Source organism: Hippopotamus amphibius, chromosome 12, assembly GCF_030028045.1.
Source record: "Hippopotamus amphibius kiboko isolate mHipAmp2 chromosome 12, mHipAmp2.hap2, whole genome shotgun sequence".
Taxonomy (NCBI): domain Eukaryota; kingdom Metazoa; phylum Chordata; class Mammalia; order Artiodactyla; family Hippopotamidae; genus Hippopotamus; species Hippopotamus amphibius.
The window spans coordinates 99,959,244-100,069,921 of record NC_080197.1 but is presented as its reverse complement, the minus strand read 5'-3'; the positions used below and the strand labels follow the sequence as shown (position 1 = coordinate 100,069,921).

At 55.4% G+C, this 110,678-nt stretch overlaps 10 protein-coding genes across 15 annotated transcripts; 6 read left to right on the top strand and 4 right to left on the bottom strand.

Annotated features, from left to right (window-relative positions):
* Window positions 1-7,800: 7,800 nt before the first annotated feature.
* CTDSP2 (CTD small phosphatase 2) lies at window positions 7,801-30,599 on the top strand. The gene is made up of 8 exons (XM_057701125.1): window positions 7,801-8,390; window positions 21,644-21,792; window positions 23,397-23,435; window positions 23,868-23,969; window positions 24,543-24,599; window positions 26,304-26,396; window positions 26,494-26,679; window positions 26,875-30,599. Exons 1-8 carry the CDS (start codon window positions 8,327-8,329, stop codon window positions 26,998-27,000), a joined length of 816 nt encoding a protein of 271 aa, XP_057557108.1. The 5' UTR covers window positions 7,801-8,326; the 3' UTR covers window positions 27,001-30,599.
* Window positions 30,600-31,436: 837 nt separating this feature from the next.
* Window positions 31,437-49,255, top strand: AVIL (advillin). 2 transcript variants are annotated; one of them, XM_057703394.1, is made up of 20 exons: window positions 31,437-31,528; window positions 33,720-33,804; window positions 34,971-35,045; window positions 35,749-35,945; window positions 37,350-37,461; window positions 37,553-37,663; window positions 37,915-38,117; window positions 38,539-38,617; window positions 38,742-38,840; window positions 39,500-39,653; window positions 39,756-39,856; window positions 40,338-40,475; window positions 40,581-40,739; window positions 41,515-41,694; window positions 43,178-43,323; window positions 43,430-43,574; window positions 45,025-45,213; window positions 45,839-45,907; window positions 47,094-47,210; window positions 48,653-49,255. In XM_057703394.1, exons 2-20 carry the CDS (start codon window positions 33,739-33,741, stop codon window positions 48,764-48,766), a joined length of 2,454 nt encoding a protein of 817 aa, XP_057559377.1. In that variant the 5' UTR covers window positions 31,437-31,528; window positions 33,720-33,738; the 3' UTR covers window positions 48,767-49,255. The 2 variants fall into 2 exon arrangements, with proteins under 2 accessions (XP_057559377.1, XP_057559378.1); XM_057703395.1 differs by lacking the exon at window positions 34,971-35,045 and having other exon boundaries at window positions 48,653-49,246.
* Window positions 49,256-49,909: 654 nt separating this feature from the next.
* Window positions 49,910-66,692, bottom strand: TSFM (Ts translation elongation factor, mitochondrial). Of its 2 annotated transcripts, none has more exons than XM_057703398.1 (6): window positions 66,582-66,692; window positions 58,596-58,769; window positions 57,867-57,995; window positions 57,010-57,132; window positions 52,570-52,657; window positions 49,910-50,498 (listed from the first exon to the last, which is right to left on the bottom strand). In XM_057703398.1, exons 2-6 carry the CDS (start codon window positions 58,674-58,676, stop codon window positions 50,092-50,094), a joined length of 828 nt encoding a protein of 275 aa, XP_057559381.1. In that variant the 5' UTR covers window positions 58,677-58,769; window positions 66,582-66,692; the 3' UTR covers window positions 49,910-50,091. The 2 variants fall into 2 exon arrangements, with proteins under 2 accessions (XP_057559381.1, XP_057559380.1); XM_057703397.1 differs by lacking the exon at window positions 66,582-66,692 and adding an exon at window positions 58,912-59,113.
* On the top strand, window positions 59,266-71,057 carry METTL1 (methyltransferase 1, tRNA methylguanosine). Of its 2 annotated transcripts, none has more exons than XM_057703400.1 (6): window positions 59,266-59,488; window positions 68,540-68,700; window positions 69,639-69,823; window positions 69,918-70,031; window positions 70,187-70,288; window positions 70,440-71,057. In XM_057703400.1, exons 2-6 carry the CDS (start codon window positions 68,559-68,561, stop codon window positions 70,593-70,595), a joined length of 699 nt encoding a protein of 232 aa, XP_057559383.1. In that variant the 5' UTR covers window positions 59,266-59,488; window positions 68,540-68,558; the 3' UTR covers window positions 70,596-71,057. The 2 variants fall into 2 exon arrangements, with proteins under 2 accessions (XP_057559383.1, XP_057559382.1); XM_057703399.1 differs by lacking the exon at window positions 59,266-59,488 and adding an exon at window positions 67,387-67,555.
* EEF1AKMT3 (EEF1A lysine methyltransferase 3) lies at window positions 59,482-67,288 on the bottom strand. Its single transcript, XM_057703401.1, has 3 exons — window positions 66,808-67,288; window positions 66,582-66,693; window positions 59,482-61,087 (listed from the first exon to the last, which is right to left on the bottom strand). The coding sequence occupies exons 1-3, from the start codon at window positions 66,982-66,984 to the stop codon at window positions 60,696-60,698; spliced, it is 681 nt and encodes a 226-aa protein (XP_057559384.1). The 5' UTR covers window positions 66,985-67,288; the 3' UTR covers window positions 59,482-60,695.
* A 143-nt stretch (window positions 71,058-71,200) lies between the features above and the next one.
* Window positions 71,201-76,670, top strand: LOC130833616 (25-hydroxyvitamin D-1 alpha hydroxylase, mitochondrial). The gene is made up of 9 exons (XM_057703396.1): window positions 71,201-72,285; window positions 73,014-73,204; window positions 73,706-73,908; window positions 73,989-74,189; window positions 74,272-74,444; window positions 74,654-74,826; window positions 75,027-75,105; window positions 75,376-75,573; window positions 75,886-76,670. Exons 1-9 carry the CDS (start codon window positions 72,091-72,093, stop codon window positions 75,997-75,999), a joined length of 1,527 nt encoding a protein of 508 aa, XP_057559379.1. The 5' UTR covers window positions 71,201-72,090; the 3' UTR covers window positions 76,000-76,670.
* Window positions 76,671-78,667: 1,997 nt separating this feature from the next.
* MARCHF9 (membrane associated ring-CH-type finger 9) lies at window positions 78,668-83,346 on the bottom strand. Its single transcript, XM_057704197.1, has 4 exons — window positions 82,907-83,346; window positions 81,639-81,794; window positions 80,762-80,954; window positions 78,668-80,488 (listed from the first exon to the last, which is right to left on the bottom strand). The coding sequence occupies exons 1-4, from the start codon at window positions 83,267-83,269 to the stop codon at window positions 80,154-80,156; spliced, it is 1,047 nt and encodes a 348-aa protein (XP_057560180.1). The 5' UTR covers window positions 83,270-83,346; the 3' UTR covers window positions 78,668-80,153.
* Window positions 83,347-86,299: 2,953 nt separating this feature from the next.
* Window positions 86,300-89,323, top strand: CDK4 (cyclin dependent kinase 4). Its single transcript, XM_057703249.1, has 8 exons — window positions 86,300-86,543; window positions 86,979-87,215; window positions 87,381-87,516; window positions 87,634-87,801; window positions 87,966-88,075; window positions 88,337-88,387; window positions 88,529-88,664; window positions 88,911-89,323. Exons 2-8 carry the CDS (start codon window positions 86,998-87,000, stop codon window positions 89,001-89,003), a joined length of 912 nt encoding a protein of 303 aa, XP_057559232.1. The 5' UTR covers window positions 86,300-86,543; window positions 86,979-86,997; the 3' UTR covers window positions 89,004-89,323.
* Window positions 89,324-89,514: 191 nt separating this feature from the next.
* On the bottom strand, window positions 89,515-92,995 carry TSPAN31 (tetraspanin 31). 2 transcript variants are annotated; one of them, XM_057703252.1, is made up of 6 exons: window positions 92,819-92,995; window positions 91,389-91,556; window positions 91,042-91,122; window positions 90,587-90,718; window positions 90,139-90,252; window positions 89,515-90,040 (listed from the first exon to the last, which is right to left on the bottom strand). In XM_057703252.1, exons 3-6 carry the CDS (start codon window positions 91,117-91,119, stop codon window positions 89,966-89,968), a joined length of 399 nt encoding a protein of 132 aa, XP_057559235.1. In that variant the 5' UTR covers window positions 91,120-91,122; window positions 91,389-91,556; window positions 92,819-92,995; the 3' UTR covers window positions 89,515-89,965. The 2 variants fall into 2 exon arrangements, with proteins under 2 accessions (XP_057559235.1, XP_057559233.1); XM_057703250.1 differs by lacking the exon at window positions 92,819-92,995 and adding an exon at window positions 92,087-92,321.
* Window positions 92,996-94,633: 1,638 nt separating this feature from the next.
* Window positions 94,634-110,220, top strand: AGAP2 (ArfGAP with GTPase domain, ankyrin repeat and PH domain 2). Of its 2 annotated transcripts, XM_057702149.1 has the most exons (19): window positions 98,568-99,735; window positions 101,457-101,515; window positions 102,149-102,236; window positions 102,424-102,509; window positions 102,657-102,804; window positions 104,196-104,330; window positions 104,668-104,777; window positions 105,205-105,363; window positions 105,525-105,611; window positions 105,695-105,799; window positions 106,237-106,399; window positions 106,583-106,702; window positions 107,436-107,564; window positions 108,485-108,544; window positions 108,775-108,923; window positions 109,026-109,116; window positions 109,231-109,453; window positions 109,592-109,847; window positions 109,980-110,220. In XM_057702149.1, exons 1-19 carry the CDS (start codon window positions 98,568-98,570, stop codon window positions 110,184-110,186), a joined length of 3,543 nt encoding a protein of 1,180 aa, XP_057558132.1. In that variant the 3' UTR covers window positions 110,187-110,220. The 2 variants fall into 2 exon arrangements, with proteins under 2 accessions (XP_057558133.1, XP_057558132.1); XM_057702150.1 differs by lacking the exons at window positions 98,568-99,735; window positions 108,485-108,544 and adding an exon at window positions 94,634-94,879.
* Window positions 110,221-110,678: the final 458 nt, after the last annotated feature.

The window sequence follows — 110,678 nt, the reverse complement described above, 5'->3', positions numbered from 1 at the left end:
GAGATTCAAAGAAAACCAAGCAAAGAAAAAAAATGAGGCAATTAACTCCAGGAAAAACAAAAAAGTTGTACAAGAAAGGAAATGTAAACAGAACGCACAACAAAAAGTTATATTAGAAAAGGAAACGGAACCAGCATCCTTACCTCAAAAGTAAACAATATTTTCAAAGTCAATAATGAGATCACTGAACATGGATTTAACCATATATTGTGATATAAACATAATGGGGGTGGGAGGAGGGGAAGAGGCAAGGAAGAGAATCAAAATCCTCATCTACCAAGACGAGTCAACGAATTAGATAAATGAACCCAGAATGGCAGTACGTATATTATTTAGAAATAAGGAAGGAAATAGCAGAAGAAACAGCTAGAGGAGTTAAAAATGGGTGCCCCTGGGGAGTAGGATTAAGACTGGGAGAAAGGCCAGTGGGACTGCTGTTTTTATTACAAGCCCTTTGGAACAGTTTGATTTGTAAGCAATGTGTATGTCTTAGCTGGATAAAAATAAATATTAATTTTATAAAGCAAGTATAAAAGGAGGCGTCACATCCTCCACTACAGAATGCCTGAGGGACCCTGTGTAGACTCAGAGGAGCAGGGGCTCTCCAATCCTTACCCCCTCCTGGATGGGCATTACTCATCAGCTCAGCCCTGTCCCCCCAAATGCACTACCTCTATCTCCTCCTGCTCTGCCGGCCATTCACAGGCTGGCTGTGCTCCAGCCCCACTGAACTGTCAGTGTCCAAAACGTGCTTCGGGGACTTTGCATGCACGGCCCCTCTACCTGGAAGGCCATTCTTTCCTCTTCTACTCTCACCCCAACCGACGTAGGAGAGTTTAAACTTCAGACCTCAGCGGAGATAACATAGCCATCCTCCTTCCCACCCTAGTCTGGGCTACATGCTCCTCCTCTGTGTTCTCCTACAGCTGTGTGTCCCCACTGTCACTCTTAGCACACTGTACCATAAACGGCCCTCCCTTGTTTAACTTTCCCACTAGACTGTAAGCTCGGTGAGGACAGGAACTCAGTCTTAATCACTCTAGCTCCAGGTCAGGGCCTGAGCCTCGTAAAATAGTCAGTGATCATGCAAATGGCTAAATACATGGCTTACATTTAGTAAGGGCTCTGTAAAGATTTGAAAGAGTCATAAACATTCAAATGTAGACCTCCCCCTCCATCCAAAATATACCTCCCTCTTGTCATCTGCATTCTACCCTCTATACACTCCCTGTCCTACGTAGGTCAGAACTTTTCGGGCAAGTTGGCTGTGGCCACTGCCTCAGCTTCCAGTCCACTCCTGCCTTGACCCCATAAAGCCTCTAAGGCCCCTACATGTGACCAGGTTCAGCTCCAGTAAAGGGATCACTGAGTTCACACTCAACCAGAGGGAGCAACTTAGAGATCGTCTGCCCAGCCCAGAAGGAAATCGAGCCCTTCTTCGTTTTCTTGCTCCCAGGCTCAAAGTGCAGCTCTCAGAGGCCTGGGTCCCAGGCTAAGCAGAGGGGGCACGGTTAACTCTTGACTCTGGCCTAACGAAGATCCGTCTTGGCATAAACGAAGCGACTGGCTCTACCCAGTCTCTCATCACCCCGTCCATTTTGCCTCGGTGACTCCCGGCCAGTGTTTCCAATGGGAAAGGTGTGAGCCCCCGGCCTGGGTGCAGGGAGGCCTGGGGGTGAGAAGCGTGGGGGCTCAGCAGGGGCCAGGCACACAGTAGGCGCTGGAGGGTAAAAATCCGCCGTGCGCCACCCCCGACACGAAGCTGGCGTCCACGAAGCCTGGGGAGAAGTCTCCCGCAACCGCTACGCCCGGAAAGCCTCTGGGTCGCCAGCCTGGGTCAGGGGCGTCCTGCCGCCCCACCCCACCGCGCCACGTGACCGCCAAGGGCCGTCCGGGCTTTGGAATGCGGCCGCCTGAGCGTGGCCCCCCAGGGGCGGCGGAGAGATGGGAGGAAGGAGGAGGGAGGGGAGGAGGGAAGGAGGGAGGGAAGGAGGGAGGGGAGGAGGGAGGAGGGAGGGGAGGGGAGGAGGGAAGAGGGAGGGGAGGAGGGAGGGGAGGGGAGGGGAGGAGGAGGGGAGGAGGGGGAGGGGAGGAGAGGGAGGGGAGGAGAGGAGGGAAGAGGGAGGGGAGGAGGGAAGAGGGAGGGGAGGAGGGAAGAGGGAGGGGAGGAGGGAGGGGGAGGGGAGGAGGGAGGCCCGGCGGGGTGGGGGCGGGGCGCAGGAGGGCCCGGCTTCCCTTCCCGCGTCCCGCGCGCTGGGCGAGGGAGGCCAGGAGGTGCTTTGGCTTCGTCCGCGAAGCCTGTAAACACGGGCCGAGAAACTCGATCTGCGCCTGTGGCCTCCCTATTTGGGAGCAGGGACGGAGCCGGGCGAGCGGCGGCTGCTGGGGGCGCAGGTCACGTGGCCGCCCGGGGCTAGGCGGGGCGAGGGGGAGGCCGTGCGCCCACGGAACCGGGGTGGGGAGGCCGCAGGCCGGCCGGGCGCGGCGGCTCCCGCCCCGGGGAGCTGCGTCTGTTTTTATCTCCCACGCTCACACGCTGCCCGCGGCGTGGGGGAAAGTCGAGGGTCGGCCCCTTCTGAACGCCTCGCTGAGGGGTGCCTGTTGGCTCCCCCAAGCCTCCGTCGACGCCGGCCTCGTCTGCAAAACCCGGGTTAGCTGTGACCAGACTCCCGAATGCCAGGTCCCTTGTGCCTGTGGCGGCCGTCAGGCTCCATGGCTCCGCGGCGGGCCTGGGAGTCGCTGTCCTGGGTGGTGGAGAAAGTATCTAGGAGGCTGGCATCCGGCCTCCCGCTTCCCCGGCTCAGCGGCCCGGGAGGCCGGCAGTGCCCAGGGAGGAGAGTGCCCAACCGGCCTGGCTTCCAGCAGAGCGCACTATGTGCCACACTGTGTGAGGGCATGAGCGGAGTGGAGGGAAAAAGACAGTGCCTGCCCTCGAAGGAGCTTACGCTGGAGTGGGGGCAACAGTCAGGTAAAGCAGAATGAAAATGCAGGAGCACAGAGAAGCCTCTACGTGCGGCTGGGACCTGGGAGGGTTTGGGGAAGAGGTGGCCCTTGGATTGTATTTTCAAGGTTGAGGAGTCATCGCTCACGGCGGGGGAAGGGCAACCAGACAGACAGAACCGCGTTGTGCAAAAGCGTGGACGCACACCCCGGGCGGAGAATCCCGGGTGCCCGCTGCCTCGGGACAGCAGCAGGGCGAGCGCGGGGAAGGTGAGCAGGGGGGGTGGGGTGAGCCGCCAGGAGCCAGAGCTAGGCATCTGAGCTTGTTCTGAAAGTCACGGGGAACTGCTGAATCATTCCATATAGCCAGGATCAGATTTGCATCTTCTCGGAGAGCTGGGGCTGGATTTGGATTGGGGCCCTAGAGAAGGAGCGAACTGGGTTAGGAGTCTGTTACCAGCCTCCCTGAGACAGCCTCCTTGAGACAGCAGCAGTGGGAATGGGAAGAATGCAAAGGCCCGACAAGTACTTGCAAGGGGAAGAGCCCCTTGGCTTGGGGATGGATTGGGCGGGGGGCGGGGAGTGGAGTCTTGGGTGACCTCGGGTTCCTGGCTTGGGGAACTGGGCAGATGATGGATCAGAAGGCAACGCTGATGGTAACAAGAGGGATATTGATTGAGCACCTCCCGTGTTTCGGGATGCTCAGCGCCTCACATATCATCTCATTTAATCCTCACCGCATCCTTATCCCCATTTTAAGATGAGGAAACTAAATCAAGAGGCTCGATACCTACGTGGTAAGGTTGGGATGGAGAAGATGCCTACCCCTTGCAGAAAGCATCATCCCAAATCTGAAGCCCCAGTAAGGTTCCTGGGGCTACTGCACAGAGAAGCTATACCCACCACCTCCAGCTCCTCCTTCCCTTCCCAGCCCCCACATCTGCCCCCCCCCCCCCCCCACTGTTCAGTCCTTTTCACTAGATCTGTCTTTCAGCCCACTCCACCTTACCCCCAGGACCTTGCCTGGAACAGCAAGGACAAAAGCCTGTGACAGGAGGGCACAGGGCTCCGGTACCCTGGTGCTGAGACCCCACCTCCCCAGTTACAATGCAAAACGGAACGCACACTCTGCAGGAACAATCAGAGAAAGCAAGAAAATGGATGTGTGCCGTTGGTGATAAAAAAAAATTTTTAACAGTTTAATGGAATATTTGAATGCCATCAGAGGGTCAAGAAAGGTCTTTCTTGGCCCAACCCAGTGTTTATTTTCTGTGGGGAAAGGGGCAGGGTTCTGGAGCAAGCGTACACCTCCCATAGAGGAAGCTCCTTCAGCTATTTCAGCTATTTCCCTTTCCCAAACCCTGGCTCAGGAACACCCAGTCCAACCCGAGGAGCCATGGGAGACAGTGAGGAATGGCTGTCCTTTGAGGGCCACACTCTCACTAGCCCCCTGCCCGCACTTAGGTGGGGGTAGGGGCTGAAAGGCGCGGGTGCTTCCAAATTGCCTCTCACCAGCCTCCGGTGGAGGTAAAGGTGAGATAAAGGGGAGAAACAGGAAGGTGACCAGAGACAGTTTGCAAGCTTCCTCTTGGGAGAGTTATTAGGCCTAGAGAGCCCTGGCCTCAGCTGTCACCCTTGAACCTAATTAAACAGGGCCTACCCAAAGTCACACAGCCAGCAACCGGCCCAGGCCTGGAGGCAGGAGGTTACTTATGAGGCTCTTTGAGGCAGAAGTTAGGCTTCCGACTCCCCCAGCCCCCTTAACTGTAGGAAAGATGCCCACCATGACCCCAGAGACCTTTGTGGGGTAGAGACGTGTAATCTGGGGACAGAGCAGTGAGAAGCCCATGGCATCCAGAGTCCAGGCCCTGCCTGGCCGTGTTCCAGGCTCCAGTAAAGCTGCCGTTGCCTTTGTAGTTTCTGGAGGCACAGAGGTCCTCACCAGGTCTCAGAAGGACCTTCCATCATCTACCCCTCTGCCCTTGGTTCTTTGAGCACCCTTGTGCTTCTGGTCTTAGAAGGGTTCTGTATGTTTTCTTATAAATGAACCTTTCTTTGACCTCAGAGCAAGAGGTACTTGAGGGCCATCTCCTCTGTATCTTTCAGGGACAGCCAGAGCCCTTCACACAGAAGGCGTCTCAGCACACAGAGATGAAAGCAGTGTGATTCCAGCTACAGGTCACAACCTGGTGATGGGTCATGAGGTCCATTTAGAGAGTCATGATCAGCATCTTAAAAGAAAAAAAAAACAATACAATACATAGACAACATCAGAGTGCAGGCACATAGCAAGGTAAGTATTGTCCCATGAAACTTTTGTTCCCAATATCTCACCATACAAAATGTGTTTCTTGCTATGTGTCAGTGAACCCCTGGTTCAGAGCACTGGTTAACACATAGACTCACAAATACATAAAGAAAGGCTAACTGCTCTGTGTCAGGCACTAGGCTAGGTCCAAAATGAATAATAGTCTTAATCCATCTTCTGGTTGGGAAGTCAATAAGCAAACTATCTGCAAGAAATAATGCTAAGTGCTCTGAGAGAGTACGTAGGAGGGAGGCTATAAAGCCCTGGCGTGAGAGTGGTTATCTGGGAGGGCTTCCCAGAGGAGGTGATGCAGTCAGAGTTCTTAGCAAGAAAAGACAGTGACCAAAAAAAAAAAAAAAGAAAAGAAAAGATAGTGACTAGGTTCTGGTATCTCTTCCATCCTGTGGATAGGAAGGAAACTATGGTAAAGTGTCAAGATTCAACTCTTAAAGTCTAAAGACAACTTCTAGGGAGTTCCCTGGACTCGGCACTTTCACTACCGTGGGCCCAGGTTCAGTCCCTGGTTGGGGAAGTAGGATCCTGCAAGCCACACGGTGCAGCCAAAAACAAAAACAAAAAAACAAACAAAAAAACCACCCAACTTCGACTAGTCCTGCCTCCTCTTCTTATCAAGCTGTGAGACCTTAGGTGAATGGCTTAACCTTTCCAGACCCTGTTTCCTCATCTACAAAATGGGCCTATCTTCTCTATTAACCTCAAAGCAGTAAGAGATCAAATGTGACAGAAAATGCATGCGAAAGTACTTTGTAAACTATACAAGGGGGAGGGATGGTCTCTATGGATGAGAAAATTACCGTGTAGAGAGGTGACGTGTGGGGCCCAGCGCTACGGAGTGGGTTGGGGGGAGCAGGTACCCCTCAATCCTCAGTCCTCAGCTTCTACCTGCCACCCCCCTCCTCCTCCCACTGCAACTCAGCTACCCCACTGGAGGGTAGGGGCAGGGCCGCAAAAGGCCCCCTAGCAACCTATTAAAAGATTTTCCTTAAGAATACTTTTGTTTTCATGATCTTTTGACAATGACAGGAGGTAGGTATGTGAGAACTCCTCCCTTTCCCCTTCTGTTAACGAATTAGGATCTACCCAAACTCGGTGTTTAAAGTTACATAAGCATCATTGAGATCTTCTGTACCAGCTACTTTCATTTTGGAAATACTGCAGTTCCACTAAAATGGTGTTATATAAAAAAGTTCTGTGTATGTACGTGTAGGACCAGAAGGAACAGGTGCTCATGAGCACTCTTAAGCCACGTGGGCACATACATATCACCACCTCACCTGTGCTCGTGGGGAACAGGTGTTTGATAGTACCTGGTGAGTTAAGGTGACCCATCTGTCCTCCAACCCCCAGTGAGACCTGGTGCGTGTTGGGCAATGAGAACTGCAGCAGGAAGGCCATCGGCTGCCCCCCACCGCCCCAGGGACCAGAGAAATCCTGACCTTCCAGAAAGTTCCTTCCTTGGCAGGGTCAGTTCCATTGAATCATAGGCTATTGGGGCTGGAAGCAGCTCAGAAGTCACCCAGCGCAGTCTCACTGGACATCACTCTCACCAGCCTTGACCTAAGCTGCCTTCCTCCCAAGGCAGCGCATGTCACCTGTGGACAGCTGTAGCTCACTGGAAAAGACTTGATATTGAGCCGAAATTTGCCTTCCTGGAGCTCCCATTTCTTGGGAACAAATGTATATCCCTCACCGACTATCTTGAGCCGGAGGCTCGGGAGAGGCCTGGAGCCATAGCCAGCGAAGGCGGCCTGGGGCCTAAAAGCAAGGACGGAGGGCAGCAGGAGTCCACAGAGCTGAAGCTCTACCCTTATAGAGACCTCCATCCATCTAAACTGAGGCTGGGACTGTGGGGGAGGGGGAGCGAAGCGGGCAGGGCCGGATGGGGAGGAGGGGGAGAAGGGCGGGAAGGCTTGGATGGGAGTGAGCGAGGGGCTTTGAGCAAAGCCTGGCTCCTCGGGTGTCGTTTGGAGCGTGGGGGTTCAGGCCATCCCGAGGTCAGGTCCAGCTCTGAAATCCTGAGTCCGCCTACACACACCCACACACATCCCTTTCAGGGTTCGAAGGTGGTACCCTTATGTGAAAGCGTGGGGTCCACACTTCGGGAGCCAAGCCGGAAGTAAAACAACTGCCCGAACCCGCTCTCTCATCCTGGCCCGACCTGAGTTAGGCTTCGCGGCTTGTCCGCTTACCCGAAGGGCGGAGCCAGTCTACCCCACCCGCGTGCAGCCGCGCAGACGGGGACACCCCAGCCCAGAGCAGGGAAACTCGAGCGCGGGAGTGCCCTTTTAAGTCGTCGGGAGGGGGTGTGGCCGAGGGACGGGGAGGCCGCCGCCGGTCGAGGGGGCGTGGCCTGGGGCGTGGCCGTAGCGTCTGGAATGTTGTTGGGTCCTCGCACCGCATAGTAAGGAGGGGCCACGCCTCTTTTCTCGGAGAGGGCCAATCGGGGCGCCGGAGCGGTTTCAAGTCTCCCCCGCCAGCCTGCCCGCCCGCCGCCCCACCCCCCTCGGGGGTTCGCTTTCTCCGTAACAAAATTACAAAGCTCCGGACGTTCCGCGGCCCCGGCCGCTCACAGGTGGGGGTGGGGGGGTCCCGGGGCCTAGGACGGTGCGCCGGAGCGGGAGGCGGCAGCGGGCCGGAGCGAGGCCGGGCCCGGAGCCGGGAGGCGCGCGGGGGTGGGCGCTGCGGCCGCGGGTTGTTTATCTGGAGTACGGAGGGGAGGGGGGAGCCTGGAAACCGCCCCGTGTCCCATTTCCTCCTCTTGTTTTCGCTCCGGATTCTCCATGTTGGACCCAAACTGAGGAGCCCGGAGCTGCCGCCGGGGGATCGGGGCCGGGGGCACCCGCGGGAGCCGCTGCCCGGGCCGCCCGCTCTCCGTACGGGCCGCCTCCCTTCCCGGCCCGGGGAGGGAACAAGAGCCGGGATGTGAACGGCGGTGGGAGTCGGAGTCTCGGGAGCCGGAGCGGGAGCGGGCCCCCGCCCAGGCCCCCCAGCCCAGCCCGGCCCGGCCCGGCCCGCGCGCCCTCCCGCCCAGCCGGCCCGGGCCCGCGGGGTTGTTAGATGGAACACGGCTCCATCATCACCCAGGCGCGGAGGGAAGACGCCCTGGTGCTCACCAAGCAAGGTAGGGGCCGCAACTTCCCAAAACTTTGCGTCGCCCCCCCGGCGGGCAGGGGGCTGGCACAGCCCCGACCCCGCGTCTCGGCCCCTGGCCTCCCGGGGCTCAGCGTGGGCGGTGCCGACCGGACCCCCCGCTCCATCCGCCCCTGCGACCTGGTGCGCGCTCAGAGCGCGGGGAGAACCGCGCGGGGGCCCGGGCGCCGAGCGCCCGAGGGGGAGGGGCGTCGCCCGTGCAGCTGTCACCCCGTCCCGCACCCGCTCCCCCCGGGCAGAGGGACGCAGGGGTGCGCGCTCGCCGCGGGGGTCCCCTCGCGCCCATGCTCTCCGGAGTTGGGGGGTGGGGTCGTCCCTGTCCCGCACGCGAGCGCGCCGCTGCCCCAGGACCGCGGGGAGGGAGGCGGGGAGGCGAGGGGAGCCAGGGGGTCCCGGGCGGTCCCGGGCTGGAAGGGAGCCGGGGCTGGAGTCCAGCACCTCCCCCTCCCCCCCCCCCCGAAGCCCGAGGTTGCTCAGCAGCGGGCGGTGACGGCGTCCGGCGGGACTTGGGACCAAGTTCACCGCCCGGAGGCGGGGGCGGCCGCGGTGGGGGAGGGGCCGGGCCCTGGCCGGCCGGGCCCGGGGCCTCGGGGCGCGGGGCTCTCGCCGGGCCGCCGCCTCCCGCTTCCGCGGAGCCGACCCGCGCGACCCCGAGGCCCGGCCGGAGCCCCTCCCGGCCGCGTTGGTTTAGCCTGAGAGCGGTGTCCCTGGTTACATAATTCGCCGGGAGGCATCAGACCCCGGCGTGTTTCCGAATCGCGCTGCGAAAAAGTGCGAGTTCTCCGTGGGCCGCGGCCCCCGGCTTCCTGCGGGGCGGGTGGAGACGCGAGGGGGTCGCGGGCTCTCTCCGGGGGGGGTCTGGGGACCGCCGCGCGACGGGGCCGAGGCCCCTCCGGGGGGCGGGGGAAGGGTTGGGGCCGGAGGGGGGGGTCTCTGAGTTTGGTCGCGGCGGAGGCCCCGAAACTCTTTTCCCCTCCCCCGCGTTCCTCCTCGGGCCTGGAGGAATGTGTCTGACACAGTGGACAGAATTTCCGCGGGGAGGAAGGAAGAGCGTCTTTTTTTTCTGGAGAACTTCCCAGACTGGGACCACCTGGCCTGAGGCTGGGGAGCTCGTGCTCTTGGGACCGAATTCGGAGCGTCCCTGCCCCTCCCCTCGACCCCCCAGAACAGGGCAAGAAGGGTCAGTGCTGCCGTTGAACCTGTTGAGGCTTGGAGCCTTGGGGGGGGCCAGCTGTGGGGCCTCCACGTAGCCCCACGTCCCCCTATTCGACAGCATGAGTCAGTAGATCACTTGTTTTAGGGGTCCCCGGTCCCAAGGAGCTCCCTCAACGTGCCTGGGGTCAAAGAGGCTGGGCTGGTGGTTTTAGCCATTCCCTGATTCCCTGGGGGGGGGAGGGGGGTAGTGCGTGTTTCCTGCATCACAGGCCCTGCTTTCAATAAGACTTGCCTACTCAGCTCCCAGCCCCACCAAAAGCCCCTGAGTCCCCGCTCCGCTCTCTGCATCACCGACCAGGCTTCACCCCTCTGCTGCTCAGCTGTGCCGAGGGCTGGAGAGGGGAGGCTTTCTGTGTTTGTAATTTAACTCCTGACTCTTCCCACTCTGTTCCCAACCTCATCCCAGGAAAGGACTCCAAGTGCTAGCCAGAAATGAAGAAATGTGGATGTGGAAGGATTCCAGAGGGGGCGGTGTTGATGAGAAGGGGAAGAGCAGCCCTGAGCTTCCCTACTCTGGTCCTCTCCTGGAGGGGCTCAGGAGGGTGCGTTTTCGGTGAGGGGACCACACCAGGAGTGAGGGGACGCTGGACTGCTGAAGGGACAGCTTACAAATCAGAGCTGGAAGTTTCATCCGCCAGGGCAAGTGGCGGGGAACAGAATAGATGACAGCAGAAAGCGAGCAGCTGGCTTCTTGACAGTGTTCAGCTGCTGATGCTGGTTAGAGGGTTTTTTTTTGTTTTTTTGTGTGTGGTTTGTCCTTCATATTTATCCCTGGAAGAATCTGAATTCTGAAGCCGGCAGCTTGGGGGTCTCTCCACCCATGTAATTTGACTGCATTCCAGAGAAGACATACTTTCTTCCTGGGCTGCATGGGCACCCAGCAACCAACCAGCAAACCAACTTTCTGATTCCCTCATCACTTAAAAACAAATCCTGCATCTTTAAAAAAATAAAAGTGGGGGTGGGGGGGCAGATGTTTTATTTAACTTGTTTACCAGTTTCGTGCTCTTTTCCCCTCTCCAGTGTCCCATCTCTAGGCTCTACCTCCCTTTGGAAAAAGGGGAAGGAGTACTGAGGCAGTTTATTAATCAGTAAATTTCTAGAAAAATACAAATTGCTCTTAGCTTGGGTGGTTTTTTCCTGAAGTTGTTTGCCATTGCATGTTTGTTTTCTTTTTTAGCATTCTGTTCTTGGAGCTTTAAGGCTGGCTGGGTGTGTTGATGATTCAAAAGTAATTACAGTAGGGGGAGTAGAACAGAGTTGCTGAAAGCATTGATGATAAAAGGACCCAAATTGGACCATCTTGTTAGACAGATGGGAGATGGCTTGGTGCAGCACGGATAGGGTCGTGTGTAATACCAGAAGTAAAAAAGGAAAGGTAATGTCAGTTTGGCCGGAAAATGGCCATGTGTTTATTGCAGCCCTGTACGAGGGTGTCGCCCCACGGCTGGGAGACTGTGCCTTGGGCTTTGAGGTTCGATGCGGGGGAAGCCAGGGAAATAGACCCACCTCATAACCTCCAGTGTAAAACCAAAGGGTGGAGGCAACCTCTTCCAGAGCGCGAGTGCCCCACAGCCCCTTTGGGAGCGTCGGGACCTTTTTTGTCTTGTTCTGTGAGGCCTGACGCCCCTTCCTTTCAAGCAGTGGGTGATGGCGCCTTGGGTCGTCTTTTCGCATGTGGAGCTGAACAGCAGGTTCCGGTAACTGGCCATCCCCAAGAATTAGGATGGTGGCAGGTTTTTCCAACTCTTGCTTTCTCCCCATAAGCGAGAAATGTTGCCTTATTCTGTCATGTAAAAGCTCAGACACCTTTCCCTGTGGTTGTTCGGTAGGCCCTTGACTTGAAAAGTTTAGAGCAAGTCCCAGTCTCCCGGGGCTTTCTTCCTGGCTGGCCCAGGGCGCCCAGGGGGCGTGTCTAGAGCTGGCTCCTCCTGCCCGCGGGCCCCTCCCCCCCGGCTCCTCTCCCCGCCTTGCCCAGTCGCAGCCTGGGCCTCCTTGTGGCTGCGGAGGCTCGCTCCTGTGTCTCGTTTGGAGTTGTTCCCCCATCTTGGAGTGAGGTGGGGACCTGTGGTGACGTAAGCTTGCGTTTGCTCCCTCCCGAAGCAGCTCAGGGGAGCCCTGCTAACTCAGCAGCAGCCGTTGTAAACGCCCACCGTCCCGGGGCTGGGAGCCTGCAGTTCTGCTGAGTTTGGCTTGCAGAGCTCCCAGCGGAGCAGGACTCGGGAATTGCTGGGACGAGCCCTCCAGAGACGGCAGGCCTGGTAGTGTCCCTGACTCCGTTCTCCTCCCTCTCGACGATGGGGTCTTAAAGAAACTGGGCGGAAGAGAGGTCCCGTTTCATCCTCTCGGTGGGACCTTCCAAATCCCTTATGATTGCGGACTTTGTTGAAGTCTTGAATATAACAGAAGGCACATTTCTAGCCAGGGTGAGTTGATGTTCCCAGCTCTTCTGTGGAGAATTAAGACGTTTGTTCATAGCTGAGCAAGGGAAAGACAGTGTGTCTTATATGTAAGTATATATCTCTTTCCCTTCTCCTCAGCTTCCTTCCTCTTAACTTTTGTGTAAGCTGGGTTCTTGTCTTTTATTACCGTCTTGGGAAGTTTGTCTCTGGGGTTGGAGAGGGGATTGGGGGGGGGGGGGTGGAGGCAAGGGCAGCAGTTACAGTGTTGAGCATAGTTGCTCCAGGAGCAGAGTTGGTTGTTTCAGGCCTGGGTGCAGACCCCTGCTTTCCCTGTGTCTGCAGTGGGACCTAACAGGTCACTTTACCGTTCTGAGTGACTCACCTATAAAATAGAAGTATTGGTGTGTACATGTCGGTAATGCTTGGTACTTAGTAGATCCCTGGTAAATGTTAACATCCTTCTTCTGTAGACAGCTAGACCGCCACTCCGGTTCTCCTCCGTTCCCCCAAGGACACAGTGCAGACAGCACATGGTCATGTGGGTTTTATTGTTAAAGACAGGTGGCCGGGGTCAGAGGGGACACTGATGTGGGGGCTTGGGCCTTCTGAAAGAGTCACCCTCTGAGGCCTGCCAACAGCCTTGCTGCACGGCCCCCTTCTTTGTGCCCCTGTGACGTAGGATGGGGTTTTATGTGAGTGGCATGTGCCTTGGGGCTTTTGCTGTTCTGTCTGGCGCCTGGGCATCTGGGATGGGAGGAGGCCAGGGAGCCATGCACCTCCTGTGACGAGTGTCTGAAGTCTAAACCTTCTGAGCAGTTGCTGGGCCCCTCAAAAGTGGATGTAATGAAGACTTGAGACAACTGTTTGCCGCCTTCTCTTATCACCTGCATGTGTTTTGAGAGTTAAAGAACCCAGTGAGATTCAGATTTCTTTAAGGAATTCTAGTAACAAGGAGAGAAAAACTGGGGTTTTGAAGAGAAGTAGGTGTTTTTAAGCTGTGTCTTTGCTGCTGTGGTTTTGGGGTACAACCTTGAGAAGCACCAGCGCGGCAGTAAACTGCTTTTCACCCCGTGTGGGACCAGCCAGCTCAGGAAGTGCAGAATTAACTCACTTGTCCTGGGGACGCGGGATTGGGTGTGGCCGTGTCGTGATTCCCTCCCTCTTCTGAAATGGAGGAATAGTTCCCAACTGGGATGCAGGTGAGCTTATTAACATGCAAATCTTATGAAGGAACGAACGAGTAGAAATCAAAGTGGAGAAGTTGACTTAGAACTGCAAGCCTCTCTGGACCAGAGGCCAACTAGAACAGAGTTTCTTTGTCTGGCAAAGTGCCCAGCCCTTCAGGTCTGAGTGCGCCTGCACCAGGTCTGTTATTACAGAATGTGGACTCCAGCGAGCGCATGGCCTCCTGGGCAGGAGGTGCAAGGATGTCCTGTTTTATTCGTCAGCTATTTTAGGGGTCAGCCTTAAACCTGATCTCTCAGTGGACCTGCTGACAGTTCCTTTTCTTTCCCAGGTGCTCCTCGTCCTCCACTCCCACCCTACCCCACCCCCACCCCCAAATCAGGCTTTGCTGTTACTCTCATTTTATTGAATACCTTCTTTTTATCTCTTGACATATGAATAGTTTTTGCGTCCTGTAGAACTTGCTCTTTCCCACGCACACAGTTCTCAGGGGACAAGTGTGGCCCCAAGCCGCCTTGAGAGCCAAGCAGACTGATAGGAGGGCTCAGAGCGCATGCCACAGAGGGGGGTGAGAGGACCTTCCCCGGACGGTGGGTCCTAGCTCTTCTGCCTCCAGAGCAGAAGAGGACCTGCTGGAAGAGACAGTTGGCTTGGGTCTTTTGACTCTGTGGTAGAATAGAGCAAGTGCCCCTAGAAAGGAGAATCAGGCTGTGGGGTGCACGTTCCCTGAGATCTGCAGAGACGCTGCGCCGGTGAGCTGTGGTGGGGAAAGAGGCCAAGGGGGCTCTGGCTGAATCAGCCTCGGGTCCTGGAAGGATTAGTCAGGGACCACTGGCAGCCTTGAGATACTGGCTTTTAGCCAGGGACACACATCAGAATCTCCTGTGACACTTACTAAAAAGAGAGACCCCACCTGGGTCCTCCTGAAGCAGAGCGCGGGCAGGTGGGCCGGGCACGCGTGTGTTCCAGGTGCTCCCTGCGATTCTGACAGGTGGCCCCAGCTGCCTGTGTAGCCCTGAGCAGGAGGAGTCCCTGGAGGGACCCAGGTTTGCTGTTTGGTGGAGATCCTGTGGCTCTGAAGCGGAGCCCTGTGAGTGTGAAGGGACGGGGGGACCGTCCCCGCCTGCCAGCAGGGACCGCAGGCAGTGTTTACAAGGCAGGTCCCGTGGGGCAGGCGCTGCTCTAGCACGGTGTGTCTGGCCTCTCACTTCATCCTCACAGGGACCTTGTGAGACAGGAGTGATCCCCACTTGACAAATAAGGAAAACCTCCGCTGAGAAACCCCAGCACCTGGTCCACCGTTACGTGGCTGGTTCATGTCAGCTGGGACTGGCTCAGAGGCAAGCCTCGCCCTGGCCTGCGCTGCCTCACGTGTGCAGTGTGCACTCCGCTTTTTAGAGTGCCTGCACGAGCCTCAGGTGACCTGAAGCCGCTGCCTTGTAAGGGACCGTATAGCGTAGATGGGTCTGCTGGGAAGCAGCCCAGAGCGGCGGTGCCTTAGGCAAGACCGCAGGGCTGTTTGGGAGGCTGAGGTGGGGCAAGAGCCTGCTTTCCTGACATCCAGCTCAGTGCACTCTCGGTGGACACACCTTTACTGGTGGACGGGTCCCAGGTGCGGCTGGGTGGTGGGAGGAGAAGGTGAGTGACCCTGTAGGTGGGACAGACTCCCTGGCAGGCTCCTTCCAGGCCTTCTGCAGGGGCCAGCCATGAGAGGAAGGAAGGAAGGAACTGGTTGGCCACCCTCAGCAAGTGTGTGTGTGTTACTGGATTGGTTTTTGTGGAGTCCCGGAAAAGGCCATTTCCCAGGGTTGGCCCTGCCACTACCTCTGTGTGACCTCTGGAGTGAGAAGAAATCTCTGTGGTCTCTTTGAATGCAAACATTTTGAGATTGAGACTGAGATAAGGGTATGAAAGTGCTTTGTACTAAACAGCTAGCAGCTGAGACTTACTGAGCGTTTTACTAGTGTGAGGACACACCCATACCGCCTTGTAATTCTTACAGCTCTGTGAAATAGGTGATGTTAGTGTTCCCATTTTACAGATGAAGAAACTGAGGCTGGAGGCCACACACCTTATACATGGCAGAGCCAGGATTTAAGCCTAAGCCCATGGCACCTGGGTAAGCACTGTTTTTCGCTGGTCAGTGGAGAGATGGTTGAGGGTCCCTTGCTTTGTCCTGAGCCTTTGTGCTTCTTTCCCTGCCTCTCTCTCATGCATACGTCACCTTAAGCAGGCTCCTTAGCTGGAGAGGAAAGAGGCACTAGGTTCTTCAGGTCTGCCACCAAACCCAAGCATTTCAGGAGTCTGGCAGAGAGCCAAGACAGGGGCTGAAACACCCACTAGGAGGGTGTTTGTGTCCTGCTGTCAGGTTTCTTTTCACCTCCCACCTCCTTAGGGGGAGAGGGAGGCTCAGGGTGGGCAGGTATGGCTTCCAGTCCCCCACGATGGCATCTCTGCCCTAGTGGGCGCTACACACGGTTCAAACAAGGGCAGGGTCCACCCCTGTGGGCTTTCCTGGATGGCATCTCAGGGCTATCCCTGCTGCTGCTGTAGGCCGTCAGGTCACTTCCCGAGACCCGCCAAGCGAGCTCTGGCTGGGGGCTGGGGCTCAGCCTGCTGCTGACCTGTCCCCGAGGAGCTTGCTCGAGTCCAGGGCCTCTTCTGGGAACCCCGCCCCCGCCCCCAGCATGTTTCTGATATACGTGAGAGCTGCCCAGGAGGGTGTTTTGCCAATAACTCCTAAAAGGCTGATTCAGAAATTGAAAGCATACCCCCAAGCTGAGTCCTTCTTAAGGGAAGATTCCCTAAAGTGGAAGCCTGGTGTTGAGATCAGTGACGAGATTGCTGAAGGGGGCAGGGAAGAGGCAGGCAAGGCAGCACACGACTGGGTCCCCACTCCCACCCCACAGGCGGCATTAAGGACCTGGGACTGAAGGAAGTCCTTCCTTAGAAAAGAGGGAGCGGCCGGGAGCCCTCCTGCCCAGGGAAGGGGAGCTAGTGGAGATGTCTGCAGAGGTAGGACGGCCTGGCTGCCGGCTGCGGGGAGGGCACTCGTGTAGAACATGCTGGTGAGAGCCACACAGCGTCACTAAAACTACTTTTTTTTTTTTTCAGTGATTCATTTCAAATTTAATGGTACAAATACTGTTTAATACACGCAAGCTTTGTCTTTAAAATAAAACTACTTTTTAAAAGTCCACGCTGTGGGCTTCCTAGGTGGCGCCGTGGTTGAGAATCCATCTGCCAACGCAAGGGACATGGGTTCGATCCCTGCTCCAGGAAGATCCCACATGCCACGGAGCAACGAAGCCCGTGAGCCACAACTGTTGAGCCCATGTGCTGCACCTACTGAAGCCCACGCACCTAGAGCCCGTGTTCCACAAGAGAAGCCACAGCAATGAGGAGCCCGCGCACCACAACGAAGAGGAGCCCCCACTCACCGCAACGAAAAAGAAAGCCCACACACAGCAAAAAAGACCCAACACAGCCCATAACATAAATAAATAAATTCATACAAAAGGGAAAAAAGTCCACGGCGTCAGCGTCACAGCTGCTCCTTGGGACTTTAGGAACGGGCGCTGAGCCGGTGAGGCCCCCCGGCCCTGTCACCTGCAGCGAGCAGCGTCGGCAGTTCTCGGGAAACTGGCGCACCCTCCCCCGTTTCCCGTCTTCCTGGCGGGGAGGCTGTCTAGGCATCTCTCAGCTTCTTGTTCCCCTGCCGGCTCACCTGACGGTCCAAGAGCCCTTCCGTCCGCCTGGCGCTCTTGGGCCTGTCCTTAGCCAAGGCACGGATGCCCCTTGCTGAGGACCTAGGAGGACGCCTCTCCATGGGGAGCCCCAATCAGATGCGTCTTGGCTGCAAGGCCCAGGCAGCTGGCCAAGAAGGGCCGGAAATGCTCCAAATACTCTCTTTCTTCCAGAAGCTAAGGGGGGGAGGCCCCTCCGAGAGGCCATCTGACAGTGAGAGCCAGACTAGATCCTTGAGCTGTGGGGGGATGAGAGGTGGTGGAGAAAGAAGTACTTCTGAGAGATGAACCAAGAAAGCATCCTTGTACATGAATGGACTTGTTAAAATCCGACAGCCTGAGAGCTTGCCTCCTGCTGAATCGCAGGCGGATACATGAGGAGTTCCTTTGCTGGGACACGAAGTTGTGTTGTTTGGAAACAGTGATATCTGAACCTGACCTTCAGAAGAAGGTTAAAAATAGTGCTGTCCTGGCAAAGCCAGTCTTCATCTGTGTGTGTGTACAAGAGGCAAAAGCAGATAGTATCCCCGCGTGGTGCTTCTTGGGGGGGCACTGGTGGGGCCACAGGGGAGAGGGCATTCTTTGTCTCACGTGCAACAGCTTCACCTGCTTTCCTGTTACTTGCAGACACCAGCCAGGGAGTTCGTAACTGGAAAGCAACTTTTGTAGTGAATTTGGGAGAAGGTGAGGGGTGGTTTTGACCTTCTGAAACCTGCTCGTGATCGGAGTTCCTCTGGCACCTTTCTCATCTTTTGTCTTTGAGCTTCAACCACATGCTGGGGGGGGGAGGCCGCGGTGCTGCCAAGGGCTGGTCCTCTCCCCTTAGATTATTTGTTTAAACAAGCACAGCCTTTACGGTTCGTCTGGGTTACTGTGCACGGTCAGTTTTGTCTATCAGGAGTGTGGTCTTGCTGTTTTCCCAGGTAACGGATGAGGAAACTAAGGCTGTGTGGTTGAGGCAGTAACTGGCAAAGCCTATACCCCAACCCAGGTGATCCTGAGGGAAGCGGGCATGGCTCGCACGTGCCCCCTTCTCTTCACATCCTGCCTCAGGAGAAAGCTTTGCAGCAGTGAGCTGAAGGGGTAGCCTGGCTTCCCTGTTCTGAGCAACGCGTGCACGTTCTTTTTGAGCCAGAGGTCCTCCCGTTAGGTCTGTGATGGTCCTTTCTGACATTCAGCCCGACCACAGATGGTCAGAGCAGGGGGAGCGGAGGCTCGGCAGTCATGGAGCTGTGTGGTACCCACCGCAATCCTCCCCTCCCTCATTGGGGAAACCGTGTACAGTGAAATCCTCACCAGCCTGTAAATCCTGTTGTGCCGGTGTTCCTCTCCTGGGCAGGGGCCGGTGCCCCTTCCCATCATGCACAGAGGTGGGGGTGGCCTGCACCTGGCTGTCAGGGACGCGGTGCTGGGCGCTGGCCGGAAGGAGTCCTTTGAAAGGCTCTCTGGCACAGGTCTCAGATCCCACTCTGTTGTGTGTTTCCCCTCAGGCTTAAACCCACTCAGCAGAGTGGACCTCGGACCAAAGCTCCTGGCTGCAGCTCCTTCCCCGCGCCTGCCCCGCTGTCCTCTTGACCTCCCAGAGGTGTCTGCCAGGCAGGGCAGGTGCAGGGCCGGGACGGGGGGTGAAGGGAGCCTTGAAGCGGAATCCCGGAGCCTTGTCCTCTCTTACCCCTTACCCTTTCGTGCACTGCCCAGGAGGACAGCAAAGAAGGGGGCCTGGACCCCAAGCTGACCCTTTACCAGCCCAGCCTGGAGAGGAGGAAGGCAGACCCTCTAAGCGATCCTGAGAGGCCCTGCCGCTTCCCACCTGGAGCAGGAGTCCACGCGCACGATGCTGGAGCTGCTGGGGGCCCTGTCGAGCTGGTGCTGATCCGGTCCTGGCTCTGCGGTCCTGCTGCCTGTGTAACCTCGAGCAGGTTCCTTCACCTCTCTGTGCTTCAGTGTCCCTTCTGTGAAATGGGGGACGCGTGCCTACAGATGGGTTTTGTAGTGAGGATTAAATGAAGTAATGATGTCAAGGGTCCTGGCACAGGCCTGGCCTGTCACTGAGGCTCGGTAAACATGGCCAAGGCCCAGAAGGACCGAGCGGATGGCCTCAGGCGTTCAGCTCCTCACAGCCCACTTCCCTCTGCTCATAGGGGAGCCTTTCTGTTTCTGATTCTCCTGGGCGGCTGCAAACCAGCAAAGGCTTCCAAAGTGACAGAGGCCCTGGAGGCCCCGGAGTCGGTCACTCAGCCGGAGCCACGGACCACCTGCTGCTCAGAAGCCAGAGGCTGGTGGCTGTGGCCGGCTGAGGCCCCTGCAGGCCCCTCAGGAGGCAGCCACTGGCCGGGGGCGGGGGGGGGACGAGGTGGCCCCGATGGTAGGAGGACACACAGCCAGGAGGAGGACGGAGGGACGTGGGGCCCCCAAGGGGGAGGGGGGAGCAAGGGACACCTGGGGTACTGACCTTGCTGTTGTGGGTCTGGGGTCCCCTCCCCCGGCGCCTGCCCCTGGGGTCGCGGCACGTGTGGTCTCTGAGGCCCAGGGGCTGCCTGGTCACACTGTGGTTTTGAGAAGATCCTCATCCCCTGCAGAGTCCAGACCAAGCTGAGGCCCCGCCCCCCGCCAAGCTCCCTGTCGGAGGCTGAGGCGCTCCTGCCTGTTGGGCCTCCCGCGGTGGGCACCGGGAGGCCTCTCCGTGGCCCCAGCCAGCTGCCCCTTTCACCCCCCGGGCCTCTCAGGATTACTCAGCCTTCACAGCGTCTGTCACTAAGATGCTGAATGGGTCCTTGATGGCCTCTCTTCAGGAAAGGCTTGGGCTGTTTGGCCTTTTAAGAAAGGCTCGGTGCCCGGGTTAAGCCTTTGATTGTGGTTCTGTGTGAAGGAACCATCAACCAAAGGAAAAGTGATGGCTGAGCTTTGGTCGTGGAGCTTTGTGTCAGCGCCTGCTTGCATCCCTGGGCTTGGAATTGAATGTGGACCATACAGGCAGGTGGAGAAGCTGTCCTTTGCCTCAGATTTCTGCATAGATTATTCAGCGCAGGAAAGAGTCTGAGGAACCTCTCATCTTGCTGTCTTTAAGTACTGGGCTGTACTCTCAAGTTTGCCTTCTGGACTCGGGCCTTGAGCGAGGCCTCCAGTGCAGCTTCTTCCTTCAGAGCAAAATCCCCAGTCCCTGGAAATCTTGATTCTTCCACCAGGGCCAGGAGCTCAAGGGTGATATCCAGGTTTTTAGACGGATTGCTGGGGAAGCCTGAACATTTCCTAAAAGGTTTCTAGGGGTCATACCCGTGTCAAGGGATGTGCCTGGACCAGACCGGCCGGGGCGCCTGGCCTGCACCTGCAGGACGCCCTCCGCCTTCCTGTTGAGCCAGAGCTGAGTCAGCTGTCCCGGGGCCGTGCTCACGGCCCCTTGCCTGACGGTCAGCGGCCATGTCCTCACCCTTGGTCCGGGGAACAGAGTTTGCTTTCCTCTCCAGGGGCTCAGAAGCCCAGGAACTGGGTGTTAAATGGCGCTCCCAGCTTCTGCAGCAGTGCACGTGCTCTGAGGCCTGAGTCGGGGTGCGGGGCCTTGCTTGGGGGGTGCGGGTGGGCCCGAGCACACCGCCTCCCCTTCCCCGTCAGCCCAACGACACGGGGACGTCGTCCTCGGTGCCACGTGGTTTGTCACCCCAGCACCCACACAGAGACAGAGGCGTGTCTGGCGCTCACTCTCCTGCACAGGCGTTCGCCCTGTGCTGCGAAGCGGAGTGGGGTGGGTTTCATCCCAGGGCCCTGGAGGGGGGACCTGCGGCCGAGGGCCATCCTGGCCGCGGTACCCAGCCTGGCTTCCTGCTCTCGCTCGGCAGTGGTTACCGGAACAGGTGATCTAAAATAAAAGGAACTTGGAAAAGATTTTCCTATAACGCCTGGAGCTTTTTTATCAGCTTGGCCTCTCTGGAGCTGCCTTGCCAAGCCTCCTATTAAAATGGCTTTGTATCTCCAAAGCCCAAATTGTCAAGGCAGGACTTAGCAGCTGGAGCGTGGAAGCAGGGACGTCAGCCCAGAGCCAGCGCTGGATGTGTGTGTCCCAAGCGCGTGGCCCGCCCACGGTCTTTGAGGGGAGGGAGTATCAAGGAAAGTGGCTGGAGTGTGGGGAGGACACACGGGTGTGGACGAAGCGCGTGGCTTCCTCTTGGGACTGAAGCTGCTCTGTTTCCTGGTTGGTTGTTCTGGTCTGGGCTCAGTACTGCCAACTGATCTGGCATTGAAGGGAGCTAACCCGGAACAGGACTGTAGCTCCACGAACCTGAAGGGGTTTAGCTCACTCCCTTCTCTAGAGTGGGTAGTCTTCTGGGAACTGGTGTCAGGGAGGATTTTTGTTTTTGTGAGAGAAAGTGGTGTGCTGCCACCAAAGTGGATTCTATAGCTGGCCCCATCTCTCAGTGCCCCTTCCCCACCATGGAATGAAGAGCAAGTTTTCTGCAGCTTATTTCCCAAACCAGGGGCTTGGGGATTCCTGCTGTTTCTACTTTACAGAGAAGGTGTTGGAGTACACACGTACCTTTCACTGTTGACTGGGTTTGGTGGTTTGCCAGGCACGTGCCGTGTGCCCCCGTGGAGCTTACAGACTAGAGGGCATACGGCACCGGGGTGGGCACTTGTGGACAGATTCCCTGTCGCTCATGCCTCTGTCATTCCCTCCACTCTAGGCCTGGTCTCCAAGTCCTCTCCTAAGAAGCCGCGTGGCCGAAACATCTTCAAGGCCCTCTTCTGCTGTTTTCGCGCCCAGCATGTTGGCCAGTCAAGCTCTTCCACTGAGCTCTCCACATACAAGGAGGAAGCCAACACCATCGCTAAGGTAGCTGCATCCAGGTGGTGTGATGCCAGCAAGGACGGGACTGCACGAGCGAGTTGGGGGTTGGGGGGGGGGGGTCCCTGCAACCACGGCAGGTGGGCAAGGCAGTCTTGCCTGAGTCAGAAGAGCTCTGGCCCAGAGGAGGCCCTTCCTCTGTCCTTCCCATAGTGGTCCATCTTCTTCCTGTCGATCCCCATTTGTAGTGTGGGCCGTCCGGATGTCCCTGGGGTTTCTGAGGGCCCCCCGCCGTCCCGATCCTTCCAGGTTCCAGGAACCACGCAAGACGCTTCGCATATATTGTTTCATGTAACCCGTAGCAGCCCTGCGAGGAACGTCACAGGATTCCCACTCACAGATGTGGGAACTGAGATCCAGAGGCTGTGTGTGTAGCCCCTGAGGCGTTAATAGTTGCTAAATGGTAGTATCAGGGTTTGAACTCTGATCTCTCTGGCTGTAAGTCCTGTGGTTGTTGCTTTTTATTTTTAACTCAGCAAAAGTACCTTCCAAGTTACTAGACTTTCAGGGAACCAAGGAATTAAAATTCTGTTACATTCTTGATAAGCCCTTCTAGCACCGTCACCTGTACGTGTAAGAGACATTTGGAAATGTGTGGGTATGTTTGATTCTCATAATTACCAGAAGATAGGTCTGGCATTTCAGAGGTGGGGACAGAAATCATTGGTACTTCTTTGTGAAACATCAAGGCTTAGCTGTCCCTCCTCTCTTTCAAAGCCAAGCTAAAGACATGTACATCCGTGAAAATCACTTCATTGTCCAAAAGGGGGAAAGGGTTAAATGAAGTACAACGTGGCAGTATTAACTGAACTATTAATTCTTACTGAGAGTTCACAACCATGTGGAAGAGTATTGAGTTGCAACACTAAGTCAAAAAGAATGCAAAGTTATATATCATGAGGGGAAAAGACTGCTAAAACAGGCTGGAAGGAAATGCACTAAAATGCCAACATTAAGTTTTTCTAAATGCAAGGATTTTAATTTTTCTTCAGGGTTTCCATCAAGATCACTTACTTGTTACAGCATACCATTTTTATTATTAGCCAAAGGCAGGAAAAGCCTTTCTGATCTCTCTGCCCTCTGCCTCCCCTCCCATTTCAGGATCCATAGTGTGGCTTCACACTGGCTTCCTTGTGTTTTGTAGGAGCTCAGCACACCCCCGTCCCGCCCCTCCCCCCCCCCCCCCCCCCCCCCCATCTATACCCCCAAGGAGGACATAGAAAACATGTTCTCGAGGAGAAGCCTGGGTTCCAGGACAGAGCCAGAGGCTGAACCTCCGCAGTAAGGAGTTCTGATTCTGGTTCTGCCTCTGCCTCTATGTCCCTGCATCAGCTGCTTGAGTCCCCTTTTCCTCTGAGAGACAGTGGCAGCTGAGAGCAGGGACACGTGCTTCTCCATCCTCCATCAGGCCTGGTGTGGAAAGGAGACGTTAGCTCCTTTCTGCGCAGCTCTTAAGGAAAGTCACTTTTGTTGGGGCTTTCCATGGGGCTGGGGTCTTACGGAGAAAAATTCTCCTCCAGGCCTGAGGGGGCTTTAGATGGCCAGGAAAGGCATGGGTGGGCTGGCAGTGACCACCTCCTTTTTTCCTGTAGTCGGAGCTGCTCCAGTGTCTCCAGTACCAGTTTTATCAGGTATGTGTATCTGACAGGGTATGTGCTCAGAAGCCCCGAGACCCAGTGACCCTGCTGAATAGCCCGCAAGGTGATGCCCTCGCTCCTCTGGTCTGGCTGGCGGACTCACTGCCCTGGGGAGCTGCTCGTCCCAGGCGTTTGCTGAGGGCCCCTGTGTGCGAGGCATTAGATTGTGGGGGGACAGCGGGTGTCCGTCACCAGCCCTGGCCCCCGTCTCCAGTATCCAGATCACTTCTCAGTCCCCGCAGGAAGCTGGAGCAAGGAACCAGCTCAGTCTCTTCTTGCTCTTACTTTTTGGCCTTCAGGGTCGCCTCTCTTGGGTTGAAGTAGGGGGTCTTCCATCTTCTCAATGGGCCCAGCTCTTCCCAGAGTTCTGTTGAGAGAAATTAGTCTTTCTTGGTGGCAGGTTCAGCAGTCTGGCTCTGGTTTTAGATCCCAGGGACCTGTCTGCTCCCAGAGGTGACAGAGGAGGATCAAGGAAGGATCTGCGTGGTAATTGACTTGGATGAAACCCTTGTGCATAGCTCGTTTAAGGTAACTCGACATCTGGGGCCCTTCCTACACTCATCCTGGGCTGTCGTGGGAGCCTGACTGCAGGTGCCGTGGAGCAGCCTAAAATTGATGATGGAAGCGTGATCAGAAGTGGGAGGGCTGGCCTCTGGCATTTGGCCACACTGGCGTCGTAGATACCTGGAGGCCCCCCAGAGAGTGCTGAGTGGTCAGTCACCGCGCTCACCAGTCACTGCCAACAGGCTGCAGCTGCCGCCATCGCAGCACAGGCGCCACCAGGGCTCTGTGCACGACTACAGAAGAGGGGCTAGTCAGCCTTGGGCCACGCCCCTGTCCATTTTATCAGGATGTTTATTAACTCAAGAAGGCCCAGGGAATTTGCGGGTGGTGGAAAGTAGGGAAAACCGGAAGGGGTGTCACAGCCTGTACTGGGGTGAGTGCCACTTAGGTGGGGCGGCAGGAGCTTTCTGGAGCCTCTGAGATCTGTCCCTCCTCGTCCGTCCCAGGGGACAGGGCAGTGGCTGTGGCAGGGACTGGGGTGTGGCCAGGCTTCTCGTCCCTTCCCACAGCTGACGCGTCAACTCCTCTGCCTTCCAGCCAATCAGCAACGCTGACTTCATCGTGCCTGTGGAGATCGAAGGGACCACTCACCAGGTGAGCGGCTGCCGGGCTGCGCCCGGCCCGGGCACTCGGGGCGCTCCACCCCCGGGGCTTGTGTTCCGTCGGCCGATCCTCTCCTGTAGCTGCAGCCCCTCGTTGTTATTGGTGCCTTTCCCACTCGAGGCGTTCACGTCTTAGAAAATGCAGCGCCTCATCCGCCTCTAGCTGTCACCTTTTTTCTCTTCGCAGCCAAGCTGTTTACAGTATTATTTAATAACAGTAATAGCTCTCATTTACTTACCTCCGCTGCCCTGCCTGAATGTCACCAGCACTGTTACATGCTTTAGTACATTTTCTCTGATCCTGAAGAGTTGGTGTCTCTGCCTGTTACAGACAAGGAAGCCAGTACCAGCTGTTTTCTCTCCTCCCCTGCCCACCCATTCCATCTAGCTCGTGAATTTCTTCCTCCCCAGATCAGGTGTCTCCTCCTCTGTAAAGCTTTCTCCAGTTCCCCTCCCCTTGGGGTCCCTACCCTGGATTCTGCTGCAATAAATGCTCAGCACACATCTGTCAGAAAGCACTTGAACCTAAATCAGATGAGGCTTTGGCCCTGCACAGCCTGCTCAGCCCGAGGTGGAGGCTCCTGTGGTGGTGATGGTCACATGGAAGGGTTACTTGCAGGGCAAGGGGGCTGGAGGCGTCCATGCGTGGTCAGCACGGTCTGTGTCCGTTAGAAGCTTTCTTCACCCACCCACCCTCCTCCCAGCTAAGGTGCTCTGCCGGGCCCAGTGCCAGACTCTGCGCAAGCAGCCCTTTGCAGTCTAGATGAGGGCATAGAGATACACAAAACCCACAGACAGAAGACAAAGGCATGTCTTCACACAGGCAAATGTACGCCGTGGACTCCTGGTTAACAAGGAGAGGTGTGAATGATGAAAAAGGGATGGGATTTACATGAGCGGGGTGGGGGTGGGCTATCCATCTGCAGAAGGTGAATTTTCAGCACAGAGTGTGGAGAGGGTGCCGAGCTCGATGAGTAGCCCGGAAGAGGGAAGGACCTGCTGAAGGCGGGAGACGCCTGCGGCCGCGGGTTCCTGCCGCGGGGCTGGCCGGGGCTGGGGAGGGGCGGGCCCGCGCGGGCCGCCGCCAGCAGGGGGCGCCGTGGAGGAGCAGGGGCCTGGGAGCAGCGGTTCCGGGCGCGCCCGCGTAGGCCGGCTGAGGGGAGCACAGCTGGATGGCGGCCGGGAGGCTGTAGGCGGCGGACCCGCGGGGGGCGTGCCGCCAGCGGAGCTCTCGGGCCGCCACGCGCAAGGCCGCGGGAGGGGGCCGGGGTGGCCGGGGTGGCTGGGGGCGGCCGGGCCTGCGGCCGCTGAGGGCAGCCGCCGCCCCGGGGGGCTTCGGAGAAGCGCTGCGAGGTCTCGGGGCGGGCCTGCGACCCTGCCTGAGGGCGACCTGGCCGGGCGGCCCGTCGGAGCCAAGGGCAGGAGACCCGCGCGGAGGCCGTGGCCGGATTCAAGTAATCCAGGATAGGCTGTGTGCGCCCGCGAGGCCTGTTCTTGATTACTTGTTTCTGGAGGCGGCCGATGGCTCGCCGCCGGCGGCAGAGGCGGCGCCTGGGACGCGGGGCGCCTTCGCTCCTTCCCGAGCCGGCAGGGGCCGGGCGAGGCGGGGCCGCCGGGGCCCGGGCCGTGGGGCCGCAGGCGGGCGGGGCCCCGTGCTGCGGGGCCGCCGCCGACGAGCCGCTCTGCTCGCCCCCAGGTGTACGTGCTCAAGAGGCCTCACGTGGACGAGTTCCTGCGGCGCATGGGGGAGCTCTTTGAATGTGTCCTCTTCACCGCCAGCCTGGCCAAGGTACTGGGGGCAGGTGTGGCAGCTCCTTGCCGGTCCGCAGGACGCCACGGGAGCCCCAGGACTGCATCCAAACCGAAAGCATCTTCTCTTCTCCCAGTACGCGGACCCTGTCACGGATCTGCTGGACAGGTGTGGGGTGTTCCGGGCCCGCCTGTTCCGTGAGTCCTGCGTGTTCCACCAGGGCTGCTACGTCAAGGACCTCAGCCGCCTGGGAAGGGACCTGCGGAAAACCCTTATTCTGGACAACTCGCCTGCTTCTTACATCTTCCACCCAGAGAATGCAGTGAGTTGTCCCGATACACCCGCACGGCGGGGATGGGGAGCGTCCCTGCCCGGGGGGGCGGGGGGGCAGGAGAAGGGGAGGGTGGTGGAGCCAGGGGCTTTCCCAGAGGACTGCGCCAGCCCGCCTCCGGGGGTCGGGGGCCAGGGAGGGAGGCGCGGCAGGCGGGAGACCCAGGCCACCATTCTCTCTCCCCAGGTGCCTGTGCAGTCTTGGTTTGACGACATGGCCGACACGGAGCTGCTGAACCTGATCCCAATCTTTGAGGAGCTGAGCGGAGCGGAGGATGTCTACACCAGCCTCGGACAGCTGCGGGCCCCTTAGCCTTCGCCGCTGCCAAGCAGTGGCTCTCCCAGCAGGGGGCTTCCCTACACTGTGCCTTTATGATCAGCCTGACAGAGTGGACGCTGGAGCATCTCACCAGATGAGGCCTGGAAATAGAAGTGATTGGAGAGAGCGTTAGGACAGGTTAGATGCCAAGTGGGCAAATATCAGACCAGCGATACCCAGAGCTGCTTGCTCCCTGAGTTGGGTTCCCAGGATGAGTGGGTGAGTGTCTGTCTGTTTGTCTGTCTGTCTTGCCTTGAGCTGTGGCCCCGGGATACAAGTGTTTCAGGTTGGGGGAGAAAGTGAATGATCAAGACCCTCCCCGAGATGGTCAGCCTCCTCTCTGGTCACCCTGGGAGCCGCAGAGCTCTGTAGGGATGAAGACTGTTGAAGGCTCTGTTGCCAAACCTTTGACCTTTCCTCAGTGTTGTAAGGCTTAGGCCAAGGAGAAAGGTAGGGTCAGAGGCTGCCTTTGGGCGTCCCAGGCACACATCTTTCTGAAGCTTTTCTCTAGCCAAGTGCTGCAGACAGACGACGTTGTTGGGAAGATGAAAACTTGTTTCCAGAACCAGTAGCCCCAGTGGCCATCAAGTCCTGTGGTCCAAGGGCTGCACTTGCCTCCAGCCGAGTACCTGGGCCGGGCCCTTTCTGTGTCTCCCCAAGGCTTGGGCGCCGGGCCTGCCTTCCTCACCACCTAGCCATAGTCTTGAACCTGTGGGGAAGGAGATCTTCTCCCTGTCCTGGAAGAGGACAAATAACTGATTTCCGTTCCTTTGACTCAGTTTTAAAATTGTCTTTCTAAATATGACATGTTGGGCTGTTTTGCTTTTGACAGAGCTGCAGTCCTGGGCCCGAGGGGAGTGTGGGAGGCTCTGGGGGTGCGGGGAAGAGGAAGATCCCCAGAGCGTGAATGTGTGTGTCCCCTCGGCTTGTGGGTCAGCTGAGCTTGGGATGTGTCCCTAAGGCTGCTCTTCAGGGAATCTCTGCTGGTGCTGCCGCAGGACTTTGCTCACAAGCCCAGGAAGGGCGCTGTGTCCCAGCCTCCTGTGTCTTGGGCAGGGCCCTTTCCTCTTGTGTCTTCCCCCAGGCCCTGGCCTGTGCCAAGTGTCTTCATCCTTCCTGGCGGTCACTTTTTCTCTCCAGGGCCTCGGGCATTCCTGCGTCTCCTGGGCCAAGGGGCTGGGTGTTCTCACCGTTTAGTTCACCGACGTACGCACGTGCCTCCTGCCGACGGTCACAGGTCTGCGTGAGCTCTTCACACAGCTGTGCTTTGCGTGTCTCTTTGCTTTCAAAGTTTCTTAATAGTAAATGCTTTAAAAAATAAGTCACAAAAAGGAAGTTTTCCCCAGGATGGAAAACAAAAGGGGACGTGCTGCTGTCATTGGGAGCACAAGAGGCCCCCCGGAGGGAGCCCCACTTCAGCATCACTGCCTTAACTGTGGCCTCCCTCGGGCGGGCGGGAGTGGCTATCCCCCGTTTTCCCTGGAGGCAGATGTTCCCGAGCATTTGTAAGTTGCTTCAGGTGCAAGAACACCGCCCACTCAGGACTCACCCCGTTATCCTTGCCAGTTTCCACAGCCGGGCCGGGCTGAGGAGCTGGGGGGCCCCAGGGCCGGGGCAGCAGCTTGGTGTCCGGGCCGCCTGGCGTCTTCCTCTAGCGTTGTGATGCCACGTCCCCTCCCTGTACCACGGTTGTGAGGCCTTGTCTTTCCCACTGGTGTCACGTGAGTGGAACAGGGTCCCCAGAGCCCATGTGGTTATTTCCCAGGCATCATTCCCTGCAGGGTCCTGCTCCACGCAGGCGGGGCAGAGGCCTCCCGGGCTGGCCAGGGACGCGCGAGCATCTGGTTCGGAGGCCCCGGCCCAGACCTCTCTCCTGACATCCCGGGGGGCCTCTCTCCCAAGCCCCGCCCTGAGGGTTAGCCATTGGCCAGACTGTCCGCCGTGGGGTCCAGCCAGGCTTTTCTGACCATAAGCAATAAGAGGCTCGAAGCGGATCCCGTTCCGAGGACCCTCTCTGCCCACCTGTGGGTCTCCGTGTTGCCAGGTGAAGTGAGAGCCGCTGCCGCCCGCTTTCCTGCCGGGCATGTCCACATGTTCCGAGGGGCACGTGACCGGGGCCCAGGATGGCTTGGTGGGGGTGTCCCTGCTGCTTCTGCACAAAGCCTGGCTCCCCAGGCCGCCTCACCGGAACCGTGTCCTGACCCCCTGCAGCTCCTCACCGGGACTGCCGCCCCCCGCTCACCCCCGCCTCCCTTCCCTGGAGAGGCAGCTCTGCCAAATACGTCCAAGCAAGGGTCCACCCGTGTGGACCGGAGCCAGCCTGGGGTCATTCCATGCTCTCTGGTCTCCAGCTGCACAGTGTGTTCGGGGCGAGAGATGACCGCGGAACTTGCTTCCTAGAGGAATCAGGCCAGACTCCGTTTTGGAGGAGGGCAGGGTGGAGAGGGGGCGCGTTCACCCCATGGTCTGGTCCGGGGTCTCCCCCCCCCCCCTTCCTGGTTGGGGCTGGTCTTCAGGAAGCAACAGGCCACCAGGCCTGGTCAACCACCCCCCCCAGCCCCCCGCCCCATGCAAGCCATGCCAGGAATCTGCCCACCTGTCAGGTTCAGCTCCTCAAGGTGCCTCTTCAGGGACACAGGGTGTCTCTCTGATTGGGCTTCTCAGTCAAAAGCCTGATGTTCGTGTCCCTCTCATAGGGGGAGCTTTGGACACAGGACCAGTTTGGAAAGGGTCGGGGAAGAGTCTCCACTCTGCACATTGTAGAGGGGGCACTCTGGAGGCCCGTGGGTCCCTTCATGTAGCGAGGTGGAGTAAACTTGCTTTCAGTTAACCTGGGACCCTCTGTCTCATTTCTTCCTGCCTCACAAAGATGTCGACCGTTGTATGAGTGTGTGAACCCATCTCTGTTAACAGTGGCCCAGAAGCTTCTCTGTGCTGAAAGCATGGGAAGTCTACAGGCAGTCATTCCCTGGGACATGGGTCCCGTTCCGTTCTGCTCCTCCTACCCTGTTCCTGAGGCCTCCTGCAGTAAGGGCCCCCCCCCATGCCCCCGCCCCACAGGGCTGCCCTGCCTCCCACGTCCCAGCCAGGCCCAGTGTCTGCAGAAGGTGAGCCTGTTTTCCCCTTCAGGTCTTCAGTCCGTCACGTGCCACTGTTGTCCCTCAGTCGCCTCTTTTGTAAGATGGGGTTTTCGTTTTGTACTTTTTTTTTTAATGCTGGTAAATGCATTCACGCCGGGGCGGGGAGGCAGCAGTCTGGCCCCCCTGCCCCATCCCTCTGACGCCCGGGGCCTGCCCTGGAGCAGACCCTCCTCTCTGGGCCTGCGGGCTGCTTCGCGTGCAGTTGTCTCAGATGTTACACGGCGCCGCCCGACCCCGTCCAGGACGCTGTTGGGGGGGGGGGGAGACCCGCCTTCCCTGTGACTGGGCTGCGGGTCCTGACCACCTTGCTTGCAGGTTCATGGGTTGGTAAACTTGTGTTCAGAAACTTGAAATGTACGACGCCATTAAGTGTCTGTTTATATTTTTGGAATATTTGTATTACTTACAATTAATGAATAAAAGTGGGTTTGAAAAACCCATCCATGAATGGGAGCTGTCTCCGGACCCTGCTGTTGTTCATTTGGGCCCTTAACCCCGCGTCGTCCCTCAAAACCCCTCTGTCGTGACAATGCTGGAGCGCCCAGGCCGGGAGGCCGGCTGCGGACTCAGCACAGCACGGGGATTCTGCTCAAGGTTACAGAAGTCAGGCTACGTGAGCTCTTCCCTGGCCCCGGTGTGGAATCAACCCCATTGCCATCCAGGTGCTTAATAGGCATATGCTTGGTGTCCTGTTGACTTCTGGGGAGGAACCAGAAGCCCCAAGGGATGTAGCGTCTTCCTTCTGTGCCCCTTACTGATTTTCCCAAACTCAGAGCCCTGCAACTCAGAGCCCAGTGTGCTTCTCCGTACATAGTAGGCACTCAGGTATTGACTGGACGGACCCCAAGGGGCAAGACAGGATAACCTAATAACACTCCAGGCCCTTCTCCCAGAAATGCCCAGAAGCTTCTCGGGCAGGCACTTGCCAGCCTGGACCTCCCAGGCGCTCAGCGGGCAGCCCCAGCCCCTGCGTCCTGTCATCAGTGTAATGCATTCATATCTACAATATGGCAAATTTCATATCCTCCCACCCTCTTTCCTGCATTATTGATGGGCTGTGCACTTTTAAAAAATCAATTAGATCAGGGCGTGGAGCTGGAGTTAAAAGAAGCCTTTAAAAGTCTGTTTTTCTTGTTTTTGCTGTTTTGAATAGGAACAGATAAAGCTTCCCCTCTGGTTTGAATAAGTCAAGCCCAGGGCTAGGCTGGCTGTGATTGGCCAGAACTAGGAAAATGCGGTTAAGATGCAAACCCAAGCAAATATAGCCGAGTGTCTGCACAGCCATTAGAAGGTGAGGCAGCAGGCCCCGGAGCTTCCCGCTGTGGGTGGTTCCTCAGCACTGCGTACCAGCCAGAAGACTGGGAGGACTGGTGAGAGCGGAGGTAAGGCAAGTTCCCTCTGGTTTATGCATGCACGTCAATAGAGCAATTTTATTTGAACTAGGAAGAAACGAAAGGAGATTAAAATTTCCTTGGCTCTGTTTTCTTGGATGCGGTTTTAAAAGGGTTGAACTAGGAGTTTGTGACCGGGTTTTGCAAACTTCCCGCTGAGAAGTCGAGGTGCTTTTTAGAGACAACTAAATATTAGGGCACGTTTTCAAAAGCTGGGAAAGATGGGGGGGACCCCATTCGACCATGCCAGAAAGATGGTATGGGGCAAGGCAGAAATTAAAACCAGCTTCCTCTGCTTGGGGTCCATTCATAGGCGTATTGGTAAGAATTAAGGGCCACCAGCTTTTAACCTGGGATTTCAAAACTGCACCCCACCCAGGGGTTTGTGCCGTGGTCTCAAAGGGTGCTGAGTTAATAAATTTGAGGAGGAGGGTGGAAGAGGAAGCTTTGAGGGACTTTGGTGTCACAGATGGAATCCCATTTTCTGGGTGTTCCAGTATGGCGAAGTCCCTGCCTTGAGGATGTCCTCTCCTGCATGTCAGGGACCCTGGCCCACTGAGCATCTTGATTGCCACGTCCCTGCTGGGAAATGGGACTGCTTTTGACCTCTGGACTCACAGTCGTAATTAGTGCCAGCTGGTTCGACTTTTATCAGGTTTACACTTACCTTTCTCCAAGGAATGAATTCCTCGTCCCCTTCCCCTAGTTGGGTCACAGCATTTGCCTTTAATGACTGACATCTAGGGTCTGAAGAAAACCTGAACAAATATTTCCTGGCAATTCCGAGCAGCACGGGGTGGGGCGGCACCAGTTATCAAATTAAATCCTCAAAGGTTGCCTGCTCCGCCTGGTGCTGTCAGTCCTGCCGCCGCAGCACACAAAGGGGGCTTTTTGTCTGTCTTTTGTTTTGCCCACGTCCTAGACAATGGCACGTACTCTCCAAACCTGGGTTCCTCCACCAAAGCTCAAGAAATGAATGGCCAGACATGCTCCTCTTAACAAGCACCGTATACCTCCAAAGAGGAAGACCCTGATAGTCCTTTCTGGGTGTTTGTTTTGTTTTTTCCTTTATCCTGTGTAAATTTGTCAAGCTTATCCTTTTTGCTTTGCCTCTTGGGAGCATTCATCAGTGATGTGTATCGTCCGATTGCAAGCCCCTTGAGAGCAAGAACCAGGCAGGAATTTTCATTAGTTAAAGCCTGTGTGGCCACAGATGTGTAGGCGCTTGGTAACCCCAGACATACCTCCAACAGAGATGGTACACAATTCACACTTCTCTTTACCTCCTCCTCTCCCCCGCCTGCCTGTGGGCCGCCAGAGCACTGCTGGCTGGGTCTGGGGGCGGGGGGGGGGGGCCATCTGCCCACAGGCCACGCCCAGCGGCCCTGCTGGCACCCTGGACTCTCTGTCCCAGGCCCAGCCCTGCCATTTTACTTTCCCTTTTCTTCTGTGAGGCACAAGGAATATATTAGTCATATTACAGAAGCAGAATGGGTTTTCTGAGTTTTAGGATCGTTTACTCAAAAGAAAAAAGTCTGGAAATTAAAAGCCCACAGAGTTGACTGTGGAGAGGACCTGGCAGGCAGGGAGTCTGGGAGAGTTAGAGGGAATGAAAATGAGAGACTGAAACCCAGTTTGGAAATACTTATTCCAACGTCAGCTTTTCAACCCCATGTGCCCTGAATTTAGGTAAGTTAGGAAGGGTTGCAGTACATCAGAGTGACTAGAAAAGAGCACAGATTTTAAGATCAGGTACGGATTTCATTCCAGTGATACCAAGCACATTATTTAACCTCTCTGAACCTCAGTTTTCCCACAACGTAAGACGAAGAAAACATACTCAGCGTATGAGAATTAAGTGAGAGAACATCAAGTCAGGCAACACAGGGCTTAACGTGTTTGTCACCCCTTCAGTAAATGATCACGGCTGTGTCACCAGAGCTCTTAACAAGGGACGTGGCCAGCGGGACGCACACCTTCCCGTGGGGATCCCTGGGCCAGCTAGGCTTGCGCCGTGAACTTGGACCGGTCATGTCCCGCATCCCTGTGAGACAGCGCAGGGATGTACCACCAGGGCGTGGCAGGATGGCCGACAGGAGATTGGGACGTGCCCCGGGAGGAAAGCTGGCTGGGTGCCTGCCGTGGGAGGCGTCATCTCCCCACGTGCTCTGTGACGTTTCAGCCCCGGGAAGACACGCGCCATGTCTCTGAGCAGCGCTTTCCAGGCGGTGGGCAACGACCCTGGGATCATCACCTGGAGGATAGAGGTGAGCTGGGCTGGGTGGGGGCAGACCCCGGGCTGCCGAAGGCCCTCCGCGCTCCTCAGCCTCCTGCCCGCGGGTCGGCCACCGTGAGAGACGCCACCGAGGGGCACGCTTTCCTAGCCTTGCCCCCTCAGAGCAGGCGGGTGACAGGTGGAGGGAATGTTCTTCGCCTTGGGGAGCAGGGCTCCACGCAAACAGAAGCTCGCCCTTTACCGGCCAGCTGCACGTGTCGTAAAGGCCCCGCAGAGACGGGGGGCCCGGGACTCCTGGCTGCCGCTGTCACGACAGTGGAGGCTGTCTTCCGGGAAGCACGCTGGCTCCCGCAAAGTGGTGGGGAGGCTTGAAGGCTACGCAGACGGGGGCCCTGCTCACCCCTTCGCCCCGTCAGGCGTGAGTGCGCGGCGGACCTCAAGCTCCAGCGGTCTACGGCCTGGGCCGCCTCCCTCCCACCTCCCTGCGCTGAGCCCCGGAGTGGCTGCTGCGCCCGCCTCACCCGCCTCCACCGGGAGGGGCGTCCCAGCCCCCAGCAAGCTGCTCGGGGCTCGTCAGGGCCCCGGTCACTCCGCCCGTGATAAGGCTCCCAGTTTATTTAAAAACGAATAGGTGCTAAGAGAGTGACACACATGGTGGGACACTGAACAATGTGACACGTCACACACGTGTTTCACACTGAATACACTCACATACGACGGCGGATGTTGGAGTTGGAGATAGCGGTGAAAGTCCACGTCCGGGGCCATGCACGTGGCTCTCCTGGGACGAGGCCGACACACAGGTGACATCAGGGCTGCCACCCAGACCCCAGCGGCGGAGCCCAGGGTCGGCGCCCACCCCCGAGCCTCGCTGAGCGCCGGCGCCGGGTGCCGGGAGCCGGGAGCCGGTGCAGAGGCTCGGGTGCAGCGCTCGGGGCCGGGCTTCTGCTCCAGGGCTCCCACCCGGCTCCGCACAGGGCGGGGAGCGCCCAGGCTCCTCGCGGTGCAGCACAGGGGCGGTGAGAGGATGGGCGTGAGGACGCGGGCTCAGGGCTGCGCGGCCAGAGCTCCGTGAGGCTGGGGGGCGGCCGCCCTGCCCCGTGGGGCCCTCTCCCTCCTCCCCCTGCTGCCTGTGCCAGATGGTGGCGGGCAGGGCGGGGGGGAGATGCAGCCCCTACACACCCCCTGTCCTTCCAGAGGATGGAGCTGGCGCTGGTGCCCCTGAGTGCCCACGGCAGCTTCTACGAGGGAGACTGCTACGTCATCCTCTCGGTGAGCACCCCCGCCCCACGCCCCCGAGCCTCCGCCATGAGAGCCGCCCTGCGGCTCCGCTGGGAGGTCGGCCCACGAGGTTAACCCGGTGTCCGTCGCGGTTCTTCCTCGCTGTTACAGGGAACAGGCCTCCAGGGTGACCAGCGAAGGTTGTTCTTAGGCCAGGGTTTTCAGTGTTGCAGCAGAGGGTGGGGTGTGGCCCTCAGCCTTGAACCTCCGCGAGCGGCCCACAGCCGCACGCCTCCCTCCTGGGCCCGGACCCCAGGCTACAGCGCTGCGGAGGAGGGCCAGGCGGATACGAGGCCGTCTCTAGCCTCAAAGTACTCACCTAGCTGAGGAAACCCTGTCCCACGTGGACGTGGACGGTGCTGACAGAGCCACGCGGATGGATGGCAGCGCTGTGCTGGCTGTGCCAGTGCGGGGTGCAAGGGGGCAGCAAGAGAACCTGCGGGCCAAGCTGGGAAAGGTCCCCACCGGTCTCTGTCTTGAGGACAATAAGCTGTCAACATTCCCCTGATCTGGGCTGCCAGGGCTTGAGCCACAGAGCACGTCCGCCCTGGGGCCACCGCAGGGAGGAAGAGGCCCCGAGCCTCCCCAGGGCAGGACACAAGCCACCGCAGGCCAGTTCTTCCCCCACCAGCGGGGCCAGCAGCACAGGGGACGCGAGCTGGCCCCTGACCCGATCTCTCTGGCTGCGTCCCAGACCCGCAGAGCGGGCAGCCTCCTCTCCCAGGACATCCACTTCTGGCTGGGGCAGCACTCCTCCCAGGACGAGCAGAGCTGTGCAGCCGTCTACACCACGCAGCTGGACGACTACCTGGGGGGCAGCCCCGTGCAGCACCGGGAGGTCCAGTACCACGAGTCCGACACCTTCCGTGGCTACTTCAAGCAGGGCATCATGTGAGTAGCTAGGCACAGAGCAAGGATGTAGAAGCAGTTTACCAGAGAGGAAATCCAAAGGGCCAAAAAGTATATGAAGAAAGGAATCATAAACATGCAAGTCAAAACAAAGCTATCATTTCCACTTATTAGAGAGGCATAAATGAGAGAGCTGGGTAGTGCCAAGTGTTGGGGAGATAGGCGCCCTGGTGCCCTGCTGGTGGGAGTGAGGACTGGCCCAGCGTTCCGGAGAGACGTTTACTGCCACTAGGGCAGATCTCACCCCCAGGGTGTGACCCAAAGGAAGTCTCACGTGCCCAGGTCCGCAAGGGCACATGAACCAGAGGGTTCACAGCCGTATGGTGGGAAGCCACAGGCAGCGTGGCATGCTGCCCCCAGGGAGACTGGGCAGGAGAAACGTTCCCTGACACCACGGAGTACTCTGCCACAGCAGTGGATTCGATACACATCTGACGTGGACAGACCGTGAGGCTTAGTGAACACAGGAGGAAACAGGCTTGAAACAGAACAGAATGCCAATTTCTTTTTTTTTTAATACATAAACACAAAAAACAGGCCGCATCTTACCAGAATGAAAATAAAAAGACAGATGTTAAGTTGTTAGAATGGATGCCTGTGATGGGGAGAGAAAGGGGGTAAAAGGCAACACACACGTACTGCGAGAGGGGGTCTCGTGAAGCCCCGTGAGGACAGCCTTCCGCGAACTGAGGAGTTTGCATAGCTCACAACTCTGCACTTGAGATGGAAAACAAAAGGGAATCCCAAGGAGCTCGAGAGCTCTGAGTCTAGTCCCAGGCCAGCTTCCTGCAGGTCCGCAGTCCCCTCTGAGGCCCTGCTGGGCACAGAGCCCCAGGCTGAGTCACCAGGGAGCCCTGAGACAAAGGCCCTCCGCTCCCGGTGGCTTTCTGTGTGCGCTTCACACGTGGGGCTCCTGGAGGAGGCTGTGTTGGGGTGAGTGCCAGGGGCTGGACAGTGGGTTTCTGGAGTGAGCTGGTCTTAAGGCCAAGGCGTCGTTAGGGTTTCTGCTCCCGCCTGACTTGTGCCCCTCTCCCCACCACGCGCGATATTCACACAGTTTCTAGAAGGAGAAAAAACAAGCCCTTCTGTGCTGTGGGGACTTTATCAGGGATGCACCCTCTGTCTGCAGAGCTAGTCCTCTGGTGGTTGGTTCCTACTTTTCATATCTCAGCTCAAGTGTCAGTCCTTTGGGGAAGACTGCCCTGAACACTGTCAAAAAGCCCACTGCTGAGTGCGCCTCTGTGGCAGTGGGGACAGGTGCCGGTGTCGACCTGGCTCATTTACTGTGTCACCCGCGTGGGCAGAGGCGCACCTGTGTGGCCCACAGCTGTCTGCCCAGTACCTAGAAGGGAGCACCTGTTCAGTAAATAACGGATGTTCCCTCAGCTACAAGAAGGGGGGTGTGGCCTCCGGGATGAAGCACGTGGAGACCAACACCTACGAGGACGTGAAGCGGCTGCTGCACGTGAAGGGGAAGAGAAACATCAGGGCCACCGAGGTAAGGCCTGCCGCCGTCCGTGCTGGGCCCAGGGCCTCTCTGCCTGGCACCTGAGGATTCCTCCTGCATGACGTCTGCCTCTCGCCTGCAGGTGGAAATGAGCTGGGACAGTTTTAACCGAGGGGATGTCTTCTTGCTGGACCTGGGGAAGGCCATCATCCAGTGGAACGGCCCGGAGAGCAGCAGCAGGGCGCGCCTGCAGGTGTGGCCCGTCCGGCACTCCCTCCTCGCCCCCAGGCCTCACGGGCGAGCACTCCCGCCCCTGCCCCTGCCTCCTTCTTTCCTCGCTGGCTCTCTCCCACCCTTCAAGCCGGGCCCCTGCCTTTGAGCCGCACCTGTTTCGGAGACAGGCCGCGCACGCAAGGCCGGGCTCCTCAGCATCCCGGTGACGCCTGGGTCTGGGCTCCAGGCTGCCGCTCCGGGAGCTGAGTGCCTCCTCGGGCTTCTTCACAGGCTACGCTTCTGGCAAAGGACATTCGGGACAGGGAGCGAGGGGGCCGTGCTGAAATAGGCGTGATCGAGGGCAATGAGGAGGCGGCCAGCCCAGAGCTGATGCAGGTCCTTCAGGGCACCCTGGGCCGGCGCTCCATCCTCAAGCCCGCGGTCCCCGATGAGATCACCGATCAGCAGCAGAAATCAAATACCACGCTGTATCAGTGAGTAGCGAAGCCTGGCTGCTGGTTGGAAGCTGGGGTAGGGGGACGGTGTCCCCTAAAAAGCCCAGCGCTTCTGCTTGGCTCCTTGTTTGGGGTGCAGGCCCTTGGCTTTCTTTCAGTCTTTTTCAAATGCAGCTTGTATACCGAGCTCGGTGTTCCCTGAGCAGCTACCATCTGCTCTTGTTAGCAACTCTTTCTGGTCTCTGGGGGACACCGTGCCTTCGCTGGGGTCTGTACGTGCCTAGGGATGTGGACGGGATAATGTTCGGGAGAGAGACGCACAGAGTCTCCTCCAGAGAACAGAGTCCATCACGTTCCCGTCTGCGTTCCATGCCTGTCGCAAGAAGTCAAACGCTATCCAGAAACTCCACACAAAGCTTTGCAGAAGAGAAGGTGCAGGCTAATCTCTCCCCTTCTCCAGTGTCTCAGACTCAGATGGACAGCTGGCAGTCACAGAGGTAGCAGTGAGGCCCCTGGTCCAGGACTTACTGAACCATGATGTGAGTAGAGCTTGGGTGGGCTTGCCTTGGGGTCACCGGACCTGGCTTCAGAGGCAGACCCTAGGGCAAGGCTTTCCTTGTGGTCTTGGGCAGCAGTAACCACTTTTATCCCTGACTGCTTCAGGACTGCTACATCCTGGACCAAAGTGGAACCAAGATCTATGTGTGGAAAGGAAGAGACGCCACCAAGGTTGAGAAACAGATGGCCATGTCTAAAGCCCTGGTAGGAGCTACGGATGTGCAATGTTGTCCAAAAAATCCTGTCCATAACACGGCAGATGTGCTCGGAGAGCCATGTTAGGCACCAGAGCATAGAACGTTGCAATTACATACATGACTTCAAAGTCAGACAGACAAACCTGGATTCGAATCCAGGTTTCATGCCATCTCCTGGGGTGGTTGTGAGGATTAAATAACATTTACAAAGCACTCAGAACAGCACCTGGCATGCACACCTGCTCAATAAAAGGTGGCTGCTGTTATTAACGCAGACATCACATATCGAGGTCAACGGCCCCGTCCTCAAGGAGCTTAGGATACTGAGCAGACCCAGGCAGGTGCGCCAAGCAGGAGGCACTCACAAAGCAAAGAAGGAGCAAATGAAAGTGATACAAGGTCAGCAGAGTACGGGAGTGCTGAAGGAACACAGAACAGAGTAGTCATCCTGACAGGCCAATGAAGAGATGCTAAGATGCCCAGTCCTTTCGCTGAGGCAGGTGACGTGCCCCCTAGACAGAAATGAGTTACAATTCGACACTGACTCCCAGAAGGGAGCAGTCCTACCAGCGGGCTTCGGAGGGGTGAACCACCAGCCAAGCAAAGAACCCAGTGTGGTCCCTGACTGACCTGTCCTCCGGGGGCGGGGGGGGGTGGCGCCCGCAGAGTTTCATCAGGATGAAGGGCTACCCCAGCAGCACCAACGTGGAGACGGTCCATGACGGTGCCGAGTCAGCCATGTTCAAGCAGCTGTTCCAGAAGTGGTCAGTGAAGGAACAGACCGTGGGTCTGGGGAGGACGTTCAGCGTTGGTAAAATCGGTAAGATTGCCCCCCGATTGTGTTCTCACTGCCGGGACTCTTTAGAAAGGCAGGCACATGTGCTCTTCGCTCACTTGGATTCTCCCAAACCCTTCTCTGCAGCTAAAGTCTTCCAGGATAAATTTGACGTGACCCAGCTGCACACCAAACCAGAGGTAGCGGCCCAGGAAAGAATGGTTGATGACGGCAACGGCAAAGCTGAGGTTAGCCCGGTGACCCACATCCCAGGCAGACGGCAGCACGGGCCCTCCTGGCTGCTGTGCTGTAGAGGAGGGCATGTGATTCTGTGTCTGCTCTCCTTCCCTTTTCACCTCTGGCACCTCAGGACTATTCTCTAAGAGGTGTCCAAGCCTGCAGGGTTTCCCCACAATTCTCCAGGGAAGTAAAAAGTAGATACCCCCGTGTGCTCGCAGAAACTCACCTGGCAGACGTATTCAAATCATCGCTGAGCCGTGATGGGGATGCATCTGGCCAGGGCCGATCCAGTTCTTGGGATTCAAATCGTGCAAATGCGATAAGCCCTCACCACTGGAAGGAAGCACCAGAGGGGGAGGGGGTACTGTGAATGCACCTGCGTGCCTCACCCACCTGGATTTTCTGCTAGGCGTGGCCCCATTCCCTCCGCGTAGCTGTCTTCCCAGAGGACTCCCATCTCTGGGGAACTGTGTCTCCTTCTCTGCCCAGGTCTGGAGAATTGAAAACCTGGAGCTGGTCCCCGTGGAGCAGCAGTGGTATGGCTTCTTTTATGGGGGAGACTGCTATCTGGTTCTCTACACGTACGAGATGCACGGGAAGGCGCATTACGTCTTGTACATCTGGCAGGTAGGCCTGGGGCAGGCTCTCAGCTTGGGATCCTGCCGCTTCCTCGGGCCACTGAGTTGGGGCTGAGGGTCGCAGGGACCCATCGCTCCCCTCTCACCCCCGCAGGGCCGCCACGCCTCACAGGACGAGCTGGCAGCCTCGGCATACCTGGCGGTGGCGGTGGACCGGCAGTTTGATGGGGCCCCCGTGCAGGTTCGGGTTACCATGGGGAAGGAGCCACGCCACTTCATGGCCATCTTCAAAGGAAAGCTGGTTATCTTTGAGGTGCGAGCCCTCAGGTAAAATTATGCCATAAGCAGAAAGCTCAGAACCAGCAGATCAGCAGGGGACTACAGTAGAAAAAAGAGGAGGGGTGGCGAGCAGGGCTTAGGGCAGACATAGACAAGAAGGGGCTGAATCTCTCTAAGAGACTGAAGGGAATCCCAGCTGCCTAGGGCTTCAAGTTCAAACCGCTGCCGAATCCCTGTCCGAGGTCTTTTATAATCTGACCCACATGACCTGTGCAGGTGCCTCCCCTCAGCACCCTAACCCACACACCCCACTCCACTCAAGTGGGTCTCCTCCTTAGACCTCACACGCGCCACGTCGTTCCCTGCCCGCCCCCCCAGAGAATGTGCCTCTTCAAATTCAAGTCCCATTTCTTCCAGAAGCCCTGGCTGAAACGCTACCAGGAATGTATAACGTCGCATCCCTGATACACACAAGTCTGTGGTCAGGCCCTAGTCTTGTCATTTATTAGTCAGGTTTCTGAGCCTCAGTTTCCCCACCTGCACTGTGAGATAATAATACCTGCTTCACAGAGTTCTTATGAGGGTCTAGAAAATGATGTAGGTGCGGCACCGGTAAAGAGCCTGGCATATAACCAAGGTCTCAGAATGGAAGCTAATGCTATTGGTAGCACAGCTCCAGCTCGTTAGCCTGCAAACTCCTCGAGGCTAAAGCCGGGGTCAGATACATCCATGTTTTCCACAAAGCTAGCCCAGTGCTCAGCGCACACGGTGCACCTTGGGTCCAGACTCTGCTTGCTCTTTCTGTCTAGGGTGGGACTTCCAGAAAGGGAAACCCCGAGCCTGATCCTCCAGTAAGGCTCTTCCAGATTCAAGGAAATGACAAGTCCAACACCAAAGCGGTGGAGGTCCCCGCCTTCACCTCCTCCCTCAACTCCAACGATGTCTTCCTGCTGCGGACCCAGGCGGAGCACTACCTGTGGTATGGCAAGGTAGGAGGGCTGGCCCCGCGGTCATCCCAGCCCCACAGAGCCCAGCCCGGCACCCCCCTCGCGTCAGCAGGGGCGAAGGAATTAAAGAGTAGGCTGGAGCAGTCTTCAAAAAGAGGAGGCTTTTCCTAAAGGATCTTCAAAGGGACTGACAATGTTCCCCACAGTCAGGCCTCTACTTACAAACTCACGAACGGCACTGCTCACCCCCAGGAGACCCTCCCTAAACCTCTAAACACATGGAGGCTGGGTGCAGGCTGGATGTGTCCATCTTTCTACACCAGTTTGGTGGACTGTTAACAAGATGGGTGTTAACACGGAACAAAAACACTGGAAATGCGATTTTTTGCCAGTTCAGATTGCATCTGCATTACAAGGCACGGAACTTGTTTTGCAAAAGAGGATGGAATAGAAGATACTCGACATCATTAGTCATTAGGGAAATGCAAATGAAAAGCGAGAGAACACTACACACCTATTAGAATGACTTAAAAAAAAAAACCAACATCAAGTGCTGATGAGGACGCAGAGCAACAGGAATTCTCACACACGGCAGGTGGGAGTGCAGATGTGGCCTTTGGGGAACAATCTGACAGTTTCTTACAAAACATACACTTACCGTATGACCCAGCAACCCCACTCCTGAGTACGTACCCACGCGAAGGAAAAAACTATCTTCACACAAAAACCTGTACACAAAGGTTTATAGCATCTTTATTTGTGATCACCAAGAACTGGAAGCAGATCCACTGGAGGATGGATAAACAAACAGTGGTGCCTCCTTACAATGGGCTACCACTCAGCTCCAGAAAGGAACAAGCTGTTGATACCCACAACCACCAGCATGAATCTCAAATGCATTACGCTGAGTGCACAGTGCACGAGCCCAAAGGCTACACAGTGTATGATTCCACGTGTGACATTCTGGAGAAGGCAAAACTGTCGTGATGGAGAGCAGATCCGTGGTTGCCAGAGGTTAAGGATTCAAGGAGGGTTTGACTACAAAGGGCTTGGTGGCCTGAGGGAATTTCTTGCAGTGAGGAGACGGACCGGTCTGTTTTTGTCGTGGGGTGGGAGCCGATGCTATGCATTCGTCAAGAGTTATAGAACTCTCTGGCAGAGAGAGTGAATTTTCCTGTATATAATTTTTTAAATAAATTTAAGTTTTCTCTTAAAAAATAGTCAAAAGTACGCGCTAAGATTCCCACTGAAGGCGAAACAAAGGTGACTTGTCAACATCCACTGTGGGTTGGAGAGTTTGGTCCTGTCTTTCGCCACCACGGCTTCCCTCCCCGCCCCCGCCCCCCCACCCCTTGCCTCCTGCCCCTCCCAGCACCAGAACAGACCCACCCATCTCCCCGTCCTGCGGTACTCTGGCTCGACGGACGACCCTGGCTACACTGAGCTATTAGTCTCAGACACTTTTTTCCCACATCGGCGTGCCTGCGTGCAGCTAACATCTGTGTTCTCCCCACCCCACTCTCAGGGGTCCAGTGGCGATGAGCGGGCAATGGCTAAGGAGCTGGCCGGTCTTCTCTGTGATGGCACCGAGGACACAGTGGCCGAGGGCCAGGAGCCAGCTGAGTTCTGGGACCTGCTGGGAGGGAAAACGCCCTATGCCAGTGACAGAAGGTACAGGACCACAGCATCCCTTCCTCTTGCTCCCCCTGCCGCCCAGACTTGTGAACTGCACATGATTGCTAAGCAGCTCAGCTCCTCTGAACGGACTGTACTGCAGGCTACGAGAGGAAATCCTAGATGTCCAGTCCCGTCTCTTTGAATGTTCCAATAAGACTGGCCGGTTCATTGTCACTGAGATCACAGACTTCACCCAGGATGACCTGAACCCAGGTGATGTGATGCTCCTGGATACCTGGGACCAGGTAAGACATAACCAGAGAGCTTGGAACAAATGACAAAGATCCTCAAGCTTTAGGCTATTTTCTGTGTAGTACCTCTCCCCAGCCCCCCAGATAAAGCCAGGGTACTCCTCGACCACGCTCAAGTCAATCAAACATTTGTCACTGGTGACCAAAGGAAGAGCCCACTTTTGCCGGGGTTGGAGAGAAAAGAATGTGGTTTAAAACTCACCATCCTGGGAATTTTCCCACTTTGCTCTGGGAGAATCATGTTGTCATATCATCATGCACTCCATTCTCTCAGGACCAGGAGCACAGGCTCCACACCCGGAGATATGGGCCTCTTAGGGAACAACAGGATACAAAAGGGTATCTTCAAGGCAACCCCTCCGCCACCTCCCATTCTCTTCAGTTCACCTCAGCAAACATACTCAACACCTCCGTTCTAACCACCATGCTGGGTGTGGTGTCGCCAAGGCGAAGGGCCTCATCCTGCTCTCTGAATTTACAGGCTGATGGGGGCAGAGGAGAGCGGACATGAAAACGTCATTTTAGGATGAGGGAGGCACGTACAGGTGCCGTGGGAGCACAAATTAGGGGCACTCAACACAGTTTAGGGGCTCACCGGAGACTTTCCCGAGGAGATGGCTCCCAGACTCAAAGGATAAACAGGCATTAATCAGGTAAAGAGGGCATTCCAGGCAAAAGAACAGCAAGGCATGAAATAGCCTAGTATACAGGAACTACCAATAGTATTATCAGAGCGTAAGACAAGAGCACCCTAGAGGTGAAGCTAAAGAAGTAGGTGAGGCCTTACCTACCACGTCAAGAAGTCTGAAACGTATCTTGGGAAGCTACTGAGATTTAAGCAGGTGAGTGGCTTGGTCAGACTGTGCTTTAGATAGATGACTCGTGAGCGTAGGACAGGAGGGACGCAGTGTGAGAAACAAGGAAGACTGTGTGTTGGGAGGCCAGTCAGCAGACTTCCGTCCTAGTCCAGTGAGAGCAGCTGCCAGCCACACGGGAGCAGCGCAGGAGACACAGGGATGGTAACAGAGTGCACACGAGCACAGGAGGTCAATCAGCTAAGTCCTGGTGGTGTGGAAGGCGTTTAGGGTGACACCCAGGATACTGCCTTGGGTGACTGAGTGGACACCATTCACCAAGAATGGAGATGCAGATACACGTTTAGAAAAGAGCTACCCTTCGGGGGTGTTATATTTGAGGTGTTTAGAGACAGCCAAGAGGAGGTGTTTTGCAAGAAGCTGGATTCAGGAAGCTGAAGTTCAGAGAGAGAGTTCAGGACTGGAGATGTAGATGTGGGAGATACACAGCTCAACGTGAATCTGGGAAAAGCTCTGCTTTGATGAGGCTGTGAACGACGGACGGGGAGAGACGGGGCAGTGTGTGTGCTTTAGTATTGCTCCTCAGCCTTGGTCCGAGCACAGTAACTACTCCATCTCTACCGCAACAGGTGTTCTTGTGGGTCGGGGCCGAGGCCAACGCCACAGAGAAGGAGCGTGCGCTTGCTACCGCCCAGGAATACCTGCACACCCACCCCAGCGGCCGAGACACTGGCACACCGATCCTGATCATTAAACAGGGGTTCGAGCCTCCAATCTTCACAGGCTGGTTCTTGGCCTGGGACCCTCACATCTGCAGCGTAAGAACAGAGAGAACCGGGAAGATGTGCTTACTGCCAGGGCACGCGGCACTAAGCTCAGTGGGACGGCAGGGTGCTCAGGGCTGAGTAAATCCAGGACCGCATCTCCCCCACTCCCTCTCCCCTCCCCACTTTTTACTTTCCTTCCCTTTCGCACCTGCCAAAGCACTAAGTCCAGTTAGAGAATTCACAGCTTGCCTCAGGAACGAGCAGTTTGTGAAGTAGTAAAGTTAATAAAGTATATCCACACACATTACTTTCTGAGCTTTACATCCTGATAGCTAGGGAACATTGTTTCCTGTGTTACCTACTGATGAGGAAGCTTGGAGGAGAAGTTATTTGTCTAAACTCACAATTAACCAGTAGGAAGAAGCCAGGTTCTCTGACTGCTAGTCAGCTGCTCTTAGTAGGAGCATGGAGGGCCCACCAGCCAAGAATGCGGATCATGTTTAAGTACCTTTCAACCCTGCATGGACCCAGAAGAGCAGGATTTCCATTTCTGCTTATCCCTGAAACGTCTTCTGTCCCCTGGCTTTTTTGCTTCTCTCGAGGGTACAGATGGGCCTGAGATGTCCCTCCCCTATAAGCAGCATCTCATCCTGTGTTTTCTCTCTCTCCTTTTCAGGCAGGGAAATCATATGAACAGTTAAAAGAAGAGCTGGGAGACGCTGCTGCTATCACGAGAATCACTGCTGTGAGTTTCTTGGGGGAGCTATTCACACAGGCAACCAGAGCCAGAGAGCAACAGCAAATGCCACAGATGCAGCATGGCCGAAACCCTATCACGGCCTTCTTAGCATCACTCTGGTGGTCTATTTTGATATGAAGATTGTTTTAATCGGTAGAAAAGCAGGTCTCAGAGCCAAGTTCCTCATTTTACTGCCTTCCAGAATTTAGAACAGACTTGCTATTTAAAAACACAACAAAAACAAAACCAAATTTTATTATTCAGCTCTCTCCGTCATTCAGAGCAGATTAAATTTACGGGTAGCATTTTTCAGAAATAATAAGCTTCTAACTCAAATGATACTGTTTATCAGTTTCTGACAGTGGCGTCCACAGAAACTCAGGCCATTACCCCTATTTTAGCAGCCAGAAGAAGCGGAGCTTCTGGCCAGGAATCCAGCAGCTCCTCAACATCAGGATGTGTGCATGGCACCACCGCCCAAACCATTGGGCAGTTTTGTCCCCTGTGCTCTACAAACTCAAGATTTCAAAGCTAATGGCAATGTAGCATCTTTAAAGTGTATTTAAGAGAAGAATGACTTCAATTTGAAGTCATCTGAAGGCTGGAAATGTAGAGCCCAGGTAAAAGTACCAGGAGAAGGGATGTGATCACAGTATTTAAATGAGGTTTAAGCAACACATTTACGCCAAACTGGCTATACAGGATTTACGTTAGACTTACTGAATCAGCTTCCCAACTTGGACACCAAAATCGGAATATTTTAGATTCCCAGATGATTCTGACATGCAGCCAGTTTGGGGGACCATTGTTCTTTTTTTTTTTTGCTATGTATTTATTTGGTTGCACCAGGTCTTAGTTGTGGCTCGCTGGCTCCTTAGTTGTGGCTCGTGGGCTTCTTAGTTGTGGCTCGCTGGCTCCTTAGTTGTGGCTCGTGGGCTTCTTAGTTGTGGCAATGTGAACTCTTAGTTGCGGCATGCATATGGGACCAGGGATCAGACCTAGGCCCCCTGCATTGGGAACAGGGAGTCTTAACAACTGTGCCAGGGAAATCCCGGGACCATTGTTCTAAAAGATGATTATAAAGTATGAAGTGGTAAAAACCAAAATTTAAATATTATAAACAAGAACTTCAATTGCATAGACCGGAACAGTCTCTTATCCAGTGTCTACGTTCTTATCTTATCTTCCCTAGGATATGAGGGATACAACCCTCTCCCTGAATTCTAAGCCAAAATATTACCCCATAGAAGTTCTGTTGAAAAATCAGAGTCAGGAGTTGCCTGAGGATGTGAACCCTGCCAAAAAGGAGGTGAGTGGCTGAAGGAACTGTGTCTGATGTAAGTGGAGCTCTCCATGAGTAAAGCACCACCTCAGTATACAGCCTAGGACAGATCCGGAACACTGTAAGCACTCAACAGACACCTGACCTACCCAGGAGCTCAAGCCAAAAACCCAGGGCTCCTTCTTGATTCTTTTTTCTCACCTCCCACAGCCCATCAGCCAGCTTCCATCCACTGCTCTCCATCTCTCTGCTGCCAGTATGGTCCAGCCATCATCGACCACTGCCACAGGCCGCCAACTGGTTCCCACCCCTGTCCCTACAATCTGTTCCCCATGTAACAAGCAGTGGGCTTCTACGACAGATGATACCTTCCTATTTAGAACACCTTGAATGGCTTCCCACTGCACTTAGAATCCAAAGTTCATTTGATGGCCTCCAAGACCCTATGTGATCTGGCCCCTGCCCACCTCTGACTTCATGTCACAGACCACCACCCTCTTCGCTTACCGCCCTTCTGCCAGTGGCTGTTTTTCTCTTCCTCAAACATGAGCCTTCATGCTTGCTATTGCTCCTGCCTGAAAAAGCATTTTCCTCCCAGATCATCAGAGCCAGCTCCTCCTCATTGTGTAGGTCTCACCTGCGACGCCACCTCCGCAGGAAGGCCCTCCCTGACCACCCCGGCGCTGCCTCCCTCGCGCCCTGCAGCCCCTTTATACTTGGTCACTACCTGTCCTACTCCAGTGGTGCCCTCAAGAGCAAGCACCCTGTCTGTTTTGTTCACCATCACATGCTCAGCTTTTCAGCACCTAAAACGGTGCCCGGCAGATCACAGGAACACCTGAAGTTTCAGCTGACGGAATTAACAGTCTTACTGAATGAATTAATTTATTTTCCCCTTGAAGGGGAAGGGTCTCTGGATTTCCCAGTGTCGTATCTAACCAATTCTTAAGTATCTGGGCTACAACTTTCTTGAAAACAGACTACATCTTAATAATTTTACTTGGACAGAAAATACTCATTAATCATTAATAAGTAAATGTTAGGAGAATTTTACGCTCCCAATAAGTCCATGATCTTGCATTTGAAAATGTCTGGATTTAAAAAATGGCAGATAAGGGCACAAAGCAAGGAAAACCATCACTCGATTGAGTTCTCCATTCAGCCAAACCTAATGTTTAGAACTCATACATAATATATAACCCAATTCTTGTCCTTCTGGCAAGAAACTGGGGCCAGGTGGGACTGTGAGAGCAGCGCGTCCAGTCAGTGCTTCCATAAGCCACGGTGGGGCTCCACAAGCTAAAGAACTCTCCAATGAATAATTTAAGTCTATTTACAGACTTTCTGAAAAATTCACTCTACTTCCCCTTTCAAGGAACTATCTGGGATTCTCTCTCGGCCCCACTCCCCACACCCCATTAGCAGCGATAGGTCTTCCTTCTAACTAGAAACTTCGTTTTCTCTCTTAGAATTACCTCTCCGAACAGGACTTTGTGTCTGTGTTTGGCATCACAAGAGGGCAATTTGCTGTTCTGCCTGGCTGGAAACAGCTCCAGATGAAGAAAGAAAAGGGGCTTTTCTGAGGCAAGACGGCATCTCCCTATTGCAAGACCCCAGAAGAGAGCAGACAGTGCCAGTATCAGGAAAGAATTCTCTACTGATTTTTGCCTAACACCCAGCTATTTAATGTAGATCCAGCAGGGTCTGCAATCTCAGCATGTTCCCATCCTTCTCATCCCTGCCTTCCTTGGCTGTTATATATATATAACCTAGAATGTCAGCTGCCCACTTCTTAATTTTTGTGGCCTTCTGGCTAAAGCCTAAGCAGAAAACACTAAAACTGCATGAATCTGGTGAAGTCAAAAGTAAGAGAAGAAAAAACTAAGTTTAAAGTGTTTAATATTGGGGCAAGGGCCTAAGTTTGTTTTAAATTTTAAGATCGGTATTTCCTATTTAACCCACAAATCACTGAAGTTATTCACATATATACCCTGAAGTCAGAATCTGAATGCTCAGATCTGTACGTGCCAGACATTTTCAAATTTTCAAATAAAGATACCTGTAAGAGCAAATGGGAGTTCTTTTCAGCATTTTGGGCCTACCCGTTACGGTAACTATTTTGTTCCACTGGAAGAAATGTCTCAGTACTGCCGAAGTAACGACGCACTGCTGAGTGAGCTCTCTGGATAACTGGAATCCCTGTTGACATAAGAATGCCAAAATCTGCCTTACAGCTGTCCAGGAAACCTCAGTCCCCACCCGTGCACACCCTATTATCCAGAAGAGAAGCAGGGCCACGTGTTATTAATTTCAGTAATGAGGCCAGAACCAGTGTGTACCCCACTGCAGAGAGGCTTCAGGGCCCGCTACAGACATCAACAAATGAACCACATTTTCCAGACACCTCCAAGTCTGAGTCAACAATTCCAAAAGAATCCATGTGGCCCAAATAATGTAACTGGGCAAGTTCCAGGATAGAAGCATAGTCTAAAGCATCACAAAGTGAAACCGAACAAGCGACTTCTATGCCCAGGAGCAGGAGGGGACGAGTTGGACCTTCTAGGGACACCATAATAAACCTGCGTTGAAGGGGGCCGCGGCACAGCTGGTGGTGCTTGTTCTCCCAGACCCTGGCAGTCCCTTCAGTGAGGCCCACCTGTTGTTTTCTAAAACGTGTCACAAGTCAGGCACAGAACAGCTGGACCCAGCATTACGCAAACAAGGAAAAGATCCCACGCTCTTTATATAACCATTTAATTTAATAGCTTTACCCATGAAGTATATAATTTCATTATCAACAAATGAAAAACAAATTCTGGGTTTGAAGAGGCTTAGGAAATAACTTCCTTTTGTAGTAGCGTCCAGAGTTAAGCATAAACATTTCCTCCTGGGCGAAAGTCTCTGGAACCTATTCAGCCTCTGCTGCCTCTTCGCCTTCCCCACATTCAAACCGCACAAAGTCTACGACAGACACCCCCCGGGGCTGCACGTACTGGCCCAGCGTGATGGAGGGGTCCAGCAAGTATGGCTGCGCCAGCATTCTGGTTTCTGCCTCTCCCCCCGGCTCGTCGTCCAGGGAGCCCACAGAGAGAGGAGCCATGCCCACCACGTGCTGCCCAAGGCGGCGGCCGAGGTCTTCGAGGTTTGCTTTCTGCTCAGCCGTCTCGCAGACGACCAGGGCCCCGTACTTCCCCAGCACCAGGTTGTGCAGCGAGGGACTGTGTGCCGCCCCGTGGACGTAAGAGCCAACATAGAACCCAGCTGGCACCTTCACCCACGCAGCTCGTTTAAGAGTCATGTTTTCTCCCAGTTTCCCTATAAGAGAGCAAAAACAAAACACGCAACTCCAGAATACGATGCCCGTGGTAGCACCAAAACACGCACGGGGCAGCCCAGTCTGGGAGACAGCCCTCCGCATTCACACTGTGGATAGGCCACAGGTGGAAACAGCATCTTCAGGGGAAACACGAGAGGGGTGTGAAGGGGGAGAAATGGAGCACACTTTATGGAGGACCAACTAGGCGCCATGCTGGTATCTAGAAACACAGGCTCTGGTGTCACCCAGACCCTGGCCACAGGTCTCAGTTCTGCCTCTCACTGGCTACTCGACCTCAGGCAAGTAACTTAATTATATAACCCCATTTACTAATTCATCAAGTCTTCATTTTCTCATCTGTAAAACAGAGATGATGCCACTTAAAATAACGTGAAAGCAGGGTTATTGGGAGAAATAAATAAGATGTGTAAAACAACTTCTTACAATCTCTGGCACATGGTAAGCACTCCAGTCTGGCTATCATCACTACCTTAAACTCAGGCTCAGAGAGCTTAAGGAACCTGCCCAAGGCTACAGAGCTAATGTATGGCAGAGCTGGAATTAAAACTCAGGTCTGGGGACTTCCCTGGTGGTCCAGCGGTTAAGACTTCGCCTTCCAATGCAGAGGGTGTGGGCTCGATCCCCGGTCAGGGAGCTAAGATCCCACATGCCTCGCAGTCAAAAAACCAAAACATAAAACAGAAGCAATACTGTAACAAACTCAACAGACTTTTAAAATGGTCCACAGCAAAAAAAAAAAAAAAAACCCAAAAAACTCAGATCTGACTCCAAACCAAGTAAGTGTTTTTTCCCACCAAATCACCATCCCGCCCCAAAACCACTATAACGGACACAGACAACTCCTGATCATTCATTGTACCAGGAAAAAGTCCAAAACTAAAAGCCCCAGAAAATCCAAAACCCCATATCATCTGGTGGTTTCAACTTCCTCTCATCAAAAATAAAAAGGTAACATGTTCAGAGTTATTTATAAGAACCAAAACCAGATTCTAGCTTCCCCCTTTCTCTCAGGATGCTCCCCTCTAACAGACGTCCAAATAAGTCAAAAGGCAGGAAGGGGTAGGAGAATAAACAAAGGGGTCTGGGTAAGTATCCTTGAATTCGCCGCAGTTATATCTAAGTCATAAAAGGGAAGTAAGTATCCAGAAACCAAAAGGAATCTTAAAACAGCTCATAGCATCTACCCAATAGTTAGTTCCCAGAAACTGACAAGGCTGAAACACCCAATTCTTCCAGAATTTCTTAACAAGTTCCATACACGGCTGTCTGTCTGGTTTCTCAGCCATGACTCACTGAAACATCATACATACTCAAGATGACCTGATAAACACAGAATTGATGCCTTGACTGGAAACATCAGATGAGCAGTAAATTTCCAGCAAGCTCCAAAGCCAGCCCTCCTTCCCTCCTTCCATCAAGGACATGCACGAAGCAGGCAAAACCCTGACTGCTCCCCAACCATGATCCAGATCCGGCTCCTGTCTGTCGCCAGCGGCCCTGAAAGCATGCGCCTTCACAAATGCGGGACCAGACTTTTAAGAGAGGACAAATTCCTAAACATGAGGCCCTGAAATATTCCTGGATCTCTTCATAAAGAAGATGAAATGACCTCTGACAGACTAGTTCCTTCATAGCGTATAGAGAGGGAGTCAACCGGAGGTCAAAAGGCCATCTCTGCTTAAAGAGATGCTTTGTTTGGGCAGCACAGGGATGCCTGCTAATCTTAATTAGTTGCAAACAGCTAAAAACTAAAATTTTTCTCACACAAATCTAAATTCTTTAGGAGTTTAAAAATTATAATGACACTGGGATCCCATTTCCCTCAAGGTAACAGGTGGCTTGGTAATAGTTTCCTTCAGCAGAGTGTGAGCTTTTCAGGGTGTCCACTGCTCACTAATATCTAACACACAACCCACTTCTCGCATTCATATTATCTGACCCTTGAAGGAAACTGACACTGCAATTCTTGATCTAGATTTGGAGGAATACCAAAGATACCAGGAGATCCAGTTCTTAATTTCCAGTTTCCAGATCCTTACAAATACTCACCAATTGCTAAGGCCAGCTGATCCTTGAGAGAGCCTTCTCTCTCAGGCCCAGCTTGAAGTTCAGAGAGCTCAGAGGAACTCAAGAAGCCCTAAGTGCACAAAGAAAATGAACATGAGTCAGCCTGTACAATTCAAATTACCAAGAGACTAAGCAAAAATAAAGATTATTTCTCAAAAAGTGATTTAAGATGACTAAGTATAAACAGATAATGTTTTCATGAAGCCAAGACTGTTAAAAATTTATAACAGTTGCATTTTTATAAATATTTTATTCTATCACCACTCCACCACCAATTCTATCCCAATCTCTGGCCTAACTTCTTAGAACGCAGTTTCCTAGAAATCAGGAACAATATTTTCAAACAATCATAAAATGTTAAAGCAAAAAGGTCTGTAGATTGCTGGTAGGAATGAAAAATGGTGCAAATCCAATGGCAGGGAATCAGACATTAGCTAACAAAACTATATATACTTTTATCCTATGACCCCACAATCCTATTTCTAGAAATTTACTCTAACACACTTCCAACAATACAAAAGTACATATGCACAAAGGTATTCACTGAGCAATTATTTCTAATTGTAAAATACTGGAAAGTCTAAATGTCTAAACATAGGCAGAGACTGACTGAATAAACCATGGTACAGTCACACAGTGGAATACTATGCAGCTGGGAAAAAAGAAAAAGAGAAAAAGATGGTCTCCATGAGCTGCTGTGGAGTATCTCCAGGATATAGTAAATGAAAAAAACAAATTAAAAGAATATATACATATTATACCATCGTTTGTATAATAAATATTTGTATAAATATGCTTATTTTTGCAAAAAGGATAACCAGAAATGAATGAAGTTGGTTATTTACAGGAGTGGACAGGAACGGGGTGGAAAGGAGAGGCAGGAGTAAGACTGGTGTCTTTGGTTGGGGGAGGGGGCATATGATACTTTTAACTTTCAGAACCTTGTTAATGTTTTATATATTTGAAAATAAAATTAACAAGGATTTAGGGTGAAAATGACACTGACTAAACAGAAACAAAGATTCTAACTGTACTTCAAAGAAATAACATAACCTCAAAAGGGGGGAAAAACTAATCCAAGTTACTTTTGATACAGTCCTTTGACCACATAATTTCAACATAAGGACAAAAAGAACATCAAAGAAATCTTGAACTCCTTAGTAGCTTTGTTATTTGCAGTGGTCAGGGTTAGTAACGCTGAAACAAAGTATGTACCGTGCAGAGAGCACACAGGCAATCATAATGAAGCTGCTAGGAGCCAGTGTGTTCACTATGAAAGGAGAAAGGTACAAACACAGAATGGGGGAAGAAAAGGAAGAAGCCTGCCCTGCAGGATTAGAACTGAAACACGCACGCAACCCACTTCCTAGCTCTGCTAAAAGAGCAGAGCAGCAATGATATCTCAGTAGAATTAAGCATACCTAATGCCCAGATCTTGGTTTCCAAAAACCACTCCCCCACCTTTGGGACCCCTCCGAGAAGTGGCCACTTCCATGGTCGGGGCAAGGAAAGTATGACAAAAAGTAAGGAAATACTCAGAAAATAATAAGGCTATACCGGGACTTCCCTGGTGGGCCAGTGGTTAAGAATCTGCCTTCCAGTGCTGGGGGCGCACGTTTGATCCCTGGTCAGGGAACTAAGATCCCACATGCCACAGGGCAACTAAGCCCGTGAGCCGCAACTACTGAGCCCACAAGCCTCAACGAGAGAGCCTGTGTGCTGCAAACTAGAGAGCCCACGTGCTCCGGAGCCCGCGCGCTGCAACTAAGACCCGACATAGCCAAAAATTAATTAAATATTTTTAAAAGAATAATAAATCAGGCTATACCAAAACACAACGGAGTCAGCTTGCACAGGCGTGCCTTATACTTGCCAAATTCAGGGATAATTTGAGCATTAAAATGGCTAATGGATTATATAATAAGTTGTAACCTATTGTATTAAAGAAGAATCTATGTGTCAATGTTGCTTCTAAGTAAATCCCTAAATAAAGGGAGGAGACATCTCCTTATTACAACAGAATGCCAACTAATAAAACTAACACATGTAAAAGAAACTATAAGGGGAAATTCCCTGGTGGCGCAGTGGTTAAGAATCCACCTGCCAATGCAAGGGACACAGGTTCAATCCCTGCTCCAGGAAGATCCCACATGCCGCGAAGGAACTAAGCCTGTGCACCACAACTACCAAGCCTCCGCTCCAGAGCCTGAGAGCCACAACTATCGAGCCCATGCGCCTAGAGCCCATGCTCCGCAACAAGAGAAGCCACTGCACTGAAAAGCCCGTGCACTGCAACAAAGAGTAGCCCCTGCTTGCCCCAACTATAGAAAGTCCACTCATAGCAACAAAGATCCAATGCAGCCAATAAATAAATAAATTTATTAAAAAAAAAAAACTATAAGGGTTAGAAAACTGACCACTACCCAACTATCACAGTAACAACTGATTCTGACAAGAATCACCAAGGAATGCTAAAACTTTTAGGCAAAAGTTTTTGGGGGAACTCGATGTCTACACGGTCTCAAAAAAATCTCCCATACAGATTACCTACTAGTTATAAAAAGGAACGTGGTAAGTTTAGAGTGGAGAAACCTGGCAGATACTACCTTAACCAAGAGATCAAAATTAACACCATCAATAACAAGACCAACAGTCCTGTCCCCCGTGCCTCCTGATGTGATGTTTTGAGAAAAACAGAAGATAATTTATTTAATATTCTTACAAAACCCCATATACTAAGTATGAAGAAACATCAGTCAAACCCAAATTAGACAGTCTACAAAACTGTCCTGTACCCTTCAAAAATATCAATGTAATGAAAGACAAAGAAAGGCTGAGGAACAAAGAAAGGAGACTAAACAGACATGACACCTAACTGCAACACACAATACTGAACTAGAGCCTGGAGCATAAGAAAAACTGCTAGTGGGCAAAAAATGAACGTATATTGTATATTATGTAAAGACAAATACTGTATCAATGTTAAAATTCCTGAATGTGATCACTGTACTGTGGTTATATAGGAAAATGTCCTTGTTTTTAGGAGAAACATGCTAAAGAGATAAAGGGTCCTAATGTCTACAATACAGTCACAAAAGGATAAAAAAAAACAATGGTGATGATAATAATATGAAATAATAAATAAATAACAAAAAGTGATAAACTAAATAAGGCAAACTGTTAACAAATGGTGAATCTAGATAAAAGTACTCTGTAATTTATTGTAGAATACTGGCAACTTTTCTGCACATTTGATTTTTTTCAAAATAAAAGTTTTAAAAAATTAAAGACCAAAGGGAAAAAATTAATAAAGCTGAAAGGGACTGGGAGTTCCCTGGTGGCGCAGCGGTTAAAAATCCACCTGCCAATGCAGGGGACACAGGTTCGATCTCTGGGCTAGGAAGATTCCATAAGCTGCAGCCACAACTACTGAGCCTGTGCTCTTAGAGCCCACGAGCTACAACTATTGAGCCTGCCTGCCACAACTACTGAAGCCCGCGCGCCTAGAGCCCGTGCTCCACAAGAAGAGAAGCCACCACAACGAGAAGCCCACGCACAGCAAGGAAGAGTAGCCCCTCCTCGCCACAACTAGAGAAAGCCTGCGCACAGCAACAAAGACCCAACGCAGCCAATAAATAAATAGATAAATAAATAAATTTATTTATTTAAAAAAAAAGAAAAAAGCTAAAAGGAACCAAAGTCCCTTGTTACAGATAACAAAACAGAGGCACGGTAAAGTAAGTGAATAGTTCAGGATTACAAACGGAGCTACTGGCAAAGCCAAGATCAGAATTTCTAGTTCAAGTGGCTCATCCAAGATATCAAGAGAAAGATACATAGAAGGAAAAGGGTGGTACAAAAAAAAGTTTGTTGTAATTGGTTCACTTTTGCCTTGACAATAAGGATGGATCAAAGGCATTCTGATATAATTCCTTCCTTGATATAGACAAGAATATGCTTAGTCTCCTAAATTGTGCCTTCCCCAGTATCTATATTTAGAAATTCTTTCCTCAGGCCATTCTAGATTTCTGAATACAAAGCTTCACCTGATTTGATGAACTCTACCCCCCTGGCATGTATTCATCCATTCAGGAGAGATCCAATGAGCCCTAGCCAAGTGCTGGCCCATTCCATGCACCAGACACACTAGTGAAAAATATGAAGCTTATATTTTATTGGGGAAGGCAAACAAGAAATAAACAAAAATGTAATAAATATATAAGCACTATAACAGAAATTTTTAAATGAAGCAAAATAAGGGGATAGAACAATAGGAGGAAAGGTACGCCTCTCCAGAGAGATAACATTTAAGCAGAGACACGATAAGGACGTGAGGCACGAGAATGTCTGAAAAAGTGGAACAGCAAAGATCCCAAGAAGGGGGAACAAATCCAGCATGTCAGAGACAACCCCAAAACTCACTTTACTGTATGTGGAGAGCTGATCCTTCAGGCTCTGACAATGCAACAGGGTTCCCAGGGCTACTTGCTGGACCAACTGTTGAAATTTTAAATTTCTGGAAACAAAATCTGTCTCACAGTTCACCTGTGGGAGGAAACTGATGTCACTGTATAAACTGTTTACTAATAGTCTCCAAATACGCCTTAAAGTAAGGTATTGATAGAACAGGCAGCAGACGCCACGAAACAGAAATTAACGTCTCTAGGATTTTAAAGCTACCGTTCCCTCTACTAGTCTGAGGCCAGAAACTGAAGGAAGTGATTCCTGCTGTGAGTTAGCAATGACCTGCGTATTCAGAGAATGATTCCAATGTCCCCAAAGGATTCACTACAAGTTCACTGCCTGCCTGTGGCCATATGCTACAATCACCTCATTCTCCCGGCTCCTCCAAAGCCAAACCACTTTTATCAACTTGTTTCTCTCTGCTCTCACTCTAGACTAATCCACATCTGATTCTTCACCAACTGGGCCCCTAAACCTAACCTAAAACAGCCGCTTGCTGTCCATCACCTAATTAGTATGATTCTTAGCTTTAAAACCTAACTATTCTAGGAAACAATCAGTGAAAAGGTAGGTGTAAGGCCACAATGGACTCACACTTGGGAGTAACAGTCTACACTACTAGGCCTTTTCTCACCAACAACCTATGCATTTCCATACTCAACGAACCCACAGCTAACAACTGGGGTCTCATGGGCTTAATTCTAACTAGCTTTTATGGTTCTCAAACACCTCTTCTTTAAGAATGCAAAGGGTCTACCACAAACCCTACACCCAAGGGACAGCTGTTCCTGGTATCCGGGGCCCTGACAACTCACCTCTACTAACACAGTTGTGTTGCCTTCCTGCACCAGCCCAATCAGACCCTCTTTGGTCTTCCTGCCATGGAGCCTGGCAGCTTTACTCCAGCCTTCCTTCTGGGCCTGCTTGTGGAGCCAGCTCTCTGCCTGTAAAGAAAACAGAGGCAGATGACAAGGGCACAGAATTTAGAACAGAGTGGGGCTCTAAAACATCTCGAGGCTCCGCCATTCCTGCTCCTTCCCCTCATCCTCCACAACAGAAACTAAAGCCATCTGTCACTTATTGGCAGCCTACCACTAAGTGCCAAATAGCAGCCATTTGTGCCTCGTGTTTTAGATACGTTTAATCTTCACAACCCTGTGGGGCAGATAGTAGTATTTCCTTTACTTAAAAAAGAACAATGCAACTCTGAAAGATGAAGTCAGGTGTCCAAGGTCACAGGAATAGTGTGAGGGTCCCACGATCTGAGCCTTGGTCGTCGGTCTGAGTCCAAAGCTCCCACAAGCCCTTCCAGCCCCACGCGGCAGGAAACCTCACAGCAGCCTCGCCTGGAGCAGTCTGTCAGCCCTGTAACCCTGACTCAACAGCTGCGAAATGGGCAAGAGGCAGAGGGTGAGACTCTCCCGCACGTCAGAATCCCACCTAGGGCTCTGTCGTCGTGGGTCACTGGGCAGGTCTGACGCCTGCGCTCCCCGGCACCCCACCCCCAACCCCGCGCCCGCTCCCCTCTGCTGCGTCCCCCACACCTGTGTGAGATCCCCGCCGCACGTCTCCAGAGCTTTCTTGCAATTTACAAAGGAGTAGCCCGTCTGCCGCCGCAGCTTCATCAGGAGCTCCTTGCTGGCAGCCGAGGAGGACAGCCAGCGCCCGGCATGAAACGCAGGCCCCGGCGGGGGCAGCCGAAGCAGGAGGGGCCCCGCCTGGAGGGAGAAAGAAGGGATGAGAAGCAGGAAGCAACGCGGGGCTCCGGGGGTGGGGGCACGCCGGCCTCCGGCGCCGGGGGACAGGCGGCGCCCGGACGCCGCGCGGCGGAGGGGGCCCGAGGCGCGGGGCACGGGAGACCTGCAGCGAAGGCGCGGCGGGGCCGGCGCCGGGGCCCCCCCCCGGGCAGCTCTGGGCCCGCGGAACCGGGCAGCGGCGCAGCGCCCGCAGCAGCGCCATCTCCCCGGCGGCCGCACGCGGTGGCACGGCTGAGGCCGCGGGCCTACGGCGTGGCGGCGGGGCCAACCCTCTCCGCCGGAAGGCGGCCCGCGGAGACGGCGCCCCCTGCGGCCCGGAGGGCGCGTGGGCCGCCTCTCTCCGGCGCGTCGGGCTCCGTCGTGGCTCTCACGAGGGAGTCGCCCGCCGCGGGGAAGACCGTGGAAAGCGTGGGGCAGAGCTGTCACAGAGCAACGACACAAGACGGGTGGTGACACCTCATGTTTATTTCCAACGTGCTTTCACATTCGTGATCCGTTTATGACTCACGGCAGCCTTGGGGCAGGTGGGTAGGGTGAGAAGCTGGGCCAAGGTCACTTAGGGAGGGGGAGTAAATATCCCTTGAAGGAACACACGTGTCCGATGAAGCGCAGCTGTGTGCCGGGACGCCCTGCCCTGCCCCGAAGGCGAGCCAGCGGGGAGAGAGCAGGCGGCAGACACGGTAAGCCCCGCACGACCCACAGGGAAAGGGTCTCGAGGGAGAAGGAAATCCTATGCAAACAGGAGGCTCAGGAAAAGCTTTTTTCAGGAGAGAGAGTAATGAAGATTTTGAGAGGCAGAAATAACGCTTCAGGCAGGGAATCATCAAAAAGATGGAAGGAAGAAGCCAGGGAATCTTGGTGTGGATTTAGGGAACAAAGAGTAGACTTTTTGTAATTTGGCCAGAGGCTGCAATGTGTGTAGGAAACCAGTAGGAAATGAAGTAGAAGGGTAATTGGGGATCACACGGGGTACACCGAGTACCAAGCAGAAGAGCTTATTCTTGCCTCTGTTGGCAGCAGCAGAAGCTAATCAGAGCTGATTTTGGAAGATCACAAGAGCTGACAGAATGGTTTGAAGGGGAGTGAAAGGAGGCCAGGAGGCCACAGGAGGTGATGTGTGGCCCGAGGAGTAAGTAAAGAGAGCCCCTATCAGAGGTCCCACAGTGGGAGGAAAAAAGAGGTGAAGGCAAAACACATTAGGAAGGAAGGACTGACAGGACTTGGAAACCTAACGAAAACTCAAAGAGAACCTGGTACTTAGTGGTTAGGGCTCCACTCCAAAAGAAGTGAAGGAGCTATGGTCCAAAGGACAGCTTGCTGCATATCCCCACCTTCAGGGCTGGGAGGACTTGACCCAGTTAGAGCCGTGGTTCCACCAGACTATCTCTAGAACAAGAACTGGGTGGCCTGAGGTTTCCTGCTTCGCAGCCCCCCAGCAAAAGCCTGAATTCTTTGGATGCAGAAGGGATCTTTAATGCTTATTTACTTCCTCTTTTAAAAAATTCCAGTAGAATCTGGAAAAAAAATCATCCATTCTGTATAAAAAGACAACAGCAGGACCAGACGGGACCATGACTGTCTCTCTGCAGCCGCACATCCCACTTACCTCCCCTTCCCCTGAAGTCCTGGATACCCTCCCATCTTCCCCTGCTGAGAACAGGAACTGGGAATTTCCTTTGTACTCTAGCCCAGTACAGCTTCGGCTCTAGTATCCCTAACAAGCAGCACCTCCCTGCACCTGCCCAAGAGTATCTCAGGAAACAAAGAGAGAAGGAGGAAAGCCAGAGGCAACCGAAATCCATCGTCTTTGGTCCTTATGTTTATGGCTCTGAAGATATGGCAGTTCCTTCATGAGAACAAGGGGTTCAAAGGAGCAGAAGAGTGACATCAAGCAGGTCTTGGTCCCCTGTGCCTGGCCCTATAGATGTTGACATTCTCATCCTCATCCCGCTGGGCCAGCTCCAGTTGGAAATGCTGGGGCAGGAGGTGCTGAAAGAAGCTCTCTGTCCCGTGCTCCTCTCTCATCTTGGAAGCCAGATAGATGGTGCCATGGGGCCCGCACAGGTGTCGGAGGGTCCCCAGCAGCAGTGGGAAGGTGGGCTCCAGATACACGATATCAGCCCCCAGCACCAGGTCATAATCTCCAGGGAAGACATGCTGGTCAATCCCCCAGGACAAGGCACGGACCTGGGCCCGGGCTCCAGCCGGCACATTGGCCTGGACGTTGCCCTGGATCTGTTCTAGGACCAGGGGCAGGTCAGTGATGGTAACATCCCCCCCTGAGAGAGAGGAAGGAGGAGAAAGGCAAGTCAGAGGGACCAACCAAGGGGTTTCGGCTCCTGCCCAGAAGGTCCAGAGACTCAGGACCTAGAGGATACTGTTTTTGATGGCCCAAAGTCCACGCTGCGGATTTCAGCTGCCCTAACCTCAGCCTCGTCCACTGCCATCTCATCACTCTACATTCTACAACATCAACATTCTCTCTCAGCTAACCTTCAACCTCTCTGCCCAACACACACAATCAGATGTCAGCAGAAGCCTGCGCAGCACTCAGCTGGAGGTGGGCTGTGCACCCACCCCCTGCTGACACAGACCAGCCCTCGTGGACCTGGAAAGCGTCCCAGAAGACAGGACCTCAGCAAGCCTTAAAGGACAAGGAAGAGTTAGTCAGGTGGAGCTTCCCAAGCAAAGAACAGCGAGTACAAAGGCCTGGTGGTGAGAGAGCACAGTGTATTCAAGGAAGGCTGGGACTTCCCTTGTGGCGCAGTGGTTAAGAATCCGGCTGCCAGTGCAGGGGACACGGGTTCGATCCCTGGTCTGGGAAGATCCCACATGCCGCGGAGCAACTAAGCCAGTGTACCACAACTACTGAGCCCGTGAGCCACAACTATTGAGCCCATGTGCCATAGCTACTGAAGCCCACTCACCTAGAGCCTATGATCCACAACAAGAGAAGCCTCTGCAATGAGAAGCCCGTGCACTGCAATGAAGAGTAGCCCCAGCTTGCTACAACTAGAGATAGCCCGTGTGCAGCAACGCAGACCCAATGCAGCCAATAAATTAATTAATTAAAAAAAAAAAAAGGAAGACAGGATCTCAGAGGATGTAGAAAGGAAGAGAAAAGTGTCAAGACCTGAGAGTACAGAGGAAAATGATTATGACATGCTAAGGAGATTCAGGCTTGATTCTGAGAGCAATAGGTTTTGAGGGCAGAAGCAGAGAGTGAAGGTGATTAGATTAGGACTTCAGAAAGCTTCATTCATGCAGTAAATATATGTGTTGAGCATCTACTAAGTTCTGGGGGTACGGGGTGAGCAAGACAAAACCTTGGCCTTCCTTGAGTTTTGTTATAGAGGCAGAGACAAATGAGGTAATTCAAAACTATTTAATCATAATCATGGTGATTATTACAGAAATAGGAAATACTCAGAATTCATTTGTTCATATTCATTATGTGCCTGTATGCCAAGTGCTGAGAATACAGCAGTGAACCAGACAAAATCCCTCTACTCCTGGGGCTTACAGTCTAGTGGCAAGAGACCGACAACACCAACAAAATGAAACAAATAAAACACACTGTAAGTCACATGGTAATAAATGCTATGCTGAAGCAGGGAAGGAGGATAAGAACCTCTTGAGGGACAGGGCAGGCAATGTCACTTTAAATTAGGTAGTTATGGAAAGCCTCATGGAGCAGATTATGTTTGAGTAAAGACCTGAAGAAAGTGATGGAGCAAACTCTGTGGGTCTCTCAGGTTAAAATGTACCAAATGAGGGACGAACAAGTGTAAAGACCATGAGGCAGGAGTGTGCCTGACACATCTAAGGACCAGCAGGAAAGCCAGTAGCTGGAGCAGAGTAAGGGAGAGAAATAACAGTAGGGGCAGATTCTAGACAGCGCAGCGGTGTCTAGGAAAGTGGTCAGATACTGAATATATATTGAAGGTAGAGTCAATAGAGTTTGCTGACAGATTAGGTATGAGAGAGGAGAGAGAGAGAGAGAGAAGTTGAGGATAGCTCCAAGATATTTGGCCTGACCAACCAGAAGACCAAATGGTCATTTATTTAGATGAGGAAGGCTGCAGGAGGAGCAGATATGGACAGGAAAGTCGTGAGTGCATTTCTGGACACATGAAGCTTGAGATGTCCTTCACACAACCACAGAAAGATATCTAGTAGGTAGTCGGTTATACAAACAAGTCTGGAGATGTAAATGCGAGTCAGAGTTATCAGCATGGAAAGGGCATTCAAAGCCAGGAGGTGCCGGAACTGCTTGGGAGTGAGTGTAGACAGAAAAGGGGAGGGGCCAAAGGACTGCTCCTGAACCCTGGTGCACTCAGACTTTCAGTCATGAAGAACAGGAGCCAACAAAGGAGAATGGAACAAGTGCCAGTGAGGTGGTGGAACCCAGAAGTGTGGGGCCCTAGAAGCCAAAGGAAGTGTGTTTTGTCGAAGCAGGAGTGACAAACACTGCAAAGTCCAGGAAGGTGGGCTCACAGCTAACTCTTGTACTTAACAACATAGAGTCAGAAGTGAAGCTCAAGGGCTTCCCTGGTGGCGCAGTGGTTAAGAATCTCCCTGCCAATGCAGAGGACACAGGTTCGAGCCCTGGCCCGGGAAGATCCCACACGCCACGGAGCAACTAAGACCATGCGCCACAACTATTGAGCCTGTGCTCTAGAGCCCACGAGCCACAACTACTGAGCCCATGTGCCGCAACTACTGAAGTCCAAGCACCTAGAGCCCATGCTCCAAAACAAGAGTAGCCACCCCAGTAAGAAGCCTGCGCACTGCAATGAAGAGTAGTGCCCCCTCTCTCCACAACTAGAGAAAGCCCGTGTGCAGCAACAAAGACCCAATGCAGCCAATAAATTAAAAAAATAATAAAATAAGTGAAGCTCACAACCTTTCTGGAGCAACTGGAGTGAGGGGGTCGGTCTGGATGGGGGGTGGAATCTAGAATGGAATTGAGGAAACAGTAAGAAGAGAGGAATGCCAATAAGTATTAACTCTTCTGAGTTTTGTCATAAAGTGGAGCAGAGAAATGGAGTGATAACTGGAGGGATGTGTAGGATCACGAGGTTTTTTCTGAGACAGGAGAAATTACAGCACATTTATGTGCATGAGACACACACCCATGTGGAATGATGCAGAGAGCAGGGAAAAGCAGGAAACACCCTGCTCCCCGCAGAGCAGGGGAGCAGGGTGTTTGCTGGAATAATGTCTTCAGGTAGATGAGAAGGTTTGGGGTATCATGACACATGAAGGGCTTGACCTTAACTAGGAACATAGCACGTCTGCTATGGTAACAGGAGAGAAGGCAGTGCAGACAGACACAGACACAGCTGGGTGAGTAGACGCTGTGATAGGAACATGTGGCTATTTTCTATGAGAAAACAGAAGTGATCAGAAGAGCTAGGAAACAAAGTCATCAGCTGAAGAGACACTTGGAAGTTTGAAGGGCAAAAAGGTAAGAAACAAGATGTTTAGGCGCGCAGAAGAATAAGCGGATGAGGGAAGGATAAGAGGCTAGCCGGACAGCGCTTAAGGACACATTGAGGATAGGGACAGCAAGTTTAAAATGAGACCAGGGGCTTCCCAGGCGGTCCAGCGGTTAGGACTCTGCGCTTCCACTGCAGGGGCACAGGTTCGATCCCTGGTCGGGGAACTAAGTAAGATTCTGCATGCCGCACAGAGCGGCCAAAATAAAATAAAACCAGTCAGCCCAGTTGTGTGTATAATACTGGAAGGGCGTAAGATAGCCTGGGGGTGGGAGTGTCCAGGAGGCCTTCACTTGGAAGTGATGTTTGAGCTGAGTGCTGAAGAAGACATATGTATTAACCAGGGGGTACAAGGGTTCCAGACACAGAGTACAGCCTGTGTGAAGGCATCAAGGAAGGGGACAGATAGGCTTGAGGAACTGACAGGAGGGCACTAGGTAGCACAAGGAGAGTACAAGAGGGAGAGGGAGAGACACAGAAAGAGGCTAGAGGGAGAGGCAGGGCCTTGGAGACCCGCCAAAGGGGTTGGTTCTATCCTGAAAGCAACAAGAAGCCACTGAAAGATGGGGAAGGGGTGCTGGAAAGATCGCTCTGCCAGCTGGGCAGAGGTCGAGGTGGGGGCAAGGAGTGGAAGCAGGAAGACCAGTTTGACTAATTGTAGCCATCCAGGCAAGTGATGGTGACAAGGACTGGGGACCCATCAGTGTGGATGGAAAAACAGGAGATTCAAGAGATTTTTAGGAGATAAATCAGTCGGACTTGGATAACGGAGATGGTGGTGAGTCAACAGTCTGTCTAGATTTCCCACTGGTTAGATGGCAATTTGATTCACTGAGAGGGGGAAGCCTGAGGGAGAAACAGGTTTGGTGGCGGAAGATCACAAGATCTAGTTTGGGCATGCCAAACTTCCCCCTAGGGAAGCTCAAAGACACTTGTGAAAATCCAGGGAAAAGATGGCAGTAGCCTGACTGAGAGATGGAGGGAAGAGGGATAGACAACTGGGGAAGTATTAGGAACATATGACCCGTAGGACTCGCTGATCACCAGGATGCGAGGGGAGAGGGCAGCAGATGAGAATGATACCCAGATTTCTGACTTGGCAACAGAACAGGGAGCAAAAGGAGGAGAAGCCAGTCTGGGAGCAAGTGAAAGATGTTTCCGTCCACATTAAACACCTTCTCTCCCATTTTAGCACAGCTGCCCACTTCTCAGCCACCCATTCCTTCATGGAAAGCTGCTGTTGACACCCCTAGGTTTTTTCTGAGCCTGCGATGTTCCCACTCCTCATCTGACAGAGCTTCTCCTTGTGGATTCCCACAGCGTCAAGGCAGACACGGCCAGAGCACGTCCACTGGCTCTGACATACCCCGCCGCAGCTCTCATCCTGTAACATCTTCCCCCATCTTCACCACTAGACCATAAACTCCCTGGAGAGAGGAGATCTGTCTTACTCATTGTTGTATCCCAACACCTAGCATGATTCTTGGCACATAGGCAACTCCAAATACATGCTGGTTGAATGAACAGAAGAATGAATGCCTGCCTCTGGGAAGACTTCCCTAAGTGCGTCTTGTGTTATGTCTCTACAAACAAGGACATGTTAATTTGCATTCCTCGGGAGATTACATCGTAAGTGTTTTTAGAGGAGTGTTTTCAGTGTGACGTTTTGCCTGCCCGTTAGATTATAAACTAAGGAACTGTCTCCTTCATAGTTTTTGGTTCTTGACAAAAATGAAGCAAAATTTTCCTTACCTTTTCCTTTCCCAAGTCTGCAGTGCCTAATTCCTACCTCACTTCCCACAAAACACACCCTAACCCTAAGAATTCATAAGTTTGTTCCTCCCAAGCAATCAAAACCTAAAGAATCAAAAATATATTCACAATGGAGTTATGAGGTTAAACACCTACAGGTTGCTCCCCCTACAGGGTACCCCCAAATATGCATTTTGACAGAAGACCATATCCAAAGCAAAGGAGATTTTTCCTGACAGCATTGTCCATGAAATCAGAAACAGCAAAAAAGGTCGGAAAAACTGCTGCTGCTAAGGCCTGCCCGATTTTTAATCCCTGCCCCATCAACCACCTGGGGTTCTCTGACAGCCAATCAACGCTGTCTGCCACACAGAAGCAAGCAGGGCTGAACGAAACAAAACAAAAAGTTTTTTAAAAAGAAGCGGCTGGGCTCGTTCCAAAGCTCTCCCCTCTCCCAAGCACCCAGGAACGTCTCCAAACCCCCGTCCCGCCACCGCCTCCCACCGCACGACTCACGCACCCTGCAGCGCGGCCAAGATGCCCACGATGCCCGTCCCCGCGCCCAGCTCGATCACTTTCTTGCCTCGGAAATCCACCTGATGACTCTCGAAATAGCCGCACAGGCTCAGAGCCTACGGGAGAAGAGAGAGACAAGGGAAGGCTGCAGCGGGGCTGGCCCCGCGCGGGGGAACGAGCGCGCGGGCCCCGGCCCCCCGGGCCCCCGCGCAGAGCCGCCCGCTCCTCACCGCGTCCCACACGCGCGCCGCCACCCCGAGGCGCGCCCCGAAGTTCTCCGTGATGCTCAGCACGTGCCCACAGAAGCGGAACCGGCTCCGCTCCGAGTAGGAGTCGGCGAAGAGCCCGATCTCGCGCGGGAACACCGCTTCGGGCTCGGACTCGGGGTCCGGGCGGGGGTCGGCCATGCGGCCGGCGCTCGGGTCCCGGGGGCCCCTCCGGCCCGAGCGTGCCCTCCCTCCTCCGGCTCGACTTCCCGGAGCGGAGGGAGGAACGGCCTCCCCGGCCCCGCTCCCCCGCGCACGCCAGACGCGGCTCGGAGGCAGGGAGAAGGCGCGAGGGGCGAGGGTTAAGGGGCCGCAGGAAGCGGAGGCGCGCGGCTGCCTGCCGCCGGACGGCGGCCCAGACGGCACAGAGGCGGCCTGCGAGCGCGGCCTCGCCAGCGCGGCGAGGCACCAGCGGCGCGCACGCGCCCTCTCCCCCGCCCCAAGGCCCCGCCCCAAGGCCCCGCCCCAAGGCCCCGCCGGCGGCCCCCCCGGGCCTCTAAGCGGCGGGGTGCGCGCGCGGCGCGCCTCGTTGCGTCACTCTCGCGCGCGCAGGGCTTCGGTCCCCACGTGGGCTCGGCGGAGAAACCCGGGCTGGGATCATGGCGGGAACCGGGGCTGGGGACGCGAGAGCACCCGAGGCCCCGCAGCCGCAGAAGCGCTACTATCGGCAGCGGGCTCACTCCAACCCTATGGCGGACCACACGCTGCGCTAGTGAGTGAGCAGAGCGGGGAGAGGAGGGCGGACGTCTCAGAGAAGCCCGGAAAAGCGGTTCTGCTGGGACGGTGGCAGGCTTGAGGACAGGCTCGGGAGGCTCGGCTGGGTGACCTCGGGGTGGGGCGCGGGGGGGTGTCGGGGAGGTTCGGCAGAGGGCGGAGTTGGTGGGTTAGGAGGGGGCGTGGCGTTCTGGCCGAAGTCTGGGTCGAGCCGCAAGAAATTGTTACCGAGACTGGAGTGATGGAGGCCGAATGTCGTTTCCATCTTTCGGTTTCATCTGTGGGATTTTAAAAAGGACAAACTTGGGGGGGGCGGGGCGAATAAATTGGGAGATTGGCATTGACGTATACACACTGCTGTATGTAAAGTAGATATCTAATAAGAACCTACTGTACAGCACAGAGAACTCTACTCAGTGATCTGTAATGACCTCTATGGGAAAAGAATCCAAAAATGAGTGGAAATATGTATATGTATAACTGATTCACTTTGCTGTACAGCAGAAACTAACACAACTTCGTAAATCAACTATACTCCAATAAAGATTAATTTTTTTCCAATAAAACTTAATTTAAAAAAAAAGACCAGCTTATACACAATCCCATCCACACCTTACTCCATCCTCTTCCCACAGAGAACTTCAACAAAGTAAGGTCCTAGTGCCTTAGGCAGCCAGTCTCTGGGACAAGGGGAACTTGAGCCCCAGAAAGGAGAGCTGCTCAGCCAGAGTCACATCAGCCTGGACACGGAGACAGGCAGATCAGCAACCATGGGCCTCACGACAGGCCTGTGATTCACACTGGGCATTAAGGGTGGTTTCCATTGTGCTTCCTAGAGGCCAAAGGGTCGGCTCTTACAGGATTTTTGAGAAACCCTCCTCTCATCCATCTCCTACTCTCGCGCATCCACCCACACACTTAGTACCACTTCTGCAATGGTGTGACCAACCTTCTCATGTTTCTCACGTCTTCTCTCCAACAGCCCTGTGAAGCCAGAAGACATGGATTGGTCTGAGCTATACCCAGAGTTCTTTGCTTCACTGTGTCAAAATCAGAGCCACGATGACCCAAGAGATAAAGAAAAGATAGCTCAGGCCCAAGTGGAGTTTGCAGACATAGGCTGTGGCTATGGCGGCCTGTTAGGTAACACTCTGGCCCCTTCTCTGGGGCAAGAAGAGGCAACGCCTAGGTTCTGCCAACTCAGCAGGTTTGGGGATGGGGGAGGGCAACGGGCATAGGCGGCCTTTCCCCTTCGGACCAGACACTGGTGCTGTGACATCAGTGTGGAGAATCTGCACTTTCCCTCTACTTGGGTCTGTGGCCTTTGCCCTGGAGAAGGGAGGAGGCTGCCTCAAAGCCTCTTAGAACTTGGGTTGTCTTGTCTGGCCTTGCCCCTGGCCCCAGTCCCTGCGTGAGCCATTTCACCTGCCAGGTGCCGGGTCAGTGAGCTGCTCAGCACCAGCATCAGGAGTAGTTGCTGAGGCCAGTGATCCTGAACTGCCTTTCTCAGGGATTCCACCCCCCGCCCCCGCCTCCTCACTCGAACTCACTCCTTCTCCACGCTCATATTTTCAGATTTCTCTTGTGTTGTCTGTAATTGTCCCAGCCGTACATGCTGGACCCACTTCTCTATTTTTACATCTTCCGTAGAAATAACAGCATGACAGAGAGGAAGAGCATGGTACTTGGTGGCAGGAAACCATGGTTCAAGTTCCAGTTCTACCTCTTCTTAGCTCTGTGACGTCGGGCATTTTCAACCCTCAGTTTTCTCATCTTTGCAACTTACCACAGAATGTTATGAGGATTAAATGAGACAATGTGTGAAAACACTGTGAAGACTGTAAAGCATGTGCAAAGATGCATGTATTCCCAGGCCCTCCCACTTCCAGTCTTGGCAACAACTTTTGGGTCTCCCCCAGCCCATTTCTCCAGCACAGAGCCATCCATACGGGTAGCTCTCTGGCCATACTTGCCATCCCTGATTTTGGTAATTGCAGATTGAGGCTTCCTTTCCTCTGTTGACCCCTTTGCATATCCTGTGAGTATGAGGTTGTTGAATCCATTCCTGTTTCTGTGTCCAGTGGAGCTGTCACCGCTGTTCCCACACACGCTGATTCTGGGTCTGGAGATCCGGGTGAAAGTCTCAGATTATGTACAAGACCGGATTCGGGCCCTACGAGCAGCTCCTGGAGGTGGTTTCCAGAATATCGCCTGTCTCCGTAGCAATGCTATGAAACACCTTCCTAACTTCTTCCGCAAGGGCCAGGTGGGGAGGGGCCCCCGTGGGGGTTAGGCTGGTAAGCAGGTGAGGCATGGAGGCCAGGCTCTCACAGCCCTGCCGGTGCACGTCTGTCTCACAGTTGACAAAGATGTTCTTCCTCTTCCCTGACCCACATTTCAAGCGGACGAAGCACAAGTGGCGAATCATCAGCCCCACACTGCTGGCAGAATACGCCTACGTGCTGAGAGTTGGGGTGAGTGGAGAGTGGGAGGGAGGATGGGGTCGGGCCTGACAAGGGAGCTTCCACTAAGAATTCAGTGGAGGTGCATTTAGGACTCACCACCGCCCCCGACTTCCTGCTGCTCAGTTGCGTGCGGCCCCCTACCTAGGGTGACTTTGCCTATGCAGGGGCTGGTATACACCATAACGGATGTGCTGGAGCTACATGATTGGATGTGCACCCATTTTGAAGGGCACCCCCTGTTTGAGCGTGTGCCTCTGGAGGAGCTGGTAAGTAGGGGCCCCAAGGGAAATTGCACAGATTTCTGGAAGGGGCCTTTCCAGAGCAGTTCTGTATCTTTGAATCCAGCTTAATGCCAGGAGGATGGGATGGGTGTCTTGGGACCAGGGCAAGGACTTATTGGACCCTTCCTTCTCCCAGAATGAAGACCCCATTGTGGGACATCTGGGCACCTCAACCGAGGAGGGAAAGAAAGTTCTACGCAATGGAGGAAAGAATTTCCCAGCCATCTTCCGAAGAATACAGGATCCCACCCTCCAGGCAGTGACCCCCAATCCTACCCCTCCTGGTCACTGACTTTGCCTTTGCTGACTTTGCCTTAGTTGGACCCCATCTTCCAGGGACTGGAAAGAAGATCGGGCCCTTGGACCTTCCCAGCTGAGCCTGCTAGGGCTGAGACGCAACAACCTCTCAAAGAAGTTGAGAAACTGCCCAGGGCAGAATCCTGGAGTTCACAACTACCCCTGATTCCTCTCACCTTCTTGCCCTCCCAGTGGCAGCAGAAAGCAAAAGCAGCTGACTGGGAAGGTCAAAAAACCTTGGACCAGAAGGGGTCTTTGGAAGGGAGTGGGGTCTTGCTCTCCCTTAGCACTCCCTTCTCCTGGGATCCCTTCTCAGCTGGAGTGAAGAATGCTGTTCTTCACTGTCCCTCTAAACTGCCTGCGAGGCTCAAGTCACATGCCCACTCGTGTTTACTTTGCAGTTCTGGGGGCAGCATGCACACGTGCGCACATGCCTGAGCTGCTGTTTCTCAGGAAAGGCTGGAGTGCATCACTCCCGTCCTCTCCCTGCCTGCGGAATCTGCCTTCCCTTTATTGTTGCTGTCTCTGGAGATCCTGGGAGGGTGTGGTGGTGGTGGAGACCCTCTCCTTTTTCATGTTGACCTTCACTTTGATTCCAGAACTTCAGAGCTGACTGGCTGGCACAGAGCCTGCCAGGGGCGGGGGCAGTGAGGAGCAGAGAGGCGAACTAGGGGGGATTCTGAACCTAAGAGTGGAAAGGGGCTGCTGACTAGAAAGCCCCCCAAAGGGGACTGAATCAGCTGGAGATTCAGAGCACTCACTATCTCTGAACTTTTCTAATTTGCAAAACGTTCCTTCATTTCTGCTCCTCAAGCCCCAAATTCCCATGGCTGGAAGGACAGGGCTTGTTGACGGAAAAGACCAACCCCCACTCCCCAAGGAATAAAGATGACGTCTCCTGGAACCATTTTAACCAATTAAGCCACCTGCCATCTGCCCACTGTCAGGCGCAGGGGGAGGGGGAGATGTAGTACGCAGGAATATTCTGCTCTCCTACAGAAAAGGTACATCGCGAGGAGCCTGGGGTCTGAGCATAGCTGCAGCTGTGCCTCTTCCCAGCTTTCCTTCCCGGAGAAGCTGGAGGCTGGGGAATTCCTGAGGAGGGGCCCCAGGGGGCTTAGCTCCCTGAGGAAGTGGTGGGGATACCAGGGACCCAGTCTGTATCTTGGTCACCGAAGCCTCACCAAATAGTCTTTCCGAGGAAGAGATGTTCAGGCTGCTGGACTAGGACATCAGCCCAGAAGGAGAAACTGAGGCAAGCCTCCCCTCCCAAGAGGGTCATTGCGACAGGAGACCCACGGGAGCCGCGTTGGCAGCTCCGGCCCCGCCTACTGTTCCTGGGTGCTAACCCCAGCACCGACCACTCGGGAGAGGGGATTGGCTGAGGAGCTTGAAGAGGGGGCGTCGCCACCGTCGCACCCAAGAGTTAAATAGGGGCTCGGGCAAGATGTTCCAGAGAAGCACGCGTTCGCGGCTTCCCGAGCCGGACCATGACCCAGACCCTCAAGCTCGCTTCCAGAGTGTTTCATCGCGTCCGCTGCCCTCCTGAGCTGGGCGCCTCCTTGGGCTCCAGAGGTTCCGACTCAGCGCCCCGGGGCTTGGCGGACATCCCAGGCCCCTCCACGCCCGGCTTCCTTGCCGAACTTTTCTGCAAGGGGGGACTGTCACGGCTACACGAGCTGCAGGTAGATGGGGGCACCGTTACGGGGACTGAGAGCTGGGGAGGTTGGCTTTCACGACACCCTAGTGCAGAACGTAGGAGGGAGGGCCAGTGAGGACGAATGCCGGTGGATTATGGAAAACACACGTTGGGACTGGGGGCGGTGGCTCAGCCGCTGCGGAGTCTGTCCCAACACCCGGGAGAGGAGTGCGTTCAAAAAGCGCCTCTCGACTGGGGCGGGGGGCGGGGGAGTCAAGGAAGGGAGGGAATACGGGGATATGTGTATAAAAACAGTTGATTGAACTTGGTGTACTCCCAAATAAATAAATAAATAAATAAGTAAAATTTTAAAAAAGAAGCGCCTCTCGCTGCGCAGAAGTCTGGAGACTCGGTAGATCTAGGACAAGTGCGCGGGAGGCCCGTTTGGCTTAAAGTTAGTGTGCTTCTGTACATTGAGTGAAGGCTCGTCCTGAGATGGACAGTCCACGTGAGGAACCTTTGGGGGTTTCTCCGCCCAAGTGACCAAAGAGAGATCTTGAATGTCAGCTCTGTGCCAAGTCGCCCCCGTGTTACCCTTCACACGCAAGCTTCCTAGGGATGGGGAGTGAGGGACAGGGGAAGGAGGGGTTTGCAGCATCAGGGCCATATACTGCTTGGGAGCAGAAGCTCCCCCTTTCAAACCCCAAACAACGCCCTTGGCGTTGGCACGAGCCGAGCTGGAAGTTCCAGCGTCCTCTGCTGCCGCTCTCCCAGGTGCAGGGCGCCGCGCGCTTCGGGCCGGTGTGGCTGGCCAGCTTCGGGAAGGTGCGCACCGTGTACGTGGCGGCCCCTACCCTCGTCGAGCAGCTGCTACGGCAGGAGGGACCCCGGCCCGAACGCTGCAGCTTCTCGCCCTGGACGGAGCACCGCCGCCGCCGCCAGCGGGCTTGCGGGCTGCTCACCGCGTGAGTCCTCTGGCCCCAAGCGCCGACGCCCGGCTGCGCGCCTCTCTCGTGGCTGGCCTGGAGCCAGTCTGGGGATGTTGAGGGAGGTCGGTCGTTTCCCGAAAGCTTCTGGCAAATCGGGGTTCCCACGCCAGTCTGTGTCACCCAGGCTCTGGCAGAGCCCGGCTCTCGCCTCCCGTTCCCCTTTTTATCTCTTGAAGCCAGAATCCTGGGAGCCCGCGGAAGGGGCTGAGGCCCCAGGACCTAGATGTAAAGTAAGATTCTGTGACTCAGCTTACCCAGGAACCCAGGCCCCTCCCGGGCAGGAAATGAGTAACGGGGGGGGGGGGGGGTGGAAAGCGGGTGCAGGCAGGGGCAGATTTCTGTACCCCCCGAGGGCACAGACGCAGCCCCTCTCCCGGCCGCCCAGCCCGACACGCCCCTTCCCGGGCGCAACCAGCGGGTTCGGGCCGCCGCTGCGCGCCCGGCTCCGCGCTGATGCGCCGGGTCTGCGCCCCGCAGGGAAGGCGAGGAGTGGCAGAGGCTGCGCAGCCTGCTGGCCCCGCTGCTCCTCCGGCCTCCGGCGGCCGCCCGCTACGCCGGGACCCTGCACCACGTGGTCGGGGACCTTGTGCGGCGCCTGCGGTGCCAGCGGGGCCTGGGCGCCGGGCCGCCCGCGCTGGTTCGGGACGTGGCGGGAGAGTTTTACAAGTTCGGACTAGAAGGTGGGTCCCCAGCCGGCGGCGAGCGTGGGAGGCGGCTGGCGCGGGTCGCCCGGCGCCCTGACAGCGCCCCTCCCCGCCAGGCATCGCCGCCGTGCTGCTGGGCTCCCGCCTCGGGTGCCTGGAGGCCACGGTGCCGCCAGACACGGAGACCTTCATCCGCGCGGTGGGCTCGGTGTTCGTGTCCACGCTGTTGACCATGGCGATGCCCAGCTGGCTGCACCGCCTCGTGCCCGGGCCCTGGGGCCGCCTCTGCCGAGACTGGGACCAGATGTTTGCCTTCGGTAAGGCACAGAAGTGAAGCGGGGGTGGGGGAACATACAGCTGTCAGGGGCAGTGAGGCTTCCCTGTCCCCTGTCCCCGCAGCCCAGCAGCACGTGGAGCGGCGAGAGGCCGAGGCAGCCATGAGGAGCCGTGGAGCGTCTGAGGAGGACGTGGGATCTGGGGCGCACCTGACCCACTTCCTGCTCCAGAAAGAGTTGCCCGCCGCGTCCGTCCTGGGGAACGTGACGGAGCTGCTGCTGGCTGGAGTGGACACGGTGAGGCTCTCCCTCCACCTTGGGAGCCCCGCCCCCACAGCTTAACCTCCGCAGTCTCAGGGCCCATCTTCCTGCTGCAGGGGACACCCACGATGGCCCTCTAGGCCAGCTTGCCTTGGCACTTCCTGGGTCCCAGGCTGCCTCACATTCTGCCCCCCATGCTGGGTCCTGGCTCTCAACCACTGTGACGCTCTCACCTGTCCCCTCAGGTGTCCAACACACTCTCCTGGGCTCTGTATGAACTCTCTCGGCACCCCGAAGTCCAGACGGCACTCCATTCTGAGATCGCAGCTGCCTTGGGCCCGGGCTCCAGCGCCCACCCCTCCGCCACCACTCTGTCCCAGCTGCCCCTGCTGAAGGCAGTGGTCAAGGAAGTGCTAAGGTGAGGGGGCAGAAGAGGAGAGCTAGAGAGAGTGCTGGGGAAGGGCTGGGGAGGCAGCCAGGGCGTGGGCGCAGGGAGCGAGCAGAGGGAAATGGTAGCCTACGCCTGGCCAAGATGGGTTTGGAAGCTGGGGGGCATGTGAGGGAGGCTACAGCCGCCAGCTGCCTCTCACGGTCTCCCTTTTGTGCTCTGCAATCCAGACTGTACCCTGTGGTGCCTGGAAATTCTCGTGTCCCAGACAGAGACATTTGTGTGGGTGACTATATTATCCCCAAAAATGTGAGTAGAGCCTGTGGGCCCCTTTTGCTAAGCCATCCCTCACTATCTTGGACTGTTTCTATTCTCGAATACTCCCAATGAGCCCTTCAAATCCTCTTCTTGGCCTCAGTGCCTCTCTAGGATGTAATGGGGTAGCAAAGTAGCCCCAGAAAACTTCCACATCACAAGCAACCAGAGGCTGCCTTCCTCCCAGTCCACAGATCCTGTTCTCTGCCTCCCTCCTGGCATTTCTGGGCCCAAATTGACAAGTCTGTGTTCCTCCCTCACCAGACGCTGGTCACTCTGTGTCACTACGCCACTTCAAGGGACCCTGCCCAGTTCCCAGAGCCAAATTCTTTTCGCCCAGCTCGCTGGCTAGGGGGAGGTCCAGCCCCCCACCCATTTGCATCTCTGCCCTTTGGCTTCGGCAAGCGCAGCTGCATGGGGAGACGCCTGGCAGAGCTCGAGCTGCAAATGGCTCTGGCCCAGGTGAGTGCCCTAGATTGTCTACCTGCCCCAGACAGGAGGGCTCTGAAGCCATGAGCTCTTCTCCTGATAGGCATAGGAAAATATATAAGACTTGGGAGACCCAATCCCATCATAGGCCTGGAGGGTGAGCAAGGGTATTTGGACTGTCTTTTTCCCTACCATAATCTCTTGCCATCATTAACGAAGACATCCCCTACCAGCCACAGGTGCCATTCCAACACTGACCATCCTACCACTAATAATGTCCACTACCAATCAAGCCCACCATTGCAGACCCCTCCCACAGTGACAGCCTTCTTCCTCCCTTCCCAGATCTTGATCCACTTTGAGGTGCAGCCTGAGCCAGGCGCTGCTCCGGTCAGACCCATGACTCGGACTGTCCTGGTACCTGAGAGGAGCATCAACTTGCAGTTTGTGGACAGATAGTCCTGTGGAAGGAGGCTGTCATCATCACCATTTCTCTCATCATAGGGGTTTATTAGGCACAAGACCAAGAGATGTGTATTCCCCTATCTGACCAAACTGGTTAGAAAGACCATAGCAAAGTGCTTGAAGCAGCCCTGATTGAGGTGTGAAGCAGGCACTTGGCCTGACCCAGCAAGCCCTGAGAAGACCATGGTCCACTTGCCTGCTTAGCCCTTCTGGTCATATCATATGTATCCTTCAAGGGCCAACTCTGACTTTAACGAATAGTGCTGGGTGGCCTGAGGAAGAATTCAGCCACTGGACTTTTGGAGCTTCACGATGTTCACTGATGCTGCTGGCTAAGCACGTATCACGGCATGAGCTAAGTAACTGTGCATCTGGTCTCTACCTGGTTGATCCTCTCACCTCACACGGGAGCTCTTTGAGAGGAAGGATGAGGCCTTATTCTGTCTTTATACACCCTGCCAGGGCCTATCCCTGACTGGGTGACACCATATCAATTCCCAGATTGTATCTGGGCGATGTGGCAGAAGGGGTAAGGCGCTTACTAGGCTCTGCCTGCCCTGCTCCTTCCTCATCTTGTCCCTCGGAAGGTGAGTCTATCCTCACCTGGTTTATGATTTTTAAAAAACTCTCCTTGGCTCTCTGGTCACTATTAGGTTTGGCTTGCCCCACCACTTAGGTTGCAGGCAGAGATATCTTTGGACCTGTCCCTGCCCAAGCCTTCCTTTTATATACTGAAGTTTTAAAATATTCAGTTTTTAAATTAAAAAAAATTGAATGTTCCATCCTTGACTTTTGACTGACTTATTTCCCACTCTCACTTCCTACAAGACCTGGAGGCAAGACTCTCACCCAAACCTTCCACTTTGGTTTTTCTGGTCCTGGGAGTGACCCCTATAACAGTGGGAGGTCTAGACACCTGGGAGAATGGTTTGCATCACAAACCCAGACACATTTCTATCCGTGGTGGGAACAGCCACGTCTGGCTCCCTGTAAGAGATCAGGCAGCGGTGGTGAAAAGTAGCTTCAAGGGCTCAGCTGTTAAAAGGGTGGGTAGGGACTTGCAGGGATGGCCAGAGACGGCTGACTCTTTGGTAGAAGAGTGCTTTTGGAACTGGACAGCCAGGACCAAAGAACACCTTAGCAAGGCCACTCTGCCCTCTCTGGAGAAGTTGCTCCAAGGCAGTTTCCTTCAGAGAAAGACAGGGATACAGACAGAGAAGCGAAGTCAGACAGACAGGATGAAAGCCAAGTGTGGAGGTGGCCAGAAGCCCTAGGGCACCAAGGCGGGAGAAGAGGGGTGGGCAGCGGGAGCCTCTGCTTCCCTGAGTCAGCGCTCTCTGGCCCCCCCAGAGGCTGGGCTCATTTCTTCCCTTGTGATGTGTATATATTAACTCACCTTCCACACAAATACATCTCTCAACACATTCCCTGCAGCTCCTTCTGTAGCCTAACTTACCCTCCCGTGTCAGGACTTGTCCCCCTTCCTCCTGCTTCCCTCCATTCCAATTAGCAGATGGAGATGGAGATTTCACTTCACACTGCCTCCTCCTCTCACCACCTCAGCCCCTGCCCTAGGCTCCACCAGCCATTTGCCCTTCTAGGGGGTATCTTTTTATGTAAGATCTAGAGGGACAGGGTATACCCGAGGTTTGTGTGCTTTTACCGCCTCTCCTCTCAGCTCCTTCTCTGCTGGGTTCTCAGTCTCCACCCCGACGCCCTATCACTAAACTCAACTTGAACCTAAGTGACCTGATTTTTTAGCAATTTTGAGCTTGCAGGGAGAGTAACACCCAGCTTCCTCTCAGACCCTTTCCCCTGCAATCAGTGGTGAAGATTTTGCACACCCACACTCCTCATGGGAAAGTAGGACTGCTCACTTGAGGGCAGCAGTTCTTATGACCTCTCTCCTGGACAAGAATCTCTTAAAGGTGGAAAAAGGGAAGGAGAGAGGACCATACAGATCGCTGGTTCCAACCTCCACACCAAGACCTCCAGTGGTTCTGAAGGGGAGGGGAATGTACTGTCTCCCTTGGCCTCGTTTTAGGACTCAGGGTGGAAACAGAGACAGTGTGTTTGTGTGTAAGTGTGCTTATGTTCTTGCGTATGTCTAAGCCTCCATGTGGGGCCGTCACGGGGGACAGCCCAGGCTTGGCACAGGAAACCCCATCTGTGTCACAGGTACCTAAACCCTATCTGCTAGGGTAAGAACTAAGAGTCATTTGGATTTACTATCTCCCTCTGGTCTCCACCAGCTATTCTGTGAAAGGCAAATCAGTGAAGTTTGGCCCTTCTGTCTCCCCAGGTGGGGAATGTGGAAAGTTATCTCTCTGGGGAAACTATTTTCCACTGGAAAAGCGGGGGGCTCAGCCTCAGTCCTTTCTCCACTTTGGTCCCCTCTGAGGTTGGAGGTGATGCACTTCAACACTTGCAGGTAACTCAAACCCAAGTACAGCTTTGGTTCGTATACTCCCAGGCGAGTCTGGGTGCTAGCACCATGGACAGCGGCCAAGACCCCGTTTGGAGAGGGATGGGGAAGACCAGTTTCTCGGCGAGGATGTGTGATCTTTAGAAGAGAAGCACTGTCCCCAAAACACCCCTGGGGAGAAGGCAGAGCAGAACCTTCCTTGAGAGCAGGACCAGTAATAGGAAAGGCCTCTGGATCTGACTTAAGCCATGTTATGAAGTAATTATTTTAATTGCTGATGAATAGTTCATGTAAAAGACACCATCATTCACACAATACACAGCCCCAAGGCCTCAGGAGAAAGCAACCAGCCTTTAGGATAAGATTTTAACCAGTTGTCCCCAAACCTCTTCTCTATAAACAGCAGCCCTCTATGCCGCTGCCTCCATGCACGCGACCTCCCAGTGAAACACCGCTAGCTGGGGTACACACTGGGATCAGACCTGGGACCCTGAACTGCCTGCCACAGGAATACCTTAAACCGGGGCTGGAGACTCATAACCCTGGGAGATTCTGTCTGTCTCACTCCAAACGATTCCAAAGTCACTTCATACCACTTCCCTGGGTGAGCACATTACCTGGTAGGGATTAACAGAGCCCTCAAGATCCCCAGAACTAGGACTGCTCCAGCCTTCCCCATCCTCCAACGTTTCGGGGGCTGCAGGAGCTCTCGTTCTGGCAAATAACCACCATCCCTCGCATGTGCAGTGTCTATTTCCCCTCATATTTTCCATATCTATGAGAACACAACACAAATTTCCAAGGCTCTGTGCAACTCCCGGTGAAAAACATTTTGGAATTTGTTACCAGCTATTATTTGAAATGGACCATCAACTAGTCTAGAAATCTTTTTATGCCATCACTGATTTTCTTTGCAATGGCTTTCAACCTGTCCCTCATTTAACCTCAATCCAACTCTATGAGGTAGACAGGAATACCACGGTGGAGAGACTTTTTTCTAAATCACACAATGCACAGGAGTCAGGTCCACCCCTTAGATACTTCCGAGCACTGCCACCTAGCAGCCAATGTGAATTATTCACCACCAAGTGGGAGTTACACCTCCAACTCAGAATCCACGGCTGCATCTGAGATGTGCAACCTCTGCAGAGAAACCTCCCAATACCTCCCAACCCTCCAGAAAAGCCCCAGATGAGAAAGGAGTCTCCACGTGCATATAAATGATTCTTTATGCCCTCCCCCCATGCAATGGGGGTGGAGCAGGGGGAAGTACCCCCGCCCTCATGCAGGGAATGGGAGGTCAATGTATACTAGTCTTATTGCCAGCTGCCCTGTGGCCATGGGGTGGGGAATGGGGGGTCTACAGCCCCTTTCTTCTGGCGCTGGTCCCCCTTCACCAAGTCACCATAGTGGGGCTGGAGGCCCTAGGAGCTGAGGTAAGGACGGTTCTCTAGAGAAGAAAAGATGCTCTCCCCACCTGCCCACTGGCGGCCCCAGGATGCGTGTGAGGAGCTGTCAGTGGGGGCTGAAATGTCATCCATGTGTCTCTACCCAGTGAGCAGTAGAGGCCAGACAATGTCTCCAGCTTGAGGCTGCCCGCAGAGACCCTCAGTGGTGGGGGCAGTGTGCCCCAAACACCTTGTCCAGGTGGTACCTCCCGCAGCCATGACAGCCTGTCTCTGGCCGACGCACTGACTCAAGATCCCCGCTCCTGGAGTTTAGTTCAGACCGTCGTGACCCTCATGACCACCTCGCGGCCAGAATGGGCACTGGAACGGGCATCTGGTGGCCGCAGCTGTCCAAGGAGATGCAGGATTGTGTAACCACAGCGCTGAGGCAAGAGCGTCCGCATGCGCTGGGCAGCCGGGGGGCGGCTGGGGGCCCCAGTGGGGGGGCCCGTCCGTGAGGTCCTGGGGCCCGGCTTCCCTGCCGTCCCGCCCCCTGCATCTCCTCCTATGTCCTTGGTCTTGTCGTAATTCAGGACCTTCCACTGCTGGTTTACTGCCTGCCAGCGCTTGAAGATACGGTAGACAGAGGAGCCTTCATGGACGATGAGGCCTGAGCAAGGGTTAGGAAATTCAGGGTCAACCGCTGCCCAGACCTAGGCCAGAGGCACTTAAGCAAGCACTTCTGCAGGGGAAGGAGACAGGGTTGCAAAAGGCCTGGAGAAGCAGGGAAGGGAGGGGCACCAAGATAGCCCTAAAGGCTCCCAATGGTAGAAAATGTAGCCATGAAACTGAGGGAATGGGCAGCGAAAGCTAAATGTGTGCATTGGAGGAAGATGCAGGTGAGAAGCTGGAGCAGGTGAGAGAGAGACAGAGGTACCCTCACCTATGCAGACAACATCCATGAAGCCGTACATGCCGTAGCAGATCTGAAAGAGCAGATCTTGCCGTTGCCACTTGGCTGAAGGGCTGAGTGAGGACCAGATGAGCCAGGAGATGCTGGCGACGAGGAAGAGTGAGCCCAGAACTATGGCTGCAATCTGGACCTTCTCGATGACCGTCAGGGAGATGGCCTGCCACTGTGTGGGAGAAAAGGCTCCAAAAAGTCACAGAAAGAGATGGAGGACCAGATTAGGGTGGCCCCGAATAGGAAGATGCACCAGAAGCCTTCCTGAAACCCTTCAGGCAGGATTAACAATCTGTCTTCTCTGTGCCTTGATCAAATCTAGAATGTGGCACTTCTCACATTGTTTGAGACCGTTTTCTGTCTTATTTTAGAAAAGCATGATCGGGCAAGTGCTCTGAAGCCAGACCATCTAGGTTTGAATTCCAAATCCTTACTCCATTACTTACTGGTTGAGTAACTTTGGGAAAGTTTTAACATCTCTCTGTGCGTCAGTGACCTCATATTTAAAGTGGGGATACTAACGGCACCCAACTATCAGGATTATCGTGAAGATCAGAGTTAATACACACCAGGAGCTTGACACATAGAAAACGCTACATGTTTGCTACCAGCGGTAGCAGCAGCACTTTTCCTCTTTTGTTGTCCCAGGGCCTGGAACACAGGTGGCGCCCAATAAATGTCTTTGTCGTAAATGAAGGAAGGGAGGATTTACAGAGAGACAGGAAATTACGGTGATGGTAGGGAGAGTGACTTTGAAGCGAGAGTAGATGGATGAAATAAGCTCCCTGGAGGGTCCCTGATTTTAATTGCTGAAAGGCCCTTGCCCCAATCTCAGAGTTCTCCCCTTGCATCTCACCTGCAAGGGATTCTTGGTGCTGATCGCCAGGACCTGGTACTTGAAGTAGCAGAGCTCACAGCTCCAGGAGCCCCTCTCGCTGATCCAGCGGATGAGGCAGGGCTGGTGCGTGCAGCGCACGGAGCCGTCACAGCGGCAGGGGCTCAGGAGCTCCCCCTGGGGGAAGAGTGAGGAGGGTCCCTGTCAGCTGTCGCCACCCGACCCCAGTCCTTCCCACTCCGGGAGAGGCAAGCCTCCTCTCCAGGTCAGTCATTTTCCCACCTTAAATAAATAAACAAATAAAATTTTAAAAATTAAAAATTTTTTTTTAAAATCAGGCCTTTCGATCAAAACAGGACAAGAAAGTAAGGCTGCAAACTAAAAGAAAAAATTTAGAGCTCAAGGTAAACTTCCCTGACCCAATAGAAGACACACGGAAAGGGATGGGGGGGGTGGGGTCAAGGGGGTGGCCGCTGAATACTGGGTCTTCTCTGTTCCTAGAGTTTGAAGAAGGAGCTCTTTAGGGCTTCCCAAATGGAAGGCTACCCCTCAGGATCTGGAGAGACAGGAGGGAAGGCTCAGAGCTTCTGAGCCATGCCCGCCTAACCCACTCCATCACTGTAAACTATTCCACAGATGTGGTGCAGGCTGGCATCGGTTACAGTCCTCAGTTTCCAAATATCAAAAAGGGGGGAAATCCTAAGGGTGGGAGTGGAGGGTGTTCCCCTTAATTAAAGAGTAATTTCTCACGACGCAGAGACGCCCTCCCCCGCCCCACCCCCACCCCCACCCCAGGTGCTATCCCGGGACAACTTTGTCCATAACGTTTAAACAAAGGATATTCTTTGGAATGAGGAGGAAAGTTGTGGAATGGGAAGTGAAGAAAAGTGCCCCACGGAGAGAACTACTGAGGAAGGCAAGGGCAGCGGCTGGGCCCCTCCCTGCAAGGTGGGAACAGAAGCCTTCCCCTCTCTGCCCACCTCCCAGGGAACAGGCCCTTTCAGCCTACAGAGACCCTGGGGTGAGAGAAGCGGGAGAGAGAGGCTGACTCGGTTAAGGGGAGGCGGGGACGGTGAGCCCTCTCAGGAGAAAGCCCCACCCCTTGCTGGGGACCCCTGCTCCTCCCGCTCCCCAGACCTGCGCTCCCGGGGTCTCCGGCCCCGCCCCCCCGCCTCACTCCGTCTCCAGCCCAGGTGCTGGGTCCCGCCCAGCCTCCGCGGGCCCCGCCCCCTGTGCCCGGGCTCCCCGGGCGCCCCAGGTGCGCGCCCCGCCGGGGGCCCAGGCCTCACCTGCTCCGGGCCCTGGAAGCAGATTCGGCACTGGGGGGTCCGGAGCCCGCTGTCCAGGCTGCTGCTGAGCGACAGGGCGTCCAGCGCGCCCGGGGGCGGCGGCGGCGGCGGCGGCGCGGGCGGCGGCGGGGGTCCGGCCCGCGGCTCCTTGTCGCCGGCCAGGCCCCGGGCCCTGGGCTCCGACCCGTAGTACTCCTCCTCGTCGCCGTCGCCGTCCCGGGCCGAGCAGCCGGCGAAGGGCGCCCAGCCGCAGCCGCCCCCCCCGCCCCCCCGGGGCTGCGGCTCGGCCCGGGGCCGCCCCCCGCCCGTCAGCACCAGCAGCTTCAGCTCGTTCAGGAACATGCGGAGCCGGGACTTGAGCATCGTCCGGGCGCCGCGGGCCGGGGGGCGGCGTGCAGCGGGGGGGGGGGGCTCCCGGGCGGCGGGGGGGAGGGGGAGGACGGGGCCGGGAGGGGGGCGCGCGCGCGCGGGAGCCGAGCCCCGCCGGGGTCTTCGGGGCCTGCGGGAGCCGCTCACGGCTGCCGCCGCCGGGGCTCCGGGGCTCGCGGGGCCGAGGGGGCTGGCGGCCCGGGGGCGGCGGGGCGGGCGGCCATGGCCGGGGCCGGGGGCGGGGAGGGGGCTCAGGGTGCGGCGGCCCGCGGGTCCGGGTCCGGAGCGGGCCGGGCCCCCGGGGTTGCGCGCCCCGGTGCTCCTGCGGCGGGGCCGCCCCCCATCGCCGTGCTCCCGGCCCCAGTCCCGCTCCGGCTCCCGGCTCCGGCTCGGCCCGTGCGCTCGGCGGTGGCAAATGGCGGCTCCTTCCGGCGGCGGCGGCGGCGGAGACCCCCCCGGAGCGGCGGGCGGGCGGGGCGGGAGCCGGGGAGCCGGTGAGGGATGGAGGGAGGGGCGGGGCGGGGAGGGGGAGAGGAGGAGAAGGGGCCGCGGCTGCGCATCCCCGCCCTGCCCCGCACGAGCAGGTGTCCCCAGAGGCGGGGGCGAGTGTGCGAGCCCGGGGGAGGGTGGAGGGAGGGAGTGGCCAAGGAAAGGGGGTGTGCACACGGGTAGGAGAATAGGTGTGTGAATGGGGGTGTGGGTGTGGGGGGGGGAGGCGGGTGAGGATGGAAGGTGAGTGGTCAAAGACGCAGGTGCACCGAGGAGGAAGAGGCTTGTACAAGATGGGAGTTGCAAAGAAAGAAAGCTATGCAACGGTCCGAGGTGACTGAGCAAGAGATGGACTCAAGCAATAAACACGTATACACAAAAGACTGGAACGTGTGCATGGCGTGGGACGATGGAAAAGAGATGAGTGTGTAAGGGATGGAACTGGATTGTATGAGAAACAGAAGTGTGTAATTGTAATGTGTGAGGGAGGCGAGTGAGCAAGGGAGACCTGAGTGCTAAAGCGATGAGTGTCTTTCCTGGTATTCTCCTGACCCACCACCACTGCACTGAAGTGAACAATACATCACACACACACACACACACACTTTTTGCTTTTAAAGGGTCCTGACCCTGAGAACCAGTTGTACCCCCTCGTCACATTATTTCTGCCTTACACTTACATCCTTCCTCTCCTCTCCTTTTCAGTGCTGAGGGAAAAGGAATTCCAGGGGAGCTCAGCGAGTCAAACACAATGGGAAAAAATTAATTAGGAAAAGAGTAATTAACAGGAGAAGGGAGGGTATGTAATCAAGGACAGACTGCCAAACTAAGACTCCTCAATAGAAAGCGATTAAGGAGAGTAATGCTCTCAGGAAGCATTCAAATATTTTGGATGGATGGATGGATGGATGAATGAATCAGAAAAAGGGTCTGGAACCCGAGCCAACACAGAAGATGACTTCTATTTTAAGTACAGTGAGCTTATGTGGAGGGTGCGGCTAAAGTGGACCCTGCTGGTGTAGCATGGAAGTTTGACACACTCAGATACACTTAGCCTTCCAGAAGGTTTACAAACCAACTAATCCTAGCAAAATAGCCAATGAAACATTCTCACAAGCCCCTTAGCCAGTTAAGACCTTGAGATTTTTCTTACTAGTGTCCCAGTTGCCTTTGCCAGCAAGGGCCCAGAACTACAAATATCAGAATGCAAAGAGGGGGAATCTTTACTGACATGTCTTTCATTTTGCCCTGGAGTATGGTTCATATTAATCTCACGCCTGAACTCTTACATCCTCAGCCAGATAGTTAAGGAGAATAGAAGTTAGGGCACAAGGAGAGCAAATAGAGGAATAGAATGGCTTCAGATTTTAGACAGTTTATCATAAATGAGACACCCACTCCTTCCTTCCCTTATTCCCATTCCCCCAAGCGGTTGGGAGATAAAGAAGCTGGAGCCAGTAAGACAAGGGAAGTCCAAAGAAACTTGCCTATTGCCTACCTAGATGTCTGTGAGCACAGGCTATTTGGGAAAAGTTTGTTCTGAGGAGGGGCAAGGGCTAAGCAAGCTTGCAATAGGGGGAAAGAGGGAAACACAATGACCCCATATAAGGAGTCACAAGCTCTGCAGAGGGGCACAATCATTTTCAGGCAATGTGGTGGTAACTTCCCTGCACATGCTCACTCCTGTATCTATCCATCTATATGTGCTGGATAAAATATTATACACACACGTTATCGCTGCAAAAAAGATCCTTAAATGTCAAGTATTCGTGTTTCCAGCTCATCAGTAACTTCTCTGCCAGAAGGTATGGGGTCTCTGCTTTAATACTCCCAGGAAGAGGTGGAAGTTGGGAAGAGGGGAGGGCATTACCTTGCCACTCTTCCTGTTGGATTACTGTATTAATCAGCCTTCCATCAGTCCTTTAATCCTAGTTTTGCCCTCAGATGGGTACTGTCTACTCCCTATTTTATATGACCGCATATAAAATATGTGGCTATATCTTTACAGACAGCCTTATCACTAGTTTAAAGCAGGAGTGCCTGAGACACCAAAACAATTCACAAACGACACCCCACATACACACAGGAAGCAAGCACTCAGTAAAAATTCGCTGAATGAGTGAATGAAACAAAGATACAAATAAGAATATGTTTTCCGATAGCGGTGGAGCAGAAAGGCGAGAGCATCACCTCCCGTCCCCCGGGCCCACCTCCCGGCATAGACGGAGAGTGAGACTGGAGATGCACTCGGGCCCGGCCTGCAGCCCAGAGTTGGGAATCCTGGGTGGCCCAGGTTACCATGGCACCGCATGAGCCACCACCCTCTCTCTTCTCCCGCCCCACCCCCCGAGCCAGAGTTACGGCAGCCAGTCACGTGCCCTGCAGCGTAACCACACCTCCGCTCCTCCAAGCAATGTCAAGCGGTCACGTGTGATAGCAACACATCACGTGGTTGCCATGGCCCCTCCGCCCTTTTCCCCTCCCCGCCCTCTTCGCGTTCAAAGCCGCTCCCGGCCGCCCCTCTGCGCATGCGTAGTCTGGTCACGTGCGCCGAACTTCCGGTATTCGCCCCGCCCCCCCGGTTTCCGCGCGCCTCTTTGGCAGCTGGTCACATGGTGAGGGTGGGGGTAAAGGGGGCCGCTCTAGCCTGCGGCCTGTGTCTATGGTCGGGCCCGTAGCGTCCAGCTGTCCCGGACACAGCCCGAGTGTATGGCGCCGCAGGAACCGGCTCCGGGGCCCCGATAACGGGCCGCCCCCGCAGCTCCAGACACGGGGCGAGGTAAGTGTAGCCCTTCCCAGGATTGGGGACCCTTCTCGCCTTCCACGGCTTCCTCCGCGGGCTGGTTATGGAAGGGTCGCTCGAGGGCGGGAAGTGGGGCAGGATGTGATACGTGCCTTTGTGGCCGTAGGGAGGTGCAGTTTCAGGGACTGGATGCAGGGTCTCCGATGTAAAGGGTCTGTCGTGTGGGATTTAGCTTGTGCGGGGCTCGATGGTCCCAGAGGAAAATGCGTTCTTTTATTCCAGGGCCTCACGTGGCTGGAGGGGTTGGGGTAGTCGTTGTGTTACCTGGGGGGCCGGCTCATGGAAGTTTGGGGAAGGGGCGGGATGGTGGTGTCTTTGTGATGTCTTCTGTGGGAGTCACTTTGTTGCTGCAGGCTCATACCATCGGAATTGTGGAAGGAATTTCGGTGTTAGGAGTCTCTGTGATTGTAGGGTCTCCTCTGGTCTGAGAATGGCTACCCCTCGATATGAACCAGTGGCTGAGATTGGTGTTGGTGCCTATGGGACGGTGTACAAGGCCCGTGATCCCCACAGTGGCCACTTCGTGGCCCTCAAGAGCGTAAGAGTCCCCAATGGAGGAGGTGCTGGAGGGGGCCTGCCCATCAGCACAGTTCGTGAGGTGGCCTTACTGCGGCGGCTGGAGGCTTTTGAGCATCCCAACGTTGTGCGGTGAGCAGAAGGTGGGGGGTTGGGAGCGGGTCGTACAAGGGAAAAGACCGCCTAACCTGTAGATGGGGAGTGCTGGTCCGGAGGGAAGTGGGGACCCTGAGGACATGGGGAGGCCATGTTGGGTCCAAGACGATTCCTCAGTGAGTGACCATTTGTTCTGGCCAGGCTGATGGACGTCTGTGCCACAGCCCGAACTGACCGGGAGACCAAAGTGACCCTGGTGTTTGAGCATGTGGACCAAGACCTAAGGACATACCTGGACAAGGCACCCCCCCCAGGCTTGCCAGTGGAGACCATCAAGGTGAGTGGGGCGGGCAGACACTAAGAGATAGATTGGGACCTTTGCAGGAGCACCTGTGGTGATTTCAGGCATGGTGCCTAGTTCCCAGCCTGTCTGTACCTCTCACTTCAAAACCAGGATCTGATGCGCCAGTTTCTAAGAGGCCTCGATTTCCTTCATGCCAACTGCATCGTTCACCGAGACCTGAAGCCAGAGAACATACTGGTGACAAGTGGTGGGACAGTCAAGCTGGCTGACTTTGGCCTGGCCAGAATCTACAGCTACCAGATGGCACTTACACCTGTGGTCAGTAGAATGATGGTAGCCAGGATGGGTTCTGGTTGGGGGAGGAGAGTGATTCCCCATAGCAGTTGAGAAGGCATGTGTTTTTCACGTGCTTGACTTTAGCTAATCAGTTGTGCTTCAGGGTAATTCACAGGGCTCTCATCCACTCTTCTTACTTCCATTAGGTCGTTACGCTCTGGTACCGCGCTCCAGAAGTTCTTTTGCAGTCTACATATGCAACACCTGTGGACATGTGGAGTGTTGGCTGTATCTTCGCAGAGATGTTTCGTCGGAAGTATGGGGCCCAAGTATCCTGGACATTTTGAATTTCCCAAATCTCTGATTCATAAACCACGTCCATGCCTTGCCCACTCTTCCACTTGAGTTCCGCTGGCCACCTTATCCATAACGCGAAGCTCTGAGATGTGCTGGAATTAGGAATTTTGTAGCCCTTTTTTCTCTATATCCTGTGTTTTGAGCCACTAAGCAGTAATCATTCTACTGCCGTATCTTTGAAAATGACTGCTGCCTAAATGAATGTCTCTTTTCATCTTAGGCCTCTCTTCTGTGGAAACTCTGAAGCTGACCAGTTAGGCAAAATCTTTGAGTAAGTGGCCTGCAAAAGGAGAGTTTACCATTCTGAGTCCTTCTCTTTCTGCTGAGCCCTGGATGGCAACTGGCTCTGCCCCTGGAGATGGGCGCTAGAGAAGGAAGGGCCCTCCTGACCAGAATTCTCCTGTTCCCATAGCCTGATTGGACTGCCCCCAGAGGATGACTGGCCCCGAGATGTGTCTCTGCCCCGAGGAGCCTTCTCCCCCAGAGGGCCTCGCCCAGTGCAGTCGGTGGTACCTGAGATGGAGGAGTCTGGAGCACAGCTGCTGCTGGTACTGGACTTGGGCTTGGGCATGGGCACGGGGTGAGATTGGGGTAGACAATGGAGCAGGATAAAAGGTACCCAGATGCATTGTGGTTACTGAGACTTGTTGGGGGATGCGCTAGTTTTTATTGCTGCTTTGAATGGCTGTCCACAAAGAGGGATATAGAAAATAGCCCATCCTAGGTATTGTTGAGGGTGAGCAGAAGTCTTTTTTGTGGCTTCACGGTTTTCTGATCTTTTCCTGCCTTCTCAGGAGATGCTGACTTTTAACCCACACAAGCGAATCTCTGCCTTCCGAGCCCTACAGCACTCATATCTACATAAGGCAGAAGGGAACCCAGAGTGAGCCACAGAATGGTTGCAGCAGAACCAAGAGAAGAAAAGCCGCCTTTCCTTTCCTTTGAACACTTGAGTGGAGAGCCCCCACGAGAAGGCGCCTCTGCCTTCATCTCTGAGGCTCCGGAGACTCCAACTTTTTACAGAATATTATGCTGCCTTAATGACATTCCCCTCCCACCCCTCCTTTTGAGGCTTATTATCCTTCTCCTGCCCCATGTGTCCTTAAACCAAGGGGTATGTCCCTTGTTCTCCCCTTCCCTATACCTTGATGTTAGGATCCTTTTTTATACAGGAAAAACCAAACAAAGAAATACGGTCTTTTGTTTGTTTGCTGTCTTTTTTGTTTTTGTTTATGTTTCTTCCTCTGATTGGCTTTGCTGTGTGGGGATTTGAAAAAACCATTTGGAAGATGGAACGTCCCTGCAGATTCTCCTTAGGTCACAGGGCCTACATAGGCAGTGGAGCCCCTCAACTACCAAAACAGAAGAAAAGGTGCTTACGTTGCTTCTTTGATTACGGAGTTTAAATGGTTTTTATTTTTATATTCACTGAACTTCCCCAGACTGGGTCCTGCTTATTACAAGAGTTCTTGGTGGTTTTCTCTCTGGATCTGTCGTTGATCTACCCTCAGAGCAAAGATATGTTGAGGTGGTCCAGCATGTGGAAGAGAGAAGAGGGGAAACAGCCAGGAATGACTCCAACCCCTATCCCATCTCATGCACTCCCAGGGGTTTTCTATGTCCACTTAGGGAGAGAGGAAGGAAGGTCTGTCTTCATTCCTTATAATCTTGCTCCCAACAAAACACGTCAAGGCATAAAGCCTAGCTTGTCAGTCATCTTTAGGGAACACGGCGAAGGGCCTTTCCTTTTTCTCAAACAAAAAGGGCTACAGACCCCAGGTTTTCCCTAAGGGAGGAAGAAAAAGCTTAGGGAGAGCAGACAGCAGAAAAGTCAGAAGGACCCAAAGTCTCATAGAAAGGCACTGGGGTTGGCTCGAGGATCCTTCTGATTCCGAAACCTCATCGCTAGCCAAACACCAAGGATCTGTAGAAGCAAAGGGGAAGAGGTGAGCACAAACTGACTCTCTGGGGCTGAGCCTTAAAGACACAGAGGAAGCATAGACAGGAATGGGAGACTGTTACCTCTGTGAAGCTAAAGAAGAGTCCAACGCCCCCCAAGATCTTCAGGGCTTCGTCTGAATGCTTAAGAAACTTTTCTCCACACATCTGGCATGTGGGGCTCCGGCTCTTGCAGATCTGAGGATAAAGTCCGTGTGTGTGTGTGTGTGTGTGGGTGTGTGCGCGCACGCTTGGAGGATGCGGAGTTGCTACCCTAATATCTATGGTGAATGATCCTAGAAATTATTTTCCAGTTCCTGATAAGTATCCTATAGACTGAAATCTTACTTGGCTAATTTTCTAGCTTCTGTATCCACCTCCCCCCCCCCCCCCCCCCCCCCCCCCCGCCGCCCCCAACACAGCCCCAGTGCAAGTGAGCTGCTAGAGAGGCAATCACATTCAAACTCAGATCTACCAATGTGGGAACTGGCCTTACCCAGTTTCCTCCCCCCCCTTTCCCACACCAACTCACTGCAGTGCAGAAAGCATAGTCTTGTTGATCCAGGGTCGTGAGGTTGAACAAGCCACAGCAATCAAAACTTCTTTCCAGTTCATCTCGGGTCTTATTGCTCATGACCCACCAAGAAGCATTGATGACATCTGTCTGGAGGTTACAGGCAGAAGGGCGGTATCCATGCTGCTAACCTTAAGAATCCCCTACGTCCTGGTCCCAGTTCAAGTGCCTATTTCCCTCTTTAAGCGAAGGGAGTTAACACCTTCAGAAGCAAAGGTGCAGACACCATGATAACTATCCACTTCCTTCTGGATCATCCTCATAGACGATTAGCCAGGATCCCAGAGGAAGCAAATAGGTGAAGAGTCTGGAGGTAGTGGACCCAAGAATGATCTTTTGGGGCCAGGCTGAGGGTAAGGGGTTAGAGGCTGGGGGGAGGGGGAAAGCAAGTACTTGAAAGGGCACCCTCTTACCTGTTTGCTTAGGTTAATAGCCAGACATGAGCAAGAGATTCCAAACTGGAAGATGAAGACCAAGCCAAGAATGATCATGTACTGAGAGGAAGAGTTATGGGAAAAAAAGTCCTAGATTCCGTTACGTTACACCTATAATAACCATCTGATCTATCGATAGAACTGACACAGTTATGTCAGTTGAAAACAATAAAATCATCAGCTTTTGCTTCATAGAGTATGGTACAAGGGAGGGCAAGGAGACAGATCCCCAAGATCCCTGAGGTCTCCTACCCTTGTCTCTAACTTCCTCGCTGACTCAGCCCTCCCAAGAGCCCCAGTGCCCGCATCCCTTCAGGTCAGGATACAAAGAACAGCAGTACTTGGTGGTGGTTGACAGCACCCACCAGTCCAGCCACCGCGATGAGAAGGAGGAAGACTCCCACAGCAATGACTGCTCCGATGATGTGGATGCTGGACACCAGACCCAGGCCTTTAGCCCACGCAGCCACTCCAATGAGCAACAAGCCTACCAGCTGCGGGAAACAGAGCGGGGTACGTCTCACAGAGTTCCAGTATGCACCACAGCCAAAGGCCACGGGGGGCCGGGGCGGGGTTGGACAAAAAAGGAACAGTTTTGTGTGAATGAGCGAGAGGAGGTGCTACTGTCAGGACCACAAGCATCCTTGGGCACTCCCCACCAGAGGTCAGAATGGCTGGGATGGGGGTGGGGAGGTGGCAGGCATAGTAGAGTCCATGGATATAAAATGGAACATTTAGCTTCATCCATCACCTCTATTTGGGAGAAACTTAAGTTCACAAGAGGGCGGTCTGGGCCTTTATGCCCACATCCTTCAGTTCATTACCCCCACCCCCAGACATACCCTCTCATCACCGGAAGCCTCCCCTCTTCCCACGGAAGTCCCCAGGAATTCCCTCTTCGCCGGAAGTTCCCGGGAATCTTCCCGGAACCCCCAGTACACCCCTCTCCCCATCGGAAGTCCCCTGGAGAGTCTCCCCGCTCGCCTTTCCGCCCTGAAGCTCCCCCCCACCTCCAAAGCCTCACCATGTAGACCACGTTGAGCGCGCACAGCGCATTCTTGGAGCAGGCAAAGCCTCCGCAAACCATCTCCCCAGCTTTGGGGACCCAAGTGGTCCCAGGCACTTGGGGGGAGGGTCTCGGGGACCGTCTTCGGGGACCTCGGCAGCTTCTGTCTCTTTAAATCGAGTCCAGCCAAACCCAATCCTCTGCGCCTGCACCGCCCCGCCCCTGCCTGCGGATTGGCCAGACTCGGGGCTAATCCGGGACGTTGAGGGCCTGAGCGCCAATCAGTCTGCATTGCGTCACCGATCCGCCTGCCGGCCCCCCCCGGAGGCTCTTTATTGGATGAAACTTAAACCTGGGGGCAGGGCTTCCAGAGGTTCTCACAGGGACCGGAGCCTAAACGTCAAAGCCCCGGATTGAACGCGGAGCTTTGCGCGGAGAGCGCGGGAAGGGGTCTCGCCCGCGGGAAGGGGTCTCGCCCGCGGGAAGGGGTCTCGCCCGCGGGAAGAGGTCTCGCCCGCGGGAAGAGGCGCTAGAGGAACCCCGGCCAAGAGGGCCGGGTGAAAGCGCTCCTCCCATCAAGGGCGCGCCCTCCCGCCCCTTCCCGCGTGTCCAGCAGTGACGTCATGATGACGCCCTCGCTCGCTGCTATTGCGTCACACTCGGGAACACCCAGAGAGGCAAAATACTGCGCTGTTTACCCCAGCCGCAGAGGCCGCGGGTCTGGCACAGCAGCGCCCAGCAGATACTCACATGTGCGCAGGCGCAGCCGCGGGTACACGTGGTCTGGACCGTAGCCCCTCCTGATGGGGCGTGAGCCTGCTAGAAACTCGATAGGAGAAACAGGAGCCTCGGGCCGGTGCATACCTGCGTGTGACACAGCCGCAGGTACACGCTGAGTGTGCTGGCGTCTTCGGAGCACATGCCCGATCCTGGGCGTGTAGGAAAAAAAAGGGGGGGGAGGCGTCTGGAATATGAATAAAGATGAGGGGAAGGAGGAGTCTTCACGTTTTCACTCGAGAGGCGGCAGAGTGGTTGGTCAGCATCTGTTTATTATTGAATAAGTGCTTTGACACACTGCCTTTTCCATGGGGATGGGAAGAGGCATAGTTCCTCTTTCTCCCAAGAGAAAAAGGCAGTCATAGTAGGAACACACATGAAACACCTTCCTTCAACCCCACAGTGATTTACTTTGGTGTGTACTTAGATTCTATGACTGCGTAAGTGGCCTCGTCTTACCGCTCGAGTCAGGCGGCACGGGTTCCAACTGTACCTCCTACTGTGTAAACTTTGGCCAGTTACTTAAGCTCCCCGTGCCTGTTTCCTCACCTGTAAAATGGGGGTAAGTAACAATACACCCATCTCTTGGGTTATTGTGAAAATTGAATGAGTTGCTATAAATATTTAGAACGCTTAGAACAGTACCTGGCACATAGTAAACACTCATTGTTCCCTGTTATCGTTCAGGCTATTTTACAGTTTCCAGTGGGTAATCCCAACCCTAATTCTCTTATCTCTACTTACACATTCATATATTAAAATCCCCTATCCTACACAAATTAATATCAATAAGATGTTCAGGAGGAGAGGCATTTGGCAGGGCCAGAAAGGCTTAAGTCCTGAAACAAAATGATTACATCAAACTGTCCACTATTCCGCCCCCCCCAACCCCCTGCATCTTCATTCTGTCCTTCAATTCCTCACCCACCCTCTTCTCTTTCAGTTCCTAAATCAAGGGCAAGGCAGTGGTATTCAAGATAAGGGGAACTGGTTGACAAGCATCTTAGTTGGGTGGTGTAGTGAAAAGGGTATCAGAATTACAATCGAAGACCTAGATTGGTATCTTTGTGTCACCTCTTACTGGCCTCTTTGAGCTTCAGTTTCCTTTTCTGCAGAATAGGGATAAAAATTCTACCCCTAGGGCCTGTCGTGAAGTCAATGTACATGAAAGTATGTTGTAAACTGTTAAGTGTTATAGACAAGTTAATTATTATGAAACTGAACATGGAAGCTGGTGGTTTTGTCTGGTTACTGTCCTCCATAAACTGTTCTCCCTGTAACTACTTGACCCTTTTAAGCAGGAGGTGGTTGCAGAGGGGTAGCCGACTCTGGAAGGGTTACACTGCAAGATGTAAGTATGTGAACACTTTGGATGTGCAGAGTAGGTGGGGAGTACAACTGTAAGCTGGAATGCAGGGCACTAAAGGTGGCAGACCAAGTGCGTGTGGATTCCCATGAGCATCTGAGACTGAACACAAACCTGTAGGTCACCAAGAGTTCGGGATTACACCGGGGACATGATGTCTCATCCTCCCAGCATCAACACCCATCTTAACTAACCACCTCCCACAGGAGGCCCTGGGATGCTTCTTAAGGTCTCTCCATCCACCTGGCTGGGGAATCGTAGCAGGGGCTGGCTGGCAGAGCTGATAGGCCAACGCTAGAGGGGGTGGGTGGTGCAGGAGGTAATGCTGACCCAGACTGTGGGTTTGAAACTCACCAGTCAGGAAGTGAAGTCGACAGACGGAAGGGCGGGCAAGGGAGGGGAGTTCTGGGGCATAGCAGAAGGGGCCTTCTGGGGTTTGGGGGCTGCAGGGCCATGGGCTTCGGGGCCAGAGGTTGCTGTTAGCCCAGCAAGACAGGTCTGGGCAACAATGCATGCCCAGAGGCAGTTGGCTGTAGCTGCAGTGAGAGCAGAAGTCAGACGACATGAGGTGGCCAGGCAGGCTCTAAGCCGCCTTAGGAAGCTGGCAGAGAGGGTGAGCGACCCTGAACTTCGGGACAGCATTCAGGCCTCACTGGACAGCGTACAAGGTAAGAGACGGATTAGCTCCCAACTTGGGTGTATTGGGGACCATCGGGGGCATATAAGGGCTTGCTGGGTCATACATCACTTCCCAATCAGCCACTTTCTAGTCCCCAAGATGGAGCTGGGACTCGAGGGAAGAATACATTTGGAAAGGATGGGAAAAGACATAGGAGGTGTCATTCTTCCTCTTTCCCCAACTCTAATCATTCTCCCAGGGGACCAATATACAGGTCAATGCCGAGCTGACCTTGGCAATGGAGAAGTGGGTGAGCATGGGGAAGAAAGGCCATCACAGACCCATGGTAGACTTGGACCCTGCCTGGGGAGTCTGGGGCAGGAAGCAGTTTGGGGCAGGAGGTTCTGGGACTGGATAATGTGGTCATTCCCAGGACCCACAAAGGATCAGTGACCTCTTGTTCTCCAGCTGTAGAGAGAACACACACATGCGCGCACGCGCGCGCGCGCGCGCGCGCACACACACACACACACACTACAACATACTGAAATACACCACACAGAGTATCTTAGGCTCCCAGACACACATTAACACTCACACAGCATGCTCTGCACAGCTGAAGTGCAGAGAAGTCCCCAGGACTCTCCTCAGTCCCTTCGCCTCCCCGTGCTCCTGTTGCTGTCTTCCCCCCCACACACCTTCCGCTCTACCTCCTTGGTGCCATTAGAGCAAGTGATGACAACACAGGGAGGAAGTGCTGCCATGGCAACACCATCCGCCACATCCTCCTGCCCACCCCAGTCTTCAGTTCTGTGGTGGGGCCCTGGCAGGAACAGCTTCTCTCTATCCACAAGGCCCCACCACTGAGGAACTGGTGGAACTGGAGGTCACCTCTGGTCTGGTGTCATCTAATTTCCCTCTGAAGCTGCAAAGAGCCGATAAAAGCTGGCTACTTTGCTCATGAACGGTGTCTGGGAGAAGCACATCCTCCATCATATCCTGGTCTCTTCCAGCCTCTCCATTCTTAGCAGCCTACCTGGGGGTTGGAGGATGGGGGTGGGTGAGAGACTATTCTTTCCATCAGGGATACCTCCTGCCAGACCCCTCTGATAGTAGAGGCCACCAGGGCCTAACCTGGGGAAAGAACACTTTGGTTCAGGTTCCTAAGGAAACAGTCTGATTCCCTTCCCATTGCTTTTCTTCCACTAGTGCCCCTCTCACCTCCTGTCCCCCACCCTTTGCCAAGAACTACAGCTGATACCTTCCCTACAGCGGTTGGAAAGGCGGACCTAAGGGGAGTGGCCCCACCGGGACTCCTAGGGAGGAACTCCAAGCTCCACCCTTGTAGGAAAAAAAAAAAGAGTGGGGGAGGAAAGAGGTTTAGGCCAGGTAGAGGAACTCAGCTTAGCTCTGGAGAGGAGGCAGTGAGGAGGGGTGGAGGCTGAATTCTCTGAGAAGACCACTCTTCATATGTGATTTGTTCCACTCCACTCTAAGAGCAGGGATTCTGTGCCCATTGAACTTAAAAGAAAACTGAGGCCACCAAAGGAAGGAAGGAGAATTAAGCCAGAATCAGCAAATCTTCACCTTCTCTTTCAGAAAAGGCTGCTGAAGGGTCTTCTGTTCTGGGGATGGTGTCATGCTGACTTTCCAGTGGAAGGGGGTGCTGATCTCAGGACAGAACCACGGAGGGATTGGGTACAGGTCTCAGGGAGAACAGAGGGCACCCAGCATCCTGGTACCGCCCCCCCCCCCCCCCCACCAGGCCAAGCATGCCTCCGGCTTCTGCCTCCAAGAGCCGCCCACGGCAGCACTTATTATAGTCTCCGCTGCGTCAGGAGGGTGGGACGCCAAATTAGGGGAATGCTGAGACTCCCTGAGTCCCAGGGAGGGGTCTCCAAGGCTGCGGAGAGGCATCCCTCAACTCCTACCCCACAACTGCCAGTCTCAGCCCCTGTCCGCCATCGGCCTAAGCCCGTCAACCTTCTCCCTGGGCTGGAGGACAGGGAGCCTTCAACTCCAGGGTCCCTAAAGGGGTGGAGGACACAGAGCTGACGTTTTCCATTCTCTCTATCTCCTCTTTAACCTTCTAAAAAAGCCCCACCCTGAAAACCTCAGGAGATTGAGTGGAAACCCAGAAGAGACCTGTGACCTCTGCCTCAGCTGAGGGGTCTTTATATTCAGGGCGCTAAACACCCCACAGGTGGGCGACCAGGTGTGAGGGTAGTGCCTCCAGTAACCCCAAAGACCCTGGCGGGTCCCCCACCCACCATACACGCCGATCCTCCTCTCTGCTTATCCCCGCTGTGTCTGAGGCACGCTTGGAGCTATGGTTGCTATGGAGACCGGATGCATTTTGGTATGGGGGGTGGTGTCAATCTGTAGACGTATTCCTTCCCCTTCCACCCTGAGCTGGAGCTTTTTAACTCACTTTTCGGCCTGGGTTCCTCGACTCCGCAGATCTTTCCCCCCCTGAGGCACCCCCTCCTTCCACCCACCCTGCAAAGTTCCATGTTTATCCCCATCCCCAGGGAACAGTCTCCAAGTTCACTTTGGGACAGTTAGGCTCAAGTCACAGCCCAGTCAATGCACTGCGTGTGGAGGGTGGGGTGGGCGAGGGGGCTGAGTCATGGGGAAAGGAAGGCGAGCAAGTACCTGGGGGAAACACGGGGTCCTGGGAAAGGGATTTCAGGGCTCCCTACTTTCCCCCGTCAGCTTCCCCAGAATTGGCAGGGAACAGGAATTTGCTCCGTTTTCGCCGAGGACTGTCCACCCATACGCCGATTTTTACTCTCGTGCCTAAATGTCACACGCAGCAGTAGCGCTCCCTAACCGGGGTGTGTTGGGGAGGGGGCTAGAGTGCTGGAGGAGGTGAGTCCGAGTTCCAGGAAATCCAGCCCGGGATTTGGGAGGGAAATCCAGTCCTGGATTTTGCACCGCCTTCGCAGGCAGCCTTGCTGGTGGAGAGAAGGTGCGGGGGGAGATAGGTGGGGGGGGGCGGGGGGCCGCCTCCTCCTCACTGTGAGGGGAGCGCCCGGACACAGCGCGCATCCGGACCGAGCCGAGCCCCGGCGAGCCCCCCGGACCCTGCGCCCGGATCGCACGCCCCTCCCCTCCGAGACCCCAGACCCGTGGGTTCCCACCCCCTCGGCTTCCCTCCTTCCTCCCCCGCCGGCGCCTGTATCCCCATCCCCAGCATCCTCCCCGCGCCTCTGCGAATCCCCCGCACGACCAGCCCCATTAGCCTCCCACCCTCCCAAAGAACCCCTCTCCGCCCCCCATCCGCGGCCCCGGTCCCTCGAGTCCCCATTCCCCGCCCCTGCCTCCCCCGCACCGGTTCTTCTCCCTCAGCCTCGGGGTCCTCTTCTCTGGCCGCTGTGCCTCCCTCTCCCCTGTCTGCCCCCACTACAGCCCTCCCCGCCCTCCCCCGCCCAGCTCAGCGCCCCCACCCAGGCCGGGGTGCAGGGTCCGGCGCGCCTCCCTGGAGCAGCACCAAGGTCCCGGGGCTCCAGAGGGGTGGGGGCGCAGGGCGGGGAGCATGGGGAGGGGGCGCCCCGTGTGATGGGAGGGGGGCGCAAGCGGAGGCGGCGGCGGCGGCGGCGACAGCGGAGCCGGGCCGGGGGCTCAGCGGGGTCCGGGGGCGGGGGGCGGCGAGCAGGGCGGCCCCATGGCCGGGCCCCCCTGAGGCAGTCCGGGGGCGTCCCCTCCCCTCCCCAGCTCGGGGGTCTCGGGGCCCCATGAGCCGGGGCGCGGGCGCGCTTCAGCGCCGGACAACGACCTACCTCATCTCGCTGACCCTGGTCAAGCTCGAGTCTGTGCCTCCGCCGCCGCCTTCCCCGTCCGCGGCCGCCGCCGGCGCCCCGGGCACCAGAGGCGCCGAGCCCGGGGAGCCTGGCAGCCCCCGAGGCGCGGAGGAGCCGGGCAAGAAGCGGCACGAGCGGCTCTTCCACCGGCAGGATGCGCTGTGGATCAGCACGAGCGGCGCGGGCGCCGGGGGCGCCGAGCCCGCCGCCCCGTCGCCGGCTCCGGCCAGTCCGGCCCGCCCCGTCTCCCCGGCTCCCGGCCGCCGCCTCTCGCTCTGGGCCGCCCCTCCCGGGCCGCCGCTCTGCGGGGGGCTGAGCGCCGACCCCAGGCCCGGGGGCGCCCCCGCCGCCGCCCGGCGCCCCCTGCTCAGCAGCCCGAGCTGGGGGGGCCCGGAGCCCGAGGGCCGCGCAGGCGGCGGCGGCGGCGGCGTCCCCGGCTCGTCCTCGCCGCACCCCGGCACCGGCAGCCGGAGGCTCAAGGTGGCGCCGCCTCCGCCCGCTCCCAAGCCCTGCAAGACCGTGACCACGAGTGGCGCCAAGGCCGGCGCGGGCAAGGGCGCCGGCAGCCGCCTGTCATGGCCCGAGAGCGAGGGCAAGCCCCGGGCCAAGGGGTCGAGGAGCAGCGCCGGGACTGGAGCTCCCGCCGCCGCCGCCGCCGCCGCCGGGGCAGGGGGAGCGGCCGCCGCGACCTCTGGGGGCGTCGGGGCCGCGCCCGGAGCCCGAGGGAAGCTGTCCCCTCGGAAAGGCAAGAGTAAGACCTTGGACAACAGTGACTTGCACCCGGGGCCGCCTGCCGCCTCTCCTCCTCCGCTCACTGTCCCAGCACCCCTGTCTCCAGCCGCCGTTGTCACCGCCGCCTCCGCGCTGCCCACTGGGCCTGCACCTCCAATCACTCTGGAACCTCCAGCTCCCGGGCTGAAGCGGGGCCGGGAGGGGGGCCGAGCATCCACTCGAGATCGCAAGATGCTCAAGTTCATCAGCGGCATCTTTACCAAGAGCACAGGGGGCCCTCCTGGCTCCGGGCCCCCTCCCGGACCCCCGGTCCTGTCTTCGGGCAGCGGGTCTAGGGAGCTGCTGGGTGCAGAGCTCCGTGCTTCCCCTAGTGAGTAGGACCACGGCCTGAGAGCAGGGAGGGGAGGGCGCCTGGGATGCTCAGCTTGGGGTGGGAGAGCCGGTGTGCAGGACTGACTTAGACAAGCTTCTCTCTTGGGTGGGCGGATGCACCAGGCTTCCTTCTCTGCCAAGGACTGGAGCAAAGGATGAGAGGTCCTGGAAGCGGGTAGCAGGCATTGCGGGACAGGAGAGAAGACTTGATTTCAGGGGGGCTCGGAAAGCCTCAGAGCTTTCTGGGAAAAGAATGCCCTTGGTCAGCGTGGCTGTAGGAAAGAAATTGTTCCCAGGGAAGCCCCAGACCCCACTTCCAGCCTCAGCTGGACACAGGGAGCATAGAAACGGGGCTTTGCCTGGCCCAGAGGGACACTGAAGATGAAAGGGATGAGGAAGCCTCACTTTCTCCTGAGCACCTGGGGTAGGTGGCGCGAGAGTGACCTTGCAGGCAGTTCCTCGCCAGGGACAGCTCTCTTCCTGGGTTGAGCTAGGCTAGTGAACAGCAGGGAGGGACTGGGTTTCTTTCCACGCAGTGAAGGCGCGTTGGGCAGTAGGCGAGCGCGTGGGGGCTGGAACGTGCTGAACACTTGAATGTGAAGTGAGGGCCGATAGGAAGCCCCACTTCCCCACCGCCCACCCCGGCCCCAGAGCGGCACTGAAACCCGCAGGGGGCTGACCAGGAGTGACTCAGGGGGGTGGAACTGCTGCAAAGGCGACTCTTACCCCAGGAGACTTGGGAGGGGGTGCAGAGAAAGTCGTGTTTTGTTTTTGTTTCTTGGGTTTTTTTTTTTTGTTGTTTTTTGTTTTCTGGGCGGTGGTGGTGTCTATTTTCTGGAGGAGAGAGGCGAGGGCGTCTTGGTTCAGCTCACACTCTCGGGAGAGGAGGCGGCCCCCGGGGTTTGGCTCTCGTGCGGGTGGGAGCAGATGGCTCCGGATCCCAGAGTTCCCGCCGCAGCTGCGGCGCCCCGGGAACGTCCGGCTGGTGTAAGGCGCGGGGGCCGGACCCGGCGGGCGGAAGGAGCATCCTTCCCTCCGCCGCCCCCCCCCCACATCCTTCCCTCCCCCTCCCCCCATCCTTCCCCAGGCCTGTGGCTTCTCTCGGCCAGGGAGTGGAGCCCTTCCCCACCGTTCTTTTGGAGGGTGCTTGTGGGAAGGGTATGGGAGGGAGAGGGAGGTATAGAAAAATCCAAGCTCCATTCCGCGGGCTGTGGGGAAGGGTCAGGGCCACCGTGCCGTTGACCTTGGAAAGGGGGAAGGGTATCCTCGCCTCAGTTTCCGTCCTGTGAAATGCAGATTGAGGAAGGCCCACTCTCTCTTCTATGCCCCAGCCCCTCTTCTTGGGATCTGCCCTGGGAATCAGTCAGGCCAGTGGGGAGGACACCTTCTTCTCTCCTTCCAGAGGGAAGCACCGGCTACTGTCAGAGCCTTGGTCTCTGGGTCTGGGGCAGGGACCTACCTTTGGGGATGTGCTTTAGGGGAGATGCCAGCTGAAGTATTTTTGTCTTGCCGGCTCCGTTGCTAAGCAACCACTGAGCGGCGGCAACAGCTGTGGGGAGAGCGGCTAGGATGGGAGGACTGGGGACCACTCTCAAATCTAGCCTTTCCACACAGCTCTCTAGCCCAGGCAGGGCAGCTACAAAAGGAGAGGGGTAGCTGAGGGTTGGGAGCCCTCCTTGGCCTGGAGCATCCCCTCTTACAACTCCTTTTCCATTTCAGAAGCTGTGGTCAATAGCCAGGAATGGACTTTGAGCCGCTCCATCCCTGAACTGCGCCTGGTAGGTAACTCAGTCCCCTTGTCTGTATGAAGGCTGACCTCCCCCCGACTGAACTGTCAACTCTCTCTCCTTCACCTCTTCCCTTCCCTTTCTGTGAGAATGGAGAATGGTTTGTCAATTCTCCTGAGAGTCTACCTTCATAGCCCTTTCCTGGGGCTTCATACACCCTCACAACCTTTTCTTCCGTAGCCTCCCTTCTTCCTGCCTGTCCATGGTCCTCTTCCAGGCTTCTCCCCATTTCTGACATCTCCCCTTTCGCCTTTCATGTTCTGTTGCCTAGAGCTGGATAAAAATGTCCAGCTAGTACCCAGGGCTGCGACATTGCCCCCCACCAGACATGCATCTAGTATGTTTCCTAAACAACACAACACCAAAAAAAAAAAAAAAAGATGGTACTGAGTTGTTGACGTTCTTCAGCTTATGGTACACGTCGAGCTTGAGATCATTTCTTACCACACGCCTAGCCTGATCCTCCCAAATGCTCTCTCCTGACTGACTGTCACCCAGGCCCTGTAGAACCCTGATTGGAGGATTTAACACTGCCAGTCCCTTTGAGTTCTCTGCAGTGTCCAGACTCAATCACCCTGCCTCCTCGTAACTCCTGCAATCTCTGCTCTACAACCTTGTCCTCAGGGTGTGCTGGGTGATGCCAGGAGTGGGAAGTCATCGCTCATCCACCGATTCCTGACTGGGTCATACCAGGTGCTGGAGAAGACAGAGAGTGAGTTCTCAGGAGCCACAGTAAGCTAAGGATTGGGGTCAGGGATCCAGGCCGTTTGACCAATGACTATGCAGGTATGGAGACCAGAGAGAAGGATGAGGCCTGACTAGCTAAAGTACAAGGAGCACGGGGAGGTTTGGTGACCTGTGACCTCTGACCTCCTACCACTTCCAACTGTTCTGGACAGGTGAGCAGCACAAGAAAGAAATGTTGGTGGATGGACAGACTCATCTGGTGTTGATCCGAGAGGAAGCTGGGGCACCTGATGCCAAGGTGAGGGATGAGATGGCGGGGTAGGCAGGTGGGCTGTGGTCAGCACTGGCCAAAGGAGAGGGCTCTGGTTTCCCAGGTCTCCTTGGGAATAGCATCCAGAGGAGAGGACCTGTCTGACCACCCCTTTGCTCCCTCACCCTCTGCAAGTTCTCAGGCTGGGCAGATGCTGTGATCCTGGTCTTCAGCCTCGAGGATGAGAATAGTTTCCAGGCCGTGAGCCGTCTTCACGGGCAGCTGAGCTCCCTGCGGGGGGAGGGACGAGGAGGCCTGGCTCTGGCACTGGTGGGGACACAAGGTAAGGAGGGGCTGGGGACGTTCCTCCCGGGTGTGGCCCCGCGTAGGTGGGAGCTTGGTAATAAGTGGACCTGGCGACTTGGATTTAAGTCACCCTGTGAAAGGAGGCTGGTCTCCAAACAACAGAGCCATTAAACCAAACACAAACTTTCCAAGGTCTGAGAGAGAAAAGGAGACTCTCCAGGAAGGAAGGGACAGCTCCAGTGGCAGTCCTCATTCCTCTGAGATATCACCTACCTTGTGTTCTCACGCCGCCATTTCCTGATGCCATCACCATGGTAAATACAGAAAATCTCAGGCCCTAGTGTGACTAGAAAGCCTTTTCCGTCTTCCCCTTGCTACAGCTGGGCCAGGCTGACACGTTTCAAAGGAACTTATCTAAAAACAAAGAGAAGACACAAATGAAATGACGGAGAAAACACAGAGAGAGCTGCCAGGCCCTCTTTTCCAGCAGAGCCAGGAAAAGCTTCTCTAGTACCCACCTGTATGAGGCTGGCAGGCCTTGCTGTCTGGATGCCTGTCCTGCAGGTGGCTGCTTCCACCTGTCGCTTGCCTTCTGGTTTCTTTCCTTCCTCCCTACCTTCCTTCCTTCCTTCTTTCCTTCTTTCCCTCCTTCCCTCCCTCCCTTCCTTCCTTGGCTGCACTGGGTCTTTGTTGCTGCGCGGGCTTTCTCTAGTTGCAGCGAGCGGGGGCTACTCTTCACTGCGGTGCACGGGCTTCTCACTGCAGTGGCTTCTCTTGTTGTGGAGCACGGGCTCTAGGTGCATGCGGGCTTCAGTAGTTGTGGCACGCGGGCTCAGTATTTGTGGCTCGCAGGCTGTAGAGCTCAGGCTCAGTAGTTGCGGCGCACGGGCTCAGTGGCTCCGCGGCGTGTGGGATCTTCCTGGCCCAGGGATCCAACCCCTGTCCCCTGCATTGGCAGGCGGATTCTTAAGGACTGTGCCACCAGGGAAGTCCCGCATCCTGGTTTCTTGCTTTCTTGCTGCAGATGAACAGTCCACCTGTTATTCATGGACATTCAACCTTTTCCTAGTTCATAGGCCAGGTGTCCTCCCACTCAGTCCAGGGCTCACTGAATTTGCAGGGCAGGGTGACTGCCACTCCTGAGTCTCAGCCATGTCGGACCTCATCAGGACATTCCACTCACCTCTGGAGTATTCTTTGAAGACACGCACGCAGCTTCCCCAGCCTGCTGGCGCTGCAGCTGGGCATGTGGGCTGGGCCCGGCATTCACAAGAGGCTCACACGCCCCCCTTGCACTGGCTCACAGGAGGGTATTCTCTCACAGCCTCTTCCCGGTGGTCCCAGTCTAGGACTAGAGCCCGAGAGAAAGCAGAGCAGCAAAGTGGGGATGGGGCCCCCTCACCAATCTTCCCCGTCTTGTCCCCTCAGACCGGATCAGCGCTTCCTCCCCTCGAGTCGTGGGCGATGCCCGTGCCAGGGCTCTGTGTGCCGATATGAAGCGCTGCAGCTACTACGAGACGTGTGCAACCTACGGGCTCAATGTGGACCGGGTCTTCCAGGAGGGTGAGTGTGCTGACCCTCCACACGTGTGGGAATCAGGGAGCTGGGGACTAGGATGCTCTTAGAGATCACACACCCGGGCCTCTCTCTGTGAGCCACAGGAAATTAACCTCTGCGTGGGAGGGAGGAGGGGCCAGGGAGGTCAGAGAAGGTTTGCGTAATAGCCACCGGTCCTTTCCGGGCAGGAGGAGCTGGCAAGGCCACAGGTGGTATGAAGGCCACAGTGACAAGGAAGTTGGGGCCTGTGTTATCTCCTAGGGTCTTCTCAAAGCTGGGCCACGAAGGGTGGTCTTGGGTATCGGCCCTGCTCATGCTTCCTTCCCCTCCCCCCTCCCTTCAGTGGCCCAGAAGGTGGTGACCTTGCGCAAACAGCAACAGCTTCTGGCTGCCTGCAAGTCCCTACCCAGCTCCCCAAGCCACTCAGCTGCTTCCACTCCTGTAGCTGGGCAGGTGAGTTAGGGTTTCAGGGTCCACAGAGGGGCTGGTAGGAATCAGAGGAAGGGCTGCTGATCCAAGGACAGGTACAGAGACCCCAGGAGGCTGCGGGGGGCAGATGGCAATGGCAGTGACACCACTTGGAGAAAGTGCGTTGGACTGAAAGTCAACCAGGTTTGAAACACCATTTGCAGTGTCCTTGAGCAACTCACCTAAATGTCTCAAGGTTGTCAGGAAAATTATATGGCATAATACTTGTGAAGTCAACCTTTGCAAAATCTAAAGCCCTGTGACAACACGAGTGAGGAGTTTTATTATTCATGATGAGACCAATGAATGGTGATGAGATGAAGGAATATCTCACATTCCTTATAACTAGACACAACAGTAGCTTGGTGGGTGGCGGCATCTCAGCTGTTCTGACCCCTCCCTCTGCCTGCAGGCCAGTAACGGGGGCCACACTAGCGATTACTCTTCTTCCCTCCCATCCTCACCCAATGTTGGTCACCGGGAGCTCCGAGCGGAGGCAGCTGCAGTGGCTGGACTGAGCGCCCCGGGGTCCCTGCACCGGGCAGCCAAGCGCAGGACCAGCCTTTTTGCGGTATTGGACACTCCAACCCCCCATCCTCCTGTCCCCTGTTACCTGCCCATCTTCCCTGGTCCCTAGACCTCTCTGTTGGGCCCTTCGTCATCTGTCTTCCCTGTCCCTCCATCACTATATTCCTCTATCCATCCTCTAACTGATGCCACGAACCATTCCAGAATCGTCGGGGCAGTGACTCTGAGAAGCGGAGCTTGGACAGCCGGGGAGAGACAACAGGGAGTGGGCGAGCCATCCCCATCAAACAGGTGGGTGGTCCAGGGACTGGGGGCAGGCTGGCGGTAGGCGGTCTTAACTGATTTTCTCCCACATGTCTCTTTCCGTTCTCCAGAGCTTCCTACTAAAGCGAAGTGGCAACTCCTTGAACAAAGAATGGAAGAAGAAATATGTGACCCTGTCCAGTAATGGCTTCCTACTCTACCACCCCAGCATTAATGTGAGTGCCAGAGACTTGCTGGGCCACACTGGCTGGCCTTGGGTGCACTTCTAGCTCTTCCAGTCTGTGCCTCTGACAAACACCAACATCAGCTCTGGGAAGCACTAGTCCTATTCTTTTCAGTTTAGTAAACAGCTGTTGGGCACCCACCACGCGCCCATGCCGCAGATGGGAATGCAAACACATCTCCCTAGGACTTGCGGTCTAGTGGGAGAAAGTGGAGGAAGGAACGCCACCTGGCTGGCCGTTCAGGGGTGCTTTCCGGAGGAGACGCTGCTGGGCCCCGTCTGTTGGGCTGATCCCCTAGAGCTCGTCCCAACCCAGTCAGCTCCTAGAATCCCCTCTCCAGTCCTTCTCTAGCCCATATTATTGGCTGCTTCCCAGCAGCACTGAGGACCCCAGCCTTCCCTATACTCTCAACCCCTATACTGCTGCAGGATTACATCCACAGTACCCACGGAAAGGAAATGGACTTGCTACGAACAACAGTCAAAGTCCCCGGCAAGCGGCCCCCACGGGCCATCTCCGCTTTTGGCCCCTCGGCCAGCATCAACGGGCTGGTGAAGGACATGAGCACTGTCCAAATGGGGGAAGGCCCTGGTGAGTGGGGCTGATGACAAAGGGGCCGGAGAGGGGCCAGGGCTGGGGAAAGGAGGGGTAGTAGGGAAGAGGGGAATGAGACCGGTGAAATGGGAAGGTGGGTGATGAAGAGGGACCATGTGTGGAGTGGGGCCCAGAGACTGAGTAGCTCACTGAGGATTTATCTTCTTCCCCTTCTGACAGAAGCCACCACTCCTACCCCAAGCCCAAGCCCCAGCCCCAGTTCCCTGCAGCCACCACCAGACCAGACATCCAAGCACCTGCTGAAGCCAGACCGGAATTTGGCCCGAGCCCTCAGCACTGGTCAGTGAGGACTCACCCTCCAACCACGGTCTCCCCGATCCAGATGGGATGCAGTGGGAAATGAAATTGGGGTGGGAGCTTGGAGGCTCAATGCATGAGTGGACACCCTGAGCATCAACTGGGTGCCCAGGCACCAAGCTCAGTCATACCATGTTTAGCATAATGGCTAAGACAAGTGGGTTCTAGAGCTAAGCTGCCTGAACTTGAACTTGAATCCTGGCTTGCCACTTGGGCAAGTCACTTGACCTCTCCACACCTCAGTTTGCTCATCCGTAAAATGGAGATAATAGTTTCTGCCTCAGAGGGTTGCTTTGAGGCTTAAACGGAGGACATTGTCCAGCACATATCCAGCCGTCAGTATTTGGAATGTTTGGAAATAGGTATTTTTGTAAAAATAGCAAGTAGCATTGTAACAAGCGGTCCTCACAACAACCTTGTCGGGTCAAGATTATTATCCCCGTTTTAGGGATGAAGAAACTGAGGCTCGGAAGATTAAGTGACCTGCTGAAGGTCTCAAGGCCAGTAAGTGGCAGAGCCAGGCTCTGCGTACAGGTCTGACTCTAAACCAGTCATCTGCCCTCCTCCCCAGGAACAATCAAGGGGGACCTCCTAGAGAGGGATGGCTGAGGAGGGGACCCTCCAATGCCAGATCTAGTTCAGGGGAGACAGGCTGTGGAGCAATCAGGAAATCTGTGGAGGGGGCCGCTGAGGCAGCTGTGTCCCCCTCCCCAAGACTGCACCCCATCCGGAGACCTGAGCCCCCTGAGTCGGGAACCCCCTCCTTCTCCCATGGTGAAGAAGCAGAGGAGGAAGAAGTTGACAACGCCATCTAAAACGGAAGGCTCGGCTGGGCAGGCTGAAGGTGAGGCCCTGGTGGGCAGTTCTGCTCCCACCCTGGACCCTCGTCCCCACACTCCAGATCCCTGGCCTGAGCCCTGCAGGAGGAGGACAAGGGCCTGAGCGGAGAGCTTGGCTGTCATCGCCCCTCTGCACGTTGTTTAGTGAGAAGGGGATGGCTGGCCCTCCGCCCCTCTCCTTCCTCAGTGCCCAGCCGGTGCCTTTTACCCCCGCAGCCCCCGGCCCCCGTTCTCAAGGACCCCCGTGAGTCTGTGGCTCCGGCGGCCTCGCCTAGTGACCCGCTAGTTCCTGTTCCTGCCCCCAGCTCTGCTTACTACCCCGGCCCCTGCACGCAGAAGGCCCCACGAGCCCCGTCGACTCGGCCCCTGACCTCTGTGTCCCCCACTGACTCCTCCGCTCCTGGGCTCTGAGCACCCAGCTCCTGTTCCCAGTAACGTCCTGGACTGCCAAGCTCCCCCGACAGCCTTTGACTACAGTGCTTCCCATTCCTGCCCCCAGCGACTCCCCTCAGACCCTTGAGGCTCCTCCTGAACCCCAGGGACCCCTCACTCCAGGCCTGGGAACACCGGTCCCCTTTCCCCGTGTCCACTCAGATCCTGGCCGTCCCTTCCCCTCCCAGAGGTCCGGCTTCTCACTGGTCGTGATAACGGGTCCCCACCGCCCCTGCTCTCTGCCGGGTGCTCAGACCCAGGTTCCAGACCTGCCTACTCTCATGGCTCTTGGCTTCCGCTCTACTCTGCTCCGGGGCCACTGACTTTAGTTCTGCTTTCTCTCCCCATCTGTCTGTCCTGCTTTGTCTCTGGCACTCTCTGTCCCTCTCTCTCTCTCCATCTCTCCATCTGCCTCTCTTTTTCTCCTTTCCTGGTCTCTTTTCTCTGTTCTGCTCTCCATTCTATCTCTATCTCCTTCGCTTCGGGAAACCAGCCAAGCGCAAAATGTGGAAACTAAAATCCTTTGGTAGTTTAAGAAATATTTATAAAGCAGGTAACAAGCGGGGAGCTGGGTGAGGCGCTCAGCTGGGGTGCAGAGGGTGGGGGGGCCCCTGCCTTCCCCTGCATGTGCTCGGGCTTCCTGCGCTCCCCCACCCTCTGCTTCCCCAGCCGCTCTGCCCCACTCCCAGGGCCTTGGGATGGATATCAGGGAGGAAGGGTTTGGGGAAGGCAGCTCCTGTTCGAATCCTGTCCCTCATGACCCCATTCCATCCCCCCACCCAGAGGAAAACTTCGAGTTCCTGATCGTGTCCAGCACTGGTCAGACGTGGCACTTCGAGGCGGCCAGTTTTGAGGAGCGGGACGCCTGGGTTCAGGCCATCGAAAGTCAGATCCTAGCCAGTCTGCAGTGCTGTGAGAGCAGCAAGGTCAAGGTAGCGGGTCTGGGGGTTGGGCGGAGAACAGAGGTGAGTGTCTGAGGAGTCCGGGTAAGGGCTCAGAGGGAGAGTCGGTACTAATCCGAATCCTTGCTGCAGCTGCGCACAGACAGCCAAAGCGAAGCCGTGGCCATCCAGGCGATCCGGAACGCCAAGGGGAACTCCATCTGCGTGGACTGCGGGGCCCCCAGTGAGCGCAAGGGGGCAGTGGAGGGACCTGGGAGGGAGGGTGGCTCGCAGGGACTGAGGGATGCCGGGGCGCCCGTGCGGCTCGGCCAGGAGCTGACCTGCATTCCGTCCCCAGACCCCACGTGGGCCAGCCTGAACCTGGGCGCACTCATCTGCATCGAGTGTTCTGGCATTCACCGCAACCTGGGCACACACCTGTCCCGCGTCCGCTCGCTCGACTTGGACGACTGGCCGCGGGAGCTGACCCTGGTGCTGACAGCCATCGGCAACGACGTGGCCAACAGCGTGTGGGAGAGTGACACGCGGGGCCGCGCCAAACCCACGCGGGACTCTTCGCGGTACGCGCGCGGGCGGCGGGCGCGGGAGACCTGGGGTGCGCGGCTCGCGAGCGGGCCCCCCCCCCCCCCGGGCCGGGAGCCGAGGTGCCGGCTGGGGGGGGTGCCTAGAGCCCGTGCCGTTGATGCCCGGTCCCGCAGGGAGGAGCGTGAGTCGTGGATTCGCGCCAAGTACGAGCAGCTGCTGTTCCTGGCGCCGCTGGGCGCTTCCGAAGAGCCGCTGGGCCGGCAGCTGTGGGCCGCGGTGCAGGCCCAGGACGTGGCCGCCGTGCTCCTCCTCCTGGCCCACGCGAGACACGGGCCGCTCGACAGCAGCGTGGCGGACCCGCAGCTTCGCTCCCCGCTGCACCTGGCGGCCGAGCTCGCCCACGTCGTCATCACGCAGCTGCTGCTGTGGGTACGTGAGCGGGGGGCGGGCGCGGGGGGCCTCGGGGGCTCCGTCTGGGACGGAGCCGGGCGCGGGCGGCGGGGCGCGGGCGGGGGCCTGGGCCGGGGGGCGCGCGCTGACGCGGCCGCCTCCGCCCCCTAGTACGGCGCCGACGTGTCCGCCCGCGACGCGCACGGCCGCACCGCGCTCTTCTACGCCCGCCAGGCGGGGAGCCAGCTGTGCGCCGACATCCTCCTCCAGCACGGCTGCCCCGCGGAGGGCGGCGGCGCGGCCGCCACGCCCAGCCCCCGCCGCCGGAGCAGCGCCGCCAGCGCGGGCCGAGCCGACGCGCCCCTGGCGCTGGTGTAGCCGCGCCGCCGGAGAGACCCCCACCCCCGCGCGGGCCGGGCGCGAGCACGCCGGGGGGCCCGCTGGACAGAGGCCCCCGCGCACCTCTCCCCTCCGCACCGCGACCCCCGGGAGCATTCTTCCCCCCGAGAGGGCACAGCCCCCACGCCCCCCGGAAGACGCAGACTCACCTCCCTCCCCGCAGCGAGGCCTGGAGGCCCCCGCTTGACACGCCCCTCTGCAGTCGCCACGCCCGGATTGCCCTGGGTCTCCCCGCTGGGTGTTTGCGGGAGCGGACGCCCCGTCACGGCCCCTGCGCCCGGCCGTTTGGAGGTGCCCGCGCGCGCCCCTCGGGTGGGGGAGAGGACGCAGGCCTGCCCGTGCGCGACAGCCCCGCGGCGGGAGCGCCTACCCAGGCTGGCTCCTGGGGCGACGCCACGCCACAGGGAGGGGGTCGTGCGTGGGAGGGCCGGCCCTGGCCCTTGGGGCCGATGAGGGGGACCCTACCCCTTC

Coding starts and splice junctions, on each gene's coding strand:
- LOC130833616 (XM_057703396.1), top strand. CDS start 72,091: ATGACCCAGACCCTCAAGCTCGCTTCCAGAGTGTTTCATCGCGTCCGC. Junction 73,909..73,988: donor TTACAAGTTCGGACTAGAAG/GTGGGTCCCCAG, acceptor CCTCCCCGCCAG/GCATCGCCGCCGTGCTGCTG. Junction 75,574..75,885: donor TGCAAATGGCTCTGGCCCAG/GTGAGTGCCCTA, acceptor CTCCCTTCCCAG/ATCTTGATCCACTTTGAGGT.
- TSPAN31 (XM_057703250.1), bottom strand. CDS start 92,149: ATGGTTTGCGGAGGCTTTGCCTGCTCCAAGAATGCGCTGTGCGCGCTC. Junction 91,123..91,388: donor ACCAAGTACTGCTGTTCTTT/GTATCCTGACCT, acceptor TCTTCCTCTCAG/TACATGATCATTCTTGGCTT. Junction 90,719..91,041: donor CTATTAACCTAAGCAAACAG/GTAAGAGGGTGC, acceptor TGTAACCTCCAG/ACAGATGTCATCAATGCTTC.
- TSFM (XM_057703397.1), bottom strand. CDS start 59,010: ATGGCGCTGCTGCGGGCGCTGCGCCGCTGCCCGGTTCCGCGGGCCCAG. Junction 52,658..57,009: donor AGCTCTCCACATACAGTAAA/GTGAGTTTTGGG, acceptor TTGTGCACTTAG/GGCTTCTTGAGTTCCTCTGA. Junction 50,499..52,569: donor TCAGCTGGCCTTAGCAATTG/GTGAGTATTTGT, acceptor GCTCTCTTATAG/GGAAACTGGGAGAAAACATG.
- CDK4 (XM_057703249.1), top strand. CDS start 86,998: ATGGCTACCCCTCGATATGAACCAGTGGCTGAGATTGGTGTTGGTGCC. Junction 87,216..87,380: donor GAGCATCCCAACGTTGTGCG/GTGAGCAGAAGG, acceptor TGTTCTGGCCAG/GCTGATGGACGTCTGTGCCA. Junction 88,665..88,910: donor CTGGAGCACAGCTGCTGCTG/GTACTGGACTTG, acceptor CTGCCTTCTCAG/GAGATGCTGACTTTTAACCC.
- METTL1 (XM_057703399.1), top strand. CDS start 67,443: ATGGCGGGAACCGGGGCTGGGGACGCGAGAGCACCCGAGGCCCCGCAG. Junction 69,824..69,917: donor ACTTCTTCCGCAAGGGCCAG/GTGGGGAGGGGC, acceptor TCTGTCTCACAG/TTGACAAAGATGTTCTTCCT. Junction 70,289..70,439: donor GTGTGCCTCTGGAGGAGCTG/GTAAGTAGGGGC, acceptor TCCTTCTCCCAG/AATGAAGACCCCATTGTGGG.
- AGAP2 (XM_057702149.1), top strand. CDS start 98,568: ATGAGCCGGGGCGCGGGCGCGCTTCAGCGCCGGACAACGACCTACCTC. Junction 102,510..102,656: donor CTGGGGCACCTGATGCCAAG/GTGAGGGATGAG, acceptor ACCCTCTGCAAG/TTCTCAGGCTGGGCAGATGC. Junction 108,924..109,025: donor GTGAGAGCAGCAAGGTCAAG/GTAGCGGGTCTG, acceptor TCCTTGCTGCAG/CTGCGCACAGACAGCCAAAG.
- MARCHF9 (XM_057704197.1), bottom strand. CDS start 83,269: ATGCTCAAGTCCCGGCTCCGCATGTTCCTGAACGAGCTGAAGCTGCTG. Junction 81,795..82,906: donor GCTTCCAGGGCCCGGAGCAG/GTGAGGCCTGGG, acceptor CTCTTCCCCCAG/GGGGAGCTCCTGAGCCCCTG. Junction 80,489..80,761: donor CATGGATGTTGTCTGCATAG/GTGAGGGTACCT, acceptor ACCCTTGCTCAG/GCCTCATCGTCCATGAAGGC.
- CTDSP2 (XM_057701125.1), top strand. CDS start 8,327: ATGGAACACGGCTCCATCATCACCCAGGCGCGGAGGGAAGACGCCCTG. Junction 21,793..23,396: donor AAGCCAACACCATCGCTAAG/GTAGCTGCATCC, acceptor TTTTTCCTGTAG/TCGGAGCTGCTCCAGTGTCT. Junction 26,680..26,874: donor TCTTCCACCCAGAGAATGCA/GTGAGTTGTCCC, acceptor CTCTCTCCCCAG/GTGCCTGTGCAGTCTTGGTT.
- EEF1AKMT3 (XM_057703401.1), bottom strand. CDS start 66,984: ATGGCCGACCCCCGCCCGGACCCCGAGTCCGAGCCCGAAGCGGTGTTC. Junction 66,694..66,807: donor CGGCGCGCGTGTGGGACGCG/GTGAGGAGCGGG, acceptor CTTCTCCCGTAG/GCTCTGAGCCTGTGCGGCTA. Junction 61,088..66,581: donor CATCTTGGCCGCGCTGCAGG/GTGCGTGAGTCG, acceptor CCTCTCTCTCAG/GGGGGGATGTTACCATCACT.
- AVIL (XM_057703394.1), top strand. CDS start 33,739: ATGTCTCTGAGCAGCGCTTTCCAGGCGGTGGGCAACGACCCTGGGATC. Junction 38,841..39,499: donor TGGCCATGTCTAAAGCCCTG/GTAGGAGCTACG, acceptor TGGCGCCCGCAG/AGTTTCATCAGGATGAAGGG. Junction 40,476..40,580: donor ACGTCTTGTACATCTGGCAG/GTAGGCCTGGGG, acceptor TCACCCCCGCAG/GGCCGCCACGCCTCACAGGA.